At 41.6% G+C, this 144,179-nt stretch overlaps 1 protein-coding gene across 8 annotated transcripts; it reads right to left on the bottom strand.

Annotated features, from left to right (window-relative positions):
• Positions 1-1,190: 1,190 nt before the first annotated feature.
• On the bottom strand, positions 1,191-111,203 carry WNK2 (WNK lysine deficient protein kinase 2). Of its 8 annotated transcripts, XM_075183198.1 has the most exons (28): positions 110,887-111,203; positions 109,247-110,126; positions 65,615-65,787; positions 64,643-64,863; positions 63,598-63,755; positions 56,239-56,327; positions 54,851-55,070; positions 50,518-50,791; positions 41,937-42,136; positions 38,820-38,963; positions 37,842-38,018; positions 35,604-36,083; positions 30,359-30,643; positions 30,161-30,210; positions 28,545-28,710; positions 28,347-28,463; positions 26,454-26,624; positions 24,341-24,386; positions 24,110-24,217; positions 20,529-21,478; positions 18,619-19,038; positions 18,458-18,537; positions 12,159-12,364; positions 11,844-12,065; positions 10,718-10,816; positions 4,912-4,956; positions 2,590-2,852; positions 1,191-1,603 (listed from the first exon to the last, which is right to left on the bottom strand). In XM_075183198.1, the coding sequence occupies exons 2-28, from the start codon at positions 109,934-109,936 to the stop codon at positions 1,283-1,285; spliced, it is 6,375 nt and encodes a 2,124-aa protein (XP_075039299.1). In that variant the 5' UTR covers positions 109,937-110,126; positions 110,887-111,203; the 3' UTR covers positions 1,191-1,282. The 8 variants fall into 8 exon arrangements, with proteins under 8 accessions (XP_075039299.1, XP_075039298.1, XP_075039297.1 ...); XM_075183197.1 differs by having other exon boundaries at positions 18,458-19,038; positions 37,842-38,015; XM_075183196.1 differs by having other exon boundaries at positions 18,458-19,038.
• Between the last annotated feature and the right edge of the window lie 32,976 nt (positions 111,204-144,179).

Raw genomic sequence — 144,179 nt, forward strand, 5'->3', positions numbered from 1 at the left:
ATGATTTACTTTGTCTGAACGGTTTCTACTAAGTTTCTAGGCTGCATTTCCATGAATACTGAATTAGCCCATACAGTAGCTGCCTTAACGATGTGCAGGAAATTGGTCTCAGGATGCCAGCTACAAGTCTGTACAATTGGACTAAAACACAATCTATTTTTCTGATGAACCAAAAATCACATCAAAGGGAAATACACTGTGAAAACCATAGTGCCTGCCATAACTGGCTACAATTAACCAAATCTGCAGAAAAACGGAGAACAACAGATACTGCGTTTCCATGCACCACTAGGAAGCGGTGTAGAAAGTTGGGCTCAATGCTGATCTAAACCTGTCCACACCATCTGAAATCAGTGTCGGCAATCAAAACTGGTTACAATGTCCGAGGCAAAGTAGACCGCAAAGGTGAGTTCCTGTAAACTGTGAATCTACCTCGAAAACAAGCAAAATCAGAATGAAAAAAAAACAAAAAAAAAAAACAAGCTAAAATAATAAACAAAAATAATAATAAATAAAAACCCAAAAACGGGTTTTAGCTGCATAATTCCAACAACTATGTACCTCAATCTGTATCTGGAAATATATTTTAATTTTGTGCATGTCTGTTATGTATTGTATATTAAAATAAAAGTCAGACTGTATCCAAGATTTTCAGATGAAAAAGAAAAAACACAAACACCAACAACGCAACTTATTTTCTGAACTGGGGAAGGGGGTTCTTCTGCATAAAACAAGAACATCCACCTTTCCTGGATAAATTAAAACTAAAAAAAATAAATAAATAAAATGAAATAAATTATGCAATGTTATGATTTGTATATGAATGGTGGATGTAAAAAAAAAAATTGCTAAAGTTTTGTTCTTGGTGTCAGATTTTCCCAAGTAAACTAGAAATAAATGTCTCAAGGCACTAAACCTCCGTTATTTTGTTTCAGTTCATGTGCAAAATGATGAAACACAGAAATGCAGTACAAGCTCTAGGGATTGTGAAAAACTAAGCGCCAGACTGTCACAGTGATTGTGGAATGCAGAGCACGACTGTGCGCAGTTGTGAGCTTGGTCTGGGACTCTTGCCGTTAAACCATACTCCTCATCCATCTTACAGTGCTGAAGAAGGCCGCTACTTATACAACTCTTACCCAGCACTGCTGGGATGGAAAATAAAAAAAAAACCAAAAAAAAAAAAAACCAAAAAAAAAAAAAACCAAAAAAAAAAAAACACATGAGGCGTGGACAGGCTTAAACACTAAAAATGATGGACTTTCAGACAAAGGCATCAAAGCTACGTTATCCTCATATTGGAACCAGACTGCTTCATAGTAGGCTGCTGCATGGACATGGGGAATATCTGCAAGCTTGCAGAGTGCGCAATCAGCTGACTTCCTGCCATGGCGGGCATCGTTGCTCCGGCCCACTGCGCTCCATACGTTGGCGCCGGGAAAACTCCTGCATATTGACAAAGGGGCATCATGTAAGGCGGTAATATACCAGACTGCGATGCTCCAGAGAGGGCTGCTGGAATAGAGGACGACATCAGTCCCACGGGCGCCGGACAAGACAGAGAGGCGCTGTACGTCTTTGTTGTATCAGCTGCTTGACTCGCCTGGGGAGAAAAGGAAATATTCGATGTGGGTACGGTTAAACTTGGAGTAGGTACAAATTTAATAAATCACACTGTTGTGGGCAGTAAGCAATTTACCACCCGATACAGGGACATGTCTTGGAATTGGGGCAGGGACTGAAGTGAGTGAGTTCTCTGTACAGCGCTGCGGAATTAGTGGCGCTATATAAACAAATGGTGATTTAATACTGTTTACAGCAGGCAGTTTAGGAGAAGCTTACATTGGGCTAATATACCAACTATAATACTATACCTTCCAACTCAGATGGTCGCCCCCCCCTCCGTGTGACACAGTCTGGATCCACATCTCACAATCATCACATAGAAACCTGGTGAGGGGAACTCAATATAGTGAGCTCCACTCACAGGGAGATTTCCCTCAATGGCAGGTTCCAGAACTACTCACTGGTTAAAAACTTAAAGCAGCAATCAGATAACATAAATCACTGTGGCAGAATTTTGGTATTTACCATTTTCCCTTGTTTTTTTCTGCTGTTAATGATTTATCAATCTGGACAACCATGGCAACCACAGTAACATGACACATGATGTAGTGAGCAGAGAGGCTTTGGAATGCCCCATCTGAGCTCTGACTGCAGTGTGACCTTCTCATTCTCCACCTCTGTCATCACATGACATGCTGAGAGTTGTGAGCCATTTTTGTTTGCCAGAGAGCTTTTTAAAATGAGATAATGATGATCAGATACATGCTTAAATAATAAGATACCTAACGTGCTATTTAAAGAAAACTTATTTTCTATGTGGGATTGCTGCGTTAACTCCAGGCAATTGGGGGTTGGCCAGAAAGAGCAGTTGCTCCAACACAGAGAAATTAGATTGGGTGTGATAGAGGTAGTTGAGAAGTAACAGAGACTTAAAAAGGTACACTACAATAAATATTTAGTTTAATAAAATACATACAGGTAGCACCAGTCAGGTGCACAAGGATTAGAAGCAGAATTACTAACATCGCTCGGGTCTCCAGGGGTTGCTGCTGGCTTGTGCTCTAGGTCCAGCCGCTGCTGGTACTGCTTCAGTTGGTTTAGAGACGGTTTGAACTGAACGGCTCCCACAGTTTTACTCGCCCACTCATCCACAAGCTTGTGAAGGTCGTCTGTGAACGTCCCCTTTTTGTTGTTGCTATTATTAGACTGGGCTTGGATTTGAGGTGCCGTCAGCGGTGGGATAGGAGATGGCTCAGAACCTGGTGCGAGGCTACTTGTTGAGGATCCTACATAAGTACAGACAAATCTTAGTCATTACGACATCTTAACAGCACTGGTTGGCGAGTCATGAAGTTTTGTATTCTGCTATATGTATTCTCATTCCGTTATTACTTCAAATTTATAACCTTCAGACAAACTGAAGGACATTTTTTTTAATAATGGTGAACAGGTAACTGCAGAAAAAATAAGATAAATGAAAGAAAGTGCTGTAACCTATGACAAGAAGATTCTGTAAATTTTCAAACATCTGATTGGTTGAAATTTTTTACACCAATTTTCATCAATTAATGTCAACACAATCACAGAAGAGGGACAGACACCCTTTCTGACTAGCTTCCACTAAAGGGGACCTGTCACCCATAAACCGTAAGGCAGACGTTTTATACAGCCTATCAATTCGGATTTACGTCCAGGCGGCGTCCATGTGTGTAGTTCACAGGTGAAGCTTAAATTAGTAAAATTGGCTCAGCTTAAATGGCTCAGAAACGGGGCCCTCTGGGCCGGTCCCATAGTGGGCTACCTTGTGCTGGGTCACCTGCATTTTTTTTCGTTTAAAATGTTCCTAATAGGCTGCTGACTCGAGTCTTTCCCCCCTGCTCAGATATAAGACTCAGATTCTGGAGCCCTGGATTAAAAGTCATCATGAAGACAAATTATGGAGAAATGTTTTGAAGTTTATGTTACCATACCTTACCGGGCATTTTTGTCTTTTAGGGTTGTTTTCTTTTTTTTTTTTTGGAGGAAGGGGGGCATATTATTTGCTGACAAATGTAACTATAAAATCCTTTTTAAGAATTTTGCAACTTAAAAACCAATAATAATAAAAAAAAAATACTTTGAAGCTTTCATAGGTCAAAATGACCTAATCATTCTTGGGAGCAATATTTCAATTCATTTACGCATATAAAATATTCCAAACAACCCTGTGCGCACAAAACTCCACTGAAACTGGCTTCCAAAAGACAAAATCTACAAATAAAAGCCATGTTCGAGATAGGACCTTTAAGATGGTGAACGCTGCACATTTATCATTGTAACTTTTTAGACTTTTACAAAAGAGGATCACAAAGTTATGAGAGCAGCAACCATCCACGGGGGTCAACTAAATAACTATGATTTAAAGAGCACCCATCACCTATATACCAGAGGAGGCAGCAGTTTCGTAGACTGGACCAAAAATCACAACAATGCAGTCTATTAATTTACTAGGACCTACTGACATCACTGAGGCATGAGGTACACTGTGCCTCATAAGCCTCAGGGATGTAGCTAATTGATAGGTTGACTATTGGTCCTAACCACAAAATGGCTGCCTCCAATGTGTGTAGCTGACTGGTCCTCTTTAAGGGTACTCCTACCACAAAACGTAATGCGGTCTAATTACTATTCACCATTTTACTTAATGATAGACCATAGTTCTATTAGCAGGACAGAGACCAAAGCGTCACCTAAGCAATAAAAAGTGGTATAATACACTGCAAAAAATGCTATGGTAAAACAAACAAAATGGCTGCTACATACAATATTCTGTCAGGGAGCTAAAACAAACACATTATAACCTTATTTTGACAGATTTATGTCAGCGATTTAACCATTAGCAAGTCAATAGTTGTTTCACGGAATGAATATAAAGATCTTTTGCGGAAGAAATCAATTTGGAAAAGTCCATAAGGTATAATGCAGTTTATTACTTGCACTTTTTCTAAGCCATAATGGATTTTCATTAGTATAGAAAAACAAACAAAAACCTATAAATAATGAATACAAGTCGCGAAAGCCTGAGCTGAACCGGAATGAGAATACACAGAGGTCGAACAAGATATTGAAGAAACTGGTCACATGACAAAGAGCGCACACACATTATGTATGTTACACAGCATGCAGACGATCACACAGGTGTTCACGGCACGGGCGGTTGAATGATCCGAGAAATACCTGATTAAATGCCTAACGCGCAATGTTCAGCGCAACCTGTCCCCCCACAGTAAATGAGCAAGCTAGCGACAAGACTGAAAGGTTCCATGCGATGCAGAAAGATGAAACAAGGAAAACAAGGATAGTTACTACTGCTGTGCTCTTTGCCTAGGCATAGCCGTTTCAGAGTAGACCCTACAAGGCAAAACAGTACAAGACAGAGAGGGTTAGGCACCACTAAATAGAAAACAAGTCAGAAAGACAGAGTGATCATACGCTTTTTTTGTGTTGTGCAAGGAAGGGCAGGCTACAGAGTGGCCAAGTCAAAACAAAAAAAACAAAGCAACATCACAAGCCACAAAAATAAATAAATAGTGCAGCCAGTACAGCTCTGCAGACATAGAATGAGCAGGAGAGGACAAGGCATTCCATTCAGGTAACATAACATCATATTATTATCGGAGACTTTGTATCATCTTATATATTGAACATATTCTCTGCACCAGCATTATCTCTCCCAGTAACAGATTTTAGCTGAGACTAAAATTGCTGATATTCGGTTTAGTTAATAATTGCCAATTAACATAAAAGAATAGAACATTTTTAAAGACTAATGACTAGACTTCCCTGAGGACACACTTGTTGCAGTTCCTAAGGACATCCGATGGTGGATAGATTTTAGTGTGGTAGGTTTGATAGCTGTACTTATTTATCATAACAGTACAAATAAATGATGTGTTGTAACCCTTAGCAACTAGCCAGACATTCCCATTCATCAGTGTTACTACACCAGACCGCCGAAAGTGGATATCTGATTGGTTGATATAGCTGACACCACACAACTATAAAATAATTTTATATATATATATATATATATATATATATATATATATATATATATATATATATATATATATATATATATATATATATATATAATTTATTTGCAGGATGTGGTTACTTTAGCTTCAACAGCGTTTTTTTACTAAACCACAATTCAGTATAACTCTGCTATAATACTCAGAATATATGGGTGGTTCTGGGCACTAAGGGGGTGATTTATTAAAAGCTCTATTGCCAAGGAAAATCTATGGCTTTTTCTCACTTTGCCCTACACAACAAGGGTCACTGACTGCGATAACTCTTTCTCCAGGTGACAGCTTAACAAGTATGGCAGTGGTACTGGTCACAACACAATACCTGTCCTGTCATCGCCATGATTTGAGATCCCCACAACCTTTTATTCTTTAAATGAGACATTGTTTAAGCTTTAAAAGGTTTATCAATAGTTTATATCAATTTGTTTATGTAGATGTTCATGCATGTGTATATTGACTGGCCAGACAGAGTGAGAAGTTAAATCTTACCACTCTGGGAGAGCAACGCCGGGGAATCCAACTAACACTCGGCTGCACAGACTAGATTTCTTTGATAAATTGTGATGATAAGTTACAATAAAGAAAATTTCAGCAAACTGTGGACCTCTTAATAGGCCATATAGTGTGAACACACAATTCCCCCTAACATGCCCACTCCCAGGCATGTAAATCACACAGGGCTCAAAACGTGATTGCTAGCAATGGCAAGATGAAAAAAAAACAAAAAAAACCCAGAATAGTATTATTGAAATAAGACTAATAATAAAACAGATCAATTTTTGAAAAAAAATCTTATAAAACCCAATTTACAATGTCAATGCATCTATGTCTTAGAAAATACATAGGGTCCGAGTCATTAAGGAGAACAAAGCAAACAAAAAGGAGTATATCTTTGCACCTGGGTAAAAGCATGTTGCATTGGAGGGGGGAGGTTAATTTAAAAGGTGGGGACAGATTTATAGTTGGGGAAGAGCATGACCTAGATCATCTTTAAATTTCAGAGTAAAAATAAAGCTACTCAAGTATGTGTGCGCTACATGACAAACCGTATTTTTTTATGTGCAAAATAATAAACTAATTTGCACCCTTGCATCCGTCCCTTCCTCTCTCAGGATGCCACCAAAACTATCATCCACGCACTCATTATCTCCTCGATTATTGGAACCTCCCCTCCTTACCGGCCTCCCCCTCTCCCCCCTCCGCTCTATACTCAATGCGGCTGCAAGACTCATCTTCCTCTCTCGTCGCTCCTCCTCCGCATCCCCCTCTGCCTTGCCTTACACTGGCTCCCCATCCCCTACAGAATCCTTTTCAAACTCCTGACCACTATAAGGCTCTCTCCTAGTCTACTGCCCACTATATCTCTAACCTCCTCTCCATTCACACTCCTGCCTGCTCCCTGCGCTCGGCCAATGACTGCCGCCTCTCCTCCACTCTGGTCACCTCTTCCCACTCCAGAATCCAAGACTTCTCCCGTGCAGCCCCCCTTCACTGGAATGACCTCCCTTGCTCCATCCGTCTCTCACCCAATCTGTGCTCCTTCAAACGGGCACTTAAAACTCACCTGTTCCTCAAAGCCTACCAACCTTCCATCTAACCCATTCTCCCCTCCTGGCCCCTTTTCTCCCACATACATCATCATCATCATCATCAGCTCCCTTTGTGCCTGAGTTTTGTTCACTCTCCCTTAATGTAAGCTCATTTGAGTAGGGCCCTCTTCCCTCCTGTCTCCATACCTGTTCTTCTGCTCCGTCTTTACTGCATAAGCCTGCCTGGAGCTTCTGAAGTTCTGGTATTTTTTGTTTATTGTTCAGTAATGTTTTACCCTGTATAGTCTACTGTTTGTGCTGTGTACGGCGCTGCGGAACTGCGCCTAACAAAGGATAATAAAAATAATAATCATGGTTTTGCCCAGGATCAAATGTCCTCCTTTATTTTTTCTTGATCTCCTGAATGACTCAGGCCCAGTGTGTTCAAGTTAGCAATCTATAAAACCCCAGCGTAAGAACTAGCCTCCTAGTCAGGAATTGCCACAGAGATGCCATCATATCAGGATTCAACAATCAATTTGTATTTTTTATTTTACAGTGGCGTTACATAGCTTAGTTTTAACACTGTATTTGCAGCATTGATTAAAACAGATTTATTCTCTCCAATCCTCCTCTAATCCCAATAGTTACATATTTGGTTGTGTTGTGACGAAGATGTTTAAGTCAATGAATTCACTCTGGAAAATCTAATTCTCTGTCATTGTTTTAGAACGCTTCACTTTCCACAGTTAGATAAAAAAAAGTCAGCTGCCAAAACTACAGTCCAGTGATAATAGGTCACCAATTCTAAAATATGCTTTATTCAAAAGATCAACTAATAATATGAAAAATTCTGTATGTATTATTTTTTGCTCTCGCCATGTCTATACCGATAGATAGGGCTCACGCACAGACGTTGAGCCACCCACCGTACTTTGCCCTGCCCACTAGGAAAGGTGAACACAGTGGTAACAGGAATAAAAATAGGTTCGGTAGACGGAGCTGGATGCATATTTTATCCATTTGATGTTAAACGCTGACAGTACAGTACTTACAGTGATCAATAGACCATGACTTTGACATTTGCTATAGATGCATTCATTGGGCAATATATCATAGGTGGCTCTACAACTGCCTCGGAGTATGACCTTTAAAACCATTGAAGGGAATTGCAGCATCTGAGCCCCAAATGACTGATAACAGAGGACAATAGCAGTGCGAGAAATATAGCTGCATTCAACATTTTAATTTCTGTCACTCTGTTTAAACTTTTACCCATATGTAAATGCCACAAAAGGATTCCTCATATTGAAACAACCTATTAGTAGACCTTTGAGACTTTCTCTTCATAGAGAACTCTTAGCGTTACCTTTGTAAACCTCCTCCTATACCAGACTGTAGCAGCCATGTACTATACTGAACAGTTGACAAAAGCATCCAATCAGCAGTTGTGATCACTGCACACCTCCCTCCTTAGAGATGGAAATCCAGCCCCTCTTCCCTTGGCTGTGAGTCTTTCTGCCTTGCAGCAGTGACAGGAGCCAATAATAATATGTAACCGTTCCCAGGGAAGGCAGCTTCATTTAGCTGCTACATAGGGGTTGAGGGTGACTGTACTGTACCTGGTTACAGTTATGAGGTCTGGAATAGTTCACGTTTGTACAACCTTGGTTTAAAGTGAATACAATTGTGCAAAGAGTAAAGCAAGTGTTTAAATATTCACACATTGAATGCAAGAGATCCGTACTGTGTATAGTTGCAGTCAATACAGGTGCTTGAATGGACATCCCAGGTATTTTTTAAGATGTGCGCTTTAAAATAAATCAATGTGGCAGGCTATGAGAAAAATCTTGGCAATTACAATTTTTCCTTGGTTTGTTTCTTAAGACTGCTATTAAAGATTTATAATTCTGCAGGGTTTGTTCAGTGTCATGTGCCTACCATGGTAACTACAGTCACATGACTTATTCTCCCTCTTGGGCCATTACATGACATAAGAGCTGAGAGTGTGTGACTGGCAGCCATACTTGTCTGCAGGTTAGAGAGATTTTGAAAAGGAGATAATGATTTGTAAGACAGCTAAAATGACTATGAAATGCATACTTAGAATGTAGGTTATGTGGGATTGCCGCTTTAAAAATAACCAAAACTATGAACTTTATGAAGAAGTTGCAATTCAGTTGTCATAGTCTTTGCACAATATATTTTAAATCCTATTTTGATGATAAATAAGTTTTAAAGTGGATCTGTTGCTTCCGAAAATTGGAGATGGATATTTTGTAAAATGAAACAAAATTCTTAAGACTGTAACTTATCGTTTCATTAGGAACTAGGTCCCAGTGATTTAATAAGCTGCATTCTCATGAATGTTGGATCAGGGCACTGAATTTTTGCAGGCGAGGTTTACACAGAGTCTTTCCAACATCATACAATGCAGCAGAATTACTGGACCATTGAACAATATGATTTACACACAACAGGCGGAAGATAGAAGCAGTAGCACACATCACTTTTACCCAGCCCTCGTTTGGTACCTATACCCTTCAGTGACCAGCTAGCACTCCATGAGCATGGTGCATGCATTGTCTTCATTATCCAAACATGTAGGAAAGAGACCATTCGTCTACTGTGGGATGGGATCTCTCTTTCCTTGGTCTTGGGGGAGCCGCAGGACATCAAAACCATTTCAAGGGGACAACCAGAAACTACATCAAATCAAACATGACAACGAAACCAAACAACAAACAAAAAAAAAGGACCTTAAAAACACAGGGGGTTTACAAGTCGGTGCCTGGCTGCGCAGACTGCCAGCTTTTGCACACATGCTTTTGCTGCTCAGACATTAGCCAAAAGCTGTGCATACAAAAGCATTCAAATGATAAATGGTGAATAAAAAAAAACATGGCAGCATCTGTAAGTCACAGAGGGGAAAAAAAAATAAAAATGTCAGTTTGGAACAATGATACGCAACCTATGGCACAGAAACAGTTAACGTTTCTCTTAAATTTACATTTATTACGTGTTTTAACGGGGAAGTATCACTTATCTTAAGCATCTGCTGGTGATTTTGCAGTAGCGTTCTTGTAAACACAAAAAGCATTTTGTGAAAATTGTATTATGGTGTAATACCATTCAGTCACCACCAGGTGGTGTTTTGTCCATGGACAGCAGAAAGAGCCTTCGTAATAAGTGGCGTCGAAATCAATTTAAAATTAAATTGCTATGTTCGAATATAGCCCATTTAAAACACAGAAAATGGTAAAAGCAATTTTCACATTACGTTAAAAATACTTCCTCATTAGAACAAAAAGTAGTTTAAAAAACATATTTTGGTATGTTTGGGATTTGGTTAAAAAAACGAGTGAACCATTTTCATTCGCATCTCGGTAAACCTACTCTGGACAAAGGTTGGGTACCAAATCCGGAAAAATAGATGAACTGTCGAAAGAACAGATGGCTAGAGAGGTGAACTAGGTCAAAGAAAATAGATGGGGGGGGACGGTGGAGAGATGAGGTGTTTTTTTTAAATACAAAAGAACAAATACAAACAGATGGATAAAGACACAGGTCCACTGAGGAATCGGGTACGAGGTTTGCTATTAGACTTATAGGTCACTCTCTCAGACGTTTGGTGGTAAACCGTCCAGCCTGCAAATGAATATAGAGGGAAGAAAACAGAGAGACACTGGTAAACTATGATTGGCTATGGTTGCTTAACCTACAGAAATCAAAGTACCTGCGTCAGCTAAGAGATCCTATTTACTATATACCAGGGATAGTTGGTCGTATTCTTGCAAAAAAAAAAAAAAAGAAGAAAAATGAAAAAATACTAAGAAATTTGGGCAAGATAAATTCAAAAGAAAAGTTTCACTTTAGGAAATGTCCTTTTAAAATTGCACATCCCTCCCCGTGCTTATAACAGGGTTCCCAATCTTGGCACTCCCTTATTGTCCTTTGTGAGAACCCCTAATGATATTGGGCCTCTACAAAGCATGTGTATGGCTAAGAGTAGTGTTCTGGCAGGGTGCTGACATTTGATAGTCACAGCCTGATAACTATTGGCGTTGGACTTTCAAATCTCATCATGTCCCCGGAATTAACCAGCAGCAACAAGGGTGCCCTGTCGTCAGCTGCTCTCAGCTGTGCACATCCAGAGCTCCTTGCGGAGGCCCAAATTCTCCAGTGAACTCTCTATTATGGGGATGGTGGATGCATTTATAAAAGAACATTTTCTAGTGTCCTTTAAATTCATGGGGATTAGAAACTAAGGCAAAACGTCTGACAACTCTCCCTAAAAAAACAATTTATGTAGCCCTAATACAGCAATCTTGCTTGCGGGCGGTACTAACGTAAAGGTTACATCAGGTTTTAAATATATTATTTGGTTTCAATCTCTCTAAGCAGAAATTAAATGTATGGAGCGGCTTAGCAATGACTATGCAGCAATGTACCTGAATAGATTTAACATACAGAGAATGAAGATGAATGATCATTTTCAGAGTGTCTGGCTTTGTATCGAGATACAAAAACCCTGCAGTACAGCAGCAAAGCCACGTGCATTTGAAAGGCAACACAGTCCCTGTCGCCTTAATATGCAGCCACCTATTTTTCAGCCTGAGATACTGCACTGACAATGAAACTAGCTCAGGAGGAAAACCCCACAGTGATAAATCACCTTGTCCGCAGTTGCCGTGCACATCAACACCATCCCGGACAACCCCAGAACAGATATTATCTGACGACACTGTGACTTTCACCGAGCAAGGCTGCTGTGTCTGAACCGGTCGACCCACAGATGCTGTCAGGGAGGTAGAGCCTTGAAGACGGGTCTTTGAGTCAAGATGAGATTTAATTGGATCCTTGGCAGGAGATCCATTACACTCTGCAGAAATATTACCTGCAACAGACAGAAAAACAGGCAGAAGACACCACTTGCAACCTCTGTTGCAACAATCTAAATGCGTCTTGAGCAAGGAAAGAGGCTACATACTTGTTCCATTTTTCAGTTGCTGAACCAGAGGATTGAGTAGCTTTCCACTTTTCAGTTTATTTTTACTGATTCTCCGCCGACGGCCACTTGGTGGCGCTGCATGAAGGGATCCCACGTTAGGGGGGAGAGGTTTTCCCAGTCTTATGTAAAGAGCCTCTATCTCCCTCCTCTGCTGTACTTGCAGTTCTGAGATCTCTTTCATATGCCTAATGGGGAAGGGAAAAAAAAAAAAGCTTAACTGTAGAGAAGATGTTAATCAAAGTAACAAATAGCTACATAATATGAAGCTGGTAATTGTAGTGAAGATTTGCAGCTGTGCACAATTTAACATGCATAAAAAGCTTTTAGCTTAACACCTCATTAATAAACCATCCCTGTGCGCCTCATTCACTCAGTGGTATAGGGGCAGACCCACTAAACCTTCGATTTCACATATCCTAATGTAGTTTCCAAATATTACTGCTGAGTGCAGGCTACTGGGTGGTACCACCAGGCAACAAACCATTACTATATAAAAGCTTACTATAGCAGCCCCACCCATAGGCAAACCAAGGGGGAATTTCCTACTGCCTGGAAACCCCCCTCCCAGCCTGGGGCACTGTATAATTGAGGTGGCTGGACACCCTGCCCGCGCTTCACATGGCTCTACTCGAAAAGAGAGAGAGCTGCATGCACCTAACAGTAGTGCACACAGCATTGCCCATGTATATTATGGGGATAGGAAGAGTTGGAGAGCAGCCAAGCACTCTCTAAAATTATAGTCACGCCCCCATGCATGCTGGCCACACCCAGTGGCGGCGTGGTGTGGGAACCCCCCTCTACAAATCCTGCGTTTGCCCCTGCCACCCAAATCATATCCATATGTAATTGGAAGGGTCAAGGGAAAATAGATTGCAAGGAACAGGGGCAGGAACGGATATGTATGATTAAATATTCTCTGTAAAGCACTTCATACTATACTATATGAATAAAGTTTAATAATGATACCTTAAAACGTAGACTGCCCTCTCCTGAATATCAGTTTAGCCCACAGACTGTGTGTAGGTGACAGGAGCTCCATAATAAAGCCTAATAACTCAGGCTCGGACTAGCACACATTCTAAAGTTCAGAAGATAGCTACCCCCCACCCCCACACTGTACCACAGTAACACATCGTTAATCTGTCAGTAGAACACATCTGGGGGACCACAGAACTGACTTATTGGCAGCTACAGTTGATGACTATATGTAGGCCACTCACATTTATACACAACAAAATTAATTGACCCATTTATGGAGGGCTGATCCCATTACAGTGGCAGAGCTGAATGATGTACAGCTCTCTCCATCTCAAATCTTATTACTCACTGTCAGAGGAGCACGTTACTGGAGGTGGACTAATAAACCAGAACAGTGTTTATCACTGGTTTATGTGTAGTGTGCACATTATAGATAAAAACACTAGCCCAATATTATGACACGCTCTCTGGTTAACAGTTCATTAGGCTAAATTGAGCAGAGGGGACGGTGGACTGCTCATGCTGCAGTTCTTACCCACAAGGTTAATTTGAATACATATTTCCTATGTGTATGGTGGCAGATTCTCAATTTTAAATAAAAGAATTATTTCTTGTCTTTAATCAGGCCAAATATACAAAGCACACAGCAAAAATAACAGTAGTAGCTTAGAATGAAGAAAAGAAGATTAATAAGTTTTTAGTGCCTACATGTTACAATGCGCTTTACAAAGAATATTTAATTATTCACATCAGTCCCTGCCCCAGTGGAGCTTACAATCTATATGTCCTACCACACAAATACACACAGGGTAATTTCGTCATTTTGTCTTATCTGTGTGTACAGGTAGAACATACAAACTCCACACAGATAGGGCCGTGGTTGGAATTGAACCCTTGACCCCAACACTGTGAGACAGCAATGTTAACCACTATGCTGAGCAAAACAGATATCAATCTTAAATCACCCTTTTAGTCATGACCTTAATGCCAATGAAATACTGCAGACAACTAAGGCTAGGTACACACTGGAGGTTTTAGGTCGATTAACAGGCCAATCACCTGATAACCGCTCCGCCACATATCACTTCAGTGTGTAGAATCACACGTTGAGCGACTATCGTTCCAAAGTGCCGATTGTCGTTTCATTTGGTTGGTTGTACTGTTTAATAATCTCGTTCCAATCACCTTCCAATCATGTAGTGGGCAGCAAGGTGGCTAAGTGGTTAGTACTTCTGCCTCACAGTACTGGGGTCATGAGTTCAATTCCTGACCATCTGTGAGGAGTTTGTATGTTCTCCCTGTGTTTGCGTGGGTTTCCTCCCACACTCCAAAAACTTACTGGTAGGTTAATTGGTTGCTATTAAATTGACCCTAGTCTCTCTCTGCCTGTCTGTATGTTAGGGAATTTAGACTGTAAGCCACAATGGGGCAGGGACTGATGCGAGTTCTCTGTACAGCGCTGCGGAATTAGTGGCGCTATATAAATAAATGATGATGATGATGGTGTGTATGCACTCACAATCTCCATAGAGTTTACAGAGTTATGGGGATATATTTACTAAAATGTGCGTTTGAAAAAGTGGAGACGTTGCCTATAGCAATCAATCAGATTCTAGTTATTTATTTAGTACATTCTACAAAGTGACAGCTAGAATCTGATTGGTTGCTATAGGCAACATCTCCACTTTTTCAAACCCGTAGTTTAGTAAATATACCCCACGGTCTTTTCAGCGGATGCCGGCTATGAACATGTCCCGATGACTTAAACTATTCCATCTACAGCACTCTACATTTGTTTGTTCTGAGACTGAAAGTTTCATTTCAGAGTCACAGAAGCTAACAAAATTCTTAAGGACATGTGGATCGCTATAACAAGGCAGTTATAATCAGTGTGATAGGAATGAATGAATGAGTGACTATTGGTGCTGTCATTCTCTAAACGACTAGAGGACGAGATGAAGAGCACAGGTAAATCGGGTCAGTGTGTACACATGAATCGCCCGACCTTCAGTCGTTCATAAAAGCGTTGTAGATATCACGTCAATTGGAAAATTCTTCAGTGTGTACCTAGCCTAACCCAATATAATTTGTGCAATTTTGCAAGGAGTAATGGGAAAAGAACATAATTTCAGTGTTCAAAGTTAATAGGGAATTCTCCAAAAACTTGGCTGTCAGAGGTGTTTCAACTATTGACAAAGGGGGACATGTACGTATTACATTTCTCATCTGCACAACTTTATGGTTTGTTATTATTTTAATTATAACTATACATGCACAAATCACAAAGATTAGCAAAGTATCTAGTAGAACTGCAGCTTCATGTCCATTGTGCAAATTAGGGGGTAAATGTATCAAGCTGAGAGATTTCTGGCGGGTTTCAAAAGTGGAGATGTTGCCTATAGCAACCAATCAGATTCTAGCTGTCATTTTGTAGAATGTACTAATTAAATGACAGCTAGAATCTGATTGGTTTTTCAAACACGCCGGAAAACTCCCAGCTTGATACATTTACCCCCAGGTCTAAGAATAGGAATAATGTAAAATGATCAGCTCCTTCCAGCAGTCCTAGTCTACAGCACAACAATTGTGGCATATTTATAGAATCATTGGAGAGGCAAAGGAGTTCAACAATAGGGCCAAACCCATTATGTATCTTCCATAAGTAACTTGCATCGCACAATTTAAGCCATTGTATGCTTAAAACAATATAATTTTTTGTTTGTTAAGAGTGAAGAAAGTTCCCAGTTCTGCGGAAGAATGTTTAATTCTAAACTTAAGGAGGGAGCGCAGATTCCGTCAATACAGGAAAGGAAATGGAATGACACCAGCGTACTGGTGTTTCAACTGCAGTCTTATTTCAACGAATGCTAAAAGTAAAAAATCTCAGTGATAACACAAAGGACGTATTAGCCGATCTGCTCTACAAAAGGATTTTGAAAAAAATATATATAAAAAAAAAACCAAAAAAAAAAAAACCTTGCCGCTACTGTACTGTACAGTAACACAAACAGATCCTTGTCCTAGAATAGTAGATTCAAAGTCACTAAATAAACAAAACTACAAAAAGTTGAATACACCAGAAGTCCTTTAGGAATAATTCTGGAAATTATTACACAGTGACTAATGCAGGCAGAAGAGACGCTCTGAGTCATATCCCATTATGCTTGTAAATTAACCTTGCCAAGGACGTAAAAACTTTTGTTAAGTGCAAGAATTATGGTTACATATTCAGCCTACACAACAGTGTTTACAAGTGACAGGTAGAGAACAATTGATTAGTCAGTGCTTGAGTACAAAGCTCTACTTACTTCTAGAAAAGGTGAATGGTTAATCATGATAGAGAAAACTTATTAAATCTGACATTGTAAGTTTCGGAAGTATAAGAGACGAGAGGTCTACAATGATAAGCTAGAACCTTGACCAAAAGGCTTATTGAAGACAAAAATAATGACACATAGTAAGGTCTAGATGAAAAGTAATATTTTAGTTTGATTATCTAAAACGACTGTAAAACAGACAAGGTCTACAACAAAGGAATAAGCCACCACGATAGAATAAAGCTATAATCTACCAGGGTAAGAGATCCGTAGGATCTATAAATGAGATAATTTACCATGTGGGGTCAAGAATACCATGGGGGCTGCACAACAGCTAAACACGAAAGGAATGATTTTCCAAGGCAGACAGTCTACTACAGAATAATACAAATATGTAATATCTATGAGAAGTAGGGAGAGACCACAAAAGAATGATCTGAATCATTTCACATCTGCTCATTCCACAATAAGGATTAAATGAAGAAAAACATAGGTACAGTAAATGTTAGAATTATGCAAGCAAAATAAGTTTCATATGGTCACATCAAACTCTTATAAACTTGCACATTAACAACATTCAGAGGCCTTAAAGTGACCATAAATTGGTGATTCGTTCTGACCAGTTTACATTCAGGACATCCTGTAAATCCTTTTACAGTCCTGTGGGGCAGCAAGTCACAGAGTTTGAGGGTAAGAGTGGTGTCAGACGGACGCTTTTAATGCTAGCTCTTTTCCAGGGGAGACGCATCCCCCCTTCACTTCATTGTGTCAACATAGCAGCAAATGAGCTCTTAATGCCGGCGTTACAAGGGCCTGTCTGACACTACTGTAACAGACAATACAAGCAACATGGATATTGTGACTACATGATGTAAAGTGGTGGGGGGCAGACTGACTAGTTATTATATCAACTTCACCACCCCAGAAACTATTTATTTTCTTGGGATGTGCAATAGCCCAATTCATTTTAATAACTTACAGCTTAAAAGAGGAATTCTCAAATTGTCCTGAGATTGCTCTGATCTTAACCTGTGGCACCAGCACTTATACGGAGATTAAGGGCAGCACAGTGGCTCAGTGGTTAGCACTTCTGCCTTACAGCACTGGGGGGGGGTCAGGAGTTCCCTTCCACGGCCTTATCTGTGTGGAGTTTGTATGTGCTCTCCGTGTTTGCGTGCGTTTCCTCCAGATGCTCTGGTTTCCTCCCAAACTCCAAAAAACATACTGGTAGGTTAATTGGCTGCTAACAAATTGACCCTTGTCTGTGTGTGTGTGTGTGTGTTAGGGAATTTAGACTGTAAGCTCCAATGGGGCAGGGACTGATGTGAGTGAGTTCTCTGTACAGCGCTGCGGAATCAGTGGCGCTATATAAATAAATGGTGATGATGATGAGATGTCATTACCAGGACAGGTGTGCAATATTATACTCAACAAAAAAGCCCCTAGAACTTGAAGAACTATGTTGCAATCAGGGGCAGGCTGAGCTCGGGGGAATCTGCCCCCCAGGCCGGTCTCATAGTGGGCTACCTTGGGCGGAGGTAGCCTGCATTTTTTTTTTTCTTTTAAATGTTCCTAATAAGCTGCTGAGTAGAATCTTTTCCCCCAGGGTAAAATTTCCCAGCCCTCTGATTGTAATATACGTTGAGTTACAAGATTTACATAGACCTCCACCACAGTTGCCCCTATTTTCTAAGTGCAAAATCATGGATACTTGAAGTATCCTCTTTTTGCATCTGTACCTATTTGGACTTTGACATCCTTTAATAAACCAAATATGTGTTCAAGAAATTCTGTGTTTTCATGTCTGCCTCTGCAATCATCAAATTGTGATACTTTCATCCATATCATGCCTCAATTATAAGATCAAGGAGAGGCTTATGGAAAATATGAACGGTCTATAGATCTGTCAGCTTCTTTCTCAATTCAAATTATTAGTTGAAGAAACCAATTTATTCGTATGGGTTTACAATCCATTATACCTACTTTTCTCTGAGATGTTGTAATTCTTTCTTCATGTCAGCATCTTCAAACTCAGAGTCATTATCACTGCTCATATAGGAAGACTGCGAATGAAAAGACGTTACATTTATTGAAGGAATTTTCATGGCCTGGCCATTAGGAGAATCGGGACTTTGGATACTGGCCTTTCGGTGCAAGAAAGCCGCTGCTTTCTTCATGAAGTCATTAGCAGCCCCTTTGCTTGGGGTTGATGGAGGGGCATCTTTGTGTTTTGATGGAGGAATCTCATCACCTGAATCGCTAGAGACATGTCCACAGAAAAGAGAGTTTATAGGTGAAGATGTGTGAGCACGAGGTACGGATGTCTTGACCGGGTTGGGTGGAAGTTGGTCCAGATAGACGTCTGGTGGGGCTGAAAACCGCAGGTAACTTGTTGAAGTTACGGTGACATCATCTTCTGTACTCATCACGGAAAACCTCCCAATAGTTTTGGACTTGTCAGCATAATGCTGTCTCTTTTTGGGGGAAGAGCGATCTAAGGAATTTCCTTCTTTAAGATGGTGTTCTCCGGAATCACGTCTTTGTGATTGGAATGCAGCCTGAACCTATCAAATAAAACAAAATATATTAATAATACATTAGCAAATCTTATTTTTGCCGAAGTTTGCATGCCTTTAATAATTCAGACTTGAATTAATTTATAACCGAATTAATCTCCTCTTACAAACTTATGGGCAGGATAACTGAAAACGTTTGGAATGAAAAAAACAAATCTACAAATTTACATGTTGGGGTTAATGCAGAGTGTGACGTAGGCCAGTTTACGTACCATATGTAATCACTCTGTACATGCCCAAAAATTGGACTCACACATATGCACCTATGCAAATACACGCAGATGATCACGACTTCTCGTAAAACCCAGGCGCCTGTGCTGCTGATGTGAAGGCGGATGCATCTTGAGATGTGTATGGCTATAAATATTTTTACGTGCTCTTTCTTTAGAGTATTTTAAGTCCATTCTATCAACAACTCTGCATCAGCAGCACGGTGGCTAAGTGGTTAGCACTCCTGCCTCACAGCACTAGAGTCATGAGTTCGATTCCCGACCATGGCCTTATCTGTGTGGAGTTTGTATGTTCTCCCTGTGTTTGTGTGGGTTTCCTCCGGGAGCTCCGGTTTCCTCCCACACTCCAAAAACATACTAGTAGGTTAATTGGCCGATATCAAAATTGACCGTAGCCTCTCTCTGTCTGTCTGTGTGTGTATGTTAGGAAATTTAGCTCCAATGGGGCAGGGACGGATGTGAGCGAGTTCTCTGTAGAGCGCTGCGGAATTAGTGGCGCTACATAAATAACTGATGATGATGATCAGCCCCATCGTGTTACCCACAATACAGAGATCTACCATTGTACATTCCCATTTTATCTTACCCACTCCATCACTTTTCATAATATCATTAATACCACTTCCTCAGACGTTTCCTACACCATGAAATTAAACTTCATTCGTATCCCCTGCTATGTGCAAACTCGCAAAATAACCACCGGAGTCTGAAATATATTTGATAGAACCATTGTCTGATCTCTATCCATGACTTTAAATACACAGAGTGGCCCTTGAGAGGCAAACTTTTAAATCGAGGTGCAAGTGAGAGCCTGTAGGGCAAAGACGTGCAAGTATACTATATTGAATCCGTAATACACATAATTCTTTTCATATGAAGTGAAGACCAGGAATTCCAGAAACACCCATTATTTAAACCAGAAAATACAAGAACGGTACATGAAGAGATCATAAGGAGATATTAATGTTCCCACTTCCGAGTGAAATGATAGGCTGGTGAATTGACAGCTTGGTTCAGCCAACAAACCAGCTACTTTCACTGTAAGTAGACAATTACACTTTATAAATGTTTGTGTAACTTGGAACATGATTTTTTTTTTTATTTCCCTTTATGGTTTCAAAATGGACCATTCCAATAGCCCTATTGGTTTGGCCTTTCTTGAACTTCAATTTCAGGAAGCTGCAAGTGTTAAAATAAGAACTATTTCTTTCACAACAATTCTAAAAGTGCAATATCCATGGCGCTTACCATATAGTTTAACGAGTCACAATCACAAGCAGTAGTATTGTTGATGCCATCACCCAGTTCTGTCAGTAGAGTTCTTTCACCTGGAGCAGACACAGATTTGTATAGATTTACGGGCTCTGTGTTCATGTCCTTGTCTGTGGCCTGGAAGTTGATAACTTCCGGTGCACTTTCTAAAGTGAGCGAACTTTCTGGAGTTCCAGCAGGCAAGTTAGCTGGAGTATATTCCTGGTATAATAAAGTACGGAGTTTCTCATCTAAACTTTTAATTGTGTCATCAGTGAACTCCACTCTGGGTGGACCTTCTCCATCAGACTCCAGGTTTGATTGCTGTAGATTTGAGTTCACCACTGGTAAACCTAAAGGTTGTGCCTGTCCCTGTAAGACAGGCTGAGATCCTTCAGGAACAACATGTAGTTCATTAGTTCTTTGAGCAGTCAAAGATGGATCTAACTTCAGGACAACAGGTGAACCAACATCTGATTCATACACCTGCTGCTCAGACTGAAGCTCCAAAACTTTTTCCTGAGGAACATGGCCTGTTTGACCATTGTCACATGGTACAAGTGCTGGCTGAACGGTTTCACTTGAGGTTATCAAATTGTAAGTTTGATCAGGCGGTAACATGCATGCCTTGTGCTCTGGTTGTGGTAACACACGTGCTGATGGAGTCTCTTTCGGCAAAGGTCCATCAGATCCTATGTCAGGTTGCGCTTCCATGACTGGTTGTAGAACAGACGATACACTAAGACCAACTGGATCTCCTTGAAGGAAGGAAAGGGATTCTGGAAGAGTTTGCAAATCTGAGGATGATATAGTAGAGGAGGTCATGGAAGCAGGAATTCCTGTTGACTGATCACCGATGTCTGCTAAGATGGACTGGCCTGCAACTGAATTGGACTTTTCTTCATCTACAAAACACCTATGTTGGTTGTCTTCACAAATACGTTCATCTGTAACAAATTAAAAAAGGTCAACACAACTATATAAGGACTCATTTATTAGCATGGGTCAACATTTCACTCCAACATGTTACTTTGCGATTCAATACATTCCATATAAACCATTCTAAACCTAAATCCACTTTCTGTCTCTCTGTGTTTGCAATTGTCCTCAAGGTTATCTGTAATCCTGAAGCCCACATTTCTGCTTTACTTTTTAAGCACTTCAATTTGACTTTGTAAAACACAGTTCAAGTAAATGTTCTACGTTTGCTACTTGTACATTTTATAAATCAGCCTAATTGAACAGCGGCTGAAAGGAAAGTGTGCCAAGATTATACTTCACAATTTCAAATGCATCCAAAAGTACTCTCCAGTTTGGCAAAAATTAGTGAAGGATATGGATTTTATTTTTACTAAAATAGATTTTTTGCAAGGGTCCAGCTAAAAAATTATTGTAACCCAACATCCCCACTACCCGTACCTATCAGATATGTGGTGGTTTCAATACACGCACCCTGTGGTCCAGGAGAACGCACCTTTGACAGAACTGCAATGTTTCTTATCCCAATCAAGTAGGGTGAAGGTTAAACAATGCTGTTACTATGTCCACATGGATAAGGAGCAATGCCTGGGCAAAGCAGACAAGAGCCCATCCACCAGAGTGGTAACAAGGACTTACACAGTCATATTGTCTGTATTGTAATGAGAGTAATAAAGTTGATCTTTTATTTTTTTATTTTATGTTCCTTCTCTCTTCCTCTTTATGTCTGGTAGCAAGGACGGTCTGAGCTAACCTTCCTCTTTTATCTCCACTAATAGTAATATTTTTTTTAGATGTATCATTATTGTGAGGGACATGTTTAGAAGCCACTGCTTATTTTTTTTCTATAAAAAACTGCGATGCCTACATGTTACAGGAATGAGCTCTGCCTCTCTGTGCCTTCAGCTGTTCCATTGAGGAAGATAATTGGAACACCAATAACGCTAGTTTGGATGTTACATTCAAGGCACTCAGGAAGGTAAACATTGTTCTTGCAGAACGAGGTGGGATCCATGGAGGCCAGCTCTGTCAGTTATACTTTGATGGCTCGGTGGGTTCTCAGATTGAGTTCACATTGTTCAAATATCATGTCCACATTGCAGGCAATAAAACAGAAAATGCATTTTTGCCGCTTCTTCTCTGACCACAGGGACATTCTGAATTAGAGGTCCTGAGACATGGGATGAGATGCTTAAATTGGTACTTGATTTGCAGAAACATTATAAGTGCTATTTGTTACTGGTCATGGTCAACTTTCACAGCTCCTTTCACCTGTGTGGCTGGGATGTGCAAGATGAGCTTGAGGAGGCCAAAGGAGGTCTGAAAGGGCAATATGTGGAGTAACGCAGGCTCATTGTCTACCATTCAAAAGTGGAGACGCTGGAAGAGAGTGAAGAGTACAATTATTGTTCAGAAAACTTCACTCTGGTCACACGATCATCTGAGCTGTGAGAGGAGACCGGCACCATCTGGGAAGAGGTCTAGTTTTACCTGAATTTCTTCAAGTTCATGAGGGAACACCAACTGGAAGAAGTTAAGCACAAGTTCTAGAAACCAAAGACTATGCACCAGCTCATAAGGGCCAAAGATATGGAGCCGACTGTGGCTTCCATCAGACAAAGAAACGGCATGAATGGCATTACAGGGCTGCCTGTCTCCCAGGGCGGTCATCCATGCCAGGAACCTGTGCAGATAGACTTACCCATGGTGCCCTGTCAGCAAGGAAATATCATTCCAGCATTTTTGCAAGTGTCCCTTCCCCAAGTCCATTGGATCATCAGCTCAGAGACTGTGTGCCCAAAAAACAGCCTCATGACTATGAGACATGTTAAGAAATCTTCATGGCTTGCCAGGAATCAGCTTGTGTTGAAAAGAGTGTGAAGTCTGTTCTGGACTATTGAAAGATGATCCACACCCTGCTAAGAGACTATTCCATCATAGATGGATCCGAGAAAAAAATCAAAAAGCTTTGTGCCTGTATTTTGCTGAAAATGTTGTTCTTAGTAATGTCTAAATGGTACAGAACATGATGTATAATGTACTACACAACAGTTTTACTGTTGAACTGGGCCTACCTATGTAGTGAGAAGACCTGGTGTGGTCGGGGATTATGGAAAGGGCCCCCAAGAAATTGCTGTGCCAGAGCCCGAAATTCCTCTTGGCGGCCCTAGATTAGGACACCAGATTCCTACCCAATTCCCCTTATACCTTCAGAGGGAACTCAAAAGGTCCAATCCATGGGGAAGGCTTTGCCTCATCCAAGGGAAGAAGAGGGTGAAAAGCGTATTATATCTTCTTTAGGTGGGAAGAAAAGCCCCCCCCCCCCACATGCTTTGCTGGAAAGGCCCAAAGACCTTTGCCCTTTAAGAGGCCTTTTGGCTCAGAAGGTCTCAGAGAAAGGGGCTCTCATGCTTTGGGATGAGCCTAAAGTTCCAGATACCCCACGCACCTTATCCTGGTACTTGCTTGCACAGGCAAATTGATGTCCATCCCCTGGATTGATTACATTTTTCAACTTAAATTACAACATTCACTAAGATATAATTAGATGACGGTTATGGACGGCTATGTAACGTAAACGAACACATCTAAGTGAATACCTGTACAATCACTCTGCTGTTCCTTTACTGTTACCGACGATACATCTGCAGAACTTGGACTTTCCATCACTGGACAGATGATAAACCACCTCTTTCCAGTATGTAGAACTGAATTAGAGACAAAACACATAATATTTTAGATTCACAAGCAAACATGCATATATTGGTTGCTTTAGTATATATAGCTTGGAAATGCCATTATTAATGCGCTGTGTGATATAAATCTCATACCGTTTTGCTGATAAACCGGCGTTTTTACTGGGTTGAGTTGATTTTCCTTTGAAAAGATGAAGACCGAAATATTAGAATGTCTGAACAAACGTGGCAGCTAGACACAGAGAAAGAAGTTATGTCTTGGCTACTATGCTTTAATGAAATTCAGGTGAAGCAAAAAAAAATAAATACACTAATGTGTAAACCACTAATTTATTAGCATTGTTTAAAATAATTCCCTACATTCTCTGTAGCCCCCCCAGACCTTCGTGTCTCATAGACATATCTTCTACAGTCTGGTTACCGTGCAGATTAATTCAGAAGTATGGACTGGGTTCTGCATGCGAGTAAACAAACGCAGCCTGCCAGGCAACTGATTGTGGCAAGATACCCACAGAAATTAGTAGTTTCAACACTGAGACTAATAGTGCTATAAAAACCTCACTGTACAGCAAGCATGGTTTAATTGTCTGCTCAGTCTAAAACTAAGGTATATCAATATGAAAACACTGTGGTTTCCCAGAATAATAAGGTCACCTGTTTGTTGTGTGTTTTTTTAAACACTTTGATTTACAAATAAATAACTGTATTAAACTATTTATTGCAATTTACTATGTTATACGTGTATGCTCTTCATAGTGATCAAGTGACTAAACAGGCTCATATGCCATTTATAGTAGCATTGAAAGCGTCATTGACAGAAGCCGTAGAAGGCAACACATACATTGGTTGGATCCTCTGCTTTCCCCTAGGTTGGGAAAAAAATAAATTTGAACAACATTGTTTGGTATAGATTTCTGTGTCATCTCATAAGCAATTGTGTCTGTGTCATGTAGTTTATTTTCCCGTAAACGTTGGAAATACAACCCTTTATTAAGATGTGTTGACTAGGGTCTGACTATTGTGTTCAATCAATTCATCTCCTGCTCGCTTGTGTGTACCCTATTTATTAGCCAATCAGATGATCAGAATGTTTACAGCAGGAGAGGAGTGTGCTGTGGGAGCACTGACCTCTCCACATACGCCACAGACAGAGATAGTGGGAGGAGGGTTCCATGATAGCAAAGAGTTGTCTTGTGAGGATCACATTGATGGAGGAAGGTTGTGTTGTCAATCAACCTTCATATGAATATAAGTTTATGCAGTCAACTTTCTTATATATGCAAAATTATTAAACACGTTAAAAAGCACATTAACGTTGCATTGGTTTTTATCTACAAGTGGTTTTAATGTAGCTTTTAATACATTTAAATGCATTTAATTATTTCAATTTTAACGTGTGCTCATTTTGTACTAGTAAGTATAGAAACAGTTTGGGACCAGACTTAAAATCTTAAAGGCAGCAGATTTAAAAATTGCATTAGTGTGAGAGGCAACAGTGAAAACAATGCAGCTTAATGAGCTTTCCATGTGCTAATTAGCGCACAAAAGTGCATGTACAATGGAGCAGTGTGAATAAGCCCTTGTCCTCAGGGAATAAGTCTGGAGAGACAGAAATCTCCAAAGAACAGATATAAATGATTGTGGTGCTGTGAATGCTATGGGCCTTAGGTAAACGTTATACAAAGGGGGAAATTAAAATAGCCAATAAAAGGGTATAATAAGGGGATAAAACAGTTGTAGTTAGTAAGGAAAATTACATTTATTGAAGAGCAGCTGCGTATGAGGAACACAAGTACCACAAAAAAATATAATAAAAATATTGCAATAAGATCACTTGCCAATGAAAAATGGGAAATTCTGCACAGTGCGCTAGTTGGCTCTGGCAGTTATACATTATTATGCACCAACCCCCAATCGCAACCAACAGTAACGGCTGGTGCATTCCAACTGGAACACACACTTTTTTTTTTTACTAAAGGCAGTAAATGTTTAATAAAATATCTTGCAGTGAACATTTAAGTAGACCATCGGTATTATTCAGCCCACATCCCTGTCCCTTTGTGGTCAGGCTTACAAGAAATTACTCTGCAATAAAACTGTAATTTATGCAGCAGAGAGAGGCAGGTGCTGACAGCCGGGGGTGGATTGCAGTCAATTTGTTTGTGATAGATTTTAAGTCACAGACATGTCCTGGGTAATCCGGGAGTGAAAGTGCTGAGCATCTCAGAAAGAGAAGTGTGTACTATACCTCCCTCATTTCCACCCTGAAGGAATCTGCTTGCTGAGGACTTGCCCCTTGATCGGAGCTTCTCTCCCCCTCTGTGTCTTCACTTAGCATGTCCTCTGCCTTGTCAATAACATCCTTCATCTGTTCGATGAAAATCTCTTTCTCAGCCTGGAGTATAAATTCATTTTCCACCTGGAAGAAGTATACAATTGGTTCATTCACAGGACTAGCATGTTCTGTTCGCTGAATAGAACACCGGAATTACAAAGTTCCATATTGTAGAAGAATGAGAGAACTTACAAACGCTAGATAGCAACATTCCATGTTCTAAGCAACAAATATTGTGCGGCTACAATCTGCTCATTCTGCCCCCGCAGGGATACCCTATGTTAAGCTTATGAGAAAGACAATTATTGTACTTTAGGCTTCTTTACACATGGTTATACATGACCAGTATGAGCCACTCCTCGATATTCTCAATTCCCATTCATATGGGTGTATGTGGGAATGGACCATATTGGATAATACAACATGCAACATTTTGGTTCATTTTCACATATGCCCACATTACTAGACCACACAAGTGGTTAATTACTAAAAGAGTGCAAATGGGTAACAGGTAAATAAGTTTAAGACCCATTAAAGCAAACACTGCAGGAATGCATGAGCACAAAAGATCACCCATCCCAACCAAAATTTAGACAGGAGTGTGTAGATGGGATGGCTGGTTGGACAACAACCACATGTAAGTGTATGTGTTCATTGTTAAGACTGTGCCACCTGTGCCATCTATGAAACTGGCCATCCGGTCTTGATCACTGTATGATCAGATCTGGCCATACACAACTATGTATGGTCAAAACGGATATAGCCTGATCCAGACAATCAGAAATTAGTTTTGGTTAATCTAATTAGAGCTGGACAAGAACCAGGCACAGGAGGCTGGGTATGAGGGACAGAATGTTGTCCATTCAGACAATCCCTTTTCTCCTCCTCTTCAACACAGAGGCTTCTGAACTTGCGTCACCAACACCTATCTACAAACAGCAATGTGAATATGGGCAGCAACTTCTCATTGGACATCAGGCAGGCAGCTGGGTAAAAAGGCACTGTATATAGATACCTACTGTATTAACAAAAGCACTTTACTGAGTACTTTAAAGGACAGCAGTGCAATTATAATTAAGGGTATGTACAGCCTGGGGTTTAGGACAGAGCATGCTCGGTCCTCCCCAATTTGCTGTTGCAGGCCAGATATATTCCACAAATATCATTACTTTTAGTGCCTGGCCCTGCCCGACCCCAGTCCCTGTTGTCTAATTTATGTGTATATATGTGGCTGGTATTAGGCATTTCCAGTGATAAATCAGATTAAGGTGTTATTAGTGATGTTGAGAGTAGTATGTGCAAAACACCCTCATATGTAACGAGAACTGTTAAAAAAAAAAATGTAAAAAAAACAAATACATTTCTACCCTCCTTTTAAAAAGCAGAGAGTATGGTAAATGCGGGGATCGTGTTTGACTACCACCCCTCATTCTGCCCTCTCCCGACTCCTGGACACTGCTTTCCCTAAGCACAGGTATCCTGTCTCACCAGAGCTGCATCAACTCGGCAGAGAGCATTGAAAAACCCACATCTTTGTTATTTACAATAACGTAATGCTATAGGTGCTCTGTAAAATACACATCATCTCAAACCTGACAGCTTCTCTGTAAGCCTATAAATAAAGGCACGTTCCTGGTGTGCTACAATGCTTTACTGCCACAAGGCAGGGTGGTTAGGCCTAGCCCTGCATTTATGAACTCAAGAGGTACTGCGACTATATAAGAGGTTTTTGGGTCTACAAGGTGGCTTAATAGTTTAAGGTAATAGGATTTGGATCATCATCTTCAACTATATAATCTGTCTTACCATATATGTGGCGATCTCCTCTGGTGCGTCACCATCCAAGTCAAATTTAAAGGTCACCATTTTATGGTTGTGTGTTTCCAGTTGGCACTCCACCATCTTGTCCCCAGTGTTACAAACCTACAGGAAACACTCATGTAAAGTAAGAACATAATGTCATCTCCGAGATATGCTTTTCCCCCTTAATGGGCTGTGGCTTACATTGAGAATTGTCAGTTTGGGTTTATTGGTCTTTTCCTGACGGGAGCGAGTGCGTGACGACCTCCGGTGATGTTTCTTTGCTGGTTTTCCATCTTGTTTACTGGTGAGGATTCCTTCATATCCATCGCTCATTTCTCTACCAGATGCAGCATCAGAACCTACGTAACTGGAAGTGTGGATACAATTGAGGGAGGGCTTTTAGTTTCCTGGCATTTATTATATAATCCAATCAAAACAATGGATATTAGTGGTGTATCCATAGCAACACTGAAGTGTACTCGTCCCCTATACCCAGTGGAGGCAGCCATTTTGTGAGCTAAGCCAATGTTGTAAAAGAATACAGCTTGTGAAATCACTAGGAACTAGAGGCATCAGTGAGGCATGAGAATCAGAGTGCCTCGGTAATAACACTAGATAAATTGAGAGAGCAAAGGACTGGACGAGGGGAAAATGGCTGAAGTATAGGTAAGATGATCAAAAACAAAGTTAGCAATGACTAATGTAACTGTTCTCATTTAATATTTTTGCTGGCTTGAATAAAACTGGGTCTGCAGGCACCAGTACATTCAGTCCCATAAGTTGTTTACGTAACATAAAGATGATGAATTTTCTGTAAACTCTATGACCACAAAAGGTTCCAGGAAAACTTGACGTTTGAAGACTCCCGGGGCATAACTGTGGTATTATGACGAATTTGAAACCATTTGTGATCATTGAGACTTTCTTTTCCTGTGATGTAAAACACTGTATTTTTCAAAGGGAGTTCAACTGTCTATTATATATGATAGAAAATAAAAAGAAACTTGTTTTCATTTGCTCTAAGTTTATAGCTTTTAATTGGATATACTGATACTAGAATATTGGTACAGTCCACAAATAGTTGCTTTCACTGTGTGATATGTCCACTTTTTTGAGGACATTCATTTCCAGAGGCTTCCGAATTTTGGGGAGTCCTCCCGAGAAAGTAGGCTACCTCCCAGACACTTGTGGAGGCGGGGCTTAATGATGCGATGGTGCCATTATGGCCCCTGCCATTCAATGCCGCAAAGTCCAGGGTTTTAAAGAAAAGGGGGCAGGGCTGCGCCCCTTACACTTGTCACATGACCTGTCCTAGGGGATCTCCTTAAAAAGTCTTAAAAGTTGGCAAGTAGGCGTCATAATATTTCAAGTGAATATCAAATATTCTTATTATAAGCCTATTTAAATGCTCCATGTGAAAAATTCCTACAAATTCAGCACTCACTGTACCCATACTTGTCAACTTTCCCAGAATGTCCGTGAGACTCCTGAAATCCATGTCGGTCTCCCGGACTACCGGGAGAGCAGGCAAGTCTCCCGCATAACACAATTCCCTGGCAAAAATAACGCAATTTGCGGTGAATCGCGTCCGCCCCCTCCCGCCCCTCTCCCGGACTGCACTGCCTGATAGTAGGCAAGTATGACTGTACCCCTTCAAGTGACTGCAGTGCTGGTGACAGCTATAACAGATTACTGCTGATGAATCCTTTTTTGTGCACTTTTCAACATCAACATTTGCTAAATGCTAATTTTTTTCCTACAAGAAAACATTTACAACAGAAGATTCATTGTTGAAGCAGAGTTCAGATGGCACTCACTTATCGCAGCTTTGATTTGAGCTTGGCAAATTCTCTTGATTGACCTGTTCCTAAAACAAGATATGTAAAAGGTGGAATTAGTAGAGAAAGGTGCTGAATGACTTTCATCTATTAATGTTATTTAAGTCAATTAATACATCAATGTCATCTTAATATGATCACTACAAAGCAACAGTATAAAAAGTTAAAACGATCTACCTCATGGCTGGATTCTGCGACCGAGCGGGCGACTGTGCCGTGAGTCAGGATTTGAGGTTCAGGAGGCTGGGAGAAGCCTGACCCTGGATAGGGCATACTCAGATTATCAGCTACAGCCGTCTCTGCCGTGGTATGGGTGTATGAAGTTTGTGCAAGGTGATCCTGCCCTTGCAGTGGTGGAGGAATATCAGAGGGGTAATGCACAGGGGGTGACATCATCGACGCAACTGGCATTACTGCTACAGGGGTTCCCAGATCCACAGAATACTGGGAGAGACCAATGACCTGTACAACAAGGAGGGGAAGGGCAATTTTATTTCAACAATGCAAAATCAAATGGCCAGCTCCGCAACAGTAAAAGCACAATTTGTTTGTGGGTGTGGGATATACCAATGCGCACTGGCATGAAATCATTAAAAAAATACTTTCTCAGTGACCATTTCATACCAGTCCACAGCTAAAAGTCTCTCAAAGCAAACTTTAGGGAGATTAACGAATATTTAAAATGACAATGTAAAAACCGAAATAAGGAGGATAGAGCAGAAAAAAAACAAAAAAAGATTACACATGCTATTAAAGCATAGTTATCTTTTTCTAATAATAAAAGAGCATGTTCCACCCATGAACGAAAAATTCTTGACATGTGCCTTTCAAATCGAGGATTTGCAAAATATTAAAGTAGTAGTACATTTTACTTGATAATACAACATACTAACCACTTATTTATGAAATAAAACAAAAAAAAAACAAAAAAAACAAAAACAAAACAGCCTTAGTTGAACGATTACGGAATTCAAAGATGTAATGGGGGGTAATATTCCAAATGATTCTGCATGGGTGACGACATGAAATTTAAAAAAAAATGCATTTTAGAAAATTTAAAATCATATTTAGTGGGTAACAATTTATGAAATGTCCGTACTGTACTAGGAATTCACCTTCATAAACATTGAAAAGCAAAACACTACAATGGTTCAACAACAAGGGCCCGAGTATCGAAACTATAAGTACTCGCCTTTAATCCGGCCTGCACAAAGTAGCCAATGCTACTAAATACTCAAGTGCCAATGTGATATTATTCCTAATATTTAAAACATTATTTTTAGACCCACAGTTCTTCCTTCTGCCCATCAATACTTATAGCCTTGTCTACTTATTCCACACCACCTGTATTAGTTCAATGTTATACCTCACTATACTCAATGGGGCCGATTCAATTTGGCCACGTTATTCTAGGAATAACGCGGACTTTGCACTATTACCGTTACTATGGTAAATGCACAGTATTACTGTTCATACGGTACTGTTAGAGCTGATTTTTGCTTGCAGCCCTGGGGGCCAAAAATCAGTTTTAAAATTAACGTATTAAAGGTAATCGTATTAGCGCCACATTATTCCTACACCAACGTGGCCGAATTGAATCGGTCCCTATGAGTCTACGGGGTATATTTACTATACTGCAGGTTTGAAAAGTAGAGATGTTGCCTATAGCAACCAATCAGATTCTAGTTATCATTTATTTAGTACATTCTACAAAATGACAGCTAGAATCTGATTGGTTACTATAGGCAACATCACCACTTTTTCAAACCCGTCGTTTAGTAAATATACCCCTATCTGTCTAATGCTTCCCTACCCATCAAATAAATGATCATCCAACACCATGCTACAAATGGGCACTACCAATTGTCTAGCTATTTAAAAAATAAAATAAAAATACTGCTACCAATAATAAATAATAATACTAAACAACCCTCCCACCCAAAAAAAGCATGCTGATGACTTTAAATATTTATCTATAACTACTGTGATATAAACAGAAAGGCATTTTTCAATCCTCTCCTGATATTGATAGAGATATGGGCCATTTCCTCTTTAAGGGCCTGATTCATTAAGTAGCTTAAGTAAGAAAACTTACTCAATTTCTTGCCAAAGTTTTCTGGACAAAACCATGCTGCAATGCAGGGGGTGTAAATTAGTTTATTATATTGCACATAAGTGAAATACTGGCTGTTTTTTTCATGCAGCACACAAATACTTGATGGCTTATTTGTACACTGAAATTTAAAGTAGAAATTAGTTTGCTGCGTGAAAAAACAGCCAGTATTTAACTTCTGTGCAAAATAATAAAACTAATTTGCCCGTCTGGCTCAATATTTTCCAGTGTGTACACACCTGAGGCCAATCTATCCGTCTACTGACATCACAGTAAAGAGTAACCAGCTATTAACAATGAGGAAGCGAATCTAATAGGGAATTGGCTTCATCTGCTGGCAAAGCGGAATGGTTCAGAAGAACATTTGTTATCTGTTATACACTAGTTAAGTGTTTTTAGCGGTTTGGAAGTGTTTAAGATCGATATTTATAGCATTCTGGAACTATGTTTGAACGTGGTAGTTTTAAAAGTAAAAAACATGTTGTTTCAGGCAAATTTTACTTTAAATCCCACCGGAGTATATTGGGATGCATTTTAGATGTGGTTTGCTAGTGTTTTAAAGTGCGTTCAGGATAGCTATGATCTGCTACAAAAGCATGTGCATAAGCCCCTAGACAGAGTGTGTGTGTGTGTGTGTGTGTAGGGGATTGTTCCTAGTTAACTATTCCAGACAGAGAGAGTGTGTGTGTGTGTGTGTGTGTGTGTGTGTGTGTGTGTGTGTGTGTGTTCCTAGTTAACTATTCCAAAGATCAGAAAAATCTGCAGTTCTGTGTAACAGGAGAATGCAGATACTGTATTAGCTGGAAATAGATATTGATTTGAAGTCTACTCTCGCTTTTCCTCTAAAATGTAACTAGCCTGCAATGTGTACCATTCATCTCATGTGAAATGTCAATGATTTACTATTACTTGGTGCAGGCAGCTCAGGGGAACTTGTAACAAGGCAGTTAGCTAGTGTTTCAGTGAATATACCCAGCACCATCTATGTGATCGAGATTGAGGCAACGATCTAAAACCTGCTGCAAGAGTGGGATATCTACATATACGGCTAATCACATTTTGTGGCTCTTTAAAGCTTTGCTGGTGGTAAAGTTTGTAGCATTTTTGTGTCTCATTGGTTCACAATCTGGATAAAAGCCCCCAACAGTAAATTAATGTATTCTCTGAATCCAGCACTTCAGATCATCTCTTGAAGTCATTAATAATGTCTGTAAGAAGGTATGATAAATAAGGCAGTGCAGCACCATTATGCGGTAGTAGATAAGACAGGGATCTAGAACTATACAGTGAAAAATGATCAGAATGTTTTAGAATTCCATTATCTGCGTAAGCAAAGGACCTAAAGCCAGAAAAAAAAATCATGATAAAGTGAAATTAAAGCTGCAGATAAAATTGGATGCAATATAAGAGGTTGTCTTACTGTACTTAAATGTCAGAACAGATGTGTATTTTAAAAAAATAAAATAAAAATCAGATTACATGAAGCTTAAAAAAAAAATTGTTAATGTAAATATTGTAGAATTTGTTTTGTCTTCGTATATATACACAGCACTGTACCTCCGATTTTGAGAGACGTCATGGAAAGCCAGCAGTCAGCAAAGGATGAGATCGCAGTACTGACGGTTTAATAGATGTGTCTTACATGAAGCTTTAATCAAAAATACTTCTGTTTAAATTTGCGTTTAGTTTAAATTGTAAGCTAAAGTAGAAATCTAAATCTAGAAACGGTTGTCTGTGTACCCATTGTCTCTGCACAGTGGAGGTATCCATTGTGAGGGCTGAAATACCATTCACCAAGAACAATTGACATCACTGAGGCAATGACGTCACTAGCTCTTAGGCTAGGTGCACACTGGAGGTTTTTCAGCAGTTTATTGGGCCAATCACCCGATAAACAACCGTTCGCCCACATATCGTGGTAGTGTGTATAATCACACGATGACCGACAGCCGCTCCAAATTGCGGATTGTCGTTTCATTTGGTTGGTCGTACTGTTCAATAGTCTCGTTCCAATCACCTTCTGATCATGTAGTGTGTATGCACTCACGATCTCCATAGAGTTTACAGAGTCATGGTCTTTTCAGCTAATGCCGGCTATGAACACGACTTGGTGACTAAATGTAGAGAGTGCTATAGATAGAATAATTTGTTTGTTCCTTCTGAGACTGAATATTTTGTCTCCGTCACAGAAGCGAACGAAATTCATTATGACATGTGCATAGCTATAACAAGGCGGTTAATCAGTGTGACAGGAATGAATAAATGAATGCATATTGTGCCGTCATTCTCTAAACGACTATAGGACCAGATGAAGAGCACAGATCTGAAGGTAAATTGTGTGTACGCATGAATCACCCGACCGGTCGGTCCTTCAGTCGTAGATAACAGATTGGTCGGAAAATTCTCCAGTGTGTACCTAGCCTAAGTGAATTGATGGGCTGAATACTGGATCAGCCCACAAAATGTCAGCCTCTACTCTGTGAAGACACCTGGAAAAGAAATCAGGACAATTGGGCATGTCTCTTAATGAAATATTAATTTCAAAACAATCTGTTTTTCCACATAAAAAAAACATTTAGGGGCATGTTCAATTGTCGCCGAAAATCTCACGCTCTGCGCACTATTACCATTATTATGGTAGTTTTCTTGCTGGATTTCAGCTCCCTGAGCCGTGAGCTGAAATACAGCTAACTATACGGTAATAGTTTTAATGCGGCGGGAAAAATAAAGAATTGAATATGCCCCTTGTGTGGATTGTTGCTGAGTAAAGCCAGGTTTTGGACACCTCAGAGATGCTTTTCAAATACTATTTGCCTGGTAATGCCACGCTAGCATTTCTCAAGAGGATTTGGTGACTAGCCAGTTCTTTTATTATATATTGATATTTCATTTTACCTCAGCAGAGCAAAAATCGTTACATTAAAATGACTGTGGTAAAAAAAAAAAAAAAAAAAAACCAAATACCTCAAAGGACTTTTTCCCATATGTTTAAATAAACATTTACAGATAAGTGTACCACACAAAGATAAAATGTACTACTACTTTAAATGATGGCAGCTCCGCCCACATGCCCATGTAGGTAATGTAAACATGGTAACACATATGGCTGACATGTCTGAAGGCCCAGAACATGTCAGCAGGCCCTTTCTGCAACAAAAGAGCACTGTATGTGTATGACATAGTTTTTCTGCTGTAATAATGTGATCTCTCGGACCTACCACTTGTGTCCTTGCCCGAGCCCCTGAGGAGATCTGGGCTTCTCATGTTAGACAGAAAATAGAAATGAAAAGGGATATTACAAGGTATTACCTGCTTCCCAGCCCCAGATGTAGTCTGATCAGGAGGATGGGTTATGCTCGGATGATGTGACTGAGGAGGATGGGGTTGCTGTGACACGGGCTGAGTACTTGGAGAGTGATGAACAGAAGCAACATCACTCGGATTGATCTGCTGAAACGAGGCCTGGTACGCCTGTGTTTGGGGGTGCTGTGGGGTTGGTAATCCTGGCACACCAGGGGGCGCCATTGCTAATAAAGGTGCAGAGGCCACCTGGATATTTGGCACAAGACTGGCCTCATAAGATAGCACCAACTGGGGGTTAACGCTTGTTCCCGATAGGGGCCCTGCGGGGGTCACGGGAAGGTTGGACATAACCACACCTGGAGAGAAATACTGACAAGGAGCAGGCAGGGGGGTGATACAGACAGCAGGTAAGTCAGAGAGATTGACAGGGAGGTTCTCGAGTCCTGTAAGAGGAGTAACTGCTGGAATGAGAGGATACGGAGGAAGCTGAAAAACAATGCACAAAACAAAAAAAACAAACAAAAAAAACACACATTATTACACCAATTCCATCATAACAATTGTAGTGACACGAAAAAATTTAGTGCTTCAATAAGAGCCAAGTCTGGGTCAGCTGAAACATGCTTCTCGGTAATGCATGAATCACTAAAACCCACACATGCATACACACACGCTCACAAATTCCTCTTGATAAAAATGGGGGGGGTGGAAGAGTAATTACAGCTGCAAATTTCGTATCAATGGCTGTTTTTAGCTTAGCGCCCAATTAGACTTCACCACCACTACAACTAATCCATACCAGTGTGATTTGGCTCAATGACTAATTGGATGGTTTCACTTGTAGTAAGCTCAAATGTTTGTCTACAAAAAAGGTAGAGGACACATAGCATGTACTACTTTACTTTGTGTGTCCCAACAACATTCCCCACCCCTTTAAACAGGATTTCTACTTTAAATAGCCCTTATACTAAATACGATACCTTCCCAATAATAGTACTTTGGTGTGGACCCCACCCCCAGAGGGACCCAAAAATCATTCTGTTTAGCATATAGGCAGAAGATCTGTCAATCACCTACAGTGCTGCTCAGCTCTATCTCACAGCGACTCTAATTCAATATCAAATCTGCTGTGTCTGATTTCCGCTGCTAAACGGGGACCAAAGCAGCATCACAGCAGCTCTAAGCTATCAACCAGAGCTGATCTGTTGGAACATTCTTGCTTTGGAAATAGCAGAGCAGCGCCAAATGGTCCCTTCTATGCATCAATGCCGGGGACCCAGCTATATATAGTGATTGTTGGGGGTCCCAGCAACGGATCACCCACAAAAGTTCTATTATTGGGAAGGAAGATAAATTAATACATGGGTTAAAGTGGGAAACTATTTTACGTTTCATGGCCTTTGCCAAAATTCCAGCACATTAATGTATTTAAAAGTTTTGATCAAAATCTTTTCTCCTCTAATCTAAGCCTGTTAGTAGTAACCAGTTCTGGATAACATTTTGTGGCCTCAACAAACAAACAGTTACAAAAATGCAGCCCATCAATTTACTAAGAACCGTTCATCAGTGATGTCACTAGGAACTAATTAGCGGACCACAAAAGCATTGCTTCAATAGTATTTAAAAGATGTGTATACATTAAGGACTTTGAGTCTAGCTTAATAGAAATATATAGAGAGAGTTAGGACCACCCCTATTAGTAGAAGCGCCTTGACGTGGCGGGTGGCTTACCATACATTTGCAAATGTGTGTAACTGAGATTTCTGCATTTTATGTGCAAATAGAAATAGCAGCTCATTTGCTGGTTATAGCAGTGTGCTGGGGGATTTCGCTCTGTATTTGTTCCTAGCTGGATAACCCTGCCCTTTCAAGCACCTGCTCTGAGCATATAAATTAATTGAGCAACTTCCACTTCTGATTTGTCTGAGAGGCATTTTTGGCATCAGTAGCTGATGGGGAGGGCTGTTACTGTATTGCCATTTGGAGGAGTTTGGGTTATCTCATATATATCTATCGATCACACACACATACTAATATATATATATATATATATATATATATATATATATATATATATATATATATATATATATATATACACATATACACACACACAGATATATTACAGTGTTTGCCCCTCAGTTATATTTTAGCAAATATGAAGCTTCCATTGTACTACATCAGAGTAACAGTTGCACTTGACAGAAAAAACTCACAAATCCTATTGAAATGAAGGAGCTTTACCTGGGATGCAGGTACCTGGTGCTGTTGCAGAGGTACTGTAGAGATCTGTAGTGGTTTCAGTGGTGCTGGAGTGAGAGGTGGCTGGTAATGTTGGTATGTATGGGAGGTAGGTTGCATGGGGCAGACCATCTGCCCGGCTGGGATTTGCTGTAGAAGAACTTGGTGCTGAACTGGCTGCTATTATTAAGGCAAAAACAAAAATATTAGGGGAGCAGGTCTGTAAACACCTAAAAGGAAAGAATTATATACTCAGAAGCGCAAAATTGCTGACAAAATTATCCCGTGTGTGTGTGTATGTTAGGCAATTTAGCTCAAATGGGGCAGGGACTGATGCGAGTGAGTTCTCTCTACAGTGCTGCGGAATTGTTGGTTATATAAATGAGGATTATGGTGATGAGGGCTGAATATATAGATGAAGGAAAGTTTATCTACTAAACTGAGTTGTTTGTCTCATAGTGATCAACTATTAACCAATACACTGTCAGTGGCGGATCCAGGGGGCAAAGGGGCAATCGTCTCCCGTAACACACTACATGCCTTTACATGGCGGCCATGGTTCGATCAAAGCAAAGGAGTGGACGGGCCCAACCAATCAAAACAAAGGAGGGGCATGGCTATGCTAAATCGACCCCCTAAAAAAAAAAAAAAAAAAAGTCTAGAACCACCCCTGTATGCCGTGGGCACAGGTCAATCCATCATGTTTTACAAAACCTTTGTAGATTAATAAAAAGAAAGCAAACCTAATCTATAAAATATAACAAATATTTTTTCTTCAATTACTATACTATATACAGGATCACACGGATATAAAAAATATAGTTCCTATGCCGATATATACCTGCAGAACGTAGAATGTTAGTCATTCTAGCTACACCAGACCCATTTATAAATGAATCTATCCATCCACCCCCACTGTATACTCAGAAGAAGCAAAACGGAGACAATGGAAGCCACAGGGAATACATTTCAATGTCTTACCTGGCTGGATAATACAGTTGGGGAGGCTCCATACTGGACAGACGGGACAGTGGTTGGTTGCACAACTGGGTAGGATGCGTTTTGGTCTTGGTAGTAATGTTGCGTTAGTCCGGAGTGCAATGTAGGGGCACCAGACACCCCATGCTAAAAGTAAGCAAGACAATTTAGAAAGTGCTTTTATCAATCCCCACCTTTTCTGTAAGGTTCCCCAAACAACTGGACAATACACTCCCATTTCAGACAAAGGGAAAAAAAACAATTGTTTTGTTAAAAAATATGGGAGAAGAACATGATGATTTTCTACAAGGAAAACCAGGACCTGGAAGGGAGAGACAAAAATAACTCATGTTCCTGAAGCCCTTGTACTGCCAGTCATAGCAAAATGCCCAGTAATGTATTCATTAAAATTTAAATTTATATGCATCCTATATATTTTGCAAGTGTACTCCTTATACCTCATATTGTGGCCCATTACCCAGTAATTAGCACATCAGCATTGCATGAATCTCCCATTGCAGTGTGTGCTTAAGATACAATCATAGAGCTTCTACGGACCACATTCGTCTTCATATTGCAGACTAGGCATGCTAAAATAGATTTACACTGCCCTGTGGTTAATAAATCCGTTGGATCCATTGATTTATACTGTGTTCATGTAATACTTTGGTCATAAGTTGACAAACTATTTATAAAGTTGACATTACTCGAGTAGTGTTTGCACTATCCAGACGGCTTTGGAAAATTAATTAGGAACCTAGGGACATTTTCAGAAAAAGTGTTCTGCAGGGGGGAAGGTGTTAGATTTGGAGAATTTGAGCTAATGAGCGATACTTTTCTCTTACTGGTTGCTATATTTTGTAGAAAACTGAAGTAACTAGGGCCATTAATGCTCCCAGTTCAAACTCAAACACTCTTCACTGAAAAATGACTCTGTAAACGTCTTCAGAATTAAAAGCAAGCCTGGTAAATCTAAACAAATCTGAATGATGAATTATTTATTTTTTTACACATAAACAAAAAAAAAATAGGTAAACTATGGTTCTGCACAGAACAGTAGACGCGGCTTCCTAGTTAAACTGTCCATGACTATACATAAATGTATGGGTTAACTTCCTTCTGTCTTTATCCCTTTAAACACTTTCAATCAAACTGGCAGATCGGGGAGGCTGGATGCCTTGGCTCAGCAACCTTCAGCTGAAGAACGGCAGGAGCTGAGGTTAATTTCCGCCTCTTGGAGAATGTTCTGTATCAACAGCTTAAAAATAGATTGCGGGACAGACACATGCATGAGCAGACAGGGCAATCCCATCTGATGGATACTAAATATTCACAGGCATATGATTTGAATAATTGAATATCTTTTTTGGACAGACATCTGGAGACAGGCGATGGCTGCACATGGCCAAACGTGATTAAAAAGATCCGCTTACTAAATGAGTCAATTAAACAACTCAAAACAAGCAGTAAGCAACCCTCGGCAGTTTAATGCATATAATGTGCTTTCCCTTTCGCTCTGCGAAAAGACAGGAAATGCCTACCAGGCTGCAATTAAAGGAAGGAATTATTGCTTTATAGAACGGTCCAGGAGAAAGAGGTCTGTCCGAAAGAGGACGTTTCAATGCCTAATTTATTGGTTGCTTGTTTTTCGCTTAAAGTGCAACTTTCTTAATTACTACTCTTAATCAAACTAGTTAGGTTATTGCTTCATGCAGAAAGGAATAAGAGACATGACGGTTTTGAATGTGTAGCGAGCTGCAGTTTGTTTCAGCATCACAAGCAAAGGATGGTACTGAACGATCATTTTCTCTCCTACGCCTTTTCCACTTAAACAAGTAGCAGGCTTTTAGGTCGTTTGGCAGAGCTCTCAGGATAATTAGAGTTTTAAGCATGACAATAAGGGCTGGAGAAGCAAAGGGGGAAAACAAAGGGGTCACGACAGACGCAAGTGTATACGGTTGGGTCAGGGATATTGTCTATTCCTTAGAGTGACACAAGGATGAAGGACACAGTCGTTTGACCTACCACATAGCAGCCAGTATTTCCATTTAATGGCCCACTCCCACAGGGGTCAGTGGGAGATTTTAATTTCATGCTTGAAAAGTACTTTCCACTAGCAGAACCTTTATCATCCCCGGTCAGTGGTATAAAATAGTTGTTCGGCTTCCCGATGTTATTGGTATCATGAACAACCTCCCCTGTTGACAATGGTATTCTTGAAGAAGCCGAGTGGGTTTTCTGATTCATTATAACTTGTAACAACTCATGCAGTCCAGGTAGATCTAAACTTCGTCCTCTATGAGGAGGCAAGCAAATTGAATGTTTTTCAAGATCATATACACAAGGGCGTTTGATTGTTGAAGACGGTGGATAGAGAAGAGAGCACGACCTTTGTGAATACCTGTTTCGTTGGGCAAGTGTTACACAAGAGTCACAACCTTGTACTGTAATCTTCATTGTCATGGGCGAGCTTCCTGAGCTATCAGCGAGAGTTGTCTCCGATACCATGATAGACCTATTTTCTTGCGAATGCCCGTCAGGAACAGAATTAATGAGATCTGTCCTTGCTCTAGAAGTCACAATGGAATCGCTGTGACGACGATGCGTGCAGCATGGAGTGGGAACCTCGTGAAGCAAGTTTTGGTCAATGATCGGACGCTTGTCAGAGCAGAGGAAACATGAAGAGGATACGTCTAGATTTGAAAACGTCTTGGACCAACGGTCAAGTGAACTGCTATGGTCATAAGTAACATAATCCATATTGTGTTGCGCACATCGAACATTAGAGCATTTTAAACAAGACTCAAAGTATCCGCCAGGACCTGACCTTTCAACAACAGACGCACTACATCTTCTTTGGCTGCCACTATAACCCATACAGGGGCTAATAAAATAATCTTTTTTTAAGGTATCTGTGGGGCGCAGTGAGGAGATATGGGGGCCAAAAAGTTCTCTAACAAATGACGGAACAACAATATTTCGCTAGATTTCCGAAAAAACAAAGAGAAAAATTAAATCAAATCAGCGTAAATGGGAAAACAAGGCAATATAAAAGGCATATATCAAATCAAATCACCGTTTATATAAATCAATTATTCATATAAAGAAAACCCAACTTACTCCTGCAGCCTGCTGGTATTGCCCTAGTTGATGCTGAGGACTCTGTGGCATAACCTGGCCCTCGATTATGGGTGGACTGTAGATCCGTTGGACCGTAGGGGGTAGAGAGTCTTGCAGAGAGGAGTAAATTACACTTTGCTGACTGCTCTGTGAATCAGAGTACACGGTGGACCCCTGACCACTGTCAAATGTGCTGTCAGCTGCCGGACAAAGTTAAAAAAACAAAACAAAAAAACAGAATGTTAAGCAACGATAAGTTTATGTTGTGCAACACAGTTAAACAGAACTTACTACAAATACTCCAGTACATTTTTTTTTTAAGGTCTAAAAAGTCATATGGATTCGGTACAAACAGAACCTTAGTAAGAAGTGTAGGTTTTCAGCCTGTAGAAATCCTGGTTGTTGGTTATTTTAGATCAGAAAATAATAAGCAGAGCTTTCTAAGTTAAAGAGCACACTATTTGGGCATTAGTATATACTAAAGCCTGGAAATTACAGAGCTAAATAAGTATAAATGCATTGTCGTCAAGTTAATGCATAGTTGTCAAAATCACAAATCGTTTCCTGGGACATTTTGTCGCTGCGTCGACGTATTTAAGCACATGTGGCGGGCTCTGTGACCCTTACAACCCCAATCCTGACAAGGTTACGGAATTAGAACATGCTTGATAACATTTTAAATATCCTAGTACATGTTAGTTTGTAAGGTCTGGGGTATAAGAATACATGGGAAGAATTGTATTCAAGATGCAGTAAAAGAGGAGTTGGTCAATTTTGAAAAATGGAGTTATTTCAAAGGACAATATTAGGCACAGACAGCGACTCTAACCCAAGTGTTTATATTAAGGGGCCGGTGCTCAGAAGCCTAACTTCATAGGTAAGTGGCTACAGACTATTGGAAGCTTCCTTTTATCATGGAGTGGGTAGAAATGTACATGACATAGTTTGCATTAAACATATATGTTTAACTTTTCTTTAACCTTAAAGCATTTTATTTTATGAGCTGTGCTTACTACAGACAATAATTTGCTACACAGGGGCGGAGCATGGCAAAATTTGGGAGAGGCAGAGAAATGACGGCCCATCGTCGCAAGGCCCCAATCTGCTCTTCTGAGCATGCGAGGTGGCTGGCACAAGCTCGCTGAAGCCCCGTTCAGACCAATGTGGGGGCTTTGGGAGGGTGGTCCGGGCCCCCTCACCTCCTGGCCCTGTAGCATCACCTCATGGCACCCCCTGCAGTGCCTGTTGATCTGCCACATATACTACACAATGTTTTAGGTTATCTTGCGTGGCATGTCTAAAATTGGGGGTTGTGTTTTGATAGTTGCGTGTATTAAACACATTATTTAGCTGGTCTCTTAAGGGCAAAATATATATATATATATATATATATATATATATATATATATATATATATATACACACCGACAAAGTACAAGGACAGATTCTTGTAATGTACCATGATTTCTAGGGCTTTATATTTAATTTATAGTCTTGTACATGATCTCCTGGAACCTTAACTAAATACAATGGGCCTGATTCATTAAGGAAAGGAAAGCAAAAATATGAATAACTTTTGCACATGTTTCATTGGAGGGGGAGCTACATTTAAAATATGGGGAGAGATTTATAGTTGGGGTAAGGCATGTCCTAGATCAACTGTAATTCAGTGTAAAAATAAAGCTATCAAGTATTTGCGTGCTACATTTAGCCAGTATTTTCCTTACATGCAATATAAACTAATTTGCACCGATTGCATTGTAACATGGTTTGTCCAGGAGACAATTTAATCCTTTTTTTGCCTTACGTTCCTTAATGAATCAGTCCCAATTTCGCTTTAGCTTCCTCCTGTGTCTTTGGACCTATCCGCTTTTAATATAAAACACATAAAAACTGCATTAAAATAAGACAGACAAGAGCCAATGGCGTAATTCCCACCACTGCAATAAAAAATGTAATGTCGCCGAGAGGGAGTGATTGACACCTGCCCTTTAGACTCTTACGCAGCACGCTTGTGCATGCGACATCACCCCCATTATTACATAATTGTGGGTTACAACATAGGGGTTTGTGGCAAATGCCGAAACACACACACAAGATATGCATGCACGCAAATGTACATGTATTACCAAACAAAACAGCACAGAGAAGTAACGGCAACAGCACATATAAGAACAAGACAGACATACAAGTCTGAGCAGCAGCACTCACAAAGGAAGAGAGCGACAGAGGCCTGCCCTGACTAACAAAGCCAAGGAATAAACACAAGATCTGCAACATACTGCAAAGAATGGTGAATTCATTCCTTGAACTATATTTATATTATTCTATGTTTGATTGTGCTACACTGTGACTGTGGGTTATATATAGCAAGTATATATTTACAGTACATTATCAATAAAGAGACTTTGTCAAGGTCAACTGTGAGGGTTTTGTGTTAAGTGGTAAAAGGACTGGAGTGTGCGTTGGTGGAAACAGCACAAGGAGAGGTGTGAAGAGGGTGCAAGCAATTAAAGCAATCTAGCAAGTATAATAGTGAGATTATATAACACCATCATTACCCTCCTATCTCAGTTCCAGTAACACTTTTTTTTTTTTAGAAAGCAGCATAGTCTTGTTCTCATGTGTAAACGAGTGCTACCAGTGCAATAGAAAGTCTTTATGCATTTTCTCAGCCCATATGAGTGATTGAGCCCTAACAGAGATGTTTAATTGTCTTTTACTCTGGAGATACAACTGTATCCAATCCCATATATAGTACAGAACAACTACATCCATACCTGGACAAATGAATCTGAAAATCTGCAAGTTATGCACATTGACAGGTCAGTGCGCCATGACCTTATTGCTGCAAAAAGATACAAAACTACACGAGACATTGCCCAAAATGAAATACACCCCTTCAAAATACACGCCAGCTGCACCCCATTAAAAGTGCGCAAAAGGGGGTGGGGGGGGAGGGGGGCTTGTGCTGAAGCTGCTTTACAGACTGGACAATGGAGGTGGGACCAGCTCAGATTTTGTCCAGGGGCTTCATAACCACACCTAGCTCAGCCAATCACCAGCTGTCCGTGTGTACAGACCACATTCCACTGCTCAACCTGATAAAGCTTTGTTACTGTGGGCCTTTGACATCAAATGTAAAATCAAGACTGGTATCTATCACAAGACAGAAAACCAATAAAGAATGCAAAATGTCTTATTGCTTAATTTCACAATACGAAGACTTGAAGAGCACTGCACAGCTTCAATTCTCAACGACATGGGATACAAGGTTAATTAATCTCTTCAGCCATAATGGATGGGACTAAAGGCACAAAACAATACGTCGACTGGCTGATATTTACATTATGATTGAACAAGGCAATGCAGAAAATGAACAAAACCATCTAAATGAACACCAAAAAACCTGCATGAAGGACTATTACCCCTGCTATTTCCATCTTGTATAGACATAAGCTAATTAATGCACAAAGTTTCTGGGCATTTCCAGTAAATGGTGCTTTAAACTGATCACATTTAAATGGCAAACATTGTATTTCTTTTGTCATAATAAAAATAGATTAGGAAGTCACATGGAATAAAAGAGGTTAATTATCTCTTTATTGAAGGATACTTCCTCCAGTCTGTATTATAAAATGAACATGACAATTAATGGCACTGTAATCAAATCTAATGCAATCTGAGATCTTAAACTATGCATCCTTAGATAATGTAACTGTCTTGTTAATATTTATATACAGAAATATCCCGGTTATCTTATACCTATAGCAAGTTTGATGTTAACATTAGAGGCCTAATTCTAACCAGTGAATCAAGCAAGAAGAGATAATGCACAGATTTAACGGGGAAAACCCAAATTCCCAAGACAGTTGGCATCAACTGTAGCAAGTCACCTTACTTCGATGTACTACAAATCTCAGGAATCTGCGGACTTGTAATGGCAGATGGTGGCATGTGAAGGAAAGGACACCGGTCCGTTTTAATTGCAATTTGAAAATAGATACCAGCCTTGATTCACCAAGTGCAACACTAATGTGAGACCTCAATACTAAGATTCCTCATAACTATTAGCTGCACTGGATAAATTATACTATCCTGAGCGCCAGCCCTTATTTGGTTAAAAGGCTTTTTCAGTCAACAATGCACATGATCATCTCCAGTTCCTTTTCGACATATAGGATTTCTCTACATTTTGCAGTCAAGACGCCAGTCAGTCAGACTCGACTCAGTTGTTTTGCCAATTGCCCGATTCCTGTCTTTTAAACAAAAAACTATTTTTTGAGGAACATTGTGTTACTCTTGTCAAACGTCTTCTCACGAGAGATTTAACATTTGACAGCGAGCTCCCCAAGATCTGTGTGAACACAACTTGCGTTCTTGTGGAAATATTGATCAATTGACCGCCATGTCAAACGATGAGATACAATATTCATTTTCAACCAGCGTTGGATGAACCACGAAGCTAGCTTGTTTTATGTCTGCCCTTTCTGGTCCCCGTTAAAAATACTGTGGAGGATCCTTCTATCACAGCGATCTATTGAACACTACACACTGACAAGCATTCAAGCTGTGTAACAAATGAAAAACTGAACAGCTAAATAAAACGTTGTTCCCGAAAGACAATCCTCTCTGACCAGCTAAATCAGGTTGTTAAGGTGATATTGTTGTTCCTATTCAGGGGTATTCACAATGTGACGGCATCCTTTACCGATGTTCTAGGATAAGTGAGAGTAATGGATACGGTTACTCTGGAATAATAAATACATTTTACATTCATCTCCCAAGGAACTACACTTATGCCCTACTAACGCTGACACATTTAAAGCACGTCAACACTAATGTATATTGTACATGCATAATTAAATTGAGCAGGAGAGCAGCAGATATAGAACGGAGGTAAAGGAAACTATGGATTTCCAAGCTGCTACTATTTTTAAGTCAGTGATTTATTTTTTAAATCATAGTTTATGTTAATTATCCCTCTACACTGTAAGCTCTCACAAGCCGTGCCCTCTCTATGCTATGTGTCATGTGTGTTCCTCTGTAGTCTTCTTCACATGTACTATGTTATGTTTAACTTGTTTTAATGTGTTATTTATGTTTAAATTTGTCCCTGTATATTTGCTACTTATAATTGTACTAGTATGATTGGTCATTATGCGTAATTTGTATTTGTGCGGATTTGTCCGATGCTGCAGAGTATGTGGCAACTTACAAATAAACAAAGGTCATTTTTTTGAAATGCAATACATTTCCAGAGCTACAATTCCTAGTGGAATATAAAAAAAATAAAAAACTCTCTCCTTTTAGGCTAGCTTATTCATAATAAGCAAAATTAATAAGATATAATTCAGCGCTGTATATCTACCATAAGAATCACAATGTATGAAAAGTGACATATAACAAAAGAATACTTATATTCATGTATAGAAGAATCCTTCACTGAAGTCTCCTGATAAATGTAGAAGCAAAAACACAAAAGAAAAAAAAAATATATATATACATACATATACATATACATATACATATATATATATATATATATATATATATATAGTGTGTGATATCGTCAGAACAATCCAATATTTTAATCAATATCAAAATTCTCTCTGGATTCTTCAAAGATATTATTCAGCCTAAATATCCAATCTGAAGGTCTCCTAATGTGAGTACACTTATAAGATAACCACTAGTGTTGTAGCAATAATATAAAAATTCCAAAAACTCCCACCGGTGTGTTCCTCCCATATGGTAATTCACTTACAATGTCAAATCTTGATAACAGGCTCTTAATAGGTATCATTTGTCCTTCTAATGCAATGCAGTTTTGATGTATTCTAAAAGTTGTCTCTTATGTAGAATACAGCAGAAATGAGATTCTAGTTTAGTATATTCAAGTATAAAAACTTTTATTCTATAATACGCACAATAAGAATGAATGTCAGTGAGAACAGGTACTCCAACCAGATAAATGGGGAAATTGATCACATCAAGGAGTTCTTTATGTCCGGACCAAATGGATCACAATCCTCCCAATCAAATGATATATCCACAAAAAGTAGGTGCCTGTCTCACAGATTGATCCCCAGGTTTGGAGATCAAGCTGTGGGACCTTCTGATTGGATAATTGGGCTGAATAATATGTTTGAAGAATCAAGAAAGAATTTTTATTTTAGATTAAAACATATTGGATTGTTTTGATATCACATATACATTATATATATATATATATATATATATATATATATATATATATATATATATATATATATATATATATATATATATATATATATATATATATATATATATATATTTCTGCTTTATGTGTTTTTGCTTCTACATTTAATCGGGAGACTTTAATGATGGATGAATAAGTATTTTTTGTTATGGGTCACTTTATTCCACATTGTGGCGATTCTTGTGGGAGAAATACAGCGCTGGATTATATCTTATTAATTTTGTATATTTCACAATTGGTGTATAATTGTTTGAGATTGTATCTAGCTGCAGTAAATAGTGGCGCTTGTTCAAAATTCAAATATATTTTTTATACCTATTCATAATAAAAGGTCAATACGTGCAAATGTGAAGCAAAGTTAAAGATGTACAATAGCCTTAGGGAGTGCAAAGTATGTACGGTTCAGATACACTGCCCAATAAAATGGTAAAAGGCCAATGAGTAGCTGTATGGAACGCGCTCTCTCTCTCTCTCTCAAGACATTTGCCAGCATTCATGAATCCAACTTTCAAAAAGTTGGTAATAAGGTTGATTCAACATGGCAGATGTCAAAAAGCACAAAACTAAGATCATTCTTGAAGTGCTGAGCTCCAATGGGTGCTATAACTGAGAAGATGGTAGATTAGACCACCCTAACTTGAATACAGCCCTGGGCAGACCAATAATGGCTGCGAGTGGAGTGATGACTAACAGATTTTCACAACTTGTAGATGAAGGCTTACATACATATAGCATAGACACTGCACTGTATTCAAGGATGAGATTTATACGCTATCCAGAGATGGAGACTTCGATTCCTATGCTGCTATTATAATGAATTGTATGAGATGTGTCCTTACTCACAATGCATACATGTTTCAAGAGGAGTGGTATCATATATGTGGCTCGGTACTGTGTGAGAGCCAACATTAGATAATATTTTTTAGCCCATTGAGAAGAGAGAACAGTTATAGATTTAAATATTTTTATTTGTGTGAAACGTGTGCATTGGGAGCACCGTATCGATGGTACTGTTATTTGGGAAGGAGGTGCTTGGAATTGGCTGATTTTAGAAACGAGTGTAATAAAATCACAGTTAATATGACATTAACGTCTCACACTGATTACTCAGATTGGAGTTCTGGATATTAAAATCATTGGTGCAGTTGGCACACATATATAAGTTGTATTCATATATATTAGTACAAAAGATTTTAGAAAATGGACTGCTGCAAAACTCCTTACACCATTTTAAAAGGCATCACCCTGAAACAGTTAAGAAAGGCATCTTCTATGAAAAGTTTAGACAATGTAGAAATAATATCAACTTAGGAGGACTTTGAAAAGCCAGCAAGTTATTTAAGTAGTTTATCATATGTGGCGATCAAGTGAGACACTTAAAATCAGCCTGGGAAAGGGCTAAGAAAATTGAGGCATGACATTAATCCCATAAATTAGACTTTACGAGGATAGGAATAACCTGGCATGTCAACATTCCCAGATATCCAAAGTCATTTCTAAGGCCAGTCTAACACTTGGAATGACCAACACTAAATATTGCATGTGTGGACAGTGCAAGCTATACTAAGATGTTTTAAAATTATGACAAAAGCAATTTCCTATAAAATAAATCATTAAATATCAAGCCACATAGGTAGTTTATCAGATGATGTATTTATGTGGGGAACAAAGAAGAAAGTCACAGTGAACAAGCGTTTTTTAAAATTAGATCAGATGAAGGGTTTTGGTTAAACATGTGTTGGGGATGGAGATTTTAAAAGTTATTAGGTTAGCAAATTGGAACATGTAAAACAAAAACGTAGGAAAGAAGACAGGAATGCAGATTGCTACAGTGTTTGTGATGGTGAATACATGCATGCACTAATCTTGCTACTAGTGTTAGGGGTATGTACACGCTGAGAGCAATTTTTAATTCACTGCGAGTCAATATCTTTTTGGATACCATAAAATGTACATTTTATACCATGTGTGGCATTGTGAAATACATTTCACAAATGTGAAGAGATTTAAACATTATTTAACAGGTGAATATAGTAATAAAATAGGTGAAACCAAAATAGCTTTAGACACATGCTTGTCCTGAAGGTTCCTTAGTCATGGTTACAAATTCAACCTTAAATTTAAATGTAAAATTAATTTGCTCTCCCCAGTCCAATCTCGTCATTGGCGGTAGACATTGCTCACAAATGTTCTGAGTTTTTACTGTACTTTACAATGCTGGTAATTTGGACATCAGAAACGTGAACATAAATACTCTATAATATAATATTACAGTGATTGATATGTGACCATTGAATTTCAAATCCTAAAATAACAGTGTACGTCAGGGATACGTACATGCTACGGAAGTGATGCTGGCGGGCAATTTGGGCAAAAACGAATGCTGGTCATTTTCTAGTTCTTCTGGTTCATTTAAGATATGTTGACCTATATGAGAAGAATGGGCTAGCGGTGCTAGGGAAGTCTGCAGAACATTCATCTGTTCCTGCTCCTCGGTCTTGCTATCCTCTGGCCGAATTCTCTCCCTTCTCCACTGGATCAACGCCACTCGATCTCTTATCGACTTTGCAACAATCTTCACATCGTTCTCGTGGAAGAATCCCGATTCCACCTAAGAAGACACCAGTGGTAGATTATTATGTATGAATTCTAAGACTGTTCAACTTACCATGGCAAAAATGAGTACACCATACGTACATCAATACTTATAACACAGTAGAACATTATACTGTTTTAGTACTAAATCTAGTATATAAAATCATGAAAACTTTACCTACCCCAATTACAGTGCAATCAGTTTCGAAAACTGTAAAAAATTCTGATGGATGCTACTAAGAAACATGTAATAGATGATACGCTCATTATAACACTATATTAGGTTCATGAAGGATTGGTCAAGCCACCCAAAGTGGATAAGTTGTTAAGAGGAGGTAAGTTGCAAACTGGTGTGATATTTGGGATTTTTCAAAATCATTTTATGCTATTCCACAGTCTGGTACATACGATGATACCAAGAGGAAGGTTGTGGCTTAAGGAAGGAAAACAGTGTTGTTAGAAATAAAAAAAAGGATTGTGCCCAATTCTGATCCCTGTGGTACCCCACTAATGACTGGAATCCAGTCTGAATATGATCCATTTATAATAATGACATTGTAGGGTCCATAAATGTAGGTTACATTAAAATATAACTATAGTGTTCTAAACAAGGATGTTGCTGCAAAACATGTGGACAAATTGGAAAGTTGGTCAGAAAAATAGCAGATTTATTTTAATAAAGATTATTTATTAACATTTATATACCAAGAGCAAAATGCACAATGCTTCAATTCATCCTCAGCAGTCATTTATACTGGACTTGTTTCTTAAGCTGGGCACAAACTACAGGTTTATCATGCAAATATCGGGCCGATTATACGATAAACGATCGTCCGGTCCGATATCGCATTAGTGCCTACAACCCAACGATCGTGTTTTATCATTACAAACTACAATCGTATCGTTTGGATTTTATAAGCTTCCTAAAAATCACTATAAAACGATGTTGTGTCAATTCTGCAGTGTGTAAGCACTCACAACCAGCAGTGTAGGCAGAACTCCATAGTTTACAGAGTCATGATCTTGTCAGCTGATGGTTATGACAGATGAAGAGCACAGAATCTTGTAAAATGTGTATAAATGTGTAGGTATGAATTGGCATACTGATCAGGACTTTCAAATATTGGTAAAATCGTAATGTGTATCCAGGTTTAGACTCCTCTGCTCCATCTGGTGTTTCCTTACCTATTTTCTGTCTCTATGCTCATTGACTTGTAATATGTACAAGTGTAATATGTCGGCTGCATAAAATCCTGGCCAAATGGTAATAATTTGCAAAAACAACTATTGCACCAAAAGGGAAAAACAAAACAACAAAAAAAACAAAGCAAACAAAAACCTCTTAATAAATCTAAAGTATATCAATTTAATACGCACAGTGGAGGAAGCCATTTAATGGCATACTTGCCAAAATTTTAGATTTGGCTTCCGGGAGCTGCTGGGGGGAGGTGGGCGTGCAGGGGGCGGGGCTCCGAAAATAGCATCATTTTGGCCCCGCCCCCGTGATGTAATGACGCAAAACGCGTCATTTTACACCGAATTCTGCCCACTTCACTAGGAAGTGGGCAGATCAGGGAGATTGCCACGCTCACCCGGGAGTCTCACGCGAAATGCGGAGTCTCCCGGACATTCCGGGAGAGTTGGCTAGTATGTTTAGTGGGCTGAACCAATATAAAGCCTATTAACTCACCAGAACTGATTGACAAATCATGGACGAATAAGGCATATATGTCTCCGGGAATGTAACTGGTCCTTAGGAAATAGGCTGCCTTCTGGTGAATAATGCTAATGGTATTGCTGATCACAGCAAACTTAGATGTCTTCAAAAAAAACAAACAAACCACACAGCACAGTCTTCATGATCTAAAACCATCATTAGTTCACTAACACAGGGTCAATGGCTGTTCCAGCCTCACTGGCAACTTGTGCTGTGGGTGTATTATCTCCCTATAGAGCGTCATCCTCTCTGTAATCAGAGGAATGATTGATCCGAGTATTGATGTCCTCTTCTTAGAATACAAACATGCTATTGATCCAATTAGAAAAATCTATTTTCTTCCCTTGTTATTAAACTCTTTTTCAGGCATCTAATATGTGATCTTCCGAATGCTTTGACAAAAATCTTTCCAACATTGAAGTAAAGAGAAAGCAATGGACAATTGTAATATGTTTGTAGTGTTCTCATCTTAAATATACAGAAAAAGATAATTTCCTAATAAACAAAGTATATTACATCCTGTAACTATCTTTAGCGTTAATGTCAAACAAATGATCACATGATTTAGAAGTGGAGTTGGTGAGAAACTACAAGTTGTTTTGAACCTACAATAACAGGATCACAGATGTGTTTAAATATCTTTTTGAAATATTAAGCACCGACACGTTAACCAGCGAGCCTCACATAAAATATATACAGTGTAGTGTTACTTTAAATGCGACCACTGGGCTCCGTGTAGATATATTCAAAGTCATTTTTCTTCCACTTTGGGGGGGAAGGGGGCGAGACAAGAGGAAAGACTTAAAGCAGCACTATAAAATGTTGTTTTTTTTGCCTCAAGTACATGTTCTACTTACCAAGTGGATTTTGCCAACCTCCCAACAATACAAAATAGGGAGATCCACAGCAACAGTAATAGGTTCAGGTGTAGTTTTCAGATATGGCTGCTCACCTACTTAGACACAGGAAGCACTATTTAGGCCATCAGAACCTTTATAATCACTAGTTTTGTTCTTGGGATAACAAGTGCCACATCATGCTATAACTGGACTCTCCTAGACTGGTGATTATGGCTTTCTTAGTTATACTCTCCCTCTTAGATTTACCTCTGACCCGCGCCTTCTCTCATCTCTGGTAACCACCTCTCACTACGGCCTACAAGACTTCTCCTGTGCTGCCACCCACTTATGGATTTCCCTACCACGCTCAATCACAGCCTTTTTATATATAGGGATATATTTACTAAACTGCAGGTTTGAAAAACTGGAGATGTTGCCTATAGCAAGCAATCAGATTCCAGCTGTCATTTTGTAGAATGTACTAAATAAATAACTAGAACCTGATTGGTTGCTATAGGCAACATCTCCCCTTTTTCAAACCCACAGTTTAGTAAATAAACCCCTTAGACGCTCTCGAAAAACCCAACTCTCTATCAGAGACTACCCTGCTTCCACTGATACGACGCACACTAATGCACGCTCACTGGCTCCTCTTATTTCAGTTTGCAAGCTATCAGGCCTTAGGAGGGATCCCAGGAAAATGCCAATTGCTTCCCTAAAAAGGATAAGTAGAGGTAGTACTGTAAGCCACAGAAGTTCACCATATGCACGAGAGAGGGATATGGAAATGGAGAACAGAAATTAGGAGAGGAGGACAATCCATTGTGGAAGACAAATGCTGAGCTAGGAAGAAAATCAGGGGAGGGATAAATGACAGAGGCCTGGAGGGTAGACCTTGGAGGAGGAGGAGAGTGGAGCTGCGATATGAAAATCTGCATAATCGTACCAGTAGCATTAACAATGAGTAATTTAAGACTGGAGAGGAGAAAATCCTTGTTTAAATCACTGTGAAGTTTTAGTTGATTACTACAAAATTTTATTTTACGTTATTCTATTGCTATTTCGAAACAAAATGTAAAATATTTTTTATTATTCTACCTCAGACTAATAAATTTCAATATTACACGTGGAAATTAACATTACATAAAATGTCAGGCAAATTTAATTTTAAAGGCCTACTTTGTACATATCCTACCCCAACACTATCTGCACCATTCCACTTCCCTGCTGCAGGTAGACGTTCTTTACTTTCTAACTAGACTTTTGTTTAGAAGAGCTGAGGGTGGGAGTGAGAAACGGGGCCCTTGAGGACCAATACTGGCAGCCTGCTGTATATAAGCAAACACATTCTCCAAAATAAATGTCTTTATCCAAAGACAGAAAAAAAACCACACAATGTTTTCACATTTACTTTCCACACCCAACACTAGCTGTCCCTTTAAACCCCCGATGTCCATCTTGGAGGACTGATGCATGCACAGGGACTAAACAATTAGAATTTACAGTCATTCCAATTTACCATTTCTTGTGCAACATCTTCTGGAGTTTCCTTTTCTAGATCAAAAGTAAACTCAATGGCTCCATTATCTTTGGGTTTTCCTTTCAACTTCTTAGCATCTTCAACCCAAAGTCTTAAGGCAATCGAAGACTTTCTTCCATTGTCTTCTTCCGCCAGTTCCACCCTCACCCCCGTATCTTCAGCAAAGAAAGCATGGCTTAGCAAGTCTTTAATTTCATATCTGAAACATGGAAATCCAGCTTTATTATAATGTCATTTATACTAATTGCCCCAGAGGGTGGAATGGTGGTTAAAAAAGACAGCCGATTCTTTCACCCAAAATGTACCCAATTGGCAAACTTCATTTCTTCAACTATGGGTTAAGTACAGTTATTCTCATATTCTCATCGCACACAGATAGAATGTTGGCTACAATGACAGTTTTCAAATCTTTCTAAGAACTATTAAATAAAAAATGTAAGTTACTTTGTGTAAGACAACTGCCAGAAACATTCATAAACATATGCATAAAAGTTTAGAGTCTATTGGGGATATTTGAGAAATGGGTTTGCCCATAGGGGATGCAATCGCCTTTACATACCAAGATTTGTCCATAAACCTAGAGATCATACTGCAGGGAGACATTGGTGGCCTGAAATGTCTGGGAAAGGATATCTTGTTATATATTTCACTGTATTGCTATCTCGCTCACAGTAAAACCATGGGCCTGATTCATTAAGGATCTTAAATGAAGAGGTATCTTATTTCAGTCTCCTGGACAAAACCATGTTACAATGCAAGGGGTGCAAACTAGTTTTCTGTTTTGAACATAAGTTAAATACTGACTGTTTTTTCATGTAGAACACAAATATAATCTTTAAATTTCAGTGTACAAATAAGCTATCAAGTATTTGTGTGCTACATGAAAAAACAGTCAGTATTTAACTTATGTGCAAAACAGAAAACTAGCATTGTAACATGGTTTTGTCCAGGAGACTGAAATAAGATACCTCTTCATTTAAGATCCTTAATAAATCAGGCCCTATGTCTATACCCAAACAGCTTAAGTCAGGTTTCTACAACAGACAACACTTCCAAGGTTAATATTTTATTCCATCAAGAACATATTTGCCTTAGATAAAAAAAAAAAAAAAAAAGCAAAACAAAACGCTTTAAAAAACAGAATCCCATTTACTAGAGCTACCTACTGTTTAGCTGAAAATAAAAGTCAGGATCTGACCAGCGTAAATGCAGTGACCGGTCGATAGGAGACTCTTTACTGAGATCCTGGGGCTATGCATTGCAGATCCTCTGCTGTGTGGGCAAATATTCTCCCAGCAAACATGGATTGTAATTATCAGACTGACATTTACATGACACAGATAAGGCAAATATAATAATCCCTTCACCTCTCTTCCTTTTTCTTGCAGATGCACTCCCCAATTATCTCTTTGATTTCAGGGTCTGACACTTTCTCAAAGCTCGCTGGTTTCACCCCCTGAAGAAAAGAGAGAGAGTGAACATTTTTATGTATTCAAAGTGTTTGAACTAAATTAAAATGACAACAGTTTCGGACTCAATGTATGTAGATTTGTGGCTACTGGACAGAAAATAAAAAAATGTGCAGCATAATTTGATCAGGCATAAAGATAGCGGTTATTGCTTGTAGGATTCACTTCACGGAAAACAAGCTGCAATCTGAACAATCTGCAGGAAATTAAAAGAAGATTTATATGGAGAAAAAGCAGACTGGAATGACAGAATAATTGGCTCATAGAAGAAGCCTTTTCATACTTCAATTTATACATGTAAAGCTTTACAGTTACAAAATATTGCTTTAACCCTATAGGCACATGCTGGACAGGGTCAGATCACAGTTTAGGCAGTGTAGGCTGCCACCTAGGACCACGGTCCAGCCACTTGAATTTTCTTTTATTATAAAAATTGCCTTGGAGTGAAGAAAGGTCAGATGTCTGCCTATTGTACCACTGGGCCGGCGCCTATAGGGTTAACAGCACTAGGAGGATACAGGCCCAGCGGCCCTTCCTGCTGTACCATCTCTATTCACAACCTCAATCATGTGGAGTCAGAGGAGCATGTGCTGGGCCCTGATCGGAAAAGCTTAGCACATGCACCCCTGGTGCTCATCCTCAATTGACCGAGTCGGAGTGAGAGAGTCAGTGACAGGAAACTGAGCAGGACCATCATCTCATAGCAGCGAACTGCACGGACGTAAATGGTCCAACAAGGAAGTACAGACCTTAGAACATTAAAAGTCACCAAATTAAGACTGCCCCATTGCAGTTATGGTTACGTAATCTGGCACCCAATTGTGTTGTGCTTGCAGTTGCTTAACAGGGACCTGCTGGGGGTGGTGGAATTTTTTGGGAAGATTAACAAGAGTAAGTGAATAAAGTGGACTGATGCAAAGGTGTGGGGGATGATGACTGTAGGAAGGTGGGGGGCTCACTAACCAGTATCCTGGGTTGGGCTCCATGGGGCTGTGCTCAACAAGCTTCGACCATAGACCTACTTGTGGTTTCTAAAAGGTGCGTCTGACAAGGTGCAATGCACTCTATTCTTATTGATCTTCATTTCCTGCACTGTGTCCCAGCAATTTTGAGGTGGGCAGGGCTAAAGAAACTTGTAGCCAATCAGATCACCTGTATGTTTATAACAGCAGAAATTATTTGAAGAGAGGATTGTCCTAATCTTCGTGGAAGGCAGAGGAGACCTGTCCGCTCCTGTGATTATGTTACTGATGACAAGGCTGCATGTGACAGGGACAGTGTCATGATGTGAAGGGGCAAATAGAGGCCAGAAGGAAGCCACACATAGGGGGGGGAACTCAATGAGCCACGATGTGCCGTCAGACATCACTGGCTGATACAGTACAGAAACTCTATGGGACGCAAAGGAAAATGAGCAGAGATTTCAGTAAAAACTCTTCTCCGTGGACTGTTCCGGAGATAAATCGTGGCAGCTCACACAGAACTTAATTCCCCCTATTATCAGCAGCAGCTATTTATATAGCGCCACTAATTCCGCAGCACTGTACAGAAAACTCATTCACATCAGTCCCTGCCCCGTTGGAGCTTACAGTCTAAATGCACTAACATAGACACACACGCACGCACCAAGAGAGACTAAGGTCAATTTAATAGCAGCCAATTAACCTACCAGTATGTTTTTGGAGTGTGGGAGGAAACTGGAAGACCCGGAGGAAACCCACGCAAACACGGGGAGAACATACAAACTCCACATAGAGAAGGCCATGTAGAGTTAGATAATGAGAGGAACAAGATCCCTCAACAGCAGCCTCTGGCCAATGCACCTCTATAAAACAAAGTTCATATATCTAAGTCCTCAAACTGCTGGAAGTATATCATCCATATTTGTTATAGTAAACTATTAATCAAACGTTTGACTGGTGCTCACGCTGCGATCTAGAATGCGACTGAGCAATGCATCATGAACTGCCAGCAAGTACAAATACAAAATACTTTAGAAGCTGTAAAAAGTTTGTTTTAGATGCAGAAAACTTTACTCAAAAGCTGAAGGTCCGTGAAACTGTTCTTAGATTTAATCCTAAATTAATATAAACAAGTTGGACCACAATATCCCTGAATCATGGTGACAGGAGCCTAACATCACTACCCTGTGCTGTTACGGACCCAGTTTCCACTATTTATCCGAGAGCCCTTTCACATGTGTATAAATCACTTTTTTTCTATTTAAATATGCACATTGTTAACCATGCTTTTTTGCTATACCAGGTAAACATTTCCATATTAAGGTAAAAGCGTATCTGAAAATGCAATGTTGAAAGCGTGGGTTGTTTTTTTAACTCTGGTCCTTTTACAAGTAGGATTTCAGCATTGCCATTCTAGAGTTACAAATGTGCATGTAGCTTGAAATATCCTAATTAACCCACTGACATTTTTTTCCTAACACCGGAATTTACATGTTTTTATTGAATGTGTGAAAGGGCTCTCAGTCTATGACTTCTTGCTTGTATCCATCCCCTCCTCACTCCACATGACACTATCCTTGTCACAAGCTACCCTGTCCTCATTAACGTGATCACACAAGTGAGCAGGTTACAGCCTACCACAAGATCAGCGCACTCAGCTCCTGCTGCTGTGAGCATCCTGATTGGCTAATAAACAGGGTGCACAGGGGCGAGAAGGAGGTGAAGACTGAACACAGACAATGAGGTGCTTACGCAAATACACATTAACAACTATGATGAAGGAGGAGAAAGTTAATTTTCAAAATAACTAAGTTTAACCCCATCTTAATGAGCAATATAGGTCATCCAGCTGAATCTTAAGGGACGTATTCAATTGTCAGCGTTAACACTGCAAAACGAGCGCTCAAAAAATCTTACCGTTAATACGGTAATTACTCGCGGAATTTCAGCTCGCAGCTCCCTGAGCTGCGAGCTGAAATTCCGCGAGTAAACTACCGTATTAACGGTTTTTGCGCGCAATATTACCGCATAAACGGTAATATTTTTCGAGCGCTCGTTTTGCAGCGTTAACGCTGACAATTGAATACGCCCCTTATTAAAGTCTTTATCGGAAGAATTCAGTTTCAGCCAACCAAAGCTGAACCAAGATTTTAGTCATCTCTACAAGGAGCTAAAACTCCTGCTTAAATTCAATACGCAATATAAAGTTAAAATTTAGTTCCACATTTTGGAGATCTTTTCTGTACTAGAATCTGGTATTTGTACGAATCCTAAAATATGGATTTGGTACATGCTTAAAATTAATGCTGTTTTATGGTGATTTTTTATTTATTGAATATAAACATGTAAGTGTCTCTATGCTACTTATTTATAAGCTAAAATTAACATTAGGCTCTTCCAAAGTAATGTAAAACACTTCTAGTTAACATGAAAACATCTTTAAATTAAAATATTAACTGCAAAAGAATACAACACATTGGGAATGAAGTAACCTCAAACTAATATTAGGCCTCAAAAAGACATAAAAAGTTCTCTAATTAATACTAAACAGCAATTTACTATTGTATCCTCCGATTTATCAAAATGTGTATATTAGATGTGTTTAAACTTAGCTAGATGGGTCCACAAAGCACTTTGCTATCTTACTTCACAATGTGGCAGTGCAGAAACCCATGTCTGAGTGATAGGCTTGCAGCATCCTAGGTAACAAATGCTCTGTACAGACTGCAGGTTGTGGCTTCTGACAAAAGTTCTTGACCAGTGACGTACCAGCAGGCATAATTTACATGCCATGTTTTTATCACTTAAGCTTTTGGTCATATCAAATCCCCAGATGCCCCTGAACAAGATTTGTAGTATGTGTCCATTGCGGTATTTTGCAAAACCTGATGAAATTAGTCTTTTAACAATAGTCTCACAGCCACTTCGGTGGGGGCTCATACAGTAAAATAATTCAAGAATGCAAACATAGGACTATTGCAGACCTCTCAACATTATCCCTATGCAAATCAGGACAGTCTGCAGCAGATTAGGGACATGTGGGCTTCAGAAGTGCCAGGCCTTCCCTAAAAAGACCACTGCATTGCAAAGCGCAATAGTGGCAAGTGTAAGCGGGAGATACCTCACAACAGTTCCAGCAATCAGGACAAAGGTTCTGATTTTTGGGACGGTGGGAAAGTCCCCTCAAATCTGTATTGTCCCATGTAAATCAGGTCAGCTGCGGAGTCGCAAGCAGAAATCTGGGTTAAAATTACTGTTTGAACGGTAATAGTGCGCAGGCCGCGTTACTTTCGAGAGTAACGCAACAGACTGTTTTTTAAAAAAAATTTGGGGGGAATTCAAACAAAAAAAAACCCACAAAACAAAAAACAAATACACAAAAGGGGCAGAATAGATGCACTTGTGGGTTATTTTCTACCTAAAGCTTTTACATGATGATTGAATTCCTCAGTGATTTCTACTATCCATTAGCTGGGGTCAAAGATCACAGCAACCTCTTCACCAGGGGAGGGCTGGAAAATTCTGTTCAGCAGCCTATTGGGAACATTTCAAAGGATAAAAAAAGATGAAGGTGGCCCAGTGACCCAGCCCTAACTAGCGCACTATGGGAACGGTCCAAGGGGCAGATGCCCCCAACCCCCAGCCCAGCCTGCCCTTGCTCTTCACTCAAAGTTTTAAGGATTTGCCCTGGCTCTCTAACTGGGTTTCCTGTATCCCCAGTTTGAGAGACTAACCTCTCTTATACACCTGTCAGCAGGTGCACCTCTGAGTACAGACCAGCATCTGATAAATCAGGACTGGAACTGAACGGACTCAAAAGAAAAACATAAATAATAATATTGGTGAAATATACCCTCTTCCTCAAGTTTCCCCACATGTACCTTACAATGTAATGAAGGAAAAAGTGGGGCAGCACAGTGGCTAAGTGGTTAGCACTTCTGCCGCACAACACTGGGGTCATGAGTTCAATTCCCCACCATGGCCTTATCTGTGAGGAGTTTGTATGTTCTCCCGGTGCGTGGGTTTCCTCCCACACTCCAAAAACATACTGGTAAATTAATTTGCTGCTAACAAATTGACCCTAGTCTCTGTGTGTGTGTGTGTGTGTGTTAGGGGATTTAGACTGTAAGCCCCATTGGGGCAGGGACAGATGTGAGTGAGTTTTCTGTACAGCGCTGCAGAATTAGTGGCGCTATATAAATAAATGGTGATGACGATGATAGTAATACACATACATACATACATACGCACATATACACTGTGTGCTTACTACATAAAATGTAGAATATACATATGAATTATTAATTACTTTTTAAAGTATATACTTTTTCCAGTACTCCTCTCTAAAAAAAAAAAAACTGAATTGATTCTAACACACATGGCCGGTTAAACAAAGTGAAATAAATAAATCATGTTATTGCAGCTACATCCAGAATTCGTTTTTGCTTCTAGTGGCAATGGAAAGTCCCGTACATCAGGAACGGAAACTCTTCACGCTTCAGCCACCTGCAAATTGACCTTGATCAGCACGCAGCTCAGAGACAACCAGCGCAACTGATCATTTGCAGATTGATCTCTATTTGTCCAACAGTTGAATGTAATCATTAGCTGGAGACAGAAGCAGCACACACCATACGTTTCCAGTGATTAATGTCAGAAGTTCTCAAAATGACTAGAATAACTCAATCTAGCAGATATCATTGTTATGTCACAGGACTGACTCTCGCAAACACAGGTCATGAGAACGGGTAACACACAGGAGCCTGGAAAGAAGATGGTGATAAAATAGTGTAGTATAACTTAAAGTTTAAGATGTGTTTCTATGCTGCGCTGTCATTTACTATGACATAAGGGTGACATCTGCTACCATATAGTTTCTGGGTCCCATTGTTCACCAGATATCTGCCCCTTGGGAAGCCAATTACTTCCAAAGATGGGGCTAATGAGGCAGAGACCATATGGCCAGATCCATTAGCAATGACCCACAAGCCCAAGATAAGATCATGGGACTAAGAAAGGCTCTCGCCCACAGGGAATATTATTTACACATCTGTGTCCCTCCATGAATGGTGGAGATATAGCTGGATAGATCACTGCAATATGCAGGTAGTGGACATAAATAATACATAATACGGTAAAGGAGGAACACAAACCATAGTGAAAGTAAGTGCTTCTACATAGCTGTAGCTCAAGCATTAATTAAGCAAATAACATCCCTGTATGGTCAGGGTCGGGTATAAAACACACTGGACTGGATTGGTTGCCCATAGTTATGGCAAGTTTTGCTGCAAGTGGGGACTTTGAAAGAGAGGTGATTGTTGGGGTGTGTTTGGCAGGAGCTTCAAAGACTAAGCGGTAAACTTATCAAGCTGCGGGTTTGAAAAAGTTGAGATGTTGCCAAAAGACAACCCATCAGAATCTAGTTATTTTGTATAATGTACTAAATAAAAATGGTAACTAGAATCTGATTGGTTGCTACAGGCAACATCTCAACTTTTTCAAACCCGCAGCTTGATAAATTTACCCCCCAAGACAGCTCAACTTATTAATGTTCCACGAGCAACAGTGTCTAACACCATGTTTCATAGCCGCGATAGATATGAGCTTCCATTCTCGAGATGCTAATGGCATAAAGCTTCTCAATAACACCATATAGGTCTCCATTTTGTTTCTCCTCTGTCCTCCAGAAAGTCTTTGGATAGAATTTTTCTGAAACAACTTGAAAGCACAAGTTTTAATACCAACACAGGCGCTCTTCTGTCCCTGCACTGATCCAAAAAACAGTGATGACAACACCCACCCTTTAACCTTTCATACAAAATCCCAGCAAGCTCTATGGCTGGTCCTCCAACCAATGCTCAGGTAAGCATAATTTAACTCAAAGCAACCTCTTGCCACATATATAGCAGATAAATCGGGGCACAAGCGGTACCTTTTGTTTTGTTTTTTACCTCAGAACTTTTAATTAAAAACAAAGAAAAAAGTAAACCAACCTACCACTAGTTTTTATATTATTTTGTCATTACCACACAATAAAGGCTAAAGTATCTTCTTCTTATTATTGTAGAAATGTAAGGCGCCACAGTGCTCCACAACACCGTACAGAAAGAAAAACAGGATATGCATAAAACAGGGACATAAACAGGTAGACAAAATGCAGACATGAAAACAAAGGATATGGAGGATCTTCCCACATTATCTTGTCCATAGCTTTGTGCTGAGGTAAACACGATCATACACCTTCCCACTACCAACATATACAAGTCTGACACTTTGTGGTGCAGGGATTACTTACACTGGTCACTTTCCGATATATTTGAGCAGCGTTCTGACATTCGGAGTACGGGTATTCCGAGGTGGCCATCTCTAACATGCACATTCCAAAAGCATAAACATCCACAGACTCGTCGTAGTGCTCCTCGTACATTTCAGGTGCCATGAACTCTGGGGTCCCTGCAGGTAAAGCAACCACAACAAGAAGAACCACAGATATTTATTATATAAGAGGCTTCAACATCAACGGCTAGAAATGTAAAAAAAAATAAAAAATATATATATGTTTTTTTTCTTCTTTTTTTTTTTTTTTTTATCTATATCATATATATATATATATATATATATATATATATATATATATATATATATATATATATATATATATATATATATATATATATATATATATATATATATAATATCTGAGGGTGGGTAATTCAATTGCTGGTAATGTGTCGCGCGGACATCAACGCGATGTCCGGATGCGCACATTGGCAGAGATTTCTGCCATATTTACTTATTTGGGAGTCCTTTCATTTCACAATTACAAACAGACTAGGGGCCTGATTCATTAAGGATCTTAACTTGAGAAACTTCTTATTTCAGTCTCCTGGGCAAGACCATGTTACAATGCAAGGGGTGCAAATTAGTATTCTGTTTTGCACATAAGTTAAATACTGACTGTTTTTTTATGTAGCACACAAATACTTGATAGCTTATTCGTACACTGAAATTTAAAGTTGATATTTGTGTGCTACATGAAAAAACAGACAGTATTTATCTTATGTGCAAAACAGAATACTAATTTGCACCCCTTGCATTGTAACATGGTCTTGTCCAGGAGACTGAAATAAGAAGTTTCTCAAGTTAAGATCCTTAATGAATCAGGCCCCAGATTTGGATCAACAAGACTATTACCCATGAACAAAGCAGATAAAGGCTAAATTATCTAAAATTAAAGTATCTAAATTTGTTTGACAAAAGTTTTCCTCTGATATTGAGTCCCTATTTAACATCATTAACAATTGGTTTATTTTTTCTTAAGAAAGGAAAGAATGTATTACCTATTACACTTTTGGCAAAAGAAGCTCGTTTCAGAGTAGCCAACCCAAGATCTCCAATTTTCACAGAGCCAGTTGGCCCAGTAATGAATATGTTGTCACATTTTAAGTCCCGATGGATGATAGGTGGTGTTCGCGTGTGAAGAAAGTGCAAACCTTTCAATATCTGCCGACACCAACTGCGCAAAACCTTTGGCTTCATCACCTTAAATCTCTTCAAGTATCTGAAGTGAAAAGGACACATGGGACCATCAGAATAGGAACACAAGTTTTGCGTACTCAGAAAAATGTCTACTCCTCATTGATTGCGAGTGGTAAATATTCTTGGAGAAATGGCAATTACATAGGGGAAAAACAGTCTTGTAGTAATGTGGTGCAAACAACTCCTTGGCCATAATACACATACTTATTCATTCTCTAGAGTGTCCTGAATTCGTGGCACTAGGAGTTCTTGGAAATGGTGCATTTTGACTAAAGCATAGATGTTAATTAGACCCATGTTAGCAAGGAGGTTTGCCATGTCTGTTCCTGCACTTATCAGTGACTCACTAAATTAACCTGAGCTCAAGTAGTTTTCTGATGTATAAGCAGCAATTTATATGTATTACTTTATGGAGTGCATGTTATTTTTATCAGTATATATGTAAGCAGAATATTGTCTCCCAGAAAAAAATTGGTCCTGACGACATCTATGATATTTTCTTGGGAACCCTATTTCATAGACAACCGAGGAGTATGATATATAAAGCTCTCTCTCTCTAATATACAATCAAAGCAGGAGGAGAAATGGCAGTATGGCATACAACCGTATACTGGGCCACTTTGGCAATATACTGTATATATCCATCCAACCCTTAACCCTTTCCATTTGTATAATTGGACACCAGAATCCTCTCCTCTGTAGAGGATACAATATCACTAAGATCTTACATTACACTCTCTCTCAATGGTACATTTTGCAGTATTTACACTCACGTCTTCAGTGTCCCTGATGTCATGAGCTCTGTAACCAGAACAATGCACTTCTTCCCCTTCAGACAGGACTCCCAGAAGTCATAAAACCTGACTATATTCGGGTGTTGCAAACCTTTCAACATCTCGGCCTCTTCTTTAAACCGTTGTCTCTCAAGTTTTGTTAGTTTACGATCCTGCAGAAGGCAAACAAAGAAGCAAAATGAGCCATTACATCAAATATTCCACCTTCAAAAGTGCTCCGTCAAGACAATTTAATCATCTGAAATCCATATATATCGTTTATTGGCAGAGTACAAGCAGATATTGTGCTGAACAGTATTGTTTTATTTCTTTTAAAGTTGCCAATATATCAATGCTGTTATAATAACATTATTTGTTATATGTACAAACATATTAATGTTATGGCATAATGACCTGCAGTCTATCTCAAATAGAAAAATTCTTAATTTAAATTTATGGATCAGAATGTTGCAGTAGGTACACACACACATATAGTGTGTGTGTGTGCGTGTGTGTATACACACACACACACACTATATGCAGAAATATTTATGGAAGTGCCCAAAAACGGATCATGGGACTAGACTATTCACATTAAGACTTTGTCAAGCTGTAGAAATTCCACCTAAAATATAATAACCGAGCACGGTGTCATATTTGCTATGTTTACCATTTACTTTTGTGGCAAAACTCATTAGCGTCAGTAGCACAGCATGATTAACATAATAAAATAAAAAAGATTGGGAGGCAAAGGAAGCAGAAACAGCTTTCCTGTGACAACACCCTGACAGCTATGGCACCTGTAATGTGATCTCAGCAGCACAATGCAATGAGCATATGGCAGAGAATCGGTGCCCAGAACTCTAGAAACAATCACTGTGGAGGGGCACCTGCGTACACAGAGCCCAGATTTCAAGTAAAATAACTTTACACACACTCCTTAGATTATTTTATTCCCATAAAAAGGCAACAAATGAATATAAAAAGATGATCAAGGACTCAATGGGGGGGGGGGATACAATTCTGTGCGACGTGCTGACGGACTTTACCGTGAAACTACCAAATACTACGGTAGAGGAATCTTCGATGATTTTTGCCAGATAGACTTCCAGATAGGTCTCCCGGACTCCTGAAAGAGCAGCCAATTCTCCCGCATTCTTTCCATTTGGGAGCGGCAATGACACGATTTGCGGTGAATCGCGTCATTTTGGCCCTGCCCCCACGACAAAACGTAGGTTTCGTCATGGGGCGGGGCCAAAATGACGCGATTCACCCCACCCACCCACCTTCCCCTCCGGGATCTACCACAGTCCAACAAATACAAAGTTGGCAAGTACGCCTTAACTTTCAAAAATGAATGGCCCAGGGACAACCACCTCTTTTCCAGCCCTCCCATGATACCATAAAGGCAACTGTACCATTATTCAGGCAATTCACAGGTCCCCTCATAATGCTGAATAATCAGATTCAATATAAAAGAACATATTAAGCCTATATCCTGAACATTTATGTAAAAAGAAAAAGTAAAATAACTTGACACTGATCCTTAACTGTATTAAATGACCTCAAAGGCTAATTCACACTTGATACGTAAAAAGTGAATTACAGGTTCAGTTATATCCGTTTAATACTTTGGAAGGGTTGATGTCAAGTTTAAACAACAGTTAATATTTTCCTTGGTCCACAGTATCTAGAAATTCAGAGGTTATGTGATTCATTCATTTAATCCAGACTGTTCTAGCACAGAGGCCTCAGTGGACAGATGCGTGTAGGTTTCACCAGCAAATTAAAGAGCCAATGTTTTCTCCTGGGAACACACGAGTGAAACAGGCAAAAGGTCTCCTCGAAAGAGCAACAAAATGGGTCTGCAGCCAGAAGTGCATTTTAGAAGCATCAACACAATTATATTAGTATCGACGACTGATCGGAATAACAATGAGAGAATATTTTAAGAACTATGAAAGAATTCCGAATGAATTACTCACTTCAGGGAAGAACAGGTTAGGAGGTACAACTTCCAGGAGTGTATGGAATTAAAGAGGCAATGTATTTAATCATTTCAGCTCTGATTAGATCTGAAACACACTAATCATCCAGTTAACGTTTTAACAGTTGTCTTTAGTGCACACAGTACAGTAACAAACATACACAGTGTATAAAATGCTTAACAGATGACAATTATAAACCCTTAATCTTAACACATTTATATACCTCCACATTGACTTGTTGGCAAAAGTTATTTACTAACAATACACTAATACACTATATACCCTTGGGACATCAGTACTTATACTATTTTGAATGAGCCCACTGTTGTCATTTATCCTTAAAGGGGATAATTATCCCAGAACCCAACCCTTCTGGGCTAATCACCACCACCATTTATTTATATAGCGCCACTAATTCCGCAGCGCTGTACAGAGAACTCACTCACATCAGTCCCTGCCCCATTGGAGCTTACAGTCTATATTCCCTGACATACACACACACACACAGACTAGGGTCAATTTTGATAGCAGCCAATTAACCTACTAGTATGTTTTTGGAGTGTGGGAGGAAACCAGAGTACCCGGAGGAAACCCACGCAAACACGGGGAGAACAAACAAACACCTCACAGATAAGGCCATGGTCGGGAATTGAACTCATGACCACAGTGCTGTGAGGCAGAAGTGCTAACCACTTAGCCACCGTGCTGTCCAAATGGTAATGCATCACAAGCCAGCCATCAGGTATGGTACTTGCACCAAACCTAAGCAGACACTTCTAAGGGAACGGCTTCCAAACGCTTCACTACAATCAATGTAAGCTCCATCAACCTTGCCTATCGACTGTACGCTGTTCTCCTGCAAAATCAAAGGCTGCACCAGACGCAGGACCACGGTACCTACACGTGCACCACGTGGCTGCTCATACCAATCGGGGCAGCACCAGCACCCATCTCGGATAACAGAGATCATGCAACACGCAGTTCACAAACGTTGGAGTCTGCACCAGACCTTGGCATCAGAGACGAGGGGAGCACCTTCCCCTTATCGCAGACAGGCCAACTCCAGAACCAGCCAATGTACTCCAGATCCAACAGCAGGGAATGGGAGGGAGGGCAGCTTTCCTGAATCAAAGAGAACTAGATGACTCCTCCCTGAGGTTTAATAGCCTGCCCCACTAAGCCTGCCCCACTAAGCCTGCCACTTGTGACACTCACATAGGTGGAACTATATCGTCCCCACTAGTTATGTACACAAACCTCAGCTTTTAATCTCTTTCAGGCTTAATCCATCCCTCAGTCCTAATTATCACATTGTCATTTACTTTGGGTTTGTAGTAGTCAATATTTACTTTTGATATATACTATAGATAGCATACTGTAATGACTCCCAATCTCCGGTGACTAATAAACAATACCTATATTCCAGTTAAATACTTCCCTGGTTGGCTTGTGGAGCGGCTAAGAGCCTGCACAATTATTTGGTGATGCTGTACTTGTATTGATCTCCAATTACCTGTAGGAGTTCAGAGTATGACAGAGAATGGAGCACTGTGAGCCAATAACAACATTAGCTGCTAGCAGCTTTGTGCCCTATGGAAGAGCAAGCTTTGAATTGAAACACAGAGACAAATGCAGGCACCACAGCCTGTAGGCACACATGCTCTAGTCTAGACCTGGACAACTTGTTGTGAAACTACAAACACCAACATGCTTTTTCAGACAACAGCCAGCCGATAGCTGGCAGGGTATGCTGGGACTTGTAGTTTCAAACACCTGGAGAGCCACAGGTTGTCCAGGCTTGCTCTAGCTAGCTGCAGTGCTCTAGACACACGTTATCAGCCAACACACACAAAATTCTGCTGCCAATCACTGCACAAGACCAATTTCCTGTAGGGGTGCCAGGGGCAGTGGCGGATCTAGACAACTGCTTTACCCCGGGCGATTTTAGGGGGGGGGGGGGGGATTTAGGCCCCGCCCCCTTTCTGATTTTCTGATTTCTAAGGCTGCCGGCGGCTGCACACTATGTGCAGGTCCGCTCGGCAGTGACAGTGTGCTGCCCCGCTGCTCTGATTGTGTTTAAAACACAATTAAGAGCAGCCGAGCAGCACACTGTCACTGCTGAACGGACCTGCACATAGTGTGCAGCCGCCAGCAAGCCCCCCCCCCCCCCCTAGATCCGCCACTGGGCAGGGGTATGTATCTCCCAAACATTCAGCTAGTTGGGAAGTAGTTCTACAGCTAAATATTTAATATGCATGGACATCTCCTTTAAGCATATTAAAAAAATGTGCATTTTAAAATGATAGGCCAATAGAAATTACATTAACAAAGACTATTTTAAATCCTCACCATAACACCTTTATAGAGCTTCCTTCAGAGACTGTATAATAAGATGTCAACATCAAACCTTTATAAAACAAAATAAAAGAATCATCCTTTGCAGAGGATTCAGATAACCTTAGGTATCGAATATCTCTGCTTTGGATTTCCGAAGAAATGTGATTTTAATGAAAAAAACCTTCAATTCAATAATGACAGACATGGTTGGGCAAATGTAAAACAACGTTTATATTTCCTTTTAGGACAATATAGCTTTGACTTAAGATGTAATACTGTGCTTATTCTGTGTATAATTCAAAGTACCAGCACTATAAACCGTGTCCCTGGACTGTATTACGGCCAGCAACCTGCAATCAATTCTCACCTTTTACAACTATCCGGTCCTTTGTAAATTGAGATTTCAGTAACAAACGACAGAGAGACTCATCCTAAAGACACAATTTAGGCACGAGGGATTAAATCTTCAATGTTCTTCCACCACACGATGTACAGTGTCAGTGTACACGCGTCATATACAAGTTTAATTGCTGTTACAAAAGAGAGAATATTGCATCCAGTGCTTGAGCTCAAATCCAATCTCCCAGGACTTTCTCCAACAAGGAAATCACTGGGGAGGTTATGACTCTCTAGAAAACAATCTTCATTATCCTGTTTCTGGTTTATTGCTTCTACAATCCTGCATGTCAGCCCAAATGCTGCATTATTGAAAGGGATTTGCAAAAGAGCTCATTATAAGAATTTAAAAAAAATATATATACATACATATATATACATACACATACATATACATACATCCAGCAGGAGTGTGCCTAAAATTAAGCAATCTCAGCAGCAGGATGGAGTAAGGGGGAAATAAACTTGCAGTGACCAATATAGAAACATAATGTCTTCTTGCTTCCAATCCCTGGATTAATGGATCCTGCTTTGACAGAAGACATGATCAGTGACAGCTTAAAGCAACTGATTAAAAGTCAGCCTTGTGTTCTATCCAGCCATACTAAAGAACCCTGGATGGATAGAGCCAGTCTAGGCCAGCGGTGGGCAACAGGCGGCCCAGCAAGCCTTTACCTGCAGCCATCAGCTCTGTGCTCCTAAAAATGACTTATTCTCTACTGTTATAAAGCAGACTGAATAGAAACAGCAGGCTCCAGTCACATGACCTCCTCTGCACACTGTAGTGAGGTCACACATCACAACCAATCAGAAGAGGAGTAGGGGTTGGTGCAGTGTGTTCTGAACCATGTGCTCTCCTTACTTTGTGGGCTGTGGCTGTACAGACAAGTATTTCTAGACACATGGAGGTTGTGGGAGAGGCATGTGGTTTGGTGGAATTTTGGAGCAAGTGAGGGGCATGTAGGGATGAGTGATGTGGGGGTATCAAGGTCATTGTGGGACATTTTAAATTGAGAAAATTAAAGGTAATGTGTGGCCCTTTTGAAGGTTGGAGGGCTGCACATGCGGCCCTTGAAGTATATCGGGTTGTCTATTACTGGTGTAGGCTGTGAGCCCCAGGTGTAAGGAATACCCCCTGTTTGTTACAGGGGGGGCGGGGGGCAGGGGAAAAAAAAAAAAAAAGAGTGGGAGGGGCAGTCTAGGAGTGGCCAAGACTTTTAATATCCTCTAACACATGATAATAATACTTCACTAGACACACAAACAAAGCCCCTTATGCCAAGTTTTTCAATATGAGCAGCACCCTTGTGCTCCAAGAATTTTGCAGTAAACAGCAAGACATTTCTCCTAGCTCACTGAAATATAAAGACAGCGATTCACTCCAAGCTCATTTAGCTCTTATCGAGCTAATAAACGCACCACTATCTTTAAATGAGGAAAGTCTGAGCCCTATTCCCGCCATGGTTTATTTTCTTAAATGTCTCTATTACAATCTAGCACATATAATGCATAAAGTGACTATTTCTCTTCTGCAATCTTAAAATTAAACCACAAAATCACCATGCAAATTAGATTTCAGTGGGCTATTATTCAACCGCAACCCTCACTTCCCTAATGTCAGAAGGTTAAACCTTGTCATGTGATCTCTCTGAACGGTCTACGTATGGCATTGAGTCTATGTAGATAGAGGGTAGATGGTCATTGCGGGTGAATACTGCCGTGCTTGTTGATGATGGTGATAGTTTAACAAGTTTTTTGATTTGAAATTGACAGTTTACATATGTATTATTTAAAATAGCAGGAAACAGGGTTTAGTTCTGCCACCACTAAGATTTTAAACATGCTCCTAACAGATTGACCTTTTATTAACTTTGTTTAGTTGGCAAAAAGGACACAATGCCTCACACACATTATCATAATTCAATTATATAGCGCCACTAACTCCGCAGCGCTGTACAGAGAATATATATGTCACACACATCAGTCCCTGCCCCTATGGAGCTTACAGTCTAAATTCTCTAATACACACACACCAGGGCCGTCTTAACAACATTATGGGCCCCCGGGCAAAGCAGTGCACTGGGGCCCCTAGATATAGATATAGATATATAGATGTATACAGATACAAATATAGATATATATAGAAATAGAGATAGAGAGATGTACTTGCTCAGTGACCCTTGAAGGTGTTTTTTTGCAGGTTTTTTTCTTTTGCAGGATTATTCATTCTCATTAAGGGCCGTGCCTATGGGACCCCCTTGCCCGTGGGGCCAACGGGCAGCTGCCCATCGTGCCCAATGGAAAAGATGGCCCTGACACACACACACACACATACTAGGGGCAATTTAATAGCAGCCAATTAACCTGCCAGTATGTTTTTGGAGTGTGGGAGGAAACCCACGCAAACACGGGGAGAACATATAAATTCCACACAGATAAGGCCATGGTCAGGAATCGAACTCATGACCTCAGCGCTGTAAGGCAGAAGTGTTAACCACAAAGCCACCGTGCAATTTCACAGTTTAAGGCTAGTTAACACTTCTGGGGCTAAAATTTTGTGCCTAGTATTGCTCCAATATACAACTCCCCCCCCCCCCCCCTTCCCGTTTTCAGGGACACAATATTTAAATGAGATTGACAGGGAATGAGGAATGAGACTGCAGAATGAGGAAATTATGCCTAGAATTTCAATGGGAGGCAAGCTGCATTTTCCAATCACACATTATACAGTACAAGTGCATTTATAGGTGCATTTTAACTAATAAAATAAAAATAAACATTCAAATCTACATATTAAAAAAAAAAAAAAAAAAAAGCCTCACTTCTTCCCAAAGTGTAACACTTTTTAATATTATGACTTTTCTAAGAGAAAGTAGTATATTTGTCATTTTTCTTAACATACAGCATATAGAATAATGAACAGTCCTTTTAAAAAAGGTCACGTATCCAGCGGGACTCGAGGATTATAGGAGACTGGCAGCGGCATTCTACCAGAGAACTGCATCGCATCCATCACTTGCCAGCGTGGCACTCTGGGCATGCGTTCAGGGCAGTAATGGCCCAGAGCAGTCACGTTAATTCTGAAGTGTTATCCATTTGCGAACATTAATATAAATCTTGAAACACTTCCAGAAAACAGCTGATATGCTGATTATCCAAACAACGGTCTACTCCATAATAATAGATCCTCTGCTGACAAGCAGATGTACAAAAAGCATCCAGAAACATCAGTAATATTGATCAGTATTTTGGCAAGACATAAATCTCTTCCCTTAGGAAAGCTTCCTCCCCCACTAAATTATAACAATATTTTAATTTATTTAGAAAAAACGGTCCCTGGAGCTGTGTATTTTACTGTGGGTCAGGACCCACAACATGGAGGAAGATTGGGTTTGTGGATACACAAATATCAAGTAAAGGGTTAGGTCATACTAGAGGTCCACACTATGAAGCAAAGGTTTATGAAAATGGACCACCATAATACACAACAGCGTACCTACGTAAAATGCACTTGCCTTGAGTTACCAATAGATAGGCTGACAAATTACTGAATAATCCACCACGCAATTAAGGGAACACAGATTCTGGAAACCTACCAAAAAATTTAATTGTTTTAACTTTTTCTATATGTGTTTAGTCCAAGTTACACCATCGTTTCCTACTCTCCTGGAATGTCCAAAAGACTCCAGGGGACAAATTTATCAAGCTGCGGGTTCAAAAAAAGTGGAGATGTTGCCTATAGCAACCAATCAGATTCTAGCTGTTATTTTGTAGAATGTACTAAATAAATGATAACTAGAATCTGATTGGTTGCTATAGGCAACATTTTCACTTTTTCAAATTCGCATCTTAATAAACTTACCCCAGGATTAACATTAGACCTCCCAGACTCCTGGAAACGCTGGGCAATTCTCCTACATGCCTGCAAAATGGGTGAAGACTTGCCGCTGTGATACAAATCAGTCCTGTTCTTAACTACCCTCCTGATGATGCAAATAGTGTCAAAAAGTCACACCCACCTCATGTTATACATTCAGGAAGTGAGATATGAAAAGTGGGCAAGTATGAGTACCACACTGCATCACAATTACACGTATAATGAGATTTTTATTAGTTTTATTGGTCACTTTTTCATCCAATTTAAAAAGAAAAAAGGAACACAGAACTTAGACAGGATTCAGGTAAAAATCTTGTTTAGATTGGTGGATACCAGGTTTTCGGACTTAAAATTACAAAAAAGGCATTTCTTGCACATTTTAAAGCCTATTAAACACCACATCTAAAGTTTTGGGAGTACTTTGCATTGAACAAGAAAGAAGCATGCTTATGAAAAATAGAGCATGCTTTGCTACATCATAGCTCAAGCATCTTAAGTAAATGAATCCTTAGAAAATAGTTTTAGATTTTTAAAGATGCTGGAAACAAAATGTCAATGTAAACAAGCCCCAGAAGAAAAGACTAAAATTTAGCACAGACCAAGCTGTTTGTATGACTAATATAAGTACATGGGGGCAGTGGTAAGAAAGGCCCACTAGGTGATCAATTAGTGTGCCAAAGTTACTGAATTTATATGCCCAAATTAGTTGTATGTATAATACGTAGACTAAAGTTCTAGGATACACAAGCTAGTAAAACCCTGATAATACACAGCTGCAATGTCACACGGGGTTCTCTTTTTCCCCTCTTGGACTTAAACTGGCCACACATGGTTCAATCTGGTTGCTGGTCCGGATCTTGACCACTTGAGCGCATCACAAAATTGAACAAAGGAAGGTGCAAACACCAGTGACAACACAGGTGAAAAGTGAATACGGTGCATGCAGTGGTTAACAAACACTTGTACCTGCATTAGGGGAGGTCAATAGAAGACACTTCATTGACATTCGACGTTGAATGCCAAAAATGGCGAAGGCAGCATCCCAAGAACCACGCACTTTGTAATGCAAACGCTCTGCTCTCGGCCACAAATAGGAATGTGAGCGGGTATTGTAATCTTGGAAACAAAGCTGGTTAGCATACAGTATGTGTTTGTTTTCACACAAGTGGGTACGAGGCCTAAGATTACAAGACTAATTTAATTTAGAGTTACACACTAACTTGGACATTGTATATTTAAAACTAATTGAACCGCCATTACTGCATGCTCATATCAGTCACCTTAAGAGCATACTGCCCACTCTCCTGGAATGTCTGGGAGACTTCCGAATTCTGGGTAGGTTTCGCGGACTCCTAGGAGAGCAGGCAATTCTCCTGCATCCTGCCTACTTCCTAGTGAAGTGGGCAAGAGGGTAGCCTCAATTACGAGATTTGCTTCATTTTGGCCCTGCGACAAAATGTCGATTTCGTAGCGGGGTATGTGGCCAAAATGACACGCTTGTCCGTGCCCCACCCCCTTATACCCTTCCACCACACTCCCCTTCCGGATCTTCCGAAGCTCAAAAATTGAAAGATAACAAGTATACTTAAGAGTCTACTTTAAAAGCAGTTTACAGACCTGATTTTCTTGGGAAAGCATATTGTTTTGTCTATTGTAGTACTAATCTGCTTTAATTGCCCTCATATTAATTCCCCTCTATTCTGGCAATGAATCCAGCAACTGGAATTCCTATGAAGGATTTCTTTGCTGTATTATGTTTGATAATTCTCCAATAAAACGGTCCTTTTATTACAGCTTCCATCAAAAAATAGCAGGAAAGTGAAAAAAAAAAATGTAATAAGCATGTATTTATTCACCTCATAAAAAGGATGAAAAAAAGACAAGTGCCAGCAGTAAGTGAGAGAAGCAGGAGGGTTAATAAGAAAATGCATAACATGGATATAATTTGCATTGTTATGTAAATAAAGTGCAAAGTGCTATTGGCTAATGTTCATGATGTGGGAGTGGAAGTGATCCACATATTGCACTTGCTACAGTTTTAAATGACTTCCCCAGTGCAGGGGAATAAACTAGCAGCTTGTCATTCTCAGACATTGCAAAGGGGGTATATTTTAAAAGGAGCCAGGTAGGCACTTCAATGTAAATAAGCAAACATTATAAATTTTGCAAGTTGTCCCCCATATAATGGATGGGATAAAGATGTTCTAAAAATTAATAAATCCATAGATGTCACTAAAGGATGTAAATCATAGTTGCCTACTCTCCCGGGAGACTCCCGAAATTCTGGGAGTCCTCCCAGACAAGCAGGGCAACCTCCCAGTTCCTGGCCACTTCATTAGGTAAGTGGCCAGGATTCACACGTCTATGGAGCCCCGCCCCCTGCTGTAATAGGCTAGAAATTGTAATGTCAGTTTAGCGGGTGGGGCCATGTGAAACGATTCACAGAGTTCCACCCTTATTCTCCCACCTCCCCATGGATCTCCCAGGGGACAACTTGCCAAAGTTAGCGAGTATGAATTTAATTAAATTTACTTGGGTAGGGTGATTTAAAATTAAAAAATAAAACAAAAAAATAAAAAATAAAACTCCCTCATGACGCCCTCACATAATATAAACTGTAAAGGGTAGACACAGATAGTTTGTGCTTCACTCTACATTGTTTATAAACAGGTTACAAAACATGTAACACATACAATACAAACTTATTGACTCAAAGTTCAATAGTCACATCACCATAATTAAAATATAGTGTGCCCTGGGGCCTCCTAATATATAATCCAATAGTATGGGATATTAATAATAAGATAGCTATTCAAATTACTCTTTCTTTAATAGCATGTACAATAACTACATTTACATTGTATTTTTACACTCTTTTCATACATTTTGCATATATTTATAATCAGACTTAAGGGCCCTTACCCACTAGTGGATTGCTTTGGCCATTCATCAATCCGAGTAGTGGGCGGTCTCCACACTCTGATTGGTGAATGGCTGGAACTATCCACCAATAAGAGTACATGATACGGTCACGTGGCCTGTACAGCGCACCGAAAAAGTAGGAGGGGTAAGCAATTTAATTATGTTGCATTAGGTTCATTATGTGGGTTAGATTCTGTAATGGCACCAGAGATCTGTGGTCTGATTTTTAATTACAACAGAGATTAGGGAACTAAGGGGATGCTCTGCTAATCCGCCCCATTCTAAAAGAAGTGTCTAGATAAGTCCCTGATTGTGTCCAAACTAATAGGGGTAAACCTGGACAGGTGACACTGGCATTGATCTGTATTTTTCAAATGCATTTTAATGGAATGGTGCGCTACATGTAGAAACCACATGAAAATGAATATGCCACAGAAATGAATGGGCCATAGGCATGATTGAAGCTGCACCGCATGGTTAATTGTTTCTGCTTCCACACATCAACCGAGACAGATTCAATTAACCTCTATTGACGTGTGGTCAAAGCAGAGATTCCTTGGGACTTCCTAGCGAAACACGTTACAGCTATCGTGAGAAAAAGGTTGTGACTTGCTAAGTTCCGGTCAAATTAGTCCACAGTCATTCCTAGTGTGGCCTCTAGCGGAGCAGTTTGCATCATCTATTGTTTTGTGTTTTGGGGGTTTTTTTGTTTTTGTTTTTAAATTTCCTGTGGATTATAAGATGACGACTTGCCCTTGGATAACAAATTAATAAAGATCTTGCTGAAAAACAAATTCAATTCCTGTGGATTACAAATTAAAAGTTTTATATATTAAAAATAAATAAATACATTTTAAAAAAAAAAAGTCAATGAACAACGGTTTGGGGAGTTTTCATTTCATTAAACTATATTTTACAAAAGAAAGTGTGTCTGTTTTATGTCATTATTTATATTACTTTGGTGGGCAGGACTCCCGGGAACCCTTTACTATTATACTGGAACCACTAGGGTGGCAAAGATGGGGTTGCGACCAGCCCCAGAGCTATTCAGCATGGGGTTGGTAGTTTTTGGGAGGGGAGGGAAACGTTTATTTTGCACCTGTCCTCTTCCCTCCCATTTTAGTGGGCAACAGCTGTCCACGACTGGGACCGGCTGAGGAACATGAGAAGAGGCCTCACTATGTATTACTGCAGCTTTTCCAGTCATTTCTATATCCCATTTATTTCAATGGCCATGTAACTCACCCACTGTGGAAACCCCATTGAAATGAATGGAGAAAGCTCTGTGTCTGGTGTTCTGGACTCATTTGCAGAGAATGTGAATAAAAAACGCTTATCGGATGTATGTGCAAATACACAGCATATAAAACGCTTATCGGATGTATGTGCAAATACACAGCATATAAAACGCTTATCGGATGTATGTGCAAATACACAGCATATAAAACGCTTATCGGATGTATGTGCCAATACATAGCATTTCTATGTGGTTATGCATGCAGTTTGCACTTGTATTTTTTTACATAAATGCACCACCAGTGGGTGACCTACTGAAGTGCAAGGTCCTATTTGATAAATACTTTTCAGCTAATAAATCCTTAAAATAAAAACAAAACAAAAAACACAGCCATATATTTTACATTCTATTCTGAAAAAAATTTGTCCCACTACAACAATAATCTGTGATGGGTTCACATTAAAATAAACAAAGCTTGAAAAACAAAATATATACAGACTTTCTAAAACTTTACTTCCTAAATGCCCTAGTTGCTGGCAATGCATGCTGGATGCAATCAAGAGGTTTAAGAACTGTCCCAATTCTATAATCTTGAACATCTGCTCCTCACATCTGTACTGACCCCTCAGACATTTCATCGCCTAAACACCACAACAAGCAGAAATCCACCTGCATCACATATTTTCAGCTATACTTTTGCCAATTGAAGTTTGAAATTAAATGGTTTGACACAATTAGTAATTTGTTTTTTTTATAGTATCTATTATATGCATACCTCCCAAGTGTCACGATTTAGACGGGGCAGGGCCGGATTAACCATAGGGCTAACTGGGCTACAGCCCAGGGGCCTCTGGCATCCAGGGGGCCCTTGAAAGTGCTCAGCAGCAGTATTGATCGGTCGGGGGCGGGGGCTCAGCTCGGATCACGGGGGGGGGGGCCCTAACGTGGGAGTGGAGGCCCCCTTACCCCAGAGACCTCCATTCCCTTAATCCAGCCCTGAGGCGGGGTAGTCTCGATTTGCGGCCTCTGTCCTACCCGCTAACAGTTTTGTTCCACCAGGACAAAGTAGGAAGCTATGTCCCTCTCACTGCTGCTCTGAGGTGGGCTGGTGTCGCTTGCACCTACCATTGGTGCACGTGACATTGAAGGGGTGTTTTGAAAGGGCTGGGGGCAGCCACACCCCCTTCTTGTGGCAGTATGAGGGGGGCATGGCCACATCCCCTTCTTGCGCCATTGTTCCAACTCCATAAATTAGGATTTATGTATATCTTACTTGCATACTTTTAAAACTTTCGTTCTGGGAGGACCCATCCCCTGCTACGAAATTCCAAAATTCACGGCATTGCATAACGGGGGCAGGGCTTAATGACGCGATTAAGCCCCGCCATTCAATGCCGTGAATTGCTGCGAACCCGGGAAGTTTGCCTAGTCTTCCAGGAGGACTCCCTGAAATTCTGGAGCCTCCCAGGAATTCTGGGAGAGTAGGCAAGCATGCATTTATTATGCTAAAGTATGTGTTTTCGGTTTTGATATGTGGCACATTTTATCTCCTAAGTTAGATTTATAACTTCCTTCTAGCTATGACAATATGAAAGTATTACTGTTCATGTTTTTGTTAGAAAATATTTTATGCGCAAATATGGTTACACTCCGCCCTTAAGATAAAAAACTGGTTCTGCCTGCTTGTGTTAGGATGTGCACATGTCTATATAAACTGCCATTATTATACTGGTTTTCAACTTTGCATTCTTTTGGAACTGCAAACTCCGTGCACATTATGAAAAAAACTGACTTTGAAAAGACTTTGTTGTTTCCAGAAATAATACATAACAATTATGTGGGAGGTGATCTAAAGCTGAAGATGGTGTTAATTGACTATAAAAGGAACAAATACATGATCTACCCACAAGATATATCATTCCTATACACTCTATAGGCTCCCTATTAAGTTTTACAATCTTGCAGTATTTTTATTGTCCTTACTGCTATAACAATAATCCACTTTATAATGCAGGGAGATATTGTGGAACTATGCGCAGTTAAATGTTTACAAAGAATCTTTAATTAAATTTAACTAATGAATAAAGATGGACCTTTCACCGTTGTAGGGAAAGAAGAAAAAAAACAACACTGAAGAGGTCAATAAATTCTCAATAAAGATGTTACACTTTAAATTAAAAGCATACAGAAGATCGAATAAATTCCTTGATTACCTCTCCATGTTTGTCTTTGTAGAATGTAGACACTACAATCCAGGACTAGGAGTAACAATGTTGCAAGACATATAGCAGCTATATAACAACTCTAAACAGCTGTTTCTTTTTGCAGGTCTCACTTGCAGTAGCAAAAAAAGGGATGGGTCTATTATTATTTGGAACATGATTTGAGCGAAATTGGTATAGACTCGGCATATTAGAGGCTTCATCTAAAAGGTCTTCATTTTCCAAAAAGGAGCTTTGTAAGTTAGGAGATACATCAAGTGTGGAATGTGCATCAACATGCCAATCAGACACACACCACCAATGCTCATTTCGACTGGTCTAACTTAAGCTGGGTACACACTACAGAATTTTCCACCAACTTTTTTTGCCAATCGATTTTACATGCGATCGATGGTCCGATTGCTCGGTCCATGGACTGCATACACACTAGCCTTGTTTAGGACGGTAAAGGGAAGAGCGGACGTCCCTTTAGCGACTTTTTACAGCCATGTTGTCGTGACTGTAATTTCGTACTCACTGTTGTGGATCGGTCGGAAACTTATACACACTACACAACGGAAACGAGATTGGAACGAAAATATTTAACGGTACGACCAACCAAATGAGGCGATAATCGTCCATTTGGGCAGACTTTCGACCATCGTATCACAACACACACTGACCCGACTTTTGAACGAGCGGTCGTATGTCGGCTGATTGAGCAGATTATTGAACGAAAACCGTGTAGTGTGTACCCAGCTTTACAAGGCCAGGGTTTTAGGCCAAGCAGATTTAAAAAGAGGAGGCAGGAGAGCTATTAAACAAAAAATGGGAAATTTAATGATAAAAGAAAAATCACTATGTAGTTTAGTCCCTAGTTTTATAACTACCATTGGTGTAGCAGGTTGCGGTGCACATGGAGATAATGGGGCCCACTGCATTGCAGATGCAGAGGGATGGAGCCAACAAACTTTGGGCCCCGGTTCCCTGCACTGGGGCCCACAGCTCGCTAGTTCTGACTCTGGGCTGAGCATATTAGACTAGTCACCAGGTAGCTCAACTTAGTACACTTGCCAGCAGATGGGGCTCACCTTTGAGTGTTGCATACCAAGTATAACCAGATATGGTTTAGCTTTGCATACCTGGCACCAGATACAGGCTACATACAGTATGTTCTAAATTTTGGAGCTGGCTCATAGATTGGACATATCAGCTCACCCACTCAGATATTGTAAGGTGCCTCGGGAACTTTCCCCGCTGGCAGATTACCGATACCCATTCCATACTGCAACATCGACCAGGGTTTTCGGTAGGGCAATTCCCGGGTCTGACCCGGGTCGCCCGCACTACCACAATATGAACGGTGGGACCCGGGTTTTTCTACAGATTAGTGTAGTGGTTCCCAAATTGGGTGCCGTGGCTCCCTAGGGTGCCACGGCGACCTCCATGGGGTGCCGTGGTCAGGGCTGGTGTTAAGCAAGGCGGGTGACTACTTGGTAATTAATTTGGCTTAGTGGTGCCTTGAAAAAAATTATAGAGACCCTAAGGGTGCCTCGAACTAAGAAAGTTTGGGATCCACTGGATTAGTGTAAAAAAAAAGTCCTCATCTTTGTATGTCCTCATCGCTGACTGTCCGACAGGTTACATGAAGAAATGACATCATTCCTATTGGCCAGGGAAAAAATTATGCATTTAAAGTGGCAATAGTGGACCCTACGCCTGGATTACATAATACAGGCATAGGATCCGCTATTGCCGCTTTAAATGCATAATTTTTTCAACCTGAGCATTAGAAATGACGTAATTTCAGCTGCTGGAAATACTACGAGTCTAATGGCAAGTTGACATTTATTTTTTTTTTGCAGACCAGGGTCGACCCGGGAATTTGACAGGTAAGAGCCTCTGTCCCCCAGCAGTATCCCAGGTTCATAAACCCGGGATATTGCCGGGGTGGTGGCATGACAGTGGTATAAATCAAAGCCATATTTGCCTACTCTCCCGGAATGTCTGGGAGACACCGAATTTCTGGGAGCCCTCCCGGACTCCCAGAAGAGCAGGGTCACCTCCCGCATCCTCCCCCTTTGTTAGTGATGCAATTCACAGCCTAATGATGCACTTCACTTTGTCACACCCCCAGACTCCTCAGTGAGATCTCCCTTGATCTCAGAAGTTGACCAGTATGATCAAAGCTGAACCAAAAAGATGCAGGCATATGTAGTCCACTGCATTTCAATAAATATTCAATAGGGCAGGAGGAAAAAAAAAATAAAAAAAAAAAAAAAATAAAAAATCGAAAAACACAATATGTTTCTGTGATAAAAGCACTGTACAATTTCTAAGAGGTACACAGACATTACAGGCTAGGAATACAACAATACAATAAGGTAATGAGGACCTTGTTTGTTTGTTAGAGCTTAAAATCTAAAAGGTTGTGATCTTTTGTGGTACATTTTTTCACATCCTTATTCATTTAATTCATATAGTTTTAGACCATGTCCCTAGGCCTTGAGTTTATATTCGTCCAGACCTACTGTAGACGTATGCCATGTGTGGTTGGCGGAAGTGACATCACTGCCATCCACCTGCTATTCAGGAAGTGCTGGCTGACAGGAAATACCTGGCAGCCATCTTCAGTTCTCAGTATAGACATGTGCTCACAGTTCTCCAGCCTCATCTCCTTGATTTGAACTCAGACAGTATTACACCTACTTCACATACATTTTCTTTTAGCTGTTCTATTGCGTGCTGCATCCAGGGTTGGTTTCCAAAATACTCCAGATTTTCTCATAGGTAACAAAACTGTAGCCATTTATGTACATACCTCACACAATGGTATCTGAATATTGTAGTTTTCTTGTACAATTGTGCTATGAAATCTAAGTGGTTTATTGCTAACCCCTATAGACGAGGAAATAAAGTGGGAGGAAACATTCAGCATCAATATCAGGAACAATACAAGTAGTTTTCCCAAGGATAAATTTAAGCTTTTTAGTAGAAACAAATATAAAGGATACAATTAAAATTGGAGTTGGGTGCGAAACCTTGAGAAACATAAAAAAGGTCACACTGCCTGGGGTAGGCCACAAATCAATTTTATAGCTTAGAGAGAAAGAGTCATCTAAATGCCAGCTTTGTAATATGCCCTTCCTCTAAAGAGTACGCCATAAACAAGTCGGACATTAATACATTTTAGGCACAGCCATATAACATGTCTCCATTTGACTGCAAAATGAGCGTGCCTTAAAGTCAGCTTTTGCAGGATTGATAACCAAATTATTCAACTTTAATAGACCAATACATTTTATTTAAATTTTTTTTGTAAAACAAAATTATTTCTAAACCATGGTTCCAGTTTGTGTCCATAGCAAATAACATTGCCAAATATACAAGAAAAAATTCCCATAACTTGACAAAATGTAAGAAGTTTCATCATATAGTTGTGTTTGCTGGCTATTGCAGGTTATTGTTATCGGTTATCAGACGATTCAGATTTAGGAGAAGGTGATTGCAGTGTCATTCAGTGGGAAGTCTGCTATGTTTAGGAAATAACCACCTCCAGGATCAGGACTGTAATGTCAGCCCAATTATCTTCAATTGTGAAGTCCTGAATTGGAATATCCTAGTGAAAATGGAACGCCCTTAGGGGTCTATTTCTTAAAGGGATGCTTTCCTCAGCCATAAGGCTCACACATGCGCACATCAATTCAGACTGGCCCAGGAAAGCTGTAATTAACCCATATACTCCATACAAATATCGTTCATCAGCCTCATTGTTGGATTTTAATAAACAGACCCCTAGATCTGGTGGGTGCATTAGCACAATAAACACTGTTTAAAATGGACAGTAAAAGCCGTCATATTCTGGGCACAGCGATAATCACGGGTAGGAACACAATCATACGAGACGAGACTACATCAATATAGTAACATTTAATTTAACAAACATTAAAGCCATGCACCCTATTTTGGTGTGGCCAAAGCAGCTCGGTTACTTTGCTTGTGGATTAGCATCACCACTGTATGCTGGCTTTACTCATTAATGCAATTGGGAGCATAGCATAGAAAGCTAACTTAAAATGAATAGCGTAGGTACAAAGGTACAAAGGTAGTGGACAAATAATGCAAACACCCAAGGTTACTTAGCAGGGTGTTGGGTCAACACAGGCGGCCTCTATGTACCAGAGCATTGGAGTCTACCAATGTCTAGATTTGTGCAGGAGAAATCGCTGCACAAGAAAGTCAATTAACAAACACCTGTTTAATTGTGATGGAAAACATTGTCTCAGGCATCATACCAGACTATCAATGCTCTATTGGGTTCAGATCTGATGACTGAGAAGGCCATGGCATATGGATAACATCAGTGTTATGCTCCTCGAACCATTGGGCGACCACACATTCAAGTAGAGATTAGCATCACCCTTGCATTCTAAGGGAATGCACCCACTTGAAACCACCAGAATTCTTCCCAGAGGGGAGGTCAAATGGCAAAAGCAGGGGGATCGTGATGCCCCAAATTGCTTAATTATGGCCCCACCCCACAAATCGAATCAATGAGGCTGAAATTCCTGCGTCTTCCGGATATTGTGGGAGGATACGCAATGTATGTTTACGTCACTACCTTACGCAAGGGCTTTGAATTATGTAATCCTTTTCATTAAGGCAATCTACTTGTGGGTTTATTTTATTACTCACAGACATTCTTAACAGGGTTATAGAGTCCAGTGTATTTTTACTTGCGCAAAGCTCCTCATTTGAATGTAATAGACATAGCACAGTGAACAGCGTTTTCAGAAAAAGAAGAGATTCAGTGAATTAGATAGAAATCTGGCTCTCGGTAAAGGACACAGAGCATCAATATATACAGTACACAGTCTCTTTGCCTCCTCCCCCAAGTAATAAAATGTTTGGCTGCTATCTAGATAAATTCATCAAATATTTAGAAGCTCATGGAACCTCTCAGCCTGGGAACAGTGCCAGCAGCTGCAAGATGTGAGACTGCAGATATTTCTCCTCTTATACGCAAGAATAGCCAAACATAAACCTTGCGCTTAAAATACAAGGTGCTGTGTGGAAAAAATTGATGGAAGGGGCTTTTTCCCCCCTAGAGGGTAGAATGATAAAATATTCTCTTTACAAACAAGTTCTAGGCCTGCTTAATATAGCAGAGTCTCATTACCCTACAGTGGCATAGAAACAAGGGTTAACAGAAGGCGGTCATGGTAAATAAGGCAACACTTCTTGGCTTAAAATGTACTAGTTGTGACGCAAAGCAAACGGATATCGTTGAATTTCTATGCATTCAAAATTACTGACAAGGAAGGGGACTGCAGTAAGAATTGTGCAGAACTTTAGGCTGGTAGACTAACAGAAGCATGTCATGTAACATATATTATTTTTCAGTGCAATATGTAAAACAATATACGGCAGCACAGATTACATCAACAACAACCTAGATTGTCACCTTGGCTGTCCATACATCACTATAGCCCAGACCTATAAGTAAATAGCACTCATTGGTCTGAATGAATCCAGCAGCAGCCCATCCTTCTGGTGCCTCCACATCACAGTTCAGAAGGTTCATCGAGGACCTCCGGTCATGTCCCTCATGACCTTGGAAGATCTAGAGAGCACCATAAAGTGAAGGCACTGGTTGGCTCTATACACAACCCGCTTCGGGGGAAAGGTCTGCGATAGGCACTTGGGAAGCGAATGTGTCCGTGTGATATGACTAGCATAGGGGTCCAATAAAAATCTGTCAATAGGGGATTTCTCCGAAATGTTTGGCTGGTAATTGGGGAAGTTATCTGTACAACTTACAGCTGCTTATGTGGAGGGCAGGGGTGCTTTCTGAACAGAGGATAAATGCTTGTAATTAATACAGTAGAAACAGGATATTCCAGTGGATTCCAAACTTTTTCAGTTCAAAGCACCCTTAGGGTCTCCCAAAACTTTTCTAGACATCCCTAAGCCAAAATAATTCCCAAGTAGTCCCCCGCCTTGCTTACCACTGGCAAGGTATGAACAGAGAAACAAGTGATCTTCTGCTTCAAGACCCAAGAGCTCCAAGCTTCCCCCAAAATCAAAGTCTGGAGAATATGTTCAGAACTTGTTAGATCAGGTGTTTTGGTACTAAAAGCAAATACAAATTTTACCATACCACTGTACACAGAACAGCATAAGAACAATTCAATGCAACAAATTAACCACACAGCCCAAGATAAATGGTTCAAAGCAGTGGATCAGCCTTAAAGCTGCACTACCACCTACGGAAAAGATGTTACTATCTTGTCCCTCACCCAAGCCGAAACCTCAGGTGGTGCTCAGTGCAGCAGTATCTCCTGGGGTTCCACCATTGTTCTTCCAGACCTGCAGGTTGTGAATGGTCTTCACGCAACACACCCAGAGCCTTGGGAAAGACCGCTGCACGTAGCAGACCCCAGGTATCTGACAAGAGGAGGGGCACATTAGGAAAAGTATTTTCCATAGGATAGTACTGAAATTGTAAAAAGAAAAAAAAGGACAAGGGACCATCTCTAGAAACTAGGATGCTGGAGGAATTTAGAGCAGGAGAGAAATTGTGCGTTCAATTCTGGATCTGCAATCCCAAAACCATTTAGCATTCAAAGCTGCTGCTCCAATCGTCTGTCCTTAGACTGCCATTACCTCCAGTTGTCTACAACCTTTGCTTACATTTACTTCAGTACTCCTAGCAAGTCTTTTATATAAAGACAACTTCCATTAGTTTAAGTGATCATTTGACAAATCTATTGACAGACCAAAAAGGGCCAATAGAACTATTACAGGAATATCTGCTCCACCTGCATTATGTAATCTGTAGGAGAAACATGTTAATTACAGATTATTCATCAGTACATGTCCAAGAAAATAAAACAATTAAAAAAAACGCTGCAGACATAAAAATTCATAAAAAACACATTGCTCTTCTCCATTACCTTCACATTCACACACTTGTAAAGAACTTTATGATCTGTCAATCACCAGATAACGTGGGGACCGGAGTCTAGCAGATGACTCAGAGTTGCTGTATTAATCATCTCCAGATGAAGCACCCTGTTGTTTGTGACAGATGCGGAGGTGCCTATTCAGTCACACAGCCCCTGGTAAAACAAAACCAACCAAGGGAAGGGTCTCCCACTACAAAGTCTGACTTCATATGCCTCTAGCAAAGCTCCAAACTATATGTTGCGTCAGTCACCAAGTTACGTTTTCTGATCACACGTTACAGCAGTTTCTGTACCACTTGGAATGAATATATTTATTGCTATGTAACTTGTAATACCATTACTTTTAAATCTAATTATATATTGATATACATTAATGTTAGATTAGAAGTATTTAAATGGAAAAACAAAGCCAGTTTTGTGGAGCTGAGCCGATATAAAATGCTCAGTTATCGACAATGTCAGCCAAGTAGATTTTTAAACATTTTAGACATAGCATTTCCACCACAGTGCAATTTGATTTGCTCCCAGCATATAATGTATGGCAGAGTGTCCGATCAGACATCCCAAACCACCTTTCCCTCCTTTCGTCATTTTTTGGAGATTTCAGTGCATTTTAACTGATCATCTATCTCGTCCTCACCCCCGAAAAAAGGGAAACTGCAACATATAATGCTCACTGGCGAATCCAAAGTTTATATATATATATTTTTCTAGCCCTGAATAAAACGGTTTAAAAAAACACAAAAAAAACACACAAAAAAAAAACAAACATCAAATACAGTTGTGACCAGTTGTCTGTATTAAAGAGAGACCACAAACTGCCATAAATTACCTCTCTGTCCTTTCCAGAAACCTACAGCAGGCATCATGTTTGACATTACTAGAAAACATTGAATGCGATTTCTCTATATCATTTGTAGGATATGTCCGTGACAGTGGGGAAAAATGTCACTATATAAGAAGGAGTCTGATAAAGACATAGCTAACCAGTAAGTATTTCTTGAACAAACAAAATACATGACTTGTATTTGTATATACACACTAAACAATATAGTGTTAATTCACATGGCCTGATCTACTTTGAAAGAGAAAGTTTTTATGCAAGGAACAGATTAGTGGTAACAAGAAACATGGCATCGAAAGCCAAGTGTGAATATTTCTAGAATAGCATTCTCATGCTTATAATTACATCAAAGAACAAGTGTAATGTAGCTAATCCAAGTTTTAGACATGTTGGCTTAGTCCTTCCCACTTCACTTATAGATATGTAATTGGCTGAGCAGAAATTAATGGTTAACATTCCAATAGGCCACAGGTTTGATCTGGCTCAGCCCACTTCCGGTACTGAGTATCTCTGAAGCAGGTGATTAGACTACAGTTAAAATGCTCCAAAAATAAAAATATAATATATATATATATATATATATATATATATATATATATATATATATATATATAATAAAAAAGGGAATAACAATTGTAGCTGGTGGTGGGGAAAGTGTATATGTCTTCTGTAAGGCATTATCAGTCAACAATATTAAAGAAGCCATTGGCCACTGGTGCAGATACCTTTGGTGTGGTATGCTTAGAATGAGAAGAGACAGTGGAAGATGAAGACATGAAAGATGAAGTAGCCATTGTACAAATGTCAAGACAGTCAACTGTGGGCTTATCTCAAATAGACCCCCTTCCTCTTCTGATTCTGGAAAAGGCTTTCGGCCTTGTGCTGCCTGGGCTCTTCTGTGGTCATTCACCAGCTCAGAATAGACCTTCAATAAAACCCCGTCCTTGTTGTGATGACACTCCTTGGTACTACCTTGTAATTTTCCACTGTCTTAACACGTTTTTAATGGTTTTATATTTCTGAAAAGATGATTATGTGGGAGGTAGGGCGCAGAGCTGATCTTAAGAGCAGCCATTTGTACCTGACACCCTCATGAATACTTTTTGAATCCCCACAATTAACGAAGTGGAACCTGTTCATAGGACATATACATCCAAATTAAATAAAGCATGTCTGAGGCCGGAACTGCCTCTCAGTCTGTGACACTACTAAACGACTGTGCCTCTGGAATTAATGAGCCATAAAAGATATTCTATGGCATATTCCACACTATGGACAAAAGCCTTTTTTAAAATGAGTCAGTCTTCAATGGCTTCTTGTGTTGCTGTCATATTATTCCCTGGCTTATGTGGAAGTGATACATCTGCCTAGTCATTGTCCAAGGTCATACATTCTAGAGAATTACCCACCAACGCTCTGCACTACTGACATGGCAGCAACTGTATAGAAGACATGAATCACAAAACCCCACTGAGATCATAGATATCTGCAACCATTTACCTGCAGCGAAAAAAAGCAGATAACAGCACTTAAATAAAACACACACGTGGGAAAATTACATTTTTTTTAGTTGGAAAAAAATGTGTTATCGAAAATATAAGGTTATGGTCTGAGCAGGGGTGTCCCCCCCCCCCCCTCCCTCGGAAGTGAACCTCCTCCCTTAGGCTTTGCGCACCTACCCATATTACATCTCACTTTAGAATGCTGGAGGTGGGTACTTCATCCTGTGACATCATAGCCAAGCATCACACCCCTATTATATTACGGACATTGAGGAGTAGCAACCAACAGCTCCACAAGTAATAAGCAGGGCCGCTGAGACGGGGGGGCCGGTACAAATTGCCTGGGCCCGGACCCTCCTAGGGGGCCTGGGGCCCCACTGGAGCCCTATATAGTTTTTTTATTTTTTGTAAAACAAAAAGTAAAGGTTTTTTTTTTGTTGCTTGCGGGTGTTGCGCGCTCGCTAATTTGGGGGGGGGGGCGCGGTAGTGGCTAAATTCCTAGGTACCTTCGAACGTCAGGGGAACAGTTGCTGGGCAGAGAAGGAGGCACTTGTGCGACTACAGGTGCTGGGCAGAGAAGGAGGCACGTGTGCGACTACAGGTGCTGGGCAGAGAAGGAGGCACGTGTGCGACTACAGGTGCTGGGCAGAGAAGGAGGCACGTGTGCGACTACAGGTGCTGGGCAGAGAAGGAGGCACGTGTGCGACTACAGGTGCTGGGCAGAGAAGGAGGCACGTGTGCGACTACAGGTGCTGGGCAGAGAAGGAGGCACGTGTGCGACTACAGGTGCTGGGCAGAGAAGGAGGCACGTGTGCGACTACAGGTGCTGGGCAGAGAAGGAGGCACGTGTGCGACTACAGGTGCTGGGCAGAGAAGGAGGCACGTGTGCGACTACAGGTGCTGGGCAGAGAAGGAGGCACGTGTGCGACTACAGGTGCTGGGCAGAGAAGGAGGCACGTGTGCGACTACAGGTGCTGGGCAGAGAAGGAGGCACGTGTGCGACTACAGGTGCTGGGCAGAGAAGGAGGCACGTGTGCGACTACAGGTGCTGGGCAGAGAAGGAGGCACATGTGCGACTACAGGTGCTGGGCAGAGAAGGAGGCACATGTGCGACTACAGGTGCTGGGCAGAGAAGGAGGCACATGTGCGACTACAGGTGCTGGGCAGAGAAGGAGGCATGTGCGACTACAGGTGGCATGTGTGACTACAGGTGCTGGGCAGAGAGGGGGCATGTGTGACTACAGGTGCTGGGCAGAGAGGGGGCATGTGTGACTATAGGTGCTGGGCAGAGAGGGGGCATGTGTGACTATAGGTGCTGGGCAGAGAGGGGGCATGTGTGACTATAGGTGCTGGGCAGAGAGGGGGCATGTGTGACTATAGGTGCTGGGCAGAGAGGGGGCATGTGTGACTATAGGTGCTGGGCAGAGAGGGGGCATGTGTGACTATAGGTGCTGGGCAGAGAGGGGGCATGTGTGACTATAGGTGCTGGGCAGAGAGGGGGCATGTGTGACTATAGGTGCTGGGCAGAGAGGGGGCATGTGTGACTATAGGTGCTGGGCAGAGAGGGGGCATGTGTGACTATAGGTGCTGGGCAGAGAGGGGGCATGTGTGACTATAGGTGCTGGGCAGAGAGGGGGCATGTGTGATTAAAGAAAGTGGGCAGAGAGGTTCACGTGTTAGCAAAGCATTTTTATGCAGGAGGGTGGCCTATTGTTTTTCACCCGATAAACACGCCCCCAATTATGCACCGCAACACCCCCAATTATGCACAGCCACACCCACTTTCGACAGCGCATTTTTTTATTTTTTGTTACCATGCTTAACTATAAGGGGGGCCCCATGAAGTTGCTGTGCTGGGGCCCATAATTCCTCTTGGCAGCCCTGGTAATAAGCTGCCCTCTATGTCAGCTGCAGTCGCCGTGCATGGGGCATTAAAAACGCTGGATGAGCGACGTTGACACTCAGCATTTTGGTACCACCTAAACAGACTCACCAGGCATCAGCTAGATTTCCCTAATGGTAGTGCCAGCCCTAGGTCCGGGCTGGAAAAGTCTTTGAGTAGAAGGAGATAATTGACAATTAATACGTACAAGGCTAAGAACTAGATTTTATGTAGGGCATAATAGTCCCAAGGATAAAAAGGAGAATAAATATAAAAGATAGGAAAATATAAAAGATAGGTGAGCAAATCAGAAAGGGGAGAAATGTGGTATACGCAGAGCCGTAACTTTAACTTTTAGTGCCTGGGGTGAGAGAAAAATGCCGCCCCCCCCTCCCCCCCCCCAAGCCCACAATTTAACCAAATAGTCTGTACCCCCCCCCCCCCTTCAGCATTGCACCCTGGGCGGTCGCCCCTATCGAACAGCCCGAGTTATGGCCCTGCGGTATGGGGGAATGAGTGGTATAAATGGCTCGATACTTTATGGCTCATTAGGCTATTATAGCAGTCCCATAGTAGTGAGCCATATACTCATATTCATAGCCCCATACCACATTTGGACAGCAGAGTCATAGTTTTACTTTCCCCATTTACCCAAGAGGGTACATTTTTCCAACAATATCTGAGAAGAATAACTGCACAGCACATATTTAGCAACTTTCTTGGTATTCTGTCTGCCAGGAAAGGAGGTAGGTATTAAAAACAACAAGACGAGGCCTCGTCTAATCCTGTGCCGCACTAAAATACTGAATTACACCACAAGTTCTCTGCGGCACCCCTCAGAATACAAAACAAAGAAAAAACACCAGACCAGGACTAGAGATTTAGATTTTTCGAGTGTACAAAGAGGATGGTCGCTGTCTGGCTGTCCAACTCCACAATTGTCATCACCTAGTACCTTCCTGTGAAGAGGATCCCATCAGCAACAAATAGTTTACAAGGAGAAGGCAGACAAGAAGATGGCTACAGGGCACTGGAACAAAACAAAACTCCCGATGCCCAAAATCCACCAACAATGAAACCCACATTTTTGCAAGGGCACAATCAACTTTTCAATGGTCTGTATCCCATTGAGGATCGCTAACTGAGATAGTAAGGTCTATTGTCTAAGATTTTACAGTACTCAATGCCACAAACAGTTTTCTAAAATAGCAAGTAAATGTTAGGCGTGTCAAAGAGCCTGAGCCATTAATGAGAGTAAAACATAAAAAAAGGAGTAACTTTGCACCTGGGCAAAAGCATGTTGCATTGGAGGGGGGAGGTAAATATAAAAATATAGAGATACATTTATAGTTGAAGTAGAGCATGTCCTAGATCAACTTTAAATTTCAGTGTAAAATAAAGCTATCAAGTTCAGGGCTACCTGAGAAAAAACAAACAGCCAGTATTTAACATTATGCGCAAAATAATAAACTCATTTGCATCCCTTGCAATGTAACATGGTTTGTCCAGGAGCAAACTTACTCCTTGTTTTTGCTTTACTCTCCTTAATCACTCAGGCCCAAAGTGTTTTATAGACCTTATTATTTATTTTATTTAATTTTTTTGCAGATACACATTTGAGCCCCTCAACAGAATATGATAGAACTCTAAACAAAAATTCCTTTATTAGCTGAAAACCTCCATACACAAGCAAGGACAGTATTTTTATCTTAAGCTTTTCAAATCCTGCAATCTAAACACAAAAAAAAAACAGATGTCTAGCTGAAAAGTGGGCATCACTTATTTCTAATATAACCAACATATCAAATCAACACTGCCCAATTAAACAGGTTTTTAAGATGTCTAATCTTTCCTGCATCATTAAATGAAAAAGTCCACTAAAGAAGATGAAATGTTCTGTCTCCACGATTGGTATTTCAGACTGAAACACTTACATATCAAAAAGAACTTATTTGTTGACTGAAAAAAATGACTCTCCTATAAACTGCTCGTGTTAAACGACCCTGCATTATCCAGCCAATTATACTTTGGTAGTACAAGTTGTATGCTAAAGTTACAAGCTTTTCTGATTAAACGCAATATCGGGCAACGGAACATTTTTCAATCTTGTACACCATAAGTCGGGAACTTCTTTGCAAGAAGCCTGCTGTTCAATCATAAGGCAGCAGATAAATCAAAAGCAATATTTGAAAATGAGCACTGGGTGATATAAACCAAGAAAAAATAAAGCTGAAAAAATATTTTGATACACTATAGAGCAGGAGTTGCTCACTGCATGTTGTTGAGTGCTGGCATATTTCTGCTAGTCCTTTCTACCCACACCCTTAGGTCTCGTAAAAATGAGTACTTTTAATATACATTCATGATGTCTTGCACTTTAATTCTTTCAAGCGTGCTCTAGACACAGAGAAAGTTTAGGTTCATTAATCCCTTTGGTGAATGCTGTCTACAAGAAATGTTGCCTCCAGTAAAAACAAACATTCTGCCCAATACATACAAAGAGCATTCACCAAAGGAGTTTATAAACTCTACTGTGAGATTTCTAAACATTCTCATTGAACATACAGAAGATTATACACCATAAAATCATCTGTGTGTATGGCGCCTAAGTTACTGAATACAAGAATGTGTAATGCTGCAATTTTTCCTTTACATTTATATAAATCACACTTTTACAAAATATAGGCCAAAGTAATATCATTATAAACGTTTCTTTGTTCTCAATTACAGCATAGTTGCCTACTTTGAGGGATCTCCCTTGTTGCGGGGGCGAGGCAAAATTACGCAATTCACCATGAAACGCAGCATTGAGGCCTATCGGGGAAAAGATGGGGGGAGACTTGTCTGCTCTCCCGGGAGTCCGGAAGACATACCCGGAATTCGGGAGTCTCCCAGACATTCCGGGAGAGTAGGCATGTATGAATTAGAGATGAGCAAATGTTTTAGAACTGTAATATGGAATATATTCCTCACTACACACCTGGATATTTTGCATTTTCCAGCAGTGGAATTTGGTCTTAAATGTCACCAGTCCTACACCAACCACAACACACAGCCGAATAAACCATTCATCGTTATCCCAGCACTATTCATAGACAATACATTAAGCAAAATTTGGGGTATTCAATTGTTCCTCCGGCCGCCGGAAAAACGAGCGCGTTAAAATCATTACCGTTTATACGGTAATATTGCGCGCAAAAAACGTTAATACGGTAGTTTACTCGCTGAATTTCATCTCGCAGCTCAGGGAGCTGCGAGATGAAATTCAGCGAGTAATTACCGTATAAACGGCAATAGTTTTAGAGCGCTCGTTTTTCCAGCGGCCGGAACAATTGAATACGCCCCAAAGAGAAATAAAATTCTCAGGAACGGCAGCGATTTGAAGATTGCATCACCAGTAATTCACATTGCTCACATTCTGAGGAAGCACCATTGCAGACATGACGCTAGATAGGCCTCCAGTTGACCATCTAACCCAGTGGCGGGCAACTGGTGACCCTTCAAGCCTTCACCTGCAGCCCCATCTTGCTTTATTGGCAGATTTGTTTGTCATTGCTTGTAACACTTGTTTAAAATACCTACGGATATATTATTACAGATTAGTGTCTCTTTCTCCGATGAGATGTATGGTTTAAATTTATTGCTGAGGGTAATGTGCGGCAGGACAGTAACCAGGACAGTGCGAGAGGGACGAGAGCCCAGAGCACATTACTGAAAGGAGGGAGGGGGGCAGTTTTTGAATATTTCAGGTTACTTTGGTTAAAATCGAATGCTAGGGGCGCATCAGTTTTCCTTCTCACCCCGGTCGCAAAAAATTTAAGTTACGGCTCTGATCTGTGATCTACTATTTCAACTTAAGACCAACAGTAGTTTCCTTCGTTCAGCGTCAATGTGGAGTGTCGTTGCTTCCTTGTTACATTGATTCAAGCTGTTATAAATGACTTACAGTTTACAGAAAAGTGTCTAAAACCTAAATATTTGATAATGCAGCATTTTTGATCTTCAAATGATGAGACGAAATAGTAAAGAGTCTAATAACCTTCACCTCTATAAATAATAATGCTTCACTGGCCGACATTTAATTTGTTGGGATATATAGGTGGATTATAATTTGGGTGTTTACATTGGTTTTATTGATTATTGAATCAAAACCAGTAATTGCCAATTAATAAATATTTATATATTATATATATAAATTTTAAACTGTGTTTTTACTAGCTGTATTACATTGTAAATACAGAGCTTTAGGTGAATATGCCTGAAACAATATAAAGTTGCACTACAACCTAAGGCAGTGAGGGGCAACGTGACAGAGGGAAAGGGCAGCACGTGCAGCTCTCCAGCCTTCAAAAAGGGCCGTACAGTGGAGGGAGAGAGCTCACAGTGCACTGCCTGGTCCCCTGGGTATGTGAAGTTTGACCTGCCTGCATTGGGCAGGAGGTCACATGACACAGGTCAGTAGTTGGGCAAAAGGTGGCTTCTAAGGGGCAGATCATTAATGTTTGCCACTTTAAAATGGCTGCAGATGTCCTCCCACAGCCCAAACAGTTTCTCTCTGTTTGGAATGCTTGGACGGAATTCTGACACTTAAGGATCTGTATTTACTAAAATGTGCGTTTGGTTGCTATAGGCAACATCTCCAATTTCTCAATCAGAATCTAGCTAAATGATTGTACTAAATAAATGATATATAGAATCTGATTGGTTGCTGTAGGCAACATATCCACTTTTCCAAACCCGCAGTTTAGTAAAAATACCCAATGGTCTTTCTAGAGCCTAGTCCCTATCCATTCCCTGAGAACCTAGCATCTTTTCTACTCTCATTGCCGCACCCTCTCCTTTTCACCCCTCACATCCCTATACCAACACTCCCTCCATCCCTCCCTCCCTGGTCTTCTTACTGGTTCTCTAAACAACGCAAAACTAAGTATCTATCCAATACTATCTAGTCATGTAGTCTTTGCTCTTTGTATATTATATACCAACCTGACTTTGTATATTTGATGCTTATTACCCCCCCCCCCCCCATGGGTTTCCTCCGGGTGCTCTGGTTTCCTCCCACACTCCAAAAACATACTAGTAAGTTAATTGGCTGCTATTAAATTGACCTTAGTCTATGTGTGTATGTTAGGGAATTTAGACTGTAAGCTCCAATGGACAGGGACTGATGTGAGCGAGTTCTCTGTACAGCACTGCGGAATAAGTGGCGCTATATAAATATCCGATGATTACAGTGTGCCGGTTCCAGGTCAAGGCCGCAAAAAGAACCACAGAGCTCCAGTAAAAATAGGCTCACAGAGCAGCTCCCAGGGCTGCCATGAATGATGACTTTTCTTGCCCTAAGGCAGGGTTTCCCAAACCCAGTCCTCAGGGCTCCCTAACAGTGCAGGTTTTCCATATCTCCTTGCTGGAGCACAGGTGTATTCATTACTGACTGACATTGTAACAGATCCACAGGTGGTCCTAATTATGTCACATGTGATCCAGAAAACCTGCACTGTTGGGGAGCCCTGAGGACTGGGTTTGGGAAACCCTGCCCTAAGGAAATTTGTGACGCTATTCTCCTTTGGTAAATATTCCTTTTGTTGGTTTTGTACATGGTAGTCAAAACCATAAAAAAAAGCAGATTAGAAACTAATGATTGCTAGGGCATACATCCATGGATAAGTCCAGACCACATTCCTATAACCAAATAGAACTCAAGCAATCGGCATGGTATATTTACACTAAACTATACAATGTAGGCATTATACACACAAATAAATAGAAAATTTTGTTCCTGGTAGGTTGTGACGGCTTTTAATGGCTTGTAACAAAAATAATAAAAAAAAAAGGTTGCAACAAAAGTGTATAGCAAAAAGTGTATATCTCACGGTCACATATTTGTTTATTGTATTATCATACTTAAACACCCACTTACAACATTAGGTTATAAAGTACTGTACAATTAAACGGTTATATAACGGAAAGCCTTGATCCCGCACTGAACTCTGGAGACGCAGTTACACAACTATTTTTTATGCGACTGTCAGTTTAACCAGGTTCCACCAAAACATTGTTAAAAGATAAAAGTTTCACTTCTTTACAATTAGGGCAAACATATTTAAAGGGAACATTACTTATTCTATAAAACAACATGTTTCGTAGAACGCTTTTGGAATAAAATACAGGCGTTCCCATGTATGGATGTTCCCTTTTCAAACTTTGCCCTCTGTAACGCATGTTCTGTGAGCAACACGCTCTCCTCCATTCATGAACTGTACATCTACAACCCTCGTGGGCAACCTGAAACACATCAGAGGCCCCATTGGCGGCCCTCTAACCTTCCAAAGGGCAGCACATTACCCTTAATCATAGTAACAAATTAAAACAAAACAATTAATGAAAGAAAGACACATGGTTAAATGCATCAAGCTGACAGTTTTTCGGCGAGTTTGAAAAGTGGAGATGTTGCCTATAGCAACCAATCAGATTCTAGCTATCATTTTGTAGAATGCACTAGATAAATGATAGCTAGAATCTGATTGGTTTTTCAAACTCGCCGAAAAACTCTCAGCTTGATACATTTACCCCCTAGTCTATCTGTAATAACATAACCACAGGCATTTTAAACAAGTGCTACAAGCTATAACAAACAAATCTAATAGAGCAGGAAGGAGCTGGGGGCCGGAGATAAGAGCTCGGAGGGCTGAAAGCAGTCCCAGTGCCACCTGTTGATCATCAATAATCTAAACCTGTTGAATAGCCTTTAAAACTTGGAAACAGACTCCAAGTATTGCCTCTGGTACCGTCTTGTTGTATAGGTTTACACTTGGGCCATACTCCTAAACCTCTGCATAGACAAAGATATAGGATTGGTGCTCTCCTCATCTGTTCTCTCCCCCCACCTGAGCTGTAACTAGGGGGGTGCGACATGTTTTCCATATTTAGAGCACACATTTAGGAAGAGCTGGCTTTGGTTGACTCTGATCACAACATAGATGGGGCTGGGTTGTGCCAGGCCATGTATCTTGGGGGAACTTAAAACTGCAGTAGGAACCAACAGGGAAAGTCAGGTGATCCGCAAGAGTTTAGAATGAGGGGAGATGTCTTGTTGGGTAGGTTCATATCTTATAAAGAGAGGCATAGATTTATGGAGGGTGGTGAGCTGCTATTAGGGGGTCAGAGACAGACACAATGAAAGCCATGGACAGTGTATATGGTGGGGAAGAGACATTGCGTGTGGATAGATGGAAGAGGGTATAATTCACAGGAGGAGAACTGGCACATTGGCAACATCACTAACATGTTTGAGTCATAACTCATGATAGAGCCCTAATCATATGACATTCACTGAGCCGTGCAAAGCCTAGGACAATATTAATCCAAAATACAGTATTTCATTGAGCCATAATATCCCCTGAAAACTTTTATTCAACACCAGAGTTATAAGCTTAAAGTGATTCATGGTTGGCCATGACTCCCACCAAGATGTGGGGTGCATTAGCGCGCTCTCTCACGCCAATGGCACTAAAATGTCATGATACCGCTCTGCCCATACTTTGAAGTCCATAAGCCCATACTCGCTGATTGTTCCTCTTTTCTTTATGCATTTCAGCCATCTGTTACCCATGTACCTTGATGACATGGTAAATATCCACTACCTTCAAATCATCTGTCACATCAGACTTCTTTAGGACTACCAAAAGTAATAAACAACTTGCTCTGACAGTAAGAGAGGACTTCACCAGCATTTTTATAAAAATGTACCATTCAGTGCTCGAAGTGGGGCGGTATGTTATACCTGCAATTCTCCGCCCCACTTCATCATAGCCAGGGCCGGAGGTAAGTGGTGCAGGCAAGGAGGGGGAGCGCCAGGCTGAGAGGTGCTCCTCTCAGCCTGCCTTACCCACCTTCTTCACGAGATGCTGCATCCAGCGGCTTCCCGCTCCTCTCTGCTCCACCGTGACTGACTTTCGGGACGTGATGACGTCACGCCCGACAGTCAGCAAGAATAGAGCAGGGAGCAGAGAGGAGCCAGAAGAAAAAAAAAAAAAGAGAGGAAGAGAAGAGGACAGAAGAAAGACGGGCAAAAATGTGAATTAACTAGTGAAAGGGAATAATTGGAGCAGAAACAGGGATAGATAAAGAGGATCAAGGAGTAAGGGAGGAGCGAGAGAAGCAGGATGTGAGGCACAGGGGAGAGAGCAGGTAGGGCGGGAGAGAAGGGTGTACCTACAATGAAGATAAGGGCACATAGGACCAGAGAAAGGAAACAGATCAAGAAAAGATAAAGAGTAACATGGAAGACATAAGGGAGATATTTTAGATAGTTTTATTATAAAATAGAGATAGGAGAAAAAATATAAGTACAGAAAGGAAACTGTAGGGATAAGTTGAAGGACACAGAGGTAATTTGACACAGGAGAGGTGGGGGACACAGGGTGGATAGCCTTGCATCATTTATTATGTTTTATATTATACTATATAGTGTTAAAATGCATCTAAAAATATTTTTTCTCTATCAAAATCCCTAAAACTTCAGAGGGCCTATGCAGCCCCTCAGCCCCGGGCCGTTCATTTCAAAGGGATAGTTCCATACCAGCACTTCTAACTTTACACTTAGACCACTGGTACCATTAAATATCCATTTCTAGATTTTTTTCCGATACACTTATAAAACATAAAAGCCATATAAAAAGATATAAAATAGCAGTATCTACAGCAATTATTGGCAAATGATGGCCCTCAGAGGCCAGTTGTAGTCCCCGATTAAACCATAACCCCACCCTTTGTCACAATATCAACTCCAATGTTAGGGCTTTCAGTGTCTTTCTAGTCCTTTTACCGTGGTTGGACAGGAAGGACTTCTCACCAACGTCACGTTTCAGTCATAAATTAACCACTTGTGGAACCCCTGAAAAATATCTTGTTACCCCAACACTGTTCCAGAGAGATATAGAGAGGTAGTTCACATACTTGAAAGAAGTGGTTCACACCTGTACTCAGACCCCTACTATAAAATCGGGTACATGCTGATTCTAATTGACGAAACAAAGTTTACTAATGTATTTCATACTTGCCAACTCTCCCTGAATGTCAAGGAGACTCCCTGAAATAGGGGTGATCTCCCTCACTCCCTGAAGGGTCTGGCATTCTCCCTGATGCTGAGCCAGTACAAGACGTGGTTGGCTTCGCCATATGTGGCATGATGACACAGTTCAGAAATTGTGTCCTATGTCCATGTATTGATGCCTATGGAGGTGGCCATTTTCATGGAGACAAAGATTTAATCAAAGACTGACAGGTAAGACAAATTGACTTCAGTAATGGAGACAGAAATGTAAAAGTCACTTCAGTCTCTAGAGATTCATTAGCTGCTTTACTTTAACGCATAGTTGCCTACTCTCCCGGAATGTCCGGGAGACTCCCGCATCTCCGGGAGACCTCCCGAACTCCGGGGAGAGCAGGGCAACCTCCTGGTTCTCGCCCCCATAATAGATAAGTGGCAGGGCTTAATGACGCAAATATCGTGTCATTTTAGCCCCGCCCCCTGCTGTATTTGACCAAAATTGTGAAAATCGTTTAGGGGCAGGGCCAAAATTATGCAATACGCCAAGCCTCGCCCCCACACGCCCACCTCCCTCGGGATCTCACTGAAGCCAACGAGGAAAAGTTGGCAAGTATGATGTATTTACTTATGACATACCACCATTTAACCAACAATGGTTGGCAACTACATTCATGCAGGTTTACGGTTACTGTGTATATATAGACCGATTGATTGCGACTAAAACACAAATCACGGATATTGAACATTTATCTTACAGAGTAAAGCACCCATGTAGGACATAACAAACATTAAACCAGCAACAGCTTGCAGTGGTTCTAGGTGATCATCCTGTCTTGAGATACTGGATGCAATAAAATGGTCAATACCCAGGGGGGCAGTCAAACCTCCAGGAGAATGAGTCATCTCCGACTGCCAATGAACAGATTTATGATCTCTATACATGAAGTCATGCAGAATGCATTTCCTATAACAGCTCGACATAAAACTATTGTGAAATCCGCTCACGATAAAAAGGTGGCCCATTTACCCTGCACCTATTACCCGCTGAGAACATGTTGCACCAATGTATATATAATATTAGAGGTAAAACGTAAAAAGTTCATCGATTCCAGCATAAAGCAGAAGCTTAAACTCAAACACTTAAAAATAACAGTAGACAAAAATGTTGATTAAATAAAATTATTCTATAGAGTGAAGGGCAGTGTTGCAGACCAGGAACCGAGAGCCACAGGTGAGCGCAGTCTCACATCCAGATAGTGTGATTTTAGGCTGTAATCCCGAATGGACAGGTGGTGCTCAGCGCAGAATGAGGAAATATGTAGTAGACAGTCACAGAACTTCATTTTCAAATATATTCGAGAATATAGATGAGGAGTTTAACACACAATGTTGTGTAGGCATTAAGAGGTATATAGAAAGGGAGAGGAAAAGATGCCATCAGGTTTAGTCATCAGGTATAAAACCTAAACCCAAATTATACTCCATGTAAGAAGCCCAATGTTTTAGATCGGTTTATTTGCGAGTCAAACATTTTTCGTCATTGTTAGCTCCCCCCCCAAAAATAAAATCTGATATATCATATGTCCCCCCCCCCCCCCTTCTTGGTCAATACATATTTTAATCATCTCTTAACAGCTATAAGGTGTACAGAGTTTGACTTCTACCATAAATACCACTTACCATTCAGACCAAAAACTTCAACTTTCAATTCAACAAACCAGACTTCGGCTTCTGTAAATGTTGTAAGGTTTTAAGAAAAAAACAAAAAACCCTCACAGGGAATGGAATACAAAACCCGTAGGTCTCTAGGGCACATTCCAATTTCCCTTGGACAAAAGGGACATAACCTAGTACTATACAAGAAGTATTTGGCAAATTGTCCTGGCCTAGGAAGATTTGGGGTGGCCAGCTAGCTTTGTCCCACAATATCAATATGTTTATAGTATAATTTTTGTTATTAATAAAACTAAAAAAATAAATAAAAAAAAACAAAACACAAAAGCAAAAAAAAAAAAAAAGGGAGCGTCTCTCTTCACCAAGCTTTATTTATTCCTACTATTGTGGACAAAGTCAGGTAATTTTTCCTATAGAAAGCCAGTAATTATTAGTCATGTATCCCCATCACATGTATGAACAGATGTCTGTTCACTGTAATACTATAATAAGCATTTACATTTTTTTGTGGTTAGTTTCTTCTTACTGGAATCATGTTTGGAAGCAGATTAGGACATTAGTGGGATCAGGACATTTACTCATTTTACTTACTAAGACATTCATCAGTCAGACTTAAAATCACAACACTGGATTAACCCTCAAAATAGGGAAAGTGAACAGTAAAATGGCCGACATCATGACATCTCATTAGCCCCTACATCTGCATAGGCCTCTCCCTCTGGCATAACTCACTACAAGCACTGTAATTTTAAACCATTTCAGAGGCATCTACCAATTTTTTCTTCATACAATCTCAGGGTGCCAGGGCTCTCTGCATAGAAAGTAAAAATTACAATATCATTTTGTTTGATGCAAAAAACATTAAAAGGGGTATATTTACTAAACTGCGGGTTTGAAAAAGTGAAGATGTTGCCTATAGCAACCAAATGCTAGCTGTCATTTATTTAGTGCATTCTACAAAATGAAACCTAGAATTTGATTGGTTGCTATAGGCAACACCTCCACTTTTTCAAACCCGCCGTTTAGTAAATCTAGTCCTAAAACACAGAACACTTGCTCTGAAAAAATATAGAATTTGATAAATAAAAAATGTTGGAGAGATGAGATGTTCAAATCCTTTTACAGTGCTACCTCTTTATAAAGCTGTTTTAAGCTGGACGTTTAAAGCATAGTTGCCTACTCTCCCGGGATTTTCCAGGAGACTCACAAATTTCTGGGAGTCCTCCCAGACTTCCGGGAGAGCAGGGCAACTTTCCGGTTACTAAAGACATCTATATTAAAGTTGCAGGGCTTATGACGCAAATTGCGTGTCATCGTGGCCCCGCCCCCTGTTGTAATTGGACAACAGTGATGCGCTTAGGGGGTGTGACCTAATGACTCATGGAGGGGGGCTACTATAGCAAATAATTAAATACCTGTCACATTAAGCCCCACCCCCCATGGGATGCCCAGCAACAGGGTATACAACTGTACTGCAACATTCTGCTCTATATTATAGAAAGTCAGAATGATCCACAATAGGTTCAGACTTTACATGTTTCTAATGCACACATTGCTGCTAGATTCAGCTTCACACAATTTCCAATTTAGAAACAACCAAAGTGACAACCTGCTATTCTCAGACATAAACAACGTCACAGGGGTTGAAGCATAGACACATTGTGTTTTGTAAACGTGCAAGTTCCACAGTTTGCTTCAAACCTGAAAATCTGTTAGAAGATTTCTGATGTTCCCGACGCGTGAAACCTTTTTCTTGCTGAAGGGTAAGCAAAATTGCTAAAATAAGTTTTAGCACTGTATTATATATACTGTATAGCAAACATTCTCCCACATCTGCCCACTTCACTAGGAAATGGGCAGAATTTGAAGCTTCCATGACACAATGCTAATGGAATCGCATCATTTTGGCCCGCCCCCTGCAGTTTGCATCATTATGTCATGGGGCGGGGCTAAAGTGACACGATTCGCTGAGATCCGCCCCCTCATGCAAATACAAAGTGTCAGCACAGTGCAATCATAACCTGCTTTGTAAAAGGATGGTGGTACATGCTTACCGATGCCATTCACCATGCATTAATCGACAACTTGCATTTGTCGGAACATGTTCCGATACTTTTAAGTCATAAGCTCCAAAGGGCCCTTAACCACTAGAATCGCATCAAAAACCCAAATACAAACCGCATGTGAAAACGCAGAGGTACAGAGCTTTTCCCTTTCATTTTCAGTAGTCATTTGATTTTCGTCGGTTTCAAGAGTGTGCACTACACGTACAATCTCCACTGAAGTGAATGGCCAGGACAAGCTCCCACCCGAAGAAGTAGACAGAGGGGGATAATGAACGTGGGGCCATCTACTTCCCTCTGCTAGAGTGGAAACCAACCCCAACCTAACCAGGCTGGCTCCTGCTACTTTGGGGCTGTGTGCGCGTGTGTGTGTGTGTGTGGGGGGGGGTGCATGTGCAAATTGCTGTTGAGCTTCCCAGCGCCCCCTGGTCAGTGGAAGCAGCTTTGCCAACTCCATTATCCCAGTATAATGAAACAATGGTAAATGGTCCCCAAGACTGCATTACATTATTCTAAACTAGTAAATTATGTAATTAAAAAAACAGACAATTGTTAATTGAACTTTTGTTGAAATAAAAGCTCTCCTAATCCCCATTTACCAATTTATTAATTCAAAAATGTATGCAACACAATGGCATCTTCTCATCAAATTAAAAACATAAGAGACAATGCAAACTACTCGCTAGGAGCCCTCCCACAGAATCACAGAGAAATTAATTGCATAGTTGCCTAGACTCCCGGAATATCCGGGAGACTCCTGAATTTCTGGGAGACCACCCGGACTCCCTGGAGGCTAAAATGGTTGTGACAGTTTAGGGGCGGGGCCGTTTAACCCCCAAAAATCGCCAGGGAGATCTCATAAGTTGGCATGTATGATTAATTGACCGAGAGTGTCGTTATGTGCTTAGCCAATTCAACAAGGTTTCACGTGCTAGCTGCGATTCGATTGGCTAGCGGTAAGTGTAGCCATGGGTACTCCCTGCTTCGATAACGCATCAATAGAGACTAATTAAATCTATACTGATGTGGGAGAAACAATTAACAATGCTTTGCAGTTCCATTTATGGCTATGGCCCATTTATTCCAATGTGATTTCTTCATGTAGCACACAATCCCTGGTGGATATATACACACTGCACTCCCAAGTAGGCATACTTTGAAAGTAGTGTCCAAAAAAAGTCACCAAAACAGAAACACAACCACAAATCTGAACATAATATGTAGGAACATATACTAGAGAGTGGTATGTACTTTCAAATGTGGTTGCGTGTTTTGCGTGTGACACAATATTTAAATGTTAGCGGGTAAAGGCCCTTACAATTAAAGCCACCATGATGCGAAATAAAGATGTGTCAAAGGAACCCCTCTAAGAATTGCTGTGTTGCTCATCACCGACCTACTGTATGTCGTGCACTTGAAAAAGTGTCTATTTAAAATGCAATCTCACATTAGAACTCTGCAACATTTAATTTTTACACGTATAAGTGGTATAAACAAAGGACAACATCCTGGGATCTTGTAGAGACATGGATCCATCTTTTTATTACCAGGGCCAAGGGTGTGATTTTCTTCTTAGCTGGCAGATTGTGGATTCAGCAGTTTGGTTCTAATTTTATTTTGTCTCTTGATCACGGGGCATGGACGTCAATAGGAACAGGGGGAGGTAGAGCAATTATTTGCTTGGATCACGAGACAAAAATTTAAGGTGGAACTAAACACTCAAAATTTATTTTTCACACTTTAGCACTTCATGTAAGAGACAACTAGTCTTGTGAAAGTGATAAATGGTTATTTAAATGGACTGGCATCAGTTGCACAGTCTCAGCCTTTGCTTACTGGGGGCTGCCATAATGATCACTTTAAATATGAGCGGTACTGTATAAACACAACAAGTTCGTTAATAGAAATGTTTTGCCATTTCAGTTTTATGAACATAAACCAGTGACATTGGTGGATGAAATTCAATACAGCAAATATGTCAGCATGCAGTGAGCAACTTAAAGTTTTTCTGAAGACTGTGCAACCATCCTACTTTACAACCAGTAAAGGTGTTAGGTCTCATACCCACTGGTGGGTTGTTGTTTCTTTGGCATGCTTTTGTTACAAATGTTTTTTTATGGCCATTGGAGGTCACTGAAGGCTTTCCCAATGGGTTTAACCATACTTGCCAATTTGTGCAGTCTCTCAACATGGCCACGCCCCTGGTGCAGAGCTCAGGGGCGTGGCCATGTGGATCACAATTAGGCCCCGCCCCCCACAGCGCAAATGTTATTCGCAGGGTATTACAGATGGTAGCAGGGTTAGGATGACACAATTAGCTATGAATCGCATCATTTTTGTCCTCCCCCACCCATTTCACATAGGAAATGGCTAGATGCAGGAGGTAACACTACTTTCCCAGGAGTCCAGGAGAACTCCTAAAAATTCAGGTGAATCTCCTAGTAGGCAACTATGGGTTTAACTTATAGTAAATACATTGAATGGAACAAGATGTGTTAAAAAAATGCAACGTACCAGAGCGCTACTATAAGTGCAAGTCAGTATGGCGATATTGCCTTCCATGCATATGCACAATACAAGATTTAAAGAGGTTTACGCAAACATTATTGCCAAGTCATAATTGTCTACTCTCCTGGAATGTTCGGGACACTCGCACACTTCTGGGAGTTCTCCCGGTTGCCCTGGAGAGCAGGGCAACTTCCTCCATTCTACCCACTTTGTTAGTGAAGTGAGTGGGGGGCAGGGGCTTAGTGACGCAATTCACATCAAACTGCGTCATCATAGCCCACCCCCTGCTGTAACTGGCTGAAATGGTGATTTTTTTTTTTGGTGGAGGGGCGGAGCCTAATGCAATGAATCGCGTGGCCATACCCACAGGACACGGCAGCGAGAGGGGAGATCTCAGAAGTTGGCACATATGTGCTCAATGCAGCCAGAAAGTGTTTTACAAGAAACAACAAATATGCTATATTCCAGACCCACTAACCCATACTTGCCAACCTTTGCATAGTTAGTTCCGGGAGATCCCGGGCAGGGGGCGTGGTTGGAGGGCATGAGGGGGCGGGGCACTGTCAACTGCGTCATTTTTGCCCCGACCCCGCAACAAAAGCGTCATTTGCCACCGGGGGGCGAGGCCAAAATCACGCGATTACCGCAAATCGCGTCATTATGGCAAATAAATTCCAGTATGCGGGATACTTGCCTGCTCTCCCAGGAGTCCTACCCAGATTTCGGGAGTCTCCAGGACATTCTGGGAGAGTTGGCAAGTATGCACTAACCACTGCAAATATGTAGAGAAATAAAAGTACTTTGTTCAAAATAATGTATACCCATATATTTTACTATTCATTATTGCAACAGAGTAAAAATAAACCCTACTTAGCAATGGGGTATAGTAACATTTTAATATGCTGATAAATAATAATTAAAAATAACCCCTCCCCCTCTATTAACCTGCACATTGTTGGTATTTAGTGTATGAAGAGCCCGTTATGCCTCAGTTATTATCCCTAGTTCCTAGTGAACTGATAGGCTGAAGAGTGGTCCAGCCCACACAATGGCTTCTCCCATTATATGCAGATGACAGATACACTTTAATCCACCATAGAAAATTACCATCAAGCTTCCAAAATGACCGAAATCGGTTTAAACTTTAGAACATACTTTTAACTTTCCACTGTATACCTGAATCACAGACTGCACACTATAAACATGGCTGCATAATCTGATCTAAGTCTTGTAGAACAATCATTACTGAACATTCTATAAAATGTCCTGATAACAACGGTACATGAAACAAAAGCATAATTTTGAAAAAAACTACTGCACGTAAAAGGAGAGGGATTTAGAGAACCAGAATAAACTCTGTAAGCAAAAGAAGCAATCTATGTATTCTGCATAGATCTATATGAAAAATGCACACTGCAGCAAGTATTGCTAACACATTTAACTCTTACGCTACCAAGTCGTTCAACTGAAGTAACAGAGTAAATGGGCTTAAAACCCCTCATTTAAATGATTTTTTTTTACGATCCTGTGTGAATATACACAAAGACCCAATTAAAAAGAGACATTTCTTTATTTGCAAGTTTTATTACAAATCACCTACAAACTACATTGAATGTATTATCTCCTGTAGGAGATAATAAATCTACATGATAAGCAAGCTGCATGATTGTAGGACTAGTTATATGAATAATTATTACATAAGGACCTCTAGGACAGCAGGTCATCAGTGCTATTATATAGGAAGACAAGTTTATTTTCCTGGGAATAGCAGCAAGGTTTGACGTATAAGGTGACTAAAGCACAATAACATTCATTTAGCACAAGGTTGATGCTGGAATCAATACAGAACCAATCATTTATCATGCAAGACTGGTGCAAACACACTTCTGTAGAATTAGCAATTAGGTGATCTATAGGTGACCTGTCCTGCAGCCTAGATCTCTCACTATGTAGGATCCCCAAATTAACACAAATGCTGTTCAAACACAATCTGAAATAAAAACTTTAAAAAATAATAAAAAAAAAAGACATGTGAAACATAGTTAATACTATATAATTAAAAACAAATATTTCATGTTATAGTGACCACATTACAACTCGTTAATGAGCCATAAAAGGTTTCCCAATAAAGTTGTTTGAATTTGACTTTAAGTAGTTAATGGAAATAAACCAGAATCTTACCTGGAGTTCGCACCATGCTACCTCCACCCATGTTTCTGTATCCAGACCCTTGTAAACTGTTTTAAAGGAGCCTCTTCCAATTTCAATGTCAAACTTTAAAAACCTGCCATCAGGGGATGTGGAAACAGCTTTCATATCTGCCTCCTCTTCATTGTCCTCCTCTTCTTCTTTTCTGGACTTTGGAACCTCTTTAGAAGTTTCAGGTTCATCCTTCTTCTCTTGTTCTTCAGCTTGGTCCGGTGGTCCTTCTGTTCTATTTTCCTTAGAGGACTCACATTTTGGTTCCGGGGCATCAGTGGTAGAACCCTGATCGCTGGCCCCATGCACTCTCTTGGCAATGGCTCTCCTGGCTCTAGATATAGGGATGACCTTGTTCTGTTGTTGAGATTCACTTAAGTCAAGGACTGGAGGTTCCTCTTGATCCGACTCTATCACAGTCCTTCTCAAAAACCTCAGCTTGACCGTTTTGGAGTGTTTAGCAGCAGGCACAAGCTGGGCTTCTTTCCCCGAGTTGAGCATTGCAGTGTCCATGATATCCACACCAGTGCTCAGCTCATGAATATTTATAGGGCTCCCAGGACACGAACCTTGAAGAACTAGATCCTCTCTGTTGTGAACCCCAGTTTCCATTAGATTTGTTGCTGTAGGTTTTGAGTCCAGTGTTTCCAGTCTGTTGGACTCATGGTCCATATCAGTTTAACAAAAAAAAAAAAAAAACACACAACTCAACAGATTTCCCTGCAGGAGGCTGTGACGCAGACGGTTGCAGCAGCCCTTCCTAGAGCTCCCATGAAAAGGTTATCAAAGTCTGCCCCCCCAGATCACTGCAGATCCTCTGTCAGCACCGCAAAACCAGATCTCGTCAACGAGCCGCAGGAGCCTGTGTGATTAAGACAAATCATTAGAAATACGAGCAGCATGGACCCACTCCCTCCCTGTGGATGAGTTGTCCGGTGTTGTATTGCATTGACACACGTGGGAACATGGGCTATAGCTCCTGTCATTATAGGATCACATGTGGTGCATAAGTAGCAGGGCCAGACATGCTTAGCATAGGATATGGAGATGATGCAAGTAGCATAGGGTGAGATAAAGGGACATATGTGTGAAGTATCCCCTAGTCAATTTAGATAAATAGAACACAGTGGCATTTTCAGTACAGCATCAGATAAAGGGGTCCAGAGATGGAACTGGGCCCGGGATACTCAGCAGAAGACAGAGGTGGATGTAAGTGGGCAACAAGGCCCTGGCATCCTCTATTAAACAAAGAGGTTGGTTCAGGATCACATAAGAATATACAAATAGCAGGCCTGAGATACCTTTGTTATTAAGCACACCCAATGACATAAACTGGTATCAGGCCTGGCATGGACACAAAGTGGGTACCAGGCCTGCCATCCTTACCACTGCCAGTGTATGGGGAGCAGCCTCAGGCAGATACTGAAAGAACATTTAAACATTAATGATATTATAAATTCGACAACATGCAGCCAGGAAGAGTCCCATGTGGCCCTTGCAATAACATGATTCGTGCTTAACCCACGCGCTGCTGGCTGACACCAGTGAGAGAAATACAAAGGGGCTGGGTATTTGCAGGGAACACATGCATGCAAAGGGTGGGAGAGGCAAACAATACTCACATGTATCCAACCGTACTTCTGAAAAGAAGAAGGAAAACCAACTTCTCCCCTTTATACAGTGACCCCTACCCTCCAGCCTGAGCTAGTGCTGACCCCACCCACCATGCCCTGTGCTTTCTGCATTACATCCCTCTGTACACACCCTGATCACAGGACGTGGAGTGACCTGCGCCCCCAATACATGTCTAATATTTGCAGCTTGTCAATGTACAGGTTAATCCGATCCCTGGCTGCCCCCACGCCCCCCCTCTGCCTGTGCTCTGTCCGCCTGCTGGCTGCTCTGTAATGACATATCCATTGAGCAAGCCGGCTTCTGGACAAGGGGATGCCTATGTGTTCAATATAGAGAGGAGGGGGGGAGATCACGAGTGGGAGGAGAGAGGAGGGATTTATCAGCTCTGGACCAAGAAGAGTTCTCTCATTCTGTGCAGCCCCTCCCAGAATATATCACAGGAGCAAAGCTCTGCTCTCTTCAGATGCTGATTCAATTCACTTTCTCAGTGACAGCTTCTGTTCTTGGGATCAGCTCCTCCAATAGGAGGCTGAAGTTAGCTTCTTATTCGGAAGAGTGTATTTTTAAAGGATTAAAATCAAGATGGATCACTGGTTTCACATTAGATTAACACTAAAGATGCTACCTTACACAAATTGCAATAGTATTTAGCCTGGCCCAACAACGTTTTGGGCACGATCAGGTGGCAATGTGGGCACAGTCACCATATTTCATCATTTTGAATAATTAGCTGTAGTTTTTGCAAGGGTTAAATGCCATTGTGCCACCAATTCTATAGTGGGAATCAACACAGAGTGGTCAGTTACATAGATAAAATATGGAGACTGTGCCCACTTTGCCACCTGATTTCATGCTCTAGCCCATGTTGGGCCAGGGTAAATACTATTGCAGTTTGTGTAAGGTAGCCATTTAGTGTTAGTGTGAAATCAGTTATCCAACTTGATTTGACCCTTTAAAAATACACTTTTCTGAATAAGAAGCTTGAACACATATAAGAAGTGAAAATGAAGCTGGCCGAATAACTTCAACCCTCTTCCTCCAATCTATATATACTCAGGGCTTTACAGCCTCATAGCCCACTAGCAATCAAATAACTTGCAAATCTAAAATAACATATTTAACAACCTTTAGCTAAAATATAATGTTGGGCTCCTTTAAGGTCAGCAGGTGCAGCTTGAAAAAAATATATATATTTTTTTTTTTTTTACATTTCTGGATCCCACAACCCTCTTACGTAGATAGGTATTACTGAACAGACATCTCTAGTGTGAAATTGGTGAATTCTAGTGGTTCAAATCAATAATAGCACCCAGTTAGGATGTTTAAGCTTACCACAGCCTATTTCCTAGCAAGATGTGCATCTGCTTCCTATATAATCATAACATGGAATCTACCTACTGCAGCTTTTGGTGAATTAAAAGCTATGCTGGGTTGTTAGTTATTTAGTTTAATAATATAATGCACTGGTATGAAACCAGTTCCTCTCCAGCTAATGGAACTACAAATACCAGTATTGTCCTGTAATGAGGCAACTTGAGGCAGCTGTCTTGGGGGCAGCAGAATAATGGGAATTTATATATAAAATATCAATTTTCATAATGCAAAAATCTACATCATGCAAAATTATCTCTTTCTTAGTTTTAATACACATATTTGTGGTTAATCTGTGCTTCTGTATAAGACAAAAATGTCACCCACCTGTGTCTTGGGGGCACTTTTATAAAAGTGAAAGTGCAATTTGACAGCGGGGAGCTTGTTTGTCCCAGTGGGCACATCGAATTTATTTCTTTCCTATATATTTGCAAAAGTCACGTTACAGCTATGACATCACAGAGTAGTCTGGAGGGCCAAAGAGCACACAAGAAAACAGGTGATGTAAGATTTTATTTTTTGAACAGTCATTTTTGCCTGAGAACTAGATTAAATGAATTTCCCAGTGAGGGAAGGGGGGGGGGGGTTGTTGTTTTTTTTAACTCATTCAGAGCTACAACAGCTTTTTTTATAGCTATACAGGAGCAAGGAGAGCTTGTCCATTGTCCAATCTAGGATCTAGGGACAGAACGGTCATTGCCAAACCCAATTCAATTTTAGGGTACATCATACCCAGGGAGACTGCCGCCACTGGGCTTTTCCCCTTCACCTCCACGCCCCGTAGCGGTCGAACCGTTCCACACTTCATCAAACTGTAGTAGACATCAGGGTAGAATGCAAGACCGTATATAAAATCATATTCTGGATTAAATGTTTAATTTATGTAAATCCACCTAAAACAACTTAGTTTTGGTAGAATTAGCCTTTAAAACGCAACCAAACAAGAAATGTAATTTATGTGTTTAGTTTTAAATAACTGAACTAATAACCCTACAGTCCATATCTATGAACACAAGGATAGTTTGTTTTTTAATCTCTTTGGACAGTTGATATTTCGGAAGTTAGGTTTTAATACTATAACAAAGACGTGTTGATCGTTGGCTCTCCCTTTTCTGCAGTCAGTCCCCTAAATCATCTCTCCTGTTGCACAGAGTTTGATTAATTCCCAAGTAACTGAAGTGAGACATTGGTTTGTGTATCATTAAATGAAAGGTCTTCCATTGTAAAAGTGTTGAATTTCAAAGTTTCATTAAAATATCTTAGCAGTACATACCTGTTGTCTATCCTCAAAAGTCCAGGTGCCAAAGTTCTCTTACAGGTGAGCACAGGAAATATTAGTGGATGAGAATTTCTGGCAAATGACAGTTCTGGTCATGTGTGGAGAAAAAGAAAACCTGCACTATTGGAGGGTTTGGGATAAGACCAATAAGCACTAAATCTGTGAATCAGGGGACAGGTACTGAATCACTCCAGGTTTTTCTGTTGGGAGAATTGAATGGAGGTGAGATTCCCTCAGTAATAACATATTAGAATCCAGTGAAGTGCATGCTACTTACTCTAAACTTTGCAATTAACTCTATATTTTCCAATTAATAACATGAAAGATCACAAATATTTGATACAATCATTAATGTTCATGTTACTGTCTAATAGGTTATATTTTAAGCATGCCCCTGATTGTGCACAGGTGAATTGAGCTAGTGATGATGTCACCTGTGTTCATTCAGGAGTTCCCTTAAAGGGGACTGTGCTCCCGAAAACTATTTTCCCAAAGCATTTACTCTTTAGAGACAGGGATGAATTTTTGCCATAGAATGTACTGAATCATTTATAAACATTGTTATCTACGGTCACTAGTGAACAGTCTGTCAACAACCACATGTCCTTGAGCACAAATAAAATATTTTGTTCAGGTTAACACAAATATATATAATGTGAGTGAATGACGTCCGCAAAACCCCAAAAAATATAAAAACACAAGCAAATACAAGTAAGAATACTATGGTGAATTAAGTAGAGTCAGGTACTAGTGTTTATTGTTAAGAAATAGTGTTAGATGCACAGATTAGTATCAAAGCAAGGTAGGATTAAAACCTGCCTTGACACCAAGTTGCCCCCATATTGTCCACAGATAACCTGGCAGTAATCCTAGTAAACAGAAACTAGAACTGCTAGAGATTTTTATCATGATGACAAAAACCTTCCGGTCTCAGCACAATGCTGTTCTTCAGCAACCAGATACCAATAATCTTTATGACCAGATACTGAACATCTTTGATGCAGTAATGTGTACTCAGAGGAACGTCTTTCATTGTGTAATTCACTTCATTCATATCAGTGGGAGCTGTTACTCAATCGGCCATATTACATTTTGTTATCCATAGATCATAATAGAATCCAAAGAAACACTGCCTCCAGTGGAAAAATTATCATGAAAAACAGGCTATTTGCTAGGTTTTAAATGGATTTTTAAAAATATAGTTGGTTCAAAATATAGCAAACTAATAATGACTGATGGTTTTATTTAACCCTTTTACATGTACCAGCAGCTGCTTGTCTGGCATATTTTTTTTTACTTAGGAATTGTTTTAACATTATCCATATATGTCTGTATGACGTCCACAGAAATCAAGTTAAGACCTTATAAATAGAGGCCCTGATTCATCAAAGCAGGCATACTGGATTCATTAAGGAAAGGAAAGCAAAAATAAAAAGAGTAACTTTGAACCTTGGCAAAACCATGTTGCATTGGAGGGGGAGATAAATTTAAAATGTGAGGACAGATTTATAATTGGGGTAGAGCATGTCCTAGATCAACTTTTAATGTCAGTGTAAAAATAAAACTATCAAGTATTAGCGTCCTACATGAAAAAATAGTCAGAATTTTCCTTATGTGCAAAATAATAAAATCATATGCACCCCTTGCATTGTGACATGGTTTGATCCAGGAGAAAACTTACTCCATACTTGTCTAGTTTTTAAATCTGTACTCCGGGGGGTGTGGTGACTTTGTTACATCACTATAGCTCCGCCCCTTCTATAAAATACAGAAATTCAAGGTATTGAATAGGGGGGGGGGCTTAATGACGTGATTAAGCCCCACCTCCTGCTGTTCAATGCCGTGAATTTTGGCATTTTACAGATTTGCCTAGTCTTCTGGGGATCCGGGAGGACTCCCTGAAATTCGAGAACCTCCTGGAAATAATGGGAGAGTAGGCAAATATGATTTACTCATTTTTTTGACTTACTTTCCTTAATGAATCAGGGCCAATGATCGCAACCAGCGTTTGGTATTAAACGCACGTATTGTGGCTTTGCGCACTCCCAAATTCATCAAGGCACGGATCTCAAGATACATGAGCTGTTGAATTCCGGAGTAGGTCTACTGTGCTCTACTACATAAGATGCTGCAGGATACGTTCAATACCTATGTGGATAATTAATTCACCAAAGAACCCACAGAGATCTGCGTCTCTCATCCACACTCATTACATCCTCCCATTCCCGGCTACAGGACTTTTTTCGGGTTACACCCACTCTATGGAATTCTCTCCCTCGCACAATAAGACTCTCCTCTGGTCTACAAGCTTTCAAGCGTTCTCTGAAAACCCACCTCTTCAGACAAGCTTATAATATTCCTCAACCACCCTCTTAACCTTACTACATTGCCCTATTACCACCCGTTATACAACTACCCCTTGACCAACATTGTTGTGTGACAGGATCATTTAGCTTATGAGTCACTTTTACCTTTGCAGTCGTCCCAGCCAGACTGCAAATGTAGACTTAGCCTCATGTGTCAAACTCCCATTGTCCAATAGATTGTAAGCTTGCGAGCAGGGACTTCTCACCTCTTTGTCTGTTCTAACCAGTTTGTTTATTAGTTTACTGTGTTTGTCCCCAATTGTAAAGCGCTACAGAATATGTTGGCGCTATATAAATAAATGATGATGATGATGATGATGATGATGATAATTAATGCCTCCTGTTAATAATAAAGGCATTGATGATCAAACAGTAAAACAAAAAAGGGTGTTTTTTTTTTTTTAAAAAAATGTATCTTATGAAAAACATTTATTAGGATGTTCTTAATGTCTACTGAGCATAAAATACATTTTTACAGATGCTCCTGATTGCAAACACATGTTATAGCATGCATACGAGACTGTCAACACTACTGATCAGGACTTAACTTTCCTTAATGAATCAGGCCCTAAGTAAAAAATTTGAGTAAGATGTCAAAAGAAAAAGACAAACTAGAGGCCATCTTTAAAAGGCTATGCCTCTAAGGAAAGGGCCCCTCATGCTCATTGCTCTAAGAGTTTGTCGCAAATAGGGCCAGCTCACCCTGTCAAACGCTTTTTCCACGTCCAAGGCCACCATCAAAGTGGGCAGCTTACGTGTATTAGATAAATGAATCAGGTCTATATTGAGCCTGGTATTATCTGAAGCCTGATCTGGATGTACAAGAGAAGTAATCACCCAATTCAATCTATTAGCCAGAATTTTGGCAAACAACTTAAGATCTACATTCAATAAGGAAATGGGTTGGTAATTACTACAACAGTGGGTTCCCAATCAGATCAAATTTAGAGCTGCGAAGAATGAAGTTGAGAAGACCCAACACCATGGGCATGAGGGAGGCAGTAAATGTCATATAGTAAATGGTAGTGTATCCAGTGGTGGGATTCAGCTGGTTCTCACTGGTTCGCCAGAACCAATACCTAAGTTTAGACTCGGTTCGGCAAACTGGTGACTACAGGCTGAGTCCACCCTCTTCATTGGTGGGGGGAGCAGGGTCCTGTAAAAAAAAAAAAGAAAACTCACTTGTCCGCGGCGTCGGCACTCCTCCTCCCTGCTCCGTCCGCACTGAATGTCGGGCATGACGTCATCACGCTTGATGTTCAGTGAGGAGCGGCGCAGAGAGGAGTCTGCAAGCAAGAAGACAGAAGAGAAGAAAGAAGCCAATAGAAAAGGTAAGTGAAGGGGAGCAAAGACAGCATGGCAGAGTGTGAAGGGGGAACAAAGGCAGCATGGCAGAGTGTGAAGAGGGAGCAAAGGCAGCATGGCAGAGAGTGAAGGGGGAACAAAGGCAGCATGGCAGAGTGTGAAGGGGGAGCAAAGGCAGCATGGCAGAGAGTGAAGGGGGAACAAAGGCAGCATGGCAGAGAGTGAAGGGGGAGCATAGGCAGCATGGCAGAGTGTGAAGGGGGAACAAAGGCAGCATGGCAGAGTGTGAAGGGGGAACAAAGGCAGCATGGCAGAGTGTGAAGGGGGAGCAAAGGCAGCATGGCAGAGAGTGAAGGGGGAACAAAGGCAGCATGGCAGAGAGTGAAGGGGGAACAAAGGCAGCATGGCAGAGAGTGAAGGGGGAACAAAGGCAGCATGGCAGAGAGTGAAGGGGGAACAAAGGCAGCATGGCAGAGTGTGAAGGGGGAGCAAAGGCAGCATGGCAGAGAGTGAAGGGGGAGCATAGGCAGCATGGCAGAGTGTGAAGGGGGAACAAAGGCAGCATGGCCGAGTGTGAAGGGGGAACAAAGGCAGCATGGCAGAGTGTGAAGGGGGAGCAAAGGCAGCATGGCAGAGTGTGAAGGGGGAGCAAAGGCAGCATGGCAGAGAGTGAAGGGGGAGCATAGGCAGCATGGCAGAGTGTGAAGGGGGAACAAAGGCAGCATGGCCGAGTGTGAAGGGGGAGCAAAGGCAGCATGGCAGAGAGTGAAGGGGGAGCATATGCAGCATGGCAGAGTGTGAAGGGGGAACAAAGGCAGCATAGCAGAGTGTGAAGGGGGAACATATGCAGCATGGCAGAGTGTGAAGGGGGAACAAAGGCAGCATGGCAGAGTATGAAGGGGGAGCATATGCAGCATGGCAGAGTGTGAAGGGGGAACAAAGGCAGCATGGCAGAGTGTGAAGGGGGAGCAAAGGCAGCATGGCAGAGAGTGAAGGGGGAGCATAGGCAGCATGGCAGAGTGTAAAGGGGGAACAAAGGCAGCATGGCAGAGTGTGAAGGGGGAACAAAGGCAGCATGGCAGAGTGTGAAGGGGGAGCAAAGGCAGCATGGCAGAGTGTGAAGGGGGAACAAAGGCAGCATGGCAGAGTGTGAAGGGGGAACAAAGGCAGCATAGCAGAGTGTGAAGGGGGAACAAAGGCAGCATGGTAGAGAGTGAAGGGGGAACAAAGGCAGCATGGCAGAGTGTGAAGGGGGAACAAAGGCAGCATGGCAGAGTGTGAAGGGGGAACAAAGGCAGCATGGCAGAGTGTGAAGGGGGAACAAAGGCAGCATGGCAGAGTGTGAAGGGGGAACAAAGGCAGCATGGCAGAGTGTGAAGGGGGAACAAAGGCAGCATAGCAGAGTGTGAAGGGGGAACAAAGGCAGCATGGTAGAGAGTGAAGGGGGAACAAAGGCAGCATGGTAGAGAGTGAAGGGGGAACAAAGGCAGCATGGCAGATTGTGAAGGGGGAACAAAGGCAGCATAGCAGAGTGTGACGGGGGAACAAAGGCAGCATGGCAGAGTGTGAAGAGGGAACAAAGGCAGCATAGCAGAGTGTGACGGGGGAACAAAGGCAGCATGGCAGAGAGTGAAGGGGGGGCAAAAGCAGCATGCCAAAGTGTGATGAAGAGGGGTATTACTGTGGCATAATATGAACTGGGGGCAGTACTGTGGCATAACATGTCACATTACTATTATTATCTCGATATTAGCAGCATAAAATAAGAAATATTTTATACACACACGCACACCTGGGTTTGACTAGATAACTGCCTCTTGATTTTGATATCTTTTTGTATACTTAAAACGGTCATTAGGGCAGAGAACCGGTTGTCAATTTATTTGAATCCCACCACTGAGTGTATCCATCGGAGGTGGGAGCAGAAGCATTTTTAAGTTCTATAATGGTCTGTTTAATTTCTTCAGCCAAAGATATCTTTATTCAGAAAGTTAGATTGTGCTGAGGAGAGTGTGATTTTTGTCTTCAGTTGGCATATGGGCAGGGTCCTCTCTCCTCCTGTTTCCACCACTTTTAACTCTGCTCTACAGCTACTCTGCCCACCTCCTTCTTCAGCCTTCTGCCCACTGACCACTTCTCCTTTTCTCTGCACCTTTTCAGTAGCTCTTACCTGTTGTTGCGCCCACACTCTTGCGCCCACACTCTTGGGCACAGCAGGTGCTGACTGTCCTGCTGTGCTGTCTTTCCCTCACCCTCACCCTTTCTTATTAGCTGTGCTCTGAGCTACCCAAGTTATTGTGCTGCTTGTTCATTGTACCATAATGTTACACCATGGACTGTCCTATTCTTTGTTCCTGTACAGTGCTGCGGTCATTTTGTGGCACTTTACAAATAAAAATTAATAATAATAATTATAATAATAATAATACTCTGTCATTGGGGGCATACATTGAGGAAGTCGTAAGACAGGTAGGAAGTCATTTGCACCAACTCAAGATGGCGTTGTTTCCCGGGGGCTGATATTATGGCATCGGAGGGCAGTGTTGCTGGGACCCTTGGTCATCTGGGAGCACCTCGAGGAGGCAGCGCTGAGGAGGTCAGGCTGGTTCTTCCGTGTGGAGCTGGGTTGGGAAGCAGATGACAAACCATGTGGCCATCACGACGGTGAATGGTGCCTCAGCGTAAGAGAGATGGAGTGCTGGCACAGTATAATCTCTGTCTCCGATGGAGCCAGCAAGTTGGGCAGCGTGGGAAACAACCCAAAGGGGAGCCAGTGGGTAGAGGACAAGCAGGGTCAGAGTAAGGAGGCAGATGGTGGACAAAGGATACCAGGAAGGAAAGATACACGGAGAGTCAGTTGGAGCTGCAGGGATATGCGATTACCATCATGGAAGTCCAGGCCATGCCCCTTTTCTGTGTGTTTTTCTAAGAAATGGAGGGGAAAAAGACCAGTATCTATCCTAGGACACCATGAGTTCTTAATCAGGCTTTGCAAATTACCTCATTTTCCACACTCCTTGACAGGATATGAAGAAAAAGATATAGGGCCTCAGTTATAAAGCACAATATGACTGAGGCCCCAGCAAAATCATGTTTGATGATGCTGTGTGTCTCTGTTTGCACAAACTGAGTCTAGGCTTATAAATCAAGAAGGCACTGTTTGCTGACGAGCAGACGTTTGCATTGATCAATGGGAGGAGTTAGGAGGAGTGTGGACATTCTTTGCAAAGTACGGAGTAAGCTCACTTACCTAGTTTTGTGGAACAGTGAAAAACTAGATATCATTTTGTAGAGGGAGACAATTGAATTGAGCTATAGATGGCATTTTTAGAGGTGTTCCCTGCTGAGCAGAAGGGTGCACAGCCATTTCCAATCTGTAGAAGTTCTTGATTTTTGCACAATCTGCTGGAGGTGTCATCCTACACTTTGACCAGCTCTCACTTAGCACCTTCCAGTTGCAGTTTGGCAGAGACGCACATTCGTAGGCAAACTTTGACCAAATATATACAAAAGTGCTTCAATCGCAGAAAGCTGCCATATATAATAAAGGCAGTACCAATGTCCCTTAATGTTATAATGAATTAAAATCATAAAGGGCTCCGAAATTATATGTATGATCTGGTAACCTTATTTATTACAGATAAATTAAATAGGCATTCATACAAACATTTGCCAAACGGTTTGTTTTGTTCAAGCTAGATGTGTATACTGGAAATAAACCACAATATGTAAAACTACACACGTATTGCTTTAGGTGCCCTCTATTGGTGTGACATCATATAGTGAGCAAAGTCTTCCTGATTTTTTTTCTTGAGTCATCATTGCATTCTCCTGAGCAGGCAGAGGTCCAGTAAAAGTGTATCTGCCACCTGTACATATATATAGATTAAATCACTATACCTGAGAATTCATCTTATTCATTCACTAGGGACCAGTGCCTCAGGAATTTTAGTCACAAGGTATACTAAGTGATGTCACTGGTACCTAGGTCTGCCATAGTTGGGTAGAGAAGGGACCTTGTACAAGAGACTGATGGGACCTGTCAGTAATACCTAGCTGACATCTCTCATTGCTCTGATTTGTGAAAATAGTGTAAGACAGATAACTGTACAGACATAAATGTAGACATCATTGCAGGGGCGCTGAGAGCTGTCTGCTTGATGTTATTGACATTTCCCAGCAGTCTGTCCTACAAGCAAGTGGAACCCGTAAAATGGTGATTACATGTGGGCGTGGAGGGGGACTGTACTGCCATACAGTAGCCACTAGATTGGAGGTCCTACCATGCCACCATATTGAATGCCCTGCCATACAAGAGACACCATATTGATGGTCTTGCCATACACTAGCCTACATATTCTATTTCCTGCCACACAATAACCACCAGATTGGAAATCCTGCCGTGCAATAGCCAACCAAGTAGAAATCCTGCCATGCACTATCCTCCAGATTGGAGTCATGTCATGCAATAGCCAACAGTGTAGAAGTATTGCCATGCACATGCCACCATATTGGAAGTCTTGCCATGCACTAGTCACCAGATTGGAGGTCCTGTCATGCACTAGCCAGCTGTTAGTATGTAGAGTCCTGGCCTCTGGGAATCTAATCTATTGGTGCAGTAAGATACTCCCACCAGTGTTGCTGCTGTGTGCTGAATGTTTGCCATTCCAGCAATGCTACATCATCATCCTCCAGCCAGTAACAAGTACACCTTTGCTGTGGTTTTGTAGCACTGCCTTTCAGAGCTGGTTATAGGTTCTGTTCCTGGTTCTTGTCTTGTGCTGTAGTTTAGTTTGATTCATTGTTGCTGACCCTGTGCTAGAACCTGACTAAGCTATTTGCATGCCACTGACCTTGTGCTTGGACCTGACTATTCGATTTGTCTGCTGCCTGCCACTGACCTTGTGCTTGGACCTGACTATTCGATTTGTCTGCTGCCTGCCACTGACCTTGTGCTTGGACCTAACTACGCAATCTGCCTGCAGCTTAATGCTGACATTGTGTTGGATTTGTTTCAAATGGCTGTTACCCTCTGGCTAGACCATCCCCATCAGTCGGCATTCCATCGCTACTTGAACAACTGGACAACCACTTGACTTTTGTGTCTTTTATTATTTAACTTGTTGTGCCTCCAAAATGACACTTTTTGCTACTACCTGCTTAAGTCCTGGTGGCAGCTGTGTACTGGTGTGCATGCATAGTTCTATGGGAAAAGGAGTTTCTATAGGTGAACATCATAATTAGCCTAGGGTTTATTTTTTTTATTTCAGTGCAGACCATGCCTGGCCTTACACCAGCAGGTTGAAAGACTTGCCATGCACTAGTCCAGTGGTTCCCAAATTTTCTCAGTTTGAAGCACCCTTAGGGTCTCCATAATATTTCCAAGGCACCCCTAAGCCAAAATAATTACTGGGTAGTCCCGTTTTATAAGTAGTTGGGTCAAAATAACGTAAGATGTATTTAGGCCCCTTCACCATCACATTGTGCCCCTTCATCATCCCACTCTGTGTCCCCCTTGAGCATCTCACACTCAATGCCCCCTTGAGCATCTCACACTCTATGTCCCCCTTGAGCATCTCACACTCTATGTCACCCCTGGAGCATCTCACACTCTGTGTCCCCCTTCACTCTCCATTCTTTTACTTACCTTCTTTCCTTACTTTCTTCTGTCTTCTTTCTTGATGTCCTCTCTGCTGCTGCTCCTCACTGACACTGTCGGACATGATGACGTCACGCCCGGAAGTCAGTGAGAACAGTGAGGAGGATGATCCGGTGCTGGATTGGTAAATTCCTTATTTTAATTTTTTTCTCTTTTGCAAGGGCAGCTGCGGCACCACTGTGACAGCGCAGCGGCACCACTGTGACAGCGCAGCGGCACCCCAGGGAGCCGCGGCGCACACTTTGGGAACCGCTGCACTAGTCACTATATTAGAGGTTCTTCCATACTCTAGCCAGCAGATTAGATGTCCTAACATGCACTAGCCATCATATTTAAAGTCTTACCATACAGTACACACTAGATTGACAATCCTGCTATACATTAGTAACCAGATTGGAGGTTCTGCCATACACTAGAAAACCAGATTAGAGGCCCTGACATACTCAAGTTATCATATTTGCCATATACATCTCACCAGATTGAGGTGTTTTGTATATTATTCACCACAATATGCTCTGCTTTGATCTACTAGCCACAAGTGTCGGAAGACTGATAATCACTAAAATAAGGGTGTGGCAGAGGGAGACCTGCTTAACACGTTGTAGGGGACCCCCAGATCTCTGATGGCATCCTAGTGAATTGATTGACTGTTTTCACATAAATAGTTCTTAAGCCCATGTAAGGGCTGCCTCCAGTGTGTATAGGTGACATACTGTATCAGGAAAGATCCTGAAGTGTTATACGATTCATAGGATGACATGTAATTACTGTACTCTGATCTAAGATATTTTGTTGGTTAATCGTTTTCTCTAACAACTAACAATTTTCTGTCGGAACATGATTTTGGATTAGTAACAAGAAACTATTTGGGAGATTGGTTTAATCCTGGAAATGTACTGCAAAGGAAATTAAGATAGTACAATGTGCCATTGTATGAAAAAACACTTGATCAGAATGTTAATTTGACTATATATATATACACACACACACACATATATATATATATATATATATATATATATATATATATATATATATATATACATACATACATATGTACACTATATATACACACATACACAGTGGTCAAAGTGGGCTGGTGTACGGTGGTATACACCACTCTGCTACTGCCTTTATTTTAACCTATCAAATTCTATTCACTTATATTTCCCATACCGCCACTTCGAAATTTCCACCTTGACCACTATATTTGTGTGTATGTATGTATATATATATATATATATATATGTATATATATATATATATATAGTACTGATTACACTTCTTTCCACAGAATCCCAGGGGGTAAATGTATCATACCCCGGTTTTTTCATCTCGCGGGAGATCGGCGTCTTCGCAGCTAAAATTTACAAGCCATCGTCCCTTTAAATTTTAGCTGCGAAGACACCGATCTCCCGCGAGATGAAAAAACCGGGGTATGATACATTTACCCCCAGGTCTGTAAAAGGCCACATCTGACTGTGTGTTGCTCATTCTCTACACAGTGTCATCTTTCCGACTTGGACAGATATTCGGATACTTGCCACTTGCAGCCGAATTTGCTTATCTTGGACATCCTTAGTATTATATCTCTGTAATTGATAATATTGTCTGTAGGCAATGTAGTTGGAAATAGGCTGCATGAATAAATGAAATAGAATTTACTGGCAAGCGTCCTTTACTAGCAAACATGTGGATGCAAAAGTATATTTAATTTTACTCAAATTGATCAGTTTTACCACCATGCGTTTCATCCACTCTTGGTAAGTGCTCCATGCAGACTCTACGAAAGATATTTCCAAAGTTCAAAATGCTGGTTGTACAGAGCAAATACAGCTTTGGACCAGACACACTCCAGGTAATGTAATAATATTTTACACACAAAATTGCTGCCAGTTATAATGACCTTGAATCAATTGCTCTATCAGCAGTGACATACCATTTATGCTTACATGTTCTTAATACTGCACTCTAGTATACATGAAAATAATTGGTGAGCAGAGATGTATGCATCGTGACTCCTTACAGCTACAAATATTCTGTAGGGATAAGAGTGACAAATAAAACTGCCACTGTATAATTGTATGTAACTATTACGTGTAAAACTATAATTGCCTGCAAATGCTAATAATTTCCTCAATTTTCATTTGCATCACTTTGAGCATCAAGAGGGCATTGATCATAGAGGTGCAATGTTTTGCTCCTTCTGATGGGCATGATGGGCATTGTGAAGCAGGTCATACCTCCCATCTGCTCTGCTTTCAGGACAAAGTCCTGACTATTTGGGACAATCACTCAAAATCTGGATTATCCCGCCATAATCGGGACAGTTGTCAAACTATCCTGCTCTTTCCTAACTGTTCTTGCAGATTTCACCACCTGTGGCAGCTGGTGTCTTAAGCTCAGTTGTTGCTTGTCTGGATCCTGGAATATTGGGACCCTGTTTGGAAAAAATATAGGTACATGAAATATGGACAGTCACATCCTGGCAATGTGTGAACATTATAGGCCCCACTCCCCCCAACCAGCCCTGCCGTTAAATCAATAGCACACGTGTTTAATTATGCCCCCCCTCCTCTGCAAATCAGCCTCAACATTAAATTAATAGCATTCACATTCAATAAATAGACCTATTAGAATGAGTATTCACACTTAATAAGCCTCACATTCAATTAATAAACCACCCCAACATTAAATTAATAGCCCCATTGCCCCACCTAAAATGAATAGGCAGCCACTGACCCCATTATTAAATTAAATAGCCCCAACATCAAATAAATATCCCCAGCAATAAATTAATACCTCTCATCCACTATTAAATGATTAACCTCCACCATCAACCCACCGTTTAAATTCATAGTCAATGCAAATATCACAGGGTTTCAATGTGTTAAAGAAAAAACTATTCATGAACGTAGTTGCTGTATAGCCTAATTTGTTTGAATAATGCACACTTTTAAAAGAGTAAAGTTATTAGATTTTATATCAAGCAATCAGCCTCTGTTGAATAAACCAGGACACAGTTACAATACAGAATCCCCAGGGGAGAGAGGGGAAGGGCACCGACCATAACAAAACAACTGGTCCCAGGGTAAGGACAAGCCTGTCAATCAAGTGACGATCCCACTACCAGGATTGTGGGGGGAAGGGACGTTGTTTCTGGGCAACTGTAAACACCTTCTAAGTGTGTACCTGTATTAAGCTTCATGGGGCGGAGATTGACGTTTTTTTGGTTATTCTCAGCTAAAGCTGGGTACACACTACACTGTTTGAGTCCAATAATCGGCTCAATCAGCCGACATACGACCGCTCCTTCAAAAGTCGGGTCAGTGTGTGCAGTGACACGATGGTCGAAAGTCTGCCCAAATGGACGATTGTCGCCTCATTTGGTTGGTCGTACCATTTAATATTTTCGTTCCAATCTCGTTTCCGCTGTGTAGTGTGTATAAACTTCCGACCGATCCACAACAGTGAGTAGGAAATTACAATCATTGCTCACAACAACATGGCTGTAAAAAGTCGCTAAAGGGACGTCCGCTCTTCCCTTTATCGTCTTAAACAAGGCTAGTGTGTATGCAGTCCATGGGCCGAGCGATCGGAACATCGATCGCATGTAAAATCGCTCGGCATAAAAAGTTGGTCGAAATTTCTGTAGTGTGTACCCAGCTTTAGCAGGTGGCTTTTCCCCCCTGATACTTTTGAGCTGTTAAAAACATTCATATATTTAGCCCTAATTAACAACCCTGTCTTTTTGTTCTTGGAGGTGCAAATATTTAAATCTGGGTGTTTATTAGACATCTACAGCTTCATTTATAGTAGAGGGTAAAATATGTTGTGGGAAAAAGTGCGCTTATGTGTTCATGTATTCTGATTTGCTCTTATATTACGATACATGCAATTCAAAATAAACATGTAAATACATCTGCATAAAGATACGTTGAAAAGAGCATGAAGATATGCTTTTAGCTCTCACAGACTGGGCTGGTTGCGGCATTTACCTCTTCTTTTGTTTTGCTTATAATCCATAAGGAGAAAATAAAAAACATGTAGACGACAGGATGGGGAGCCCCACCGCAAACGGTAGTCCGGAAGGCCTGTTGCTATCTAAGCAACACAGAGCAGCTTCACACTGATTGGTTAGTAGTGGTTAGACCCCATGTAGAGGCTAACCACACTGTACGACATTAATACATTTTATGCTACTAACAACTTAGACCAGGGTTTCCCAAACCCAGTCCTCAGGGCTCCCCAACAGTGCAGGTTTTCTGGATCACATGTGACATAATTAGGACCACCTGTGGATCTGTTACAATGTGTCAGTCAGTAATGAATACACCTGTGCTCCAGCAAGGAGATATGGAAAACCTGCACTGTTGGGGAGCCCTGAGAACTGGGTTTGGGAAACCCTGACTTAGACTAATCAGAGTGAAACCAATCTGTGTTGGTATGCATCATCTACATGATTTCTTGTTTTTTTATTCCTTATGGATTATCAGATGGAAGACAGAAGAACCCCCCCCCCCCCCCTCCCCATTGATTCAGTTGAACAATTACTTGGTAAGAGGGTTTCTGGGACTGTTCATTTTAATAAAATATTTTTTAATGATGTCTTTGTTTATTTTTACCAGTATTTGTTTTTATGGCACTACAGGTCAAAGAAGGTCTTGGATGCCTGCACCCACGGGCAGGGGTGTTGGCAGGAGCCCCAGCTCAGGGTGTTTTTTCTAGGGGAGAGGGCCCTCTTTTTTTGGCAGGCCTGAGGCTATGAGTGCAGGTGCGAGGATCACTTTTTTGGAGAGGCCATGACATTTAAACTTTTTTTTAAACAGAATAATAATTCATCTGTTCGTTCTGAGACTGAAAGTTTTGTTTCAGAGTCACAGAAGCTATCGAAAATCGTAAGGACATGTGGATAGGTATAACAAGGCGGTTTTAATCAGTGTGACAGGAATGAATGAATCAATGACTATTGTGCTGTCATTCTCTAAACAACTAGAGGACCAGATGAAGACCACAGATCTGAAGGTAAATGATATCAATGTGTACTCATGAATGGCTTGAGCGATCGGACCTTCAGTCGTAGCTACAATCAGGGCCGGTGCTAGGGTCCATGGCGCCCTAGGCACTTTGTCAAAATCGGCGCCCCGCCCCCCCACCGCAGGAACACTTTGAAAATCAGCGCCCTCCTTGTGCACATGCGCAGTACAAAAAGTGGCTTTATCAAAATGAGGCCCCTAGTTATCAATATAGTTGGAAACAAAACAGTTCTGTTCTTTGGCAGTCAAGACTGTTGTGGCCCACCAGGAAATGGATGCGTCATCGCTTTAAATATACGTGGTTTTGGAAGATCGGGGTGTGGTTTGGTCGGATCTTGGCCTAATTTGTCCCGATGTTAGGAAATGTTGGCAGGTACCAAAATCAACTTCTGTTTGTTATAGCCATGGTGTCCGTGGTATGCTATGGTTGAGATGCATTAAATCTATCGCGGAACACAGCAGAGACCTTTTTGTCAAACAAGCTGATTTTTAATGACATCTCTCAGTAAGTAACTACTTGTAACAGCTCATGCTGTAAAAACTGGTTATGATTTTTCTCTTATGCACTATAAATACATAATCTCATATCCTAGAGTGTACAATCAAATCAGAATACACTGTTCAATATGGTATAGACACTGTGTGGCAATGCAGCGCACTACAGGTTTCGTTATTACTAGATGTTTAAATGCAGGAAGCTGAGCCAGGCGGGAGAGAATTGCCTCATACATATTAAACACAAATAATTTAGGTTCTAATCTGCCATTTGTCAATCACTGGCATTTAAACCTGATGTCAGCCTGATGTGTCATGTTCTAGACTTTTAAACCTTTCTAATGAATGCTCTACAGTTCACTTGATATTCAATACCTTACAATAGGCTGCCATTCAGCAATTCTTTACATTTATATTTTATGAACATTACGAGCAATGAACAAAGCAGGAGCCTGTCACCTATAGGCAATTTTTCCTAAGATACGGATTCCAAGTTAATATGTACCGCTGGAGAGACTGCACTACTCAATAATGTCCCATAGGGTATTTAATCTTATAAGAAGATTATCTGCAAACAATTGTTTATGGTGAAACATCTATCACAATTTGGAAAAAAAACTTATGTTAGTCTAAGCTGGAAACATTACAATTGTCTGCTACCAGGACCTCTGACTAGTCATAGTACACGATGCTCTCATACGTAATTCAGATATGCATAAGATTTGTAATGAGATATAACTGCATGCTAAATGCCCCCCCTAAGTGACAAGGTAATTGTAAGAGCGCTTACCTGTCCTCGTTCCAGTGCTGTCAGCCGCTCTTCCGAGTTTGCGGCGAGGAGGTCACGTGACTCCCCGTTGGAACACATCATGTGAACTCATGACGGGAATCTGAAATAATAGGAGGATCTGACATCGTACCTGTGTCAGATCAACAGGTTAGTCCTCCTGACTCTGCCCTAGTGTTCCAAGCTCTGTTGGCTGATCATTCTCGTATTTCTGTCTTGACTCCCTGGTTAGCTGCATCTGTGGATTCTCCTGAGTACTTTTCCTGTGTATCGAATCGGCTTGTATACCAGACCACTCTCCTGTCTAATCCCGAGTACCGCTGCCATCTGACCTGTGTACCGAACCGGCTTGTGACCAGACTACTCTCCTGTCTAATCCTGATTACCGCTGCCATCTGACCTGTGTACCGAACCTGCTTGTGACCAGACCACTCTCCTGTCTAATCCCGGGTACCGCTGCCATCTGACCTGTGTACCGAACCGGCTTGTGACCAGACCACTCTCCTGTCTAATCCTGAGTACCGCTGCCATCTGACCTGTGTACCGAACCGGCTTGTAACCAAACTACTCTCCTGTCTAATCCCGGGTACCGCTGCCATCTGACCTGTGTACCAACCCGACTTCCGGTATCCAGACTCTCCGCCTGCTCAGCCCAGATTGTTGCTTACTACCTTCCAGTGAATACCACAGCACCCTCAAGGAATCCCATTACTACTCCTATTGTATTGTCAGTTTCACCTATTCCGCTCACATCTAGGGGCCAAACCAAGGGCCGCGACCTGCAGTCCCCTTGCAGCCAAGTCCATCCCACCTTGCGGTGGTTCTTGGTGAAAACCAGTGGGCTGTTAGACTCCGTGCCTTGCTAGGCCTGCACATATCTAGACTGAGTGTATTCTGAGTGTAACAGTAATTAGCAATACACCATACCTCCCAACATGTCTATCCCAGGTGGGCATGGTCATGTCACAAAGGGGGTGTGGCCACAGTGCAGGGGAAGTGAGGCCATGCCCCCAGAATGCTGCCTAGTACTGTAAAACACTAGACTTCCCATTACATACCTTCCTTTCCCCAACATTCCCATTCCTAAAATTGGAACTGTCCTGCTGAAATTGGAACATTGAATACACTGATCAGCTGGTCTATCCACCACCCCAATAAGCCATAATCCAAAACTAAGAATCTGTATGAGAAGGTCCCATGCTAGTGAGGGCACCACTTCTCTGACAGAGTTAGTCTTTCGTGACAGAGATGGGACAACAAAAGCCAAAGGTTTATGGAACGATCCAAAAGGAAAACTATTGTTAAAGAAAACTTAAAGGAACCTGAACTAGTTTCTGTCATAAATCACATGGAAGACCCACATACCAAGTGATGGAAGATTATTTGGACCCAATGTTAGGTGTTATATTTGGCGAAATCCTAACTCTGCGCATCCCCCAAGAACACTATTACTACCATAATGCGTGGTAGCAGGTGCATGATGTTACGGGGATGCTTCTTTGCTTCATGGATTGGAAAACTTGCCAAAATAGAGGGCAAAATTGGTGGAGCAATATATAGACCAATCTTGGGGGGAAACCTGCTGCAATCTGGAAAAGACCTAGGACTTGGGAGAAGATTCACATAACAGCAGGACCATGACCCAAAGCATACAGAAAGACACATTGGAGTGGCCCAATCACAGTGCAGCCCTAAATTCCCTAGAGAACCTGTGGAATGATTTGAAGTTTGATGTTCTCCAACGGTCCTTACCCAACCTGTTAGCACTCAAGCAACATTGCAAAGCATGGCTGAAAATTGCTGTTTCCATATATGCAAAGCTGGTAGAGACTATCTCAAATAAACCCACAGCTGTAATTGCCACAAAAGGTGATTCTTCTGTGTAATAAAATGGGTGGGATAGGAGTTTGCTAACACAATAAACTCGACAGCACTTACAGCGACACTAAAAATCCGAATGCTCATTCTAAGGTGGACTCAATTGTGACTTGCTGAAAAACTGGGGGCAATGCGAGGACCCGACGGGTATGTAATATGTTTTAGGAGGGCCGGACAGTAGACACCCGCTGAGTCCTCACATTGCCCCTTTAATAGCATAAATGAAAGAGTCACGATTGAAAGTGATGTGGATGTCACTGACGCTATCTTCTAATGCCGGAATTCTTCTCATTCAGTTTTTCAGGAAATCACAATTGAGTCCCCCTCGGAATGACACCATTCAGATTTTTAGGGTCGCTGTAAGTGCTGTCGGGTTTATTGTCTTTGCACTAGTGACAATCACAGATTAAAATAATCATTGTCTCTTTTTAAATTTATAATTAATTAAAGGGGGATCTATATGGGACTTACTTGCATCACATGATCTCTTGCCACAAACTCATCCGTCTTCCAGGGGCTTTTCCCACTTACTGTTTTGTCCTACTGTGCCTGTAAAACACCTCCCACATTCAGGGTATAGTCACACTTCCCCCACACAGCATCTGGCCACTAACCCACTCCCAGGATGCTGAAAATCCCCCTCAGGGTAGAGGCTTCATTCTTATATGGGCATTCTTGGTCGTTGGGGGCTCTTAGTTATTAGGGAACCTCTCCCCCTTTCTTCATAAAATGTTCACTCATGATAGCCACTACACACACCCTTCTAGGGCTACCCCTGATGGTGGCATCCCCCTCTGCATATTCCCTTTTCTTATGGCTATGTCAGGCGCAGTCCCCGCAGTTCCGCTGCTGCTAGGGATGACAGCCCAACTCCTTCCACCTACTGATGTCCCATTGCTTAGCAATGGGACGCGATAGTCTCCAGCCATCTCTCTTGCTCTGCGCACACACACGCCAGCTGCATCCCCATTGCTTAGCAGAGGGGACGCTCTCATTAGTTTCGGCATTTAGTGATGTCACTGACCGCCAGGGGCAAACAATCAGGAGGTTTCAGCCTCTATTTAAACTAGCCTCTGGCACCATTAGTGTGCCAAAGTATTAGTCTCACACCTCTACTCCAGCTTTCCTGTTTCCCTGCTATCATCATCTTTGTGTTCCTGATTTGACTTGGCATTGTTTGACTTACCCTGGGATCTTGATTTGACATTATTCATCCCCACTGGAATTACCTTGGCTTCCCTGACCACTCTTTTGTCTCCTCATTTGGTACTGTGTTACCCTCCTGGTTTTGACCTCGGCCTGTCTGCCTACTTGCTGCTCACCCCTATCTCGTCAGTGACTGTCTTGGAGAACTGCGACCTGCGCATCCCTGGAAGACAAGTCCATAATCCCTTGTGAAACCAGAGATGCGTTAGACTCAATTTTTTGGGCTATACTTTCCTTAATGAATCAGGCCCATTGTGACTAAAGATCTACTGACATAGATGAATTTTTGCTTTTGTTTCATGCTGGCTGTTATCAATAAAAAAATATGTCTATTAATCAACCTTTTATCATTAAAACATTTATACGGCCCTGTAACTTTTATGCTGTAGGCCAGTTGTTCCCAAACTGTGCGCCGTGGCTCCTTGGGGTGCCGTGGCCATCTTACAGGGGTGCCGTGACCAAGGTCAGTGGTAAGCAAAGTGGGGGACTACTTGGTAATTATTATGGCTTAGGGGTGCCTTGACAAAATTTTGGAGACCTTAAGGTCAAACTGAGAAAGTTTGGGATCCACTACTGTAGGCTATTCCTTGACAATGCTACAGAAAGTCAGCGTGTTATAATATTCTCTGCTAATAGTGATATACATTTCTTTAAAAATAACAATACTTTAAAATGTTAATAAAAAGCAGACAAACATCACATGACTATATAGTAACGGTCCTCATCATAAGCATCTATTGAAAGGTTAGGGTGTATGTGACAGTCATCCTTCCCTGTTGTAACTAGTTCCTGGTGAACTGATGCGCCTAATTAATATTGGGTCACCACACAAACTTCCTGCTATCACTGTGTAGGTAATGGGTAAACTTTAAAGGACCATATAAACTAAAAAACACTTTGCTTAACATACACAAAAAAATACTAATAAGGTATACATGCATAGACAGAGCTGTCTCAACGAGTGGCTGAGATAACGGGACTCGCTGCATGGCAGATGCAGAGGGTAGGGGGCCCCAGATCCCTCCTCCCCGCCTACCTGCAGCGGGGCCCATAGCTCGCTAGTTCCGCCTCTGACAACATAGGTTCTGATGAAACACAGCACACTTATACTATAAAATATAAATTCATAAGCAGCTGCAAGATTTTCATGGTAGGGATGGCGTGTTTACAATATTAGATTATAATCATTATTAATAATAATGGGGAAAATGCATCATTTTAATACGTTGGTGACATTTCGCTAGTGTATTCCTTAAAAAAAACATAAAATAGTATTTATTTAAAACCATCAACAAAAGCAAATACCTATCTTTCACAAAAAATAAAATAGGTATTCTCAGTGTAGCCAAAAAGCATTGCACAGTTGAACGTGGCCTCGTCGTCAAAGGATAAAGTGTGTGATTAATATCAAAAGTAAACAGGTGGAGTTCATGTGTTATGTTTTACTATTACAGATAAAACACTGTGCTGCTTCCTGCCGGAGAGGTATGTTATTTACAACACAGGTGCCCTCCTCAATTCCAAATTGTATGAACTTTCCAGTACAGTGTAAAAATGTCCCTGCGGTTTTATATTTAAAGTAAGGATGGCTCAATTTTTGTCCAAGTCTTATATATTCATTATGGTTTAACTGGGATGCTAATATTTCCATATGAACAGAAATGTTAGATTGGTGGCACTAAATAAATGCTAAGGGGCTGATGTGTCACAAAAGCCGGATAATGGGAATGGTCCTGATTGCTGCTGGAGTGACAGCTTACCCCCAGAGAGGTGCGGAGTCTAACGGTGGAGAGGTGTTCACCGGGGATTCCGCAAGGTAATATGGCCTTAGCTGCTCTCCACCGCAGTTCACGGTCCTCTAGGGGGCGCAGAGCAGAGAATACACAGAACCACCAAGTAGTTATTTGGCAAAACAGTAGAAGTGGTGAAGAGATGCACGGCAAGGAGCTGGAGCGCTGAGGTCCACACAGGTGTATAACACTGGAACAGAACCGATGAGCGATGCTCTGCAGTGAATCTACAGGTCTTGACTGTGAGGGAAGCTGAACCATTATGGTGGGTGGTGAAGTGATGAGCTGCAGAGAGCAATAGCACTGAGATCCACACAGATGTTATAACGCTGGAACAGGACCAATGATGAGCGATGCTCTGCAGTGATAATGCTGGAAAGCAATGAGCTGCACAGGTAACTGCTGAGAAGTGGTGAGCTGCACAGGTATTGCAGAGTAGAGATGAGCTGCTCAGGTAATTGCTGGGAAGCAGTAAGCAGCACAGGTAATGCAGAGTAGAGATGAGCTGCTCAGGTAATTGCTGGGAAGCAGTAAGCAGCACAGGTATTGCAGAGTAGAGATGAGCTGCTCAGGTAATTGCTGGGAAGCAGTAAGCAGCACAGGTAATGCTGAGAAGTGGTGAGTGGTACAGGTGTTGCTGAGGGGCAAAATGCTACGATTCCCGAAGAATCGTGGCGTTTTGGCCCTAATTCTGCCCACATCACTAGGAAGTGGGCAGAGTAGGCAGATGCGGGAGATTGCCATACTCTCCAGGGAATCTGTGAGACTCACCCGAAATGCGGGAGTCTCCCGGACATTCCGGGAGAGTTGGCAAGTATGGTCTAGCCCAGGCCTGTCCAACCTGCGGCCCTCCAGGTGTTGTGAAACTACAAGCCCCAGCATGCTTTGCCGGTAGACAACCAGTTGATAGCTGGAAGGACATGCTGGGACTTGTAGTTTCACAACACCTTGAGGGCTGCAGGTTGGACAGGCCTGGTCTAGCCCTTCAGCTGGTCCTATGTATTGGAGCAAACTCCTTTTATGGCCAAATTTCTATTTTAAATATCTGCAGTTGCCATAAGCTCCTGCAAGTTTTACCTATATTTTTGTGAATGTTATTAGTAGCTGTTTAACAAGCCAACTTGCAGTGGTTCTTTAGGCGTAATGTCATTTGTAATTAATGATAGCTGTGTTATGGTTGCTTGTGGTGTTTCTCAGGACATATCCAAATCTGTAATATTGTTTAATTGGCTATCATTGCTGTCCTACATTTCTGTTACAATTTAATCAATTATGAGTCATTTCCTATGTGTGTCATTAGACAAAGGCATTATGGTAAAAGGCAATCAGGAAACTATTTAGTCAAAGTTCAAATTATATTATGCACATTCAGCAATTGAATAATATTTAATTTCATATCAATATAGATCAATCTAAAGCATGTGGCATCAATAGTCCACATCAGCCTGTATTACCACTCAGTCAAAATGCAAATTTCAACTGGGAAAATTCTGCTTAAAGCTCATATGTTTAGCAGCCAAGTAAACTAAAATAAATGTGTTAAAACACATAAAAACTATTTTCTAATGTTGTGAGGTATGCTAATTAAATGATAAAAATAACCAAAAACACGTTCTCTATCTTTACTCTACCCATAGAGGATATTTACGCCAAAATATTCCCTAAGGTAACTAAAACAATAAAACAAAATATATATTGCACTTAACTATCAATGCAAATTGCACTCTTGGCTTAACATATAGCAGAATTGTCGATATTGTTCTGGTCAGGGATGTACTTCCAGTCCTTAACGGGTTAACAAGAAGCATCAGAGAATACTCCTCAGCGTCACAATGGTGTTAACGTCACAAAGATACAGTGAATGTAGTAGGCTCAGTAGGCTGCAGTCATCTGATACATTACATGTTTGATCAGAAGCGAGGTCACTAAGCTCCATCTGCTGGTAGAAAACGTAACTCTCTCTGGATGCCTATTACTAAGATAACTGCAATGCAGTTATCCAACAACCAGCACTCATTATAAACTCCGACAACTTCACAGTCCTTATCATTTTCTGAAAATATGTGGACAGTTACATATATATTTACTCTTTTATGTGTGTGTTTTTTTTCTTTCATTTACATAAATGTAAATGGTAAATTGTTAATAGATATTAGCTTTATAATATTATAAAGCAATTTAACTTACAACTTAAGTCCAACAAATATAAAAATATCAGCTTATAATAAAAATAAAAAAGATTGCATGTGTTAATTGACGTGATAACTAAATAATAGCAGCTTGGAACCTACAATGAGTGTTTGTTGATCGGATTATCAATGACTGACTTATGAATGGCTTTTATTGGTCGCCCTGCACAATGGAACAATACAGGTTTAAATATAATAAACTTTGGTCTAATTACCTAATTAGACCCTGTCCTCTACCTATGTATGGTAAACCTAGGAGTCATAGTCTGTAAGAACGTAACCCTGTCTGCAGCCTGTACCTGCAGACTTCCAGGGACCTCACCTGTCACTATGCAGGAGAGATGTGGAAAATATCCCTCGCTGTCACAGAGATTTTTTCTTCTGCTCATAGGGTGGTCATAACTCTAAACAAAGAGTGTCCCCATATTGGGTCATACATACTTGTGTTTTTAAATTGAGAGCTAGCTTACCAAGAGGTACCCTAAAACCCCCTAAATGGCAACAGAGTACCCGCACTCCCCATCAGCTACTGATACCAGACATGCCTCTCAAACAACGATGCAGAAATGGAAGATGCTCAATCAATTTATAGGCTCACAGCAGATGCCTGAAAGGGTGGAGTTATCCAGAAAGGAGAAAATAGAAAAATATCCCCCAGCACACTGCTGTGAACTAGTAAAAGAGCTGTTATTCTGCTTGTACATAAAAATGCAGAGTTTTCAGTACCAAACTTGCCTCTCAAACAACAAACCTCTTGGTAGGTTAGCTCCCAATTGATTGAGCAACTTCCATTTCTGTATCTCCCAATGATTAACCATATATAAATAATTAGAAACTATATGTGTCACGCGTTAAACCCTCTGGCTCAAGACCGCCATTTTGGATTGTGGGAGTGTGCATGTGTAAGGTCCCTAAAGGAGATGTGCCTCACAGGGCGACTACCTCCTAATACCTCCGAATTTACCACGATCCGCGTGGATGACTGGATCCCACCTCGGTCCCGGTTTGGGTTTTCTCCGGACGCCCGCAAGTAACGCCTAAGAGGGAAACACACAGTTAAACCGAGTCTACCAAGTAAGGGCTGTCCGAGACTACGGCAAGGGACGAAGACACGGTCAGTCCAAGCTCCTTGCCGCCTCCTCACTTTGTTCTTGCCAAGACGCGGGGGACTTCAGGCACTGAAGGCCAAGACTAATCCGAGGACTAATCCCGCCTCAAGTGCCTCACACACCTGCCGGTGAGGGCCTAACCGAAAGGAGGAATCGAGCGTGATACTCACCGGGACACTCCCACTTCCGATCCGGTTCTCCTGCACCTTCCCGACTCCTGCGGATGACAAGACACACAGCCTCCCTCTACGCTCTCCGTGAACTAAGATGGCACCCACAAACTGGACTAACTACAAACGGCGACCCGACCCTAACAACGTTCTAATGGTCGGCAACGCAACTACGTCAAACACTAGGACTAACTAAATGTGGTGCACTAACGGAACTAATAGTTACACGCTACGGGGAACACCAGCCGGTGTTCACAGCCTAAACCGGAGGGCGGTTCCTAACCCCCTCACCCAGGTCTTACCAAGAAGCTGCCTTCTTGCTATGGAGTCACACACAGGCCCCAAGTACGGGTTCTTTAAGCCCGGCTGAGGCTCAGTAAAACAGCACACTAACCCGCGGGCCGACTGCCGCACGGAACAGCCGATCGAACTGAACCGCCCGACTGCCTGTACTCGGGTATCTCACACGTGTCCCTTCGTCCGGAACCACAGGTCCACCTGCACGGAACCGGCCTTGAGGACCCTTGATCAGAACCACGGCCGCCCCTGGAACTGCCTCAAGGTGTGCTGCACTGCCACCAACTCACTCAGCCACCCCCCTTGGGTACCAGTGTGACCCCGGGGACCTAAGGGACAGGGACACTACGTGTGTTCTCCCCTGACTATGTGTATGCTGTTACTTACACTTGTCCCCACACAGCACGGGTTAGCACAGGAAAACCACAGGAAACAAGAGCCTACCTTTAATGGGGGCCTGACGTCTTGCCCCTGGACACAGTTAGAAAGCACACCAAAATACTGTAATGTAAACTACACTCGCCACACAGACAGAATAAATAGATACAGTCTACAGTACTTTGCCGCTACTTACCCGAACACACCGCTGCTAGCCAACCAGCAGGTTGCTACAGCACCACGGGAGCCTACGCTCGACCGTACCTCCTAACCACGTGTGCTCACCTCACACAGGACCGCGCCTACTCTCACGAGGCTCCCACGCCTCTACCTCACACCACCAGGGCCTTAGGCCCTACACACCATGGGTCTCTGCCCAGCTACACACAGAGCCTTCTGCTCTGACTAATGGGCCTCAGCCCCCTCTCTAACCCAGGGCTCTGAGCCCACTCACTAGGGCCTTATGCCCTACTACCTAGGGGTCCTAGCCCCTGCCTGAGGCCTGTGGCCTTCCTAACTGACTGGGGGCCTTGTGCCCTTAATAGCAGATGGGCTACCAGCCCCTAACCAGGCCCTATGGCCTTCCTATGGCCTCTAGGCCACTAACTACCTAGGGCCTTGTGCCCTTGTACCTGGGGTTCAGAGTCCCCCTCTCTTACTAACAGGGGCTTGTCCCCTTTATATAGATACTAATGGCCTACTGGCCCACTACCACGTTGGGGCCTAGTGCCCAGGTCCCTGGGCCTTGTGCCCCTACTATAGAGTGCCAACGGGCCTTGTGCCCGACTTTATTATATGTACTGCGGGCGTGGGCCCGGGAGAGGAGTTGCCTGGCAAGGCCTTACCTGGGGCTGTCTTCGGGGAGCTTCTCCTGGACTCCTTCCCCGCCTGCCGCTGCTTCTCTGCTCTGCCGCCGGCTTCTGCTTTTGATCCCGCCGGTCTTCAGGCAGCAGAGGCGCTCTTAGCCCTAACAAGGGCTCTCTGCCGCCACTGCTGGTCTCCGCTGTCTTCGGTTCTTGATCCCGCCGGTCTTCAGGCAGCAGAGGCGCTCTTAGCCCTAACAAGGGCTCTCTGCCGCCACTGCTGGTCTCCGCTGGCTTGTCTTCTGGTCTTGATCCCGCAGCTCTCCGCGACACGTCCTCTTCTGACTCTCTCCGCCGTCGAACTGAACATGGCGGCGCGCGCGCCGACTTAAATAGTCGGCGCCGCGCTAGCGTCATCACGTAGCGTCGACGCGACACCACGTGATGACATGGCGGGCCCGGATTGGTCCGTCGCCATGCTTCTTTTTGAAATGGCCGGGAGGTGAGCCCTGATTGGCTCACCGTCCCGGCTGAACGGAGTGGACCGCCGCCCGAGGGATGACGACGGCCCCGGACAGGTAAGTCCTCTACATTTCCCCCGTTTTTAATGTCGGCAGTCCCTGCCGACAAAACCCTGGTCCACACGAAATCCGGGTCAGTATAACGTCCTCCAGGCTGGCCCAAGTTTGGCCGCTGCGATCTTCTGGGTTGAAGCGGCGGTGTCGGAAGGTCCAGGTCCACTGGAGTAGCATCTGGAGTAACAACGTCGTCGGCGGTCATTGGTGCCCACCAATCCACCCCCGTCGGGGCGGGTATAGGATCTGGCTCACTTCTCTCCTGGACGTCGGAAGGCAAATCCAGAAAACCACAGGGACGTAACATATTCCGATGTAGCACCCGCGGTCTTCCAGTCCCTTCCGCAGGAACCACCTCATACAAAGGAAGGTCAGGAGCCATGCGCCGTTGCACTACATGTGGCAACACTTCCCACCGATCGCTGAGTTTATTTCCCAACCTCTTAACTCTTACCAGTACCCGCTGACCCACTACGAAGGGGGAAGCCGTGCTGTTGGTTGGCCCGTGATGGACTTTGGACCGTAGCTGCCCCCTCACCACGTCCCCGGCAATCTTCAGCTTCCTCTTCTGCTCGGTCACCCAGCCGCTGGGAGTCCATCTGTCCGCTTCTTCGGGGACGGACAAGTCCAAATCACGCCACTCCCTTCCAGGCCGCCCAAACAAAAGGAAGTATGGGGTATAACCGGTGGTACTATGTACCCGGTTATTGTATACCCACACCAAGTCCTGCACGTACTCCGGCCAGCGGTTCTTTTGCCCAGCCTCCAGAGCCCTGAGCATTTGCAGCAAGGTCCGATTGAACCTTTCACAGGCGCCATTACCTTGAGGGTGATAAGGAGTGGTCCGGGACTTCTGTACCCCATAAGTGTCACACAGACCCTCCATGAGGCGTCCCTGAAAACAGGCTCCCTGATCCGAGTGAATTCGCTCCGGGCACCCATACCTCCGAATGAAGTGCTCCACAATGGCGCGCGTAGCTGCTTCCGCCGTCTGATTTCGTGTGGGCACAACGACGGTGAACTTTGTAAAGTGGTCGGTCATGACCAACGCGTAGCTATGACCACTACTTGACTCCCCAACCAGGACGTAATCAATCATAAGCAGCTCCAAGGGTCGCCCCGTCTGAATGGTTTGCACGGGCGCATGCTGCTCTCCAGCCTTACTTACCCCACATCGTGGACAGGCTCGGCAGACCTCTTCCGCCAACGCCTTGGCGCCAGGTACGCAGTACTGTCTGCGTAGCCATTGATGGGTCTTGGCCGCCCCGAGATGAGCGCCTTTTTCATGGGCTTCCAGTACCAAGTCCCGCGCCATGGACTCAGGCACCACCACCTGCCATACAGGACGGAGCTCTTGCTCCAGGTAGGCTCGGCGAACTAGCACCCCTTCCCTCACTGCCAGTTGATCCCATCTGTGCAATAGCCGTCGTCCGGCTATGGACAGTCGACGCCGTTCTTCACTAGAGGGCCAATGTCCCTGTTGCTTCCATCGGCGGACACACCGCAATGGAGCATCCTGAGCCTGCCGTTCGGCCCAATCTACGGTCGTCTTGGGCACACTCAGAGCACAAACAGGAGATGTCAACTGGGTCAGATCCGGGATCTCCTCCCCTTCTCTGTCCTCATCACTAGGCCCCTCCGGCCCTTGCAGGGGATAACGGGACAACGCATCCGCATTTCCATTAGCCTTTCCGGGTCGATACCGGATCTTATATCCGAACTTGGCCAACCGAGCCATCCAGCGCTGTTCCAGCGCCCCTAACTTGGCCGTGCCCAAGTAGGCCAAGGGATTGTGATCGGTCACTATGTCGAACTCAGCGCCGGTCAAGTATTCCGTGAACTTTTCGGTTACTGCCCAAACCACTGCTAACAACTCCAGCTTAAAGGCACTGTAATTATCGGGGTTTCTTTCTGAATCCCGCAGGCTCCGGCTTCCGTAGGCAATGACCCGTTCTTTGCCGTCTTGGACTTGTGCTAGCACGGCCCCCAGGCCCTTGAGACTTCCATCAGTATACAGAACGAAGGGCTTTTCGAAGTCAGCGTACGCCAGCACTGGAGCCGTCGTCAGGTCTTCTTTGAGCGTCATGAAAGCCTTTTCCTGAGCGTCTCCCCAGGTTATGGCTTGATTCTTAGCCGTAGTGGCAACGCCCCTCAATAATTCGTGTAGCGGGCCAGCCACCTTCGCGAAGTCTTTGATGAATCTTCGATAGTAGCCCACTAACCCCAGAAATGCTCTCAGTTCCGTCACCGTTCGAGGGATCTTCCAGTCCAACACCGCAGAAACCTTATCCGGAGTGGGGCTCACCCCATCCCGGGACACAATATGTCCCAGGTATTCCAACCGAGATTTCAGAAGATGACACTTTCGCGGCTTCAACTTCAGGCCGAACTTCTCCAAGCGCTGTAGGACGACGTCGAGACGATCCAGATGTTCCTTGACCGTGGGAGCGAAGATGATGATATCATCCAAATAGATCAGGAGAGCGTCGAAGTTCAGGTTTCCCAGACATCTCTCCATTAACCGTTGGAAGGTGGCGGGAGCATTAGTGAGCCCAAACGGCATCCTACAGAACTCAAACAGACCCATTGGTGTGATGAAGGCCGTCTTCGGCCGGTCCTCTGCCGCCACTGGTACTTGCCAGTATCCGCTGGCAAGATCCAGAGTGGAGAAATATCTCGCCTTTCCTAGCGCAGCTAGCGACTCCTCAATCCTGGGCAATGGATACGCGTCGCGGACAGTACAACTATTCAACCGCCGATAGTCCACACAGAACCTGATAGCGCCATCTTTTTTTCGTACTAAGACGATAGGAGCTGCCCACGGGCTCTTACTTTCGGTAATCACGTGGCTATCCAACATCTGCCTAATCATCAGCTTGACCTCTTGGTACAACTTGGGCGGGATTGGCCGATATCTCTCCCTAATGGGCAGACTGTCTCCGGTACGGATATTATGTTCCAGTTCCTCCGTGTACCCAAAATCCTCTTCACTTCGGGAGAACACTTTCTGTCTGGCCCACAATATCTGCTGTAAACGGGTAACATCTCGAGGCTCGATCCCTTCCAAGGAAACATCCATTTGTTCCAAAATGGTGTTGCCGTTCCACTCGCGGGACAGGCTATCGTCACCCTCCACCTGGACCGCCAGGCCCCCTTGTTGTCCTGACGCGGGTTTGAGACGTATCTGCCGGTCATCTCCAATCTGTTCTGCTTCTACGGCGATAACTCGAGCGACAGTCGTACCAGGCCCCATCGTCTGAGTATGGTCCTGCACATTACATAACCGCACGGGTACCCTTCCTCGATGTACCCTGGCCAACGCACGGGCTACAAGAGGTCCTTCCGCCGTTCGTTCCGGACTGACCGGTTCCACCAACACCACTCTTCCCTCTAATCTCCGGTTTGTCCTCACTTCCATATATTGCAGCACCTCCTGACCAGGGGGTACTTCGACCGTCTGTCGATAGTTGGTCCGTAGGTAGCCAAGGAGCTCCAGTCCCGACTCAGTCGGTTCTTCATCACACCGTCGTACCATTCTCTGGAAAACCTGCTGCACGGGCCGGGGTACGTCCAACTCTCTCCAGTATCGAGCCCCTTTGGCGTGGAATAAGGCCTGATCCAAATTTTGTAGGGCGTTCATCCCCAGGATCACCGGGCCATGACGAAGCTCTTTTCCACCAACCACCAGAATGCCCTTCTTTCCCAAGGTCTGTCCGCATACTTCAATTTCCAACCAGACTACTCCCACGACAGGGATGGGCAAATTGTTGGCGGCGGTCAGCTTAATCCACGTTTGGGCCCGGCTCTTCTGCAGGTGAGCGTAGTTTTCCAGGAAACACCGCTCCGACATAGTGGTCACCTGAGACCCCGTATCCAGCAGACACTGTTGTGGTTTACCCCCTAACGTGGCTACTACGGTAGGGCACTCCCCCACCAAATCAGCAGAGTTGGTGAAGTTGGGGTTTGCCCCCATCTCCCCCGCGGGTGGCCCTTTCACCGCGAGGGACTCTAGTTTAACGGTGCCTGGTTTGGAGGTTCGGGACAGTTTCGGGCATAATGTCCCACGCGTTGGCATCTCCAGCAGCGAACGCCCGGTCTTGGGCCCTGCTGGGACCTGGGGGCGCTTCGCCGTTCCTCCATAGGTCCCCCTTCACTTCGGCGATCCCTCGGCCGACGGACTTCCTGCCGCAGTTGGGCGACTTCTTCCTTTATGGCTAAGAGAGCTTCCTTTAGATCTTTCACACAACTCTCCAACGGTTGGGCCTCTGCTTCGGACGGGCTACTGGTGAGCAGGACTTGCTGGGGCGCTACCGCATAAGGCCCGTAGTGATCATCTCTGTCCCGGGACACAGCCTCCGCTTGTATTTCCTGGAACGCCAGGTGAGGTTGGTCCCGCACCTTGTCCAGTAGAATGTGCCGGAGTGGCACGTTCCAGAGCCCCAGGGCAAATTGGTCTCGCAGTAGCACATCCGAGTCTCCCATGGCGGCCGACCCCCGTGGGTCTCTCTGCCAGAGTTCTCCCGCCAATTCTAGGAGAGCGTTGCCAAACTGGGTTAGACTCTCGTCTTCTCTCTGCACACGCCCGAA

The sequence above is a fragment of the Mixophyes fleayi genome, chromosome 8 (genome assembly GCF_038048845.1).
Source record: "Mixophyes fleayi isolate aMixFle1 chromosome 8, aMixFle1.hap1, whole genome shotgun sequence".
Classification (NCBI taxonomy): Eukaryota; Metazoa; Chordata; class Amphibia; order Anura; family Limnodynastidae; genus Mixophyes; species Mixophyes fleayi.

Excerpts from the sequence above, each read along its gene's own strand:
- WNK2 (XM_075183196.1), bottom strand. The coding sequence starts at position 109,936 with ATGGACCATGAGTCCAACAGACTGGAAACACTGGACTCAAAACCTACA. Across the intron at positions 50,792-54,850 it reads AAGATGTTGCACAAGAAATG|GTGGAATCGGGATTCTTCCA; the intron begins GTAAATTGGAAT and ends GTGTCTTCTTAG. Across the intron at positions 28,711-30,160 it reads TCAAATCAAAGCTGCGATAA|TTACGTAGGTTCTGATGCTG; the intron begins GTGAGTGCCATC and ends CCACACTTCCAG.